General features: G+C 36.2%; 2 protein-coding genes across 2 annotated transcripts; one reads left to right on the forward strand and one right to left on the reverse strand.

Annotated features, from left to right (window-relative positions):
- Window positions 1-238: 238 nt before the first annotated feature.
- On the reverse strand, window positions 239-29,196 carry CIP2A (cellular inhibitor of PP2A; the record flags this gene model as incomplete). The annotated part of the gene is made up of 21 exons (XM_080918939.1): window positions 239-409; window positions 1,531-1,670; window positions 2,703-2,785; window positions 3,010-3,123; window positions 7,501-7,697; window positions 8,490-8,600; window positions 8,687-8,761; window positions 9,120-9,315; window positions 11,714-11,832; window positions 14,432-14,531; window positions 15,683-15,812; window positions 17,047-17,218; window positions 18,382-18,600; window positions 19,888-19,963; window positions 22,283-22,428; window positions 22,545-22,667; window positions 23,060-23,156; window positions 23,822-23,916; window positions 25,033-25,145; window positions 26,392-26,539; window positions 29,095-29,196. 21 exons carry the CDS (start codon window positions 29,194-29,196, stop codon window positions 239-241), a joined length of 2,727 nt encoding a protein of 908 aa, XP_080775065.1.
- Window positions 29,197-42,669: 13,473 nt separating this feature from the next.
- DZIP3 (DAZ interacting zinc finger protein 3) lies at window positions 42,670-99,180 on the forward strand (the record flags this gene model as incomplete). The annotated part of the gene is made up of 31 exons (XM_080919489.1): window positions 42,670-42,701; window positions 45,286-45,358; window positions 48,051-48,206; window positions 54,636-54,752; window positions 56,363-56,443; window positions 57,586-57,710; window positions 60,995-61,109; window positions 63,978-64,097; window positions 65,510-65,611; window positions 66,678-66,770; window positions 67,454-67,506; window positions 70,712-70,788; window positions 72,373-72,990; window positions 74,274-74,306; window positions 75,680-75,849; window positions 76,517-76,564; window positions 79,176-79,201; window positions 79,828-79,984; window positions 81,163-81,258; window positions 82,481-82,608; window positions 82,931-82,999; window positions 86,091-86,187; window positions 88,599-88,702; window positions 90,082-90,169; window positions 91,562-91,663; window positions 94,157-94,282; window positions 96,063-96,202; window positions 96,878-96,998; window positions 97,413-97,538; window positions 97,623-97,730; window positions 97,933-99,180. 31 exons carry the CDS (start codon window positions 42,670-42,672, stop codon window positions 97,951-97,953), a joined length of 3,522 nt encoding a protein of 1,173 aa, XP_080775615.1. The 3' UTR covers window positions 97,954-99,180.
- Window positions 99,181-144,179: the final 44,999 nt, after the last annotated feature.

A 144,179-nucleotide genomic window follows, 5' to 3' on the forward strand; every position in this document is an offset into this window, starting at 1 on the left:
ATGATCATAAATGAGAATATGTAAGACACAAGAGTAAACATTAAAAGAAAAACCATAAAATTGAAAAAACTCTATTCCAAAGACCAAATAAAACATCAATGAAATTACAATTTTTACTAAGTTAATAGATAGCAAAGAAATGATAATTGTTTTGAAGTCACAATTTCCTCCGTTTACTGCCACCTCCAATATATAAATACAACAAAAATATCCATGTACAATTTCCCCAAAACCATGTCTATATACTAAGATTCACAGTTTCTGGGCTTATTTTTCCACCACTTAAACTGTGGATCATTGCGATCATGTGAGAATGTTTGTTTAACTCCTCTTGCTGAAGTTTCACCAAAGACTCTTTCTCTTCCAAACGACCTTCTAATTGAGTCTTCTGCATTTCTAGAGAGGAAGCCTGAGGCACAAGGAAAGAATGATAAGAAACAGAGCATAAATAGGTCAGAAAGGTTTTTCATCTGAGATATTGTAAGTGTCCTTTACTTTTTATTTGTGTCACTTTAGAACAGATTATACATACACTTTAAATAGATTCTGTAGTGATTTTAAGACAAACTAATAGGAATTGAAACTTAAATGATCTTTTAAGTCAACGATAATAGCCAGCACACAGGAGGCAGGTGGATTTCTGTACATTCAAGGCAAAATTGTCTACATAGTGAGTTTCAGGCCAGCTAGGGCTACAAAATAAGACCTCTTTTCTCTGTCTCTGTCTGTCCGTCCATCCGTCTGTCTGTCTGTCTGTCTGTCTGTCTGTCTGTCTCTCTCTCTCTCTCTCTCTCTCTCTCTCTCTCTCTTTCTCTCTCTCACACACACACAAACACACCAGCCAATATAGCAGTACTTTATTTTCAAGAACTATTACACACTATCACACTATGTAGTACTTAAGAAATAATTGTGTTAATGCAGACTTTTTCCAAACAGTCATTCTCTCAAGTTTAAAGCTCCTTGGGTCACATTTGCTCTACAGCAGTTCCGGTCTGAAGTAGGGTTCATCTTAACTCTTTTGGTAGTGAATGGGCTAGAAAGCAGAATTCATAGCTATATCTCAAGTTATGTAGTCATAATATACAAGCAGTAGATTAAATTTATAATGTTGTATCTATTATTTGGGTCATAGATAATTTCAGACTCCATTTTCTCAATGGTAAGTTAGAAGTGCTAATATTTTGATAATTATATATGTCAAAGAAAAGATAATAGAGAAAAAATTAGGAGTTCTTTGCAAATAAAAAGGCTCTAAACAATATAAAAATCATAACTACTTATATAAGTAGACAGAGTTATCAACCTATATAAAACTACCAATATGCCACATGAAGACCTACAAACCCTTTCTATAGTCTCTACACACTTAAAAACTAAGTATACACATAAGAAATCTTCAATGACTTTAAAATCACTAAAAAAAAAAAAAAAAAAAAAAAAAAAAAAAACAGAAACTAATCTACCCATGTTCATCTTTTCAAAATCTAGTTTTTCATTTTTCTACAATGTAAAACTGAGGAGTCTTACCTTAATACTCAACTCTTTTCTTATCTGTTCTGTTCTGCTTAATTCTTTTCTAAGGATATCAATGGTTTCCTGCTTATCTTCCTTTTCCTTTAGTAAAGCATTAATTTTTTCTTCTTGGGATTTTGCTTTTTTATGCAAATCTAGAAACAAACAGTTTTTTAATACTCATGAAATACTTATGAAGAAGTTAAGTAGCTAGTATAAAAGAAAATGAGGAATATCAAATGTCTTGGAAATTTTTTTATATATAAAATTTAATGACTCAAAAACACAGCTGAAGGGAGAGAGAGATGGCTCAGAAGGTAGAAGTGTTTACCATCACCTGAATGAATGAATCCCTGGAACCTACACAGTGGAAGAGGAGATCTGCCTCTCCTAGGTTATCCTCTTACCTCTACATGGGCAGCTCCTATCCCCACCCAATAGAGGTAAAGAATAAGTAAACACAATACCCCCAAATTCTTTCTTTTGACCAGTATTCTGTATAAAATAGCAAGTCTTTATATCTTTCTCTGTTCTAAGCAAGCACTGGGAGTAGGGAGGAGGGAAACACACAAAACATAAGGGCTACTAGAAATTGGGGAGCAAAAATCATGGCAAAAAACAAAACAAAACAAAAACAAACAAACAAACAAACAAACAAAAACATGCCTGGGCTCTCTACACACTAAGGAAAACAGCAATGGCTGTGTAAGTCATTTCACAGAGGACAGCATTTAGAGATTAGTAACTGTATGTTACCCAGTACTGCCACCTGCTGTCATGTTCAACATTTTATTTTTAAAAGGGCCATCATTTCTTGTAACCCCTACAGTTAAAATAAAAGACCATATTTGCTACTTGATCACATTAATGAAAATGCTTTTGTGAAGGTTCAAAGAGAAGGAAAACTGTTTAGGAATTAAAAATGTAAAAACTATGAGAAGCTAGGGCTTAAGAGATAGTTCAGCAGTTTAGAGCAGACACTGCTTTGTAGAAAATTTATCCAGCACCTCTTCCATTGCCATTTCTACTACCTATATATACACGAAGAATAAGGATAATATAAACAAAATTCTTAAAATACAATAGGAAAATAAATAGTAGTAATTAACTAAAATAAACCATGCTGATTGTCTTCGAAAGCAAACTATGATGAAAACATGTTCAGTGTTTCAAACAAAGCAACTTACTTGATAGTTTACTTTCTCTGTCTGCTAACTGGCTCTGGATTTCTTTTTTCTGTTCTTCTGTCTCTATCAATTGAGCAGTAGTTCTGAAGTTATAAAAGAAAAATTATTGAATCAAATTACTTGTTCTATTTTTCCTCCAAAAGTATGAAGTAAAAATCATAAGAACTGTAATTATGTATAAATAGGACAAATTTATATTTTAAACTAAAAGAAGAGTTCTATTAGTCATTAACAAAAAACAATCTTCTACGTAATCATTGTTCACCCTAAAAAACAAATAATGAAAATATAGAACTAAAGATTTTACTTTTCATTTTGTTGCTTGAGGGACTCGTTCAACTTTTTCATTGTCTCAATGTGTTTATTCAGGGACTCGCAGGCAGTCTGTAGGTCAGTGTTCTTCTTTTCAGCAGCTTCATTTCTAAGAAGACAATGAGATGTGTTAGTGTCTTCGTGGAGGAAAGCAGTCAGGCCACCTGGAATTACCTATCAACATTGTAAATGTTTATGCTTACACTCTTGAACTACATACACCGTTTACGTAAGTAGCTCACAGAATGACTCAATAACAATAAAAGGCAAATTAAGTAGTAACACTAATTTCTGTGGCTTTAGGTAAAATGACATGAAATTCCCAATATTTAACTAAAACTTGCTAAAATAGCCAACTGTCAGTTTTAATATCTGTGGAAACTAAGTTGATTCAATCACTTCTTTACGCACAGATTTGTGTGTACACAAGATTTTATGCCTGTGCCATGGTGTGAGTGTGTTAATGTGAGCACACTGACTCTCTCCTACCATGAATGTTCTGGAGATCCAACCTGATTCATCTTGCTGGCCCTCATTTAGTAATATACCAGAGTTTCATCAAAACTGGCAGCCAGCCCACAGGTTGCTGGGTGCTTGGAAGAGCTGCAGGAGCACTTTCCATCCTAACTGGATGGGTGAGTCAACTTGTTCTGCCCACTGTCTATCCTGGGAGAGGCCACCCACAACTCTCACAGTGCATACTTCCTCCCCAAGGCCAGACCCCGCCCAGCCACATCAGGACTAGGCACTGAAATCAACCAAATGCAAACAAAAAGAACTATACAAAGAATCAACAAAACCAAGAGCTGCTATTTTGAGAAAATCAACAAGATTGATATACCCTTAGCCAGACTAACCAGAGGGCACAGAGAGAATATCCAAATTGACAAAATCAGAAATGAAAGGGGAGACATAACAGAAACTGAGGAAATTCAGAAAATCATCGGATCCTACTACAAAAGCCTGTACTCAACAAAGAATCTAGAGGAAATGGACAATTATCTAGCTAGATACCAGATACCAAAATTAAATCAGGATCAGATAAACCATCTAAACAGCCCTATAACCCCTAAAGAAATAGAGGTAGTCATCAAAAAAATTCCCAACCAAAAAAGTCCAGGATTTAGTTGCAGAATTCTATCAGACCTTCATAGAAGACCTAATGTCAATACTCTCCAAACTACTCCACAAAATAGAAACAGAACACTACCCAACTCATCCTTCAAAGCCATAATTGCGCTCATTTCTAAACCACATAAAAACCCTACAAAGAAAGAGAACTCAGACCAATTTCCCTCATGAACTTTGATGCAAAAATACTCAATAAAATCCTTGCAAACCAAATCCAAGAACATATTAAAACCATCACATGTAAGGATGTAAGGATGATTTAATATATGGAAATCCATCAATGTCATCCACTATATAAACAAACTCAAAAAAAAAAAAATCACATGATTATCTCTCAGGATGCTGAGAAAGCATTTGACAAAATTCAATACACCTTCATGTTAACAGTCTTGGAAAGGTTAGGTATTCGAGGCTCATATTTAAACATAGTAAAAGCAATGTACAGCAAACCAGAAGCCAACATCAAAGTAAATGGTGAGAAATTTGAAGCAATTCCACTAAAATCAGGGACTAGACAAGGCTGCCCAATGTCCCCCTACCTATTCAATATTTGCAGATGATATGATAATATACTTAAGTGACCCCAAAAATTTCACCAGAGAATTTTTACAGCTGATAAACACCTTCAGCAAAGTGGATGGATCTAAAATTAACTCACACAAATCAGTAGCCTTCCTTTACTCAAAGGCAAAACAGGCCCAGAAAAAATTAGAGACTTGAAATAATTCACAGTAGTCACAAAGAATATAAAATATCTTGGTGTGACCCTCACCAAGAAAGTGAAGGATCTGTACAACGAGAACTTTGAAGTCTCTGAAAAAGAAAATTTAGGAAGATCTCAGAAAATGGAAAGATCTCCCATGCTCATGGATTGGAAGGACCAAAATGGCCATCTTGCCTAAGGCAATCTACAAATCCAATGCAATCCCCATCAAAATTTCAACTCAATTCTTCATAGAGTTAGAAAGAGCAATTTGCAAATTATTTGGAATAATAAAAAACCCAGGATAGCAAAAACCATTCTTAACAATAAAAAACCTTCTGGGGAAATCACCATTCCTGACCTCAAGCTGTATTACAGATCAATTGTGATAAAAAAAAATATGCCTGGTATTGGTACAGAGACAGGCAGGTAGACCAATGGAATAGAATCAAAGACCCAGAAATGAAATCACAGTCCTGTGGTCATTTGATCTTTGACAAAGGAGCTAAAAATATTCAATGGAAAAAGGGCAGCCTCTTCAACTGGCAGTCAGCATGCAGAAGGATGCAAATAGATTTCTTTTTAATCTTCTTATATAAAGCTCAAGTCCAAGTGGATCAAAGACTGTCACATAAAACCAGATACACTGAAACTAACAGAAGAAAAAGTGGGAAAGAGCTTACAATACATAGGCCCATGGGAAAATTTCCTGAACACAACACCAATGGCTTTATGCTCTAAGATCAAGATAAACAAATGGGATCTCAAGAAATTGCAAAGCTTCTGTAAAGCTAAGGACACTGTTAAGAAGACAAGATAGCAGCCTACAGATTTGGAAAGGATCTTTACTAATTCTACACCTGATAGAAGGCTAGTATCCAATATCTACAAAGAACTCAAGAAGAGAATCAAATAATCCTATTAAAAAATGGGGTAAAGTGCTAAACAGAGACTTCTCAACAAAGGAATATCGAATGACTGAGAAGCGCCCAAGAAATGCTCAACATCCCTAGTCATCAGGGAAATGCAAATCAAATGAACCCTAAGATTCCACCTCACACCAGTCAGAATGGCTAAGATCAAAAACTCAGATGACAGCAGATGCTGGCGAGGATCTGGAATAAGAGGAACACTTCTCCACTGTTGGTGGGGCTGTAAACTGGTACAACCACTCTGGAAATCAGTCTGGCGATTCCTCAGAAAATTGGACATAGTCCTATCAGAAGACCCAGTTACTCCACATCTGGGCATATACCCAAAAAGTAGCTCCAACATCTAACAAGGACACATGCTCAACCATGTTCATAGCAGTCTTATTTATAATTGCCAGAAGCTGGAAAGTACCTAGATGTCCTTCAACAAAGGAATGGATACAGAAATCATGGTACATATACACAACAGAGTACTACTCAGCTATTAAAAATGAGTTCATGAAATTCCTGGGCAAATGGATGGAACTTGAAGCTATCATTCTGAGTGAGGGAACCCAGGCACAAAAGGGCACTCATTGTATGTACTCACTTATAAGCAGATATTTGCCCCAAAAGATCTGAATACCCAAGAAACCATTCACAGAACTTATGAAGCTCAAAAAACAGGAAGAATCTGAGAACCCAGAATGTGGATGCCTCAGTCCTTCTAAGAAGGGAGAACAAAACACTCTCGAGAGAAAATACAAGGTCAAATAGATGAGCAGGGATTTTAGAAAAGATCTACAGAGACTGCCTCACCTGGAGAAGCACCCGATATGCAGCCACAAAACCCAAGCACTAATGGTGATGCCAAGCGGTGTTTACTGGCAGGAACCAGACATGGATGCCTCCTCAGAGGCTCTGCCAGATTTATACAGATACAGATGAGGATGTTTGCAGCTAAACATCAGACTGAACACAGGGACCCTAATGAAAGAACTATAGAAAGGACTGAAATAGCTGAAAGGTTTGCAACCTCATTGGAAGAGCAACACCATCATCAGCCAAAGCACTGAGATGAAGACAGCGATTGGGAGAGGGAGCACCTTCATGCAAGCAAGTTGAGGGGGAGGAGGGAAGGGAGGCAGGGAGGAGATAACATTTGAAATGTAAATACAGAGAATATCCAATACTGTTGAAAAAAATTCATATATGATTTTCTTATAATAGTAGTTTTGGATTTATGGATTTATATATGGATAGTATTTGTTAAAAGAGTATTGTATAGTAGTTATATTTGTGCCATAATAGTAATCACTGGGTGAATAAACTTTGTTTCTTATATTAAAAAAAAAGTACTGCACCACAGAAGTGTCTCTGTATCAAGCACTATTTGTTCTAGATAGACCATAGTAATCAAGTCAGTGACTGAAACAAAGAAGCTTGTTCTTGAGAAGTTACTCTCCAGATAAGCTGTGATTTTATAAATAAGTTAAAAAAGTAAATTAAGAAATAAAGAGTTTTCTACTCTAACTTTGTCAACGAGTTTGAGGAATACAGTTCATGTGCTATAACTTTTAAAATACTATTACTTCATACCTATTGTTTCTGTCCTCATTTAGCTCATGCTTAGGCAGTTTTAAATCTCTATGAACTACTTTCTTAATGTTGTCACATCAAGAAATGTTCTCAGAATCACTAGAATTGAGATGTGGCATATTCACTGAGGACAGCTATTTACCTCTGAACAAGTTCCATGTAGGACTTGGTCAGTATTTCATGTTCTTCAGCCACAGACTCCAACTTCTTACTGTGTTGAAAGAGATGCTCAATATCATTTTGGGCTCTTTCTGACTCGAGCTGCTGTGACTTCAGCAACACACTAAGCTCTTCGTTTTTTCTCTCAACGTCTCGTAACATACCGGCAAGTGTTCGTGCCTCAAGAGAAAAGGAAACATGCATTTTCCACTATCACATGCACCATACTGTCACGCCGGGGCAGAACGTACCACAGTGGTGGTAGTTCCACTGCATAGTTTGCCTACTTAAAATCTAGCCATCACAGCTTAAGTACACTATGTGATGTTGGCACAACAAAGCTGTCTAACATTTCTTCTCAGACTGTATTAAATAATGCATGCATGTAATATAAGCACACATTATATTAGTAAACTGTACAGTTTAAAACAACGACCAAACATCTAATACAGCATCTACTGGCTATAGAAAATTAAATCCATTTTGTACTCTTTAATCTTTCAAATCCGATTCAGGTTTCCCATACATAACATACATGAAACTCACATCTAAACACAAAACATATTTCATATCCCTCATACACATAACACGAAGGTAATTTTACAGAAGTTAAATTTGTGTATAAAAGAGGTCCAGAGTAAAAATTTTTCTACCTACAACATCATGATAGCATTCAAAATCACTTTTAAGAACTGAATTAATTAGTCTTTTTGTGTGTGAGTATGTTTATGTCTGGGTATATGCATACTGTCACATGTGGAGGACAGAGACAAGCTTGTGAAAAACAGTTTTCACTTTCTACCGTATGTGTCCTGGGATTGAATTTAGCTTATCAGGGTTAGTGACAAAGACCTTTACTTACTGCTCTATCTCACCACCTCAGATACATGTGTTAGTGACACATCTGTAACCAGTACTGTGACGGTTTGCATTTCTCTAATCAGACGTGTTTTACTGATACAGTGTACAGACCTCGGTCTCTGCTTGCGTTCTTTGACAGCGATACTGAGCAATCAGTCTGTCAGCCTGTGCAAGGGCCAGGGCTTTTGCTTCCAGGAGATCTTGTAACCTGCTCTCTTTAGACTAAAAGAAAATACACACCGTTAATGTCCATTGTTTAGAAAAACGTGTGTGTAATGCATATATCATTAAAATAAGCGTGTACTTACGGCTAATGTGGAAAGTTTCATCTCATAAACATCCATTATGTCAGATATTCTTATATCATTAATTTGATCCTTTACCTGGTTTTAACAGAGTTCAATTCAAAAAATAATACATTTAATGAAAGAATGAAAATCTACTTTATAACTAAATCATCAAAGCTAAAGAGTAAAATGTATGTTATATGAGGTAGGTTACAAATAATTCATTAATTTGGCTATCAGAGCAAGGTTCAATATCCATATGGTGATTTTTAAAATGTTTCTTATTCCTGTGGGCAGACAGGAAAGGAATAGAATAAAAAATAACCGCTGGTTTTTATTTTATTTCTTAATGTTTAATTTTTAAAATTATTTTTCTCTGAAAAATGGCCAGATTTTACTTTTCACGTCAAAGCATAATGTCACAGATCAGCTGACACTTGGCACTATCACTCACCATCACTCCAGCCTGCAGTCTCTCTATGAGGTCCTCAATGTTCAATGCGGGAGCACTCTCTTTTGAAAGAGGAGGCGTTAGGCACTTGGCTGATGCAGATAAGCAGTGATTTAAGGGCTGCAAAGCTCCTTTCCTGGGCAGATGCTCCGTTTCTTGCTGTCTGTATACATTGTTAGCTGCTATACTTTCTCCAAGTCTTAATAAGAAAAAGGAAGTAAAATCAATCAGAAAAAGAGAGCAAAAGGCAGAACTATTACAAAACTATGGTATCATTTGAAATAAATCTTTATTGGGAACTATAAGTCTCCAAAAATACTGCAAATCATATTCTTGGCAAGCACAATAAAATAAGGTTGGGAGAAACATTCTCAGTTTTCCAGAGGGCTCTTTTCTACTTACAATCCTTTACACTGACAATTCCATGTTTAGTTTGGAGACATATTAGCACTAGTTAGTGAGTGTGGATTATCTGCAATAAGTACAAAGTTTCTATATCCCTCAGAACAACCTTCTAATCATAGAGGGTATCGCTGGTCTGATCTATGCTTCCCTCTGACATTTGTTTTTTCTCACACATTGTCTTCATCACACTGACTTCTGGTCTGCTCCACTGAAAGCTAATCCTGTTTATCTCTTAAGGCCTTGAATGAGCTGTTCCTTTATCTGAAACTCTCCTACCAGAATAGGGTTGGTTCCTTCTTACCCTAAGATCCTGGTTCAAATTTACCTCTCCAGAGGCCTTCATTAATGCTCTATGTAACATAAATAGTCCTTCCTTCCTCTAGTGAAAGGCATTATATGAAACTTAATATTTTTAAAATAATAACATAAAATATAATCATATAGAACAAAACTAACACAGCAGAATTGGACAAAACAAACAAAAAGAGAAGAGCCGAAGAGAACTTAAAGAATCAGAGACCAACTCACTCATACACTGAAATCTCACAAAATTACTGGAAGCCATATGTATTGGCAGAGGACCTGGCACAGACCTGTGCAGCCTTCTCCTTTCAAAGATCCCCTAAGGTCTGAGGGAAGGCATTTAATGGAGACATAGTGTTTTAGGTCTCTCACTTTTCTCTTTTCATACTGTATGACTACGGCTCTCTATTTGTATTTGTCCCATCTATTGGAGCTCTTTTCTGATGATGGCTAAGCAGGGCCCTGATCTACAAGCATAGTAGATCATTTTATTGTCACCCCCACTTCTGAAAAGAAGAGTAGTATTTGGTTTTACTCTAGGTCCCTGGGCTATGTACTCTCCCCCACTACCTAGGCTCTATACCACTCCCAACTTTCCCAAGGTGCCTACAGTTCTTGCATAGGGTTGAGACTTTGGCTATTCCCAGTCCATTTTGTCATGTCCATATAAAAGCAAATGTACACATATACAGGTATTACACGTATGAAGCGATAATAATTAATGAAATAATGACAAACGGAACTATGTCTTTGAACATAGAGAAGGATATATCAGAAGGCTAAGAGAGAAGAAAGGAAAGGGAGAAATATAATTAAATTATAATCTCAAAAATAAAAACTTGGGGGAGAGGGGAGTGGGGTGGGGTAAAGGGATAATATCACAAATGTAAATACAGAGTATCTAATAAAAAGAGAATAAACAAACAAACTTGCTAAACATTTTTGTCAAAATTTTAAATATTATTAAACCATGCTGGAAGTCTTACATTTACTTTCTCCCTCTACACTACTACCATCAAATCAAGTAAGAAGTGGAATTTTTATTGCATTGATATTCGGCTTGCATTTCAGAGTTCTCTAATTTTTAATTTCTAACTACCCCCATGAATATTCTACAAAGTGCAACTAAAGTCATCTAACAACAGATAGCCTAAATTAGCAAACTCAACTTCATATTTAGAGAGTGGAAATAGCACAGACAAGTGAGATAACATTAAATGAATCCTGTGGCTTTGGTGTAATAAAACTATTTACAAAGAAATAGCTTGTTCACTGGCCTGCTTAGTGACCTCTAGTTCCAAATTACTCAAGTAATTTTTACAAATGTTATTATATAAATTAGTTCCAGCTCTAAAAACTAAATCCCATGTTCAGATTATGGTAACCATTCAGTTTGAAGATTCTCTTTCTTATATCCTCAATTTAAAACAAAATCAACAACAACAACCAACCAAAACTCACACCATGTTAAATAAACTACTATGTATATATAAATATTTTCCCCTGGATGTCATCTGCTGCATTTCCTGATAAAACACTCTATATTTCACATTGACCTTTCCTACTTATGTTTGAATTCATGCAGTTCTTAGGAATCCTTAGCAAACACATGAGAAAGAAAAAGTTCTTCTGACAAAAGGAACTAAAACTACAAGTACTGTGTCTCGAACCCCTGTTCAGAAGAGGCGATTAAAAGACAGAACCAGCATGAGCGTCAACTGTGCTTTCTTGAGAAAGAAATCAAGTTTTTAATTATGAGAGATTACTGGCAATTACAATGAAATCTCAAGTTTTCCAATGTAATAGTAGGTATGCATGAAGGATGATAAAGAAACACAGCAGGACTTTTCAAAGTGCATTAAGAGAGACTGCAGATGGTTACAACTCACACTAAGGCAGGGAAATCTGGCAGTGGAGCAGCTTCCAGCAAAATTCCCAGTCCAGACTGGACTTGTTGTCTGTTATCTGATGTTAAAGCAAAAGCTAGAGGAGTAATCAACCGTGGATCCTAAACAAATCAGAAACACAAGTAAGAAGCAGAAAGACCACACATACTGCCAAGTCTTTAGTCAACGGTGAGCATATTGGAAAAATTCCTTCTCGATGCTTACATGTAGTTACATTTCACTACCATTTAGGTATTTATACCATATTGAAACTATATTAATAAACTAAAAATATCTACCAAAAAGGCTTCAATGTTTTAAATAATGCTTCTCAAAATTGTGATTTATATACTTTGAAGAACTTATATTTTTCAAAATCAAATGGTATTTAGATACTGTTTTATTTCAAATAAAATAAAACGTTGGTCAATCATTTCTAAATTAAAAGCATAAAACCAAAAGATTCAAGTGAATGAAAATCAGAAAATCTATTGACTGGAGCAACCCGCTTCAGAATCCCTCGTGTCAGTATTTCACACCACCACCAAGGCTCCAAAGTCAGCTATTATAAAAAAAATCAGCTATATATGTATACATGTATAGAGGCCAGAGATCTATGTTAGAGGTCTTTACTGCTTTCCATCTTAATTTTAAAGGCAAAGTCTCTCAGTGTATCTGGAGCTAACCTGTCAGGAGCCATTCTGCCTGCTTCTGTGAAATTAACACATGGAAGGACAGGAGGAGGTACACTTGAATTCAAGGCAAGGGGCTGAATGTTGTCAATCTTGGATAAAGGAACAAGGAAGGCCTCTGAACAGATATCCAATAAAGTATATAAAGCCTAAGAGAATTAAACTTGAGGCTGCTGTAGTATTTACTGGACAGCCCTCCCAATGATTGTCTCTGAGTCTACTTTTCCATCTTTCCTATAATCATCCTCACTCCTCCCTCAGAGGACCGTCTGACATTGTACTAACAGGATCAGTATACTAATCAACTGCGTAAACCGGTTAGCCAGAACTGACTTAATTTTTTAGAAAAAATTGTTAATGAAGAAAATATTTACTTAAGTAAAAGTAAGCATTTAACATTTAAGTTAAAAAGGCTTTACATATTAAGTATAAATTAACCTTCAAAACTCTCTTTCAAGAAAAAAAAAAAATCACTTCACAAGTTCTCCCAGAATTGAGAATCATTAAATGCTGTTTGCAGTAAAGGTATATGAAGTAACAAAATTGAAAATTAGTCGCTCGGGCCTACACTGACTAGCAACTAGTTCAGCCAACAGAGAACCAAGCCTCTAAAGCATAATGCCCTCACAGTGCACACATGTGGCCACTGCCGACGTTCTGGCTTCTTTTCTGTTTAAACATTCACCTTCACTGTTTCTAAGCTACGTTAAGTTAATTCAGGAAAAAATTAACCACATTTTTGTAAAATGACTTGTATAAGCTAGATAATATAGACATTAACATGGGTAACAATGAACCCCGTACTAGGCACAGAAAACCAGATAGAACCAGAATAAAGTCCTTTGGGCTAAATATACAATCAAACTAAAATCCAGCTCCATTTTCCCCAAAACAAACAAAATACATTGTAGTAGCATAAGAAGACCCTTTTCCTGTACGGAAAGTAACAGATAGGGACACTTTTCTTCTGATGACCCCTTTCTGCTACCTATACTATCCACCTATTCCACTTAAGCTAAACACCACTTAGGACTGACAACATGAGATGCCCCCTGATTCTGAGAACAAATGAGGACTGGAAGTGTGGCCCTGCAAACAAGTACTTATATGGCATGTTTTCATGCCTGGGTTTGTGGTAGAGAGGGAAGGAAGTAAAAATAAAATTTTAAACTAAGTTATATAATTTTACTTTCTGGAAAAAAGGTAGTCACCAACCTACCATTCTTTCTTGGTAAGGCTCAGAATAGTAAAGAAATGTCAAGTCAAAAAAAAAGGTGGAGAAGGCCTAGAGTATTATACTCAAAGTCATCCTCAGGGCGCGCGCGCGCACACACACACACACACACACACACACACACACACACACACACACAGAGACACAGACACACACATACACACACACACACACAAACACAGCCTTTCTCAATGCAATGCTAGCATAAATCAAGAAACCTGCAAGTACAATATAATGAAAGAAATGCTACGAAACTACTACTATGAAAATTCTTCACCTGAGATCCTGGAGAAATTTAGATTTAGTTTCTACAAACTATGTATAACAAGACTATTCTAACTACAAAACACAGAACTGTCAACTTATTTCTCATGGTCAGTTCTATAAAAATACCCCTTAAAAATGCAAAATATTAAATTAGAAATACGTATAATACTCTGTCTCAAGAAACAAATAAGAAATCAAGAAAGAGAGAATTATTACGAACCAAGGTAGAGGGGTTGGAGATGTTGCCATCTAGAATGCAGAACATGGTGACACACCTCAAGCCTTATATCCCTAGGAGGGGGAAGTAGAGACAGGACAGAGATAGATGGATTCCTACCTAAATTGGTGAGCTCCAGGACAGACTTGAACTCAAAAGAAAAAGAGTAGCAGGCACACAGCACTGACTTTCCACATGCATGTGTGTACACCCACCCACCCTAATGAACCATAGGACCATAGAAACGCAAGTCACAAACATGCACATAAGGAGGCACACGGTAATAAAATATGTGAGAAGTCTGAAGTTACCTGAAGGATTTTGTAGAAGCTTACTTCCATTCCAGGAACCAATTGTTTAAGCTTGTTCATCAAATTGAGAGTTTTCAAAATTACGTCAGCAGCAAGTTTGCTTTTAAAATAAAAGTGACATCTAAATTAGATAACTAAAAAGTGTATTTTTTACCTATATACATTCAAATTAAAAATAACAAATCTGTTTTTAAAACATGAAGATAAAGTATTATTTTAAGAATTAAAATATGAAAAACTTAATATTTTTAGTATTTATGCTGCAGGAGGAACAAACTAGTATTGAGTCTAAATTTCAAGCTATCATGTACTCTCAAAAAAATCCCAATGTGATTCAAATTCCTGCTGAATTGATGTATAAGTCTTAGAATGTGGCTCATCTCATTCTTTATAGTTTTAAAAACAGAAAAGCAAAAGCCCAAAGTAATATGTAGAGATCGAAAGATACATGACCATGCACTCCTTCTACTTTGCATTTGAAAGTTAAAAATATAAAGATGGCCCAATAGGTAAAATTGTTTTCCATTAAGTCCAGTGACCTAAGCTTAATCCATGGACTCCCACAGGTTGTCCGGACATCCACATATGCTGTGGCCAAATGTTCACGCACAAACACACACCCACACCCGCACACACACTCACGTATTTATGTACCAAAAAACCTTTCACAAGTGAAAAGATAATTCTTGTTCTTCAAGAATACAGTTGCTGACAGTTTCGCCATTTATGGAAATGGGAACAAATTACAGTGTCTGGAATTTATCAGGCTCTCAATAAATATTCATTAGGACTTATTCACCAGAGGAACGGGCATAAATGAACTGCTTGTTACTCTCAGTGAGCTTCTACCTTTAACCAACGCTCTGATGTCTGAAGGACAAGAGCTGTCATTGTTATTAAGTAGCTTTCAGCAGGGATTGGTTTTCTTGTTAAAAAAAACATCCATTTTGTCATGCTTTTCTCCTTAAAAATGTAAGATTAAGTGAAGCAAAAATTAAATTACCAAGGCAGTGTCAAAAGGAAGTTTCTGAAGAGAAATATTCAGGGTTTATAATTTCTCTTTCATACATACAGAAAAATAAAAGTCCAAAAGAATTATAACCTACAGATGTCAAAACCTTTCAGAAGTATATAATCCATTTTATTCAAAATTAAAAAAAAATTTTTTGAGTTAACAGAACATAACCAGGGATGGTTATTAAACATGGTAACTACATTTTATAGTATGTACTTTGCATGTGAGATACTCACCACAATTCAGAATCGGCAACCTTTGTTCCAAACCCCAGGTCAATCTTGCCATATGTAAACTGTTGCTCTATAAGTGTGGTGCACTTTATAGTAGTCAATATTTTTACAACATGCATTTTCAGAGTGTCATCTCCACAGAGAGGTTAAATTTGGTTAAGACTCACAGACACCGAAGTACTTGGTATATAGTATGTAGTCATATAACTTAAAATATTCAAAATAATTCCAAGTAAGTTACCTCATCACTGTGATACAATGCAATTATTTTAATTGCTTTAACACATGTTTTAAAAGTAGAACTCAGAAGTATTAAAGAGCCTGGTAAATAACAAGAGATAGATTTGTACAACTGTTTGACACATGATATTTCTTCACTAGATATTTATTTCATTTTATGTAGCACTGACTATAATATTTCAATAAATATTGGACACATTATTGTGAGTTAGTTTCTCAAGATTTATAAATTACTATATTTATCAGAGAAAAAGGCCAAATTATGAAATACTTTAAGGTGAAAAAGAGGAACTACATGCCGTTACAGCAGTGATCCAGCCTTGGCTACATGTTGGAAGTAAGTGGGCGGGATAAATACCACAAGCAAACACAAAGGATGGGGCCAAATCATGGAAACTCTTAGTATTTCCTTATATACCAGTATATGAACCAATGACTCACAGGAGCAGTAAATATCAAAACCACAGATTCAGTTCACCTTCACAGCTCAAACTGCTAATTTAGAAATGGTTATGTCTTATAAACACTTAGTGGGTTGGGAATGTCGTTCAGTATATACTAGTGTTTGATATACTGTTGAGTCCTGGGTTTGATCCTCTGTAGTAGGTACATGCACACAGAGATGTCTCTAGAAAAAGAGTTCTAAATGTACTTAAGCATCAGAGAAACAAACTGCAAATTTTTTTCCAGTTATTCTTGAAACTATTTTAGTTCAATAGTTTATTTCTGGATATATATCGGATATTCATACATGTTTGTGTGCAGATGTGCACATATACACATGCATATATGGAGGCCAAACGGCAACCTGCAGTGACATCCTCAGAACCATACATGGTTAATCTACTTTGAGCACGTTTTCTCATGGGGTTATATGTCACTCATTAGACTGCTGGCAAACAAACCCCTGGGAACTTTGTCTCTGCAATCCCTGAGATTACAAGCGCTCACCATTATGCTTGCCTGATAGTTCCATGTGGCAGCTGGGGACCAAATGCTCACAGGGGAAGCATTTTACTGACTAAACTATCTCTCCATTTCTTCAATACTTTATTTCTGATATAACATGAGATATTAGAAGATTACAAATAGAAAACTGGAGTTCTTATATTTTTCATTTATATTACAGTAAAGGATATTTAGTAAAACTTCAATGGCTCTGACCATCCTTTCACATTTATTTCTTACTAAGATCTCATCCAGATTTTGTTCTGTGAACTGAAGCTGATCAAGGATTGTAGGAAGCAGAAGAGCCACAAATCGGTCAATTGAGGAACAGTTACCAGTATCGATGACATCCTTGAAAATAAATCAAGTGTAATTAAAAATAAAGATGGAACATGTAACACAAAACAGTCCTGACTGAACTATAACATATTCTTCAAGTTTTTTACATTTACTTCAATATTCATTTATTCAAGTCTCCTATTTTAAAACTACACTTTACATTTTACTATTTTCGCCAGTTTTCACACCTATCTTGGCTTTTTTCCTCAAGTCATCTGTAACATTTTATAAATAAGACACTTTTAAAGGACTCCACTATTTAAATGTTATTCTAAATACGTTTAGTATTTAATAACAATATCCTAAATTTGCTAAATGTAATTAAAATAATAAAAGATTGACTAACTTTATAAAGACTGTAAAACTAGAGATTTTTAAATTCTAAACTTAGTTGCAACAGGACCAAGTTAAAACAACCAAAAGCAAGACTGAAGAGATGGCTCAGCTGCTCTTCCAGAGGTCCTGAGCTCAACTCAGAACAACTAGTGGCTGCTCACAGCCATTTGTAATGGGATTTGATGCCCTCTTCTGGTAAGTCTGAAGACAGTAACCATATACTTACATATATAAAATAAATAAATCTTGAAACAAAACAAAACAAAACCAGTTTATGAATAAATTTTTATAAGTACTTAGTCATTCATATATGTATTGTGCATAAAATCAAATATGAGAAGAAGAAATATTTGGAAGACTAAATGCATAAAAGAGCCGGTAAACAGCAGATAATGTTAAATTGCCCAGTAGCATGATTAAGATTATTTGACTTCACTCTAAATGTATTACATGCTGTATTGTATGCTCCGTATCATCTCACTAAGACCCATATTTTACAGAACAATGTACAGTAGACAAAATCTGAGATAAAGAAAACAACCAAAGCACATATATCCACACAGGAAGAATTCATATATAGTTTAACAAACTATATGTATGTACATATGTGTGATTGCTATATATAATAAATATATACAATGTATTTAGTAGAAACACGGACCAAACTGATACATGTGAGTTTGCAGGAGAAAAACCTTAGTAGTTGAAGTGAGTCTAGTTTATAATTGTTAATTTTCTCCCATGTGTGAGCAATTGGAAGCTTATAACATCAAAGTTATAAAATATATTAATTGAGCATCATGAAAGTACAAAAGTCCATTTGTCAATCATTCCATTACCTCAAAGATTTCCTTGAGCAACTCCAACGCTAACACAGAACAGTTTTCAGAGCCATCTAAGGGTAGGCTTAACCAGCGAAGTAGAGCCACAACAGGTTCTATGCTCTTAGGGCGGCTTCCCAGAATGTTGCTGCCAGATGGAGACTGTTCAAACATCATCTGACTGAGTACATGGCGCAGCTGAGTCACTGCACAGAATGCAAGAAGTAATTCTAAAACCTGTGTAATATAAAGCCTTCATTAAATACCAACTTCATTGGGACTTTAATAGACAAAGTATATGATGACACGAAAAATGTCACACACAACATTCTAAAAGAAAAATCTAAAGTAGCTTATACTTTGCAATGCTATCATTCTGATTTCAATATTGGTTACATGAGTATGAGCATCTCTAAATATATAGAGGGCAGCATATTTAGATTTTCCTGTACATTTTATTCTTTTTAAAATTAATAAAACAGCACGTCTCCCCATCGGGGAATTGAACCCATGTCTCCGGCATGAAAGGCGGGGATACCACTATACTAATGAAATGCAAATCAAAACAACCCTGAGATTCCCCCTCACACCAGTCAGAATGGCTACGATCAAAAACTCAGATGACAGAAGATGCTGGCGAGGATGTGGAGAAAGAGGAACACTCTTCCATTTTTGGTGGGGTTGTAAGCTGTACAACCACTCTGGAAATCAGTCTGGCTGTTCCTCAGAAAACTGGACATAGTACTACCTGAAGACCCAGCTATTCCACTTCTGGGCATATACCCTAGAGATGCTCCACCATACAACAAAGACACATGCACCACAATGTTCATAGCAGCCCTATTTATAATAGCTAGAAGCTGGAAAGAACCCAGATGTCCTTCAGTAGATGAATGGATACAAATATTGTGGTACATTTACACAATGGAGTACTACTCAGTTATCAGAAACAATGACTTTATGAAATTCCTCGGCAAATGGATGCAATATCATCCTGAGTGAGGTAACCCAGTCACAAAAGAACAGACATAATATGCAGCCACTGATAATTGGATACTAACCCCAGAAAGCTCTGAATACCCCAGAAACAACTCACAGACCATATGAAGTGCAAGAAAAACAAAGGCCAAAAAGTGAAAGCCTCAGTCCTTCTTAGGAAAAATAATAAGTGAATAGCATCTTCTCAGAGTGTGGTACACCTGGACCTTAAATCATCAATAACCCAAGAGCTAAGAATATAGCCTTGTGGCAATTTCCGGTATTCAAAGATCATTATGTTTAATCTATACACATCAAGAAAACTGTTTCTATGTTACGTTCTGTTCTACGTGCACTTTATGGTTATGGTAAGTAGTAGATTTCAATGCATACTATTAAACCTCTAAAAGAATTAAGTACTGACAAAAATATATTCATATAGTGTTTGCCAAATGCCTTTAAAAACTGTACATGTATCTCTCTTTTTTTAAAAATAAAGTTATAAGAGAAAAAAAGTATAAAACAAAATGTCACGTTTCTACATACCTTTAAAGAAGAATCGGGATCTTTTGCATTTAGAAGCCCTAATACTTGATTAAGACAGGAAGAGAAGTGCTCATACCTAAGATTAAAGGTAAATATTACATGACAAAAGGGGAAGAATTATAGGCAGGGGAAATATCTGATCAAGACATCATTACACACAAGTACACAATTCTGAAGAAAATGACATACCAAATGTCTTCACAACATTTACACATATTTACTTATTTATGACAGTTTTGTACTAATGAACCCACCTCCAGTTTACTCCATGTAAAAAATGTATTGTCTACAACTTCAGAGCATAGCAGCACAGTACATGGTAGTTAGCTGGTTGTTTAACATTGTGTTCTGAGGTCTGGATTGGAGTTGCAGCTTCTAGCCTCTGTCTAGCATTCTAAGGGGCTAGAAATAAATCTGCAGTATGGCCAAGGCTTGGATTTGGGGATTTACCTTGAACATTACCAAATGAACACACAATGGTGGAAGAAGTTAAAGCTTGAACACATGTTTAAATAAAAGGAAGTGAAAAGTGATTAGGAAGTGTTGAATCTGAAGATGACAGAATGAGGCTTACAGCACACAAAATAAAATGTTTATGAACAGAATAATAGAACTAAGACAGAATGTGTAAAAACAAATTTGTCTAGGTGTGTAAGTATGAGGGAGCTCTAAGATGGAATTTGTCTTCATTTTCTGGATTTGAAACAAAGATGAAGTGAGCTTGTGTGTGAATAGTATCAAGAGGCTGTGACACACACGAGGCTAACAGGAAATATGAGGGTCTGGCCCAGGGAAGACAATATGAGTTTTCATATCTCATTAGGAACCCAAGATTCACAGTTGAGGTTTTAACAAACTGGTATGGCAGTGAAACAAAAGATAAGGTACGTGAAACTCTTGGAATCTAGTCTGCACAGAAGGGAGATGGGAAGACCTCAGCTGAGAGACTGGAAGGAGTATTAATGTGCAATCTCACACTGATACTATGCATAGTCATTTCTCTGGTCTCCTGGGACCATATCCAAAAGAAACTTACTATACTGGCTAGTTTTGTGTCAACTTGACATATTGGAGTAATCACAGAGAAAGGAGCCTCAGTTGAGGAAATGCCTCCATGAGATCCAGCTGTAAGGCATTTTCTCACTAGTGATCATGGGGGTGGTGCCATCCCTGGGCTGGTAGACCTGGGTTCTATAAGAAAGCAGGTTGAGCAAGCGATGGGAAGCAAGCCAGTAAGCAACATCCCTTTGCATCAGCTCCTGCTTCCTGACCTGCTTGGGTTTTTCCTGACTTCCTTTGGTGATGAACAGCAATATGGAAGTGTAAGCTGAATAAACCCTTTCCTCCCCGACTTGCTTCTTGGTCATGATGTTTGTACAGGAATAGAAACCCTGACTAAGACAATCACCTCACAGCTTTTAAGTAAGCACTGTTACAGCCAGAATAAATACATATGGGTATCAAAAAGGTCATAACAGATAAAAAATAAGACAACCAAAGGGAAGGTATTACTGAAGGAAAACCAAAATGCCCTTATCTATGAACCACTGACTTGATACTCAATCTTATCACAGACATTTGGGAAGAGATGATACATTAATAATGTGTCTTGTTTTGCAAAACTCTAGCTATCTGAGTCAACTTTTCCTCTATATTTGTTAAATGTCTTTTGTTTCTAGAAAATCAGGACTTATATAACATCCTATTGGTGCTAAGACTCATTTTTCTTTTTTACAGTTTGAACAATATAGGTGCTCAATAGGTGTTTTCTTATTTGGAGATGAGTTACTTTAACTTTTTAAAGTAATTTCTTAATTTAAGATTCCAATACAACTTAAGCACTGAGAAATAAGATGCTAAAATCGAGGTCTGGAGAGATGGTTCAGGTGCAGGGGTCAATTGCCAGCACCCACGCTCCGTAGCTCACAACACTCCTGGCTTAAGTTCTAGATGATGTGATATCCTCTTCTAGCCTCCACAGGGACCAGGCAGATAAATAGTGCACATATATGCAGGCAAAACCTAATACGAAGTAAAAATAATTTGCACAACAATTTTGAAAATCTAATGCAAGGAAGTCTTCAAAAGCAAATGCTCCCTAGTTTCAAAACATATGTGACAAGAAACACCTGGAGACAAAACATAAATGCTGTGGAGCTGGAGAGATGGCATAACCATTAGGAGTGCTCTCTGCCACAGGACTGGGCTCAATTCCCAGCATCTATAACACAGCTCACAGATGTCTCTAGCAGCACCTGGGACCCAAGGCCCTCTTCTTGTTTTCACAGGCACTAAGCACGCATGTGGTGCATATGCAAACATACATGGTGGTCAAACACTCATGTATACAACTTTGAAAATAATCTGAAAGACGTGTTATTGATAAGTAACATACCTGGTCAGATAATCAGCAATTTTAGGATTTTTAAGGAGATCCATGAGTAGGTCAACTGAGTACTTTCTTGTTAGGGTACCATCACCATTTATGAGAATATTAAATATTAGTTGGAAAGTCTGATGAATGTTTCGAGCATGAAATAGCTTTGAAAAAATTGGAAAACTTTATTGTACACAAGAAACTGTAAGTTAACATCATACTAATTTTAAAATGTCAAACATTATAAACTCAAAATTATTTTCATAAATAGAAAAAGTACCTTTTCCCCCACTTCTTCATTTAGTGTCAAACTGGATAATATTGAAAGTGCAAACACAACCACAGTCAGACTGCTGTGTGCAAGGAAGCTTATAAGAGTTCGATAAAAAGATTTCACATTACTCTGAAGGAAAAAAGAAAATTAACTACAAGTATACACAGTGAACAAACTCATTAAACATTATCATGAACTTTTCAATGCATGATTGTTAATTTTTTTTTAAAAGAATGCTCTAAAATGAAATTTTAGAACAGAGATGAATAGAAATTCAATGACTGTTTGATATACACAGAATCTAGGAAAAAGTTTTCTTTTTGTGGTAAAGAGCAATGGAAATTAGAGAGGGAGAGAGGAAGGGAAGGAGGGAAGGAGGGAAGGAGGGAGGGAGGGAGGGAGGGAGGGAGGGAGGGAGGAAGGGAGGGAGGAGAGAGGGAGCTCGAGAGCGAGCACTCGGGAGAGCAAGCAAACAAGAAACTTGGGGAGAATTTAGGGATAGAACCTCCTATCCAACTTACCAAAGTTTTTATTTGTGTTTGAACAGAAAGATTGTGCCGACAAAGATTTGCCAATAGTCCTAGGCAAGGCATTGTTAAGTCATCTTCAGAAGATTGACTGTTGCAAAAACAGAAAGCATGATTTCACTCTAATAAGTCAAAATTAGAGAGGAGTTAATATACCTAAGTCCATATAACACGTAAAAACAAGATTATCATACGTTTTGAAACTAAATTATCCTATTTAACTCTGGCACAGAAATACAGAAATAACTGTCAGAATGACCATGATCACCTATAAAGAGGATAGAATGTTCACCGTGATTAATATTTTTCTTTCTAAATTAACTTGTTAAATCTTACTTATGAAAATTAAACCTGTTTTATGATACTTAACCCTTGAAATCACCCAGGTGGAATGAACAAACCGTAATCTTAGTTTAAAAAACAAGAAACCAGGAGCTGGTAATGGCTCAGTAGGTTAAGAGCACTTACTATTCCTGTAGGGGACCCTGGTTCAGTTCCCAACACCCACAATGAACAACACACACGGCCTATAACTCCAGCTCCAAAAACCTGAGCTCTCTTGTCCTCTACAGGCACCTATACACAGATGTTGTATCACAAACATGCTCTCAAGTACAACACATAAACATAAAGAAGTAAATAAATCTTTTTTTTTAAACTAGAAAACATTACCCAAGGAGAAATGATCTACCACATAGTTTCAGTTTGAAAATAAACCAACAAATTATTTAACTACATGTGTTGTTGCATACTTACATATGACCAATCAAGAATGTAATTAAATCATCTATATGGGCACCAGAATGGAAAAATTTGACATTATATGTTAACCTCTGCAGCAGCTGAATGCACTGAAAATGAGACAACTGTTAGTAAACAAACACATGAAAACAGAATGGCAAAGATTTGAGCAGATCATTTGAAGATTTGAAGAACAAAACAACAAGAACCATGCCATTTCATAAGTATAATTTTATTTAAAACATATATCCTAAGCACCTTGGAAAACATATTTTATCTCAAGGCTTATCATTGCTATGGTATGAGTGGCACCTAATTGTGTCCACGAATGGTGGGTTCTGTGATTTACCCTTAGTTCCTCCGGAAGGTGTTACTGTAGGTGGCAGACCTCTAGAAGTTAGGGCCTGAATAGAGGTTCTTTGCTCACTGGAGGTATGATGTGTTTTCCATGTGACCCTGTTGGTAGTTCTTAAGAGTGGAAAGTTTTAAAAGGAACAAAACTGGTCCCAGTATCCCTTCTACCTTACATGAGATACGATCCCATTCCACCCTTCCTAGATGCCATGATTATAGCCAGAGAGCCTTTGACTGATCTATGATTATGTAGATGACATGCACATGAACTACCTATGGGATAAATACATCTTTTCCCTTATCAAATGGACTATTTCAAGTACTCGGCTGTGGTAACCAAAGCTGACCAGAGTGATCTGCCCTGTTCCCTTACTTACATTAAAACTGAGTGTAGGTTGAACTAACTTGATGATATTTTTCCTTTCACATTTTATCTCTATAACTACGTGTCAATTTAATTGGTCATGCTTTTCTTTTTTTGCAGATGATTACATTTTTCATTCCATAAAATGATAGGTGCAAGAGTTTTCAAATTATGCTAAAAAAAAGTCTAAACCACAGCTCTAAATTTTGTTATAATGTTTCAACAGTCTGAGACTGTATCAATCCAAATTATAAGAAAAATAGTTCCCATTTCAAAATGCACACATCTTTGTTCTTAAGTGAGTTACAGTGTTTTAAGTTACAGTGGTGAGAGTGAAGATCTGGTCTCCTCTGTTTCCTTCTTGAGAAGTATTTGCACAGTCTGCATGTGGCCAACCAGATCCTAACAAGAACTGAATATGCTTTGTCAGTAATAAAAGGTTTAGCAAATCTGGTCTGAGGATAAAGGAGAAGCATCACATAACAATGAACTATGAGAATTTTTATACCTGTAAAAACACTGAATCATTGTGGCAAGTGCTGCTCCGACAAACCACTCCTGATAGCACACTATTCAGATTGTATATATTCTGAAGACAGTCTCGGGTTTCATTATCTAAAGCTAAAAGTTAAAATAAAATTGCATAAAACATATCACGTTTACATGTAGAAATCATTCAACAAAAGTAAAATGATTTGTTATAATATCTTTTCTTTAAAGAAGACATCACATGAGCTAGCTGTTTAGTTTTGTGTTTTTGAGTCACTCTGTAGTCCAGACTGGCCTGAAACTCATGGTAATTCTTCCTGTCTCTGCCTCTGGAGTGCTGAGGCTACAGGATTAAACTACCATGGCTGGTTAGGACAGATTTCTTTTTCTTCTTTTTCTTCTTTTCAATTAATGACCACTAATTTCAAAGAACAAATATTTTTTTTTTCTACTAGAAAGACACATATCAAACCATTAACTATGATTAGATCCCTAAAGGTAGAAATGATAAGGCTGGGATAACAAATAAAAAACACCATTTACTCTTATCTGTGTTTTCTAATATGTCAGCTACTTGCCAATATGCAACTATTTAAATTAAGATCAAGTAGAATAAGATTCTGTTCCCTAGACTTCAAATGTTAAGAAGTTTATAAAGGACAAAATCAGAATATTTATCACCAATAAGACTTTTGATTGTTCTGCTAAACAATGTAATGTCAATCTCTGCTAAAACATCAATACTAAGTATACCTGAATATTATAATCATATATAAAAATATCCAACACCTCTGCACACACACAAATCAAGTGGGAAATGACTAACAGATGAACATTTAAAAAGAAACATAAAATGAATAGAAGAGCAGCTTTCATTTATCTTTGGCTCTAAGTTAAATGAGTCTATCACAGGATGATAATTGTTTGGTAGGTATGTTTTTCTGATGGATCTCCTTAATATTGGCACTGTGTTCATGTTGCTTCTGGTTGTTTTAAAATTCAATAGAATGTCATTTCCCCATATGCATTTTTTTTCTTTTGTGGAACATTTAAGTCTTTGATATAGTCTTTGACCCAATAATTTCAAACATGATATGTACATGTACACATATATATACACATAATGTGCCCATCTAATCTATCTATCTATCTATCTATCTATCTATCTATCTATCTATCTATCTATCTATCTATCTATCTATCTATCATCTTTCTGTCTCTCTATAGGGGCTTTGAGAGACACTAACTCTAAATGGTTCTACAATAAAAAAATCTTTTGATGTAAATCATTCTTGAAGAATTTCTATACTTGTATCTGCCTTTTAAAAATATTTTCATAGTCTAACAAATTCAGAAAAAGGAACTATGAATACATTACCCAGTTGAGACAGCAAACTGATAATACTTAAGATCAGTGAAGCACTTATGTTTGGGTCTTCAAGAAGTTCTACAAGGCAGCTCAAACATTCACTTGGTAATATCTGATGTGATGTAAACAGTCGTGTGAGCTTTTGTCCAGAAACTACCTATAAAATAAGAAGCAAATGTGTTAAGGGCTGGCAATTTCTATTCCATTTCAAATAAATCAATTTTCTAAAGAGCTACTTAATCCTTTCTTTCCCAGTTTAGAAAATTTGCACCTTTTGTTCATTCTGCCCATTATAGAACTCCTCCTTCTCCAGCTGAATTATCTACATTATCTATACAATATTGAACACAGACGAAAATGTGCACTAGAGCCAACTAGATTATTCTACAGCCTAGTATACATTCCATGTATTTTGAAAATGAAATATGAAGCCCAATAGACAACTAATGACTGCTTTCAGGTTGAATCTAGAAGCTAAGAGATTATGCAGAAACAGTAAAGATAATAAAGAAAATTTAAAAATGTAGCAAGGATTAACATTTTTAATAGTTTTTACTTTTCAATCTAGTTATTTTAATGAGGAGAGTCTATATAAGCCTGGGATTTAAAGTCAGACAATGTAATTTGAGAATTAGACTAATGCATTATATATATATATATATATATATATATATATATATATATATATATATATATATATATATATATATATATACTCTAAAAGGTCACATTTAAACAGACTGCTTCAGTAACCCTCTAATTATTAGAGACTAATACTCCTTTCTCTATCGCCCTTTTATTTTTCCACTTTCTTACCAAACTTTGCTCTTGGAGTTTCACATTACCTACTCCCTAATAGAATGTATCTTAAGATTAATTAGTCTGTAAGATGGAAAAATATGGCCAACTTAAAAAAAAATCACACGTACTGTTAATTTATCTTGGAATCAACAACTTTTTGAACATGGTTTCTTTCATCTATTAATACTTAGCTCTCTAGAAATACCATCATCAAATACCAGACTAGACTAACTTAGTCCTGCCTGTCATTGATGAAAAGTACTGGGGGTTTGTGTGGGGTTATAAAGTCAAACTATGGCAGCAGCAGTTCAGAAGAATTACTAATTCTGTTGCCCATGATAAACCTTTGTGTATCCTCAGAAACTGTTCTCAGTGCTGCGCATGACCCCGACATTAAAAACACATAGTACCCTCAAAAAAGAGAAATATTAAGAACTAAGGATGGGTATGGTTGAACGACAGCAAAACCAATACATTGCTAGTAAGTAAAATGCCACAGTCTTTTCTGAAAACCGTTTTAGCAATGTGAATACTGAATGTGGGTCAGATGGCTCAGCATAAGTGCATGGACTACTCTTACAGACGACCTGAGTTGGAGTGGCAGTAGCTAGGGCAGCTCACAGCTACCTTCCAGTCCAGCTCCAGGGCTCTATACGAACATGCACATGCACACAAACACGTTTAAAATAACAGAAGCCTTTATCGTCTAATAGTTCTATTGGTAGGTTTATAAAAGGTGATTGCATTCAACCATAATAAAAATGTGTGACTGGAATGCAATTACGGACGTACTCATAATTCCATCCAGTCCTGGAAAAAAAATCCAGTGGTTTTTTGGATCCATGAAATACTTACATAAATGTAACTACACATAACATAAAAAGGAGTCCTGTTAGTACATGCTACCTAAATGAATTGTCCTGACTGTACTGGGCAAATAAAGCCATTCAATATTCAACAAAAGAAACAAAATAGACTTAGAAGACAGGCACCTGTGATAGATATTCCCAGTTGTCAGCTAGACTACATCTAGAATGAGCCACAACCCAGAAATGGAGGGCACACCTGTCCAGATCCTGAGTCTGGAAGACAGAGGATTCAGTTCCAGAACTTGCCATGGGATGACATGCTTTTGATCCAGATCTTGAGGCATAGTGACCATGAAAAGCTTAGGCTCACACTGAGGTAAGTCTCCTGAGTTCAAGGCCAGCCAGGAAAGAGAAAGCTCCAAATCCAGGTGTGGTGGTACACACCTTTAATCTGGGCTATACCTTCTACTGGAGGCCTATATAAGGACAATGAAAAATGAAACCCCACTCTTTCTTCCTGGCCTGCTTACACTTAACTTGCCAGTTCAAACCTACTTCCTCAGGATGCCCGCTAATACAGAAGGCCAGCTGAAACAACTAGCCTTCTGGGACTGAGCAACCACTAGATTCCTGGACTTCCCATTCAGTTTCCTATTGTTGGGTTAGTTGGAGTGCAGACTTTAAGTCATTAAAATAAATCCCTTTAATGTACAAGGATAGTCCGTCCATAAGTTCTGTGACTCTGGGGAACCCGGACTAAAACAGCACTTTAAAAGGATCAGTTAAACATACACAGACAGACAGACAGACAGAGACAGACAGACAGACAGACAGACAGACAGACAGACAGACAGACAGACACACACACACACACACACACACACACACACACACAGTGCGTGCTCGCAATGCACCCCAGAGCCTCCTGGTTCGGGTCAAGGCCACGGTCCCCCCTGGCACCCACCCGAAGCACACACTGTCACTACAGCAAGGACAGAGAAGTAGCTGCAGGGCTGTTCGGAGCCAGGCCGCCACTAGCCAGCCCCACGGGAACACAGGATTACAGAAGTGGAGGCACGATTCGCGCCCCCAAACTTCTTACCTCCAAGTGCCTCAGAAGCTGTGTGGCGTTCGCCTCGGACTTAACGGCTTTGTACTGACTGATGCTCAGGAGCAGGGACTTCAAGCAGGCGGTAGAATCCATTCCGACGCGCTAGACCGTCAGCGACTACCGGCAACAGCCCGCTTCAGGCTCCAGCTGTCGCCGCGCTTTTTTTGATTTTTAGGCTCCACCCCTCCCGCACCCGGCTGCTTCCTTTTCCGGTCGGGCTCCGGAAGTCTCTGAGCAGCCTCTGGGATTGCTGCCTGTGATTGGCAGGGTGGGCCGAGGTTCCAGGCGCTGGGGTTGCGGGAAGGTGGCTGGGAGCCGCCCCCCAAACCCCCCGCAGCCCCTACAGGCCGCGAGGTTTCAGCTGGAGGTCCGCGAAGACGCGGGATCTCGCGAGACACGCTAGTGCGGCTCAACCTGTGGAGGGCCTCTGGGGTGCGCGGGGGTCCCAGTGCCGCGCGGGCTCGGTTCCCGGGGGCTTCCTCGGCCTTGGCGCTGCGAGGTCTGCTTTCCGTTTGTGCCTCTGCCCGAGACACGGTCGCTTCCCCCTAGTCTAGACACGGTGAGGAACTCCGAGCAGTATCCGTGGGGCTTAGGTTTTTTGAGGCGGCGGGGGAGGGGCCTCAGACTCCCCAGCACCGGTCCCTTGTGTCCACAGACGACTTGCACAGGGTTAAAACCTGTGGCTGTCGGGGTTCCGTGACAAGTTAGCCGGGGCTTTACAATAGGATTTGTCAGACTTCCTAGAGAAAGCACTCCGAATGTTGCTCCCGCATGTGTTTCCATCGGCGTTGATGTCTATAGGCTAAGGGGTCTGTTCTTGTCTGGCATGATTAGTTTGCACATTTCTGTGGCGTAAAAAAAAAAAAAAAAATGGCACGGTTGAGATTTTTTTTTTTTTTTTTAAATCAAAGGCAATGTATACGGATATATAACGAAGTGAGTCAGCAACTGGTTCAGGAGCTTAAGCTAGGTTGTGGAATAGAATACATGCCCATTTGACTAAGATCTGAAATGTGTGAATTCGGAAAAGGCTGTTTTTTGTTAGTTTGTGTGTTTTTCTTGTTTGCATTGGTACCTTTAAAAGACGTCATTTATTTTCATATTAAAAAATAAAAAGTAAAGCTACCTTGGCCCAAAATGATTGTGCTGTTGAGATATTCACGTAAGAATTTGTAGCTAATGTATTCATACATGCCTTCATTCATTCCATTTTAAACAAATATGTATACCGGGCTAGGGATTGATTGTCACTCAGAACAAAGATGAAGTGATGCCTGCGGAGAAGCAACTATCTAATAATAGTCTAAATACTGTACTTAGTACTAAATACTGTACTAAGGACTGTCAGAATTGACTACATAAATAAGAAACGCATCATCAATAAAACGCAGAGCCAGTTTTATTTATTTATTTGCCTATAAATATTTTTTGCACCTTTCTCTTTGCGTCAGCATTTTACTGCTGCAATTTTTTCTTGAAGTGAAATCTAAGGATAGTCTGTTTTACACGACAGTTTATTCAATAAATTCTTTGAGTTTCTACAGTGGGATGGGCACTGTTCTGGTCACTATATTCTTACTCTGTGAACTTTGGATTTAACATTCTGGTAATAAAAAATGTAATAAGCCAAGGAGAAAAGATAGATACTCTAGAATAATGGTAAGCAGAACTGGAAAAGAAAAGGGGCGGAGGCACATTTTGAGGAAGTACTTTGAGTTGCTGACAAGCTTGCCAGAAAGAGCCTGAGTTGGTTACATATTTTTTTAGATACTCGCTGTATTTACATTTGAAATGTTATCCCCTTCCCCCACCAGCTCCCATTTCCCCTCCCTGTCCACCTGTTTTCACTGAGGTGTGCTTCCTCCTGATCACCCTCTCTACCCTAGTGCCTTGGCATTCCCTTACTTTAGGAAAACATGCCCTCCCTGGACCAGAGGCCTCTTCTCACATTGATGCCAGACACTGGTATCTTTAGCTACAAATGCTCCTGGGGCCGTTGGCCTCTCAATGTGTGGTCAATGGTTGGTGTTTTAGTCCATGGGAATTGTGGAGGGTTTGGTTGGTTGATAATGTGCTTTCCATGAGATTGCAACCCTTCAGCTCCATCGGTCCTTTCTTTAGCATCTCCGTTGGGGTCCCCCATGTTCAGATGGTTAGCTACAAGCATGCTCAGCTGTATCTGTACGACTCAGCTTCTGAGGAGGCATCTCTATCTGGTTCCTGCCAGTAAGTACTTTTGGCATCAGCAATAGTGCTTGGATTTGGTGGCTGCATATGGGGTGGATCCCCAGGTGAGGCAGCCTCTGAATGATCTTTTCTTCAATCCTCCTTCCTCCATTTGACCTTGTATTTCCTCCGTGTTTTGTTCTCCCCCTCTAAGAAGGACTGAGGCATCCACATTTTGGCCTTTCTTCTTGAGCTTTATAAGGTCAATTGTTTCTTGGGTATTCAGGTTACAGCTTTTTTAATAGCATGAAATTACAAAATACAAAATTATCCAATCCTTGTAGGCTGAATCCTTGTTGGCCTGTAAAAGTAAGCTTTATACCATGTTCATTAATAAAACTTTAGCAAATGTGAATTTCTAGTTTCTGCCCTTTTAAAATAAATTTGAAAATGTTAACTCTCTATATTTAAAAATTTATTGATACAAAGATTTATTATTCCCTAGTCTCTTTGTAATTTTAGATTTCCATTTTAACTATAATTTTCTTATTTGTTCTCTTGAGTTAAGTTTACATAACTTTACAAACACTAACCTGCGTTTTGTTAATACTTTTTTGTTCCAAAATTACTAGTTTTATTTTTGTCTTTATTAATTCTGACATATACACAGTGTTCTTCTTTAGTTTTATAGAAATTGGAAGTGTATATTTCTATAGGTGTATGTACATAGATATATAAGTGTTTGTTTTGTAGCACAGGTGGCCTTGAACTCACTACTTCAGAATGATTTTTGAACTCTTCTGTATCTTCAGTCTCTTGAAAGTGTTATTATTCCCAGCTTATATTGTATTTTCAATATTTCATGTCAAAGAATTTTTAAAGACACTAGCTAAAGTGATGGTCTTTCATTTTTTTTAAAATATGTATAATCATATTAGCCAGGTAGGTTAAGTATTCATTATATATTTCAAAGAGGTTATCTTAGTTTTAAGGTTTCTATTGCTTCAGTGAAACACCAAGACCAAAAACTACTTGGGAAGGAAAGGATTTATTTGACTTATGCATCTCGAATCATAGACCATTGAGGAAAAACCAAGTGCAGGGGCCATGGAGTGGTGTTGCTTACTAGCTTGCTAATTGTTGCTTTCTCAGCCTGTGCCCTCTTACATAAATCACTAATTAAGAAGTTACCCTACAGGCTTGCCTAGTATCCAATCTTTCAGAGACATTTCTCAACTGAGGTCTTTTCCTTTCAGATGACTCTAGTTTGTGTCAAGTTGACATTAAAAACTAGCCAGGACAGAGGTTGAATTCTGTTGGGGAGATATGATAAGTAATAATACTAGGAAAAGGAGAATGTTGCTAGGAATACATTATTTTAGACAAAACCCAGTTTACTCATTCTTCGCGTAAAATCCTTCTTCCATGTGAGCTTTTATTAATGTCTTTGTTTTACATTTTGCCTTAGTCTCTTGAATTTATAATGCTGGAAAGAAACCTGAAAGAAGTGATGTTTGCTTAGTATGTAAAAACACAAGTTGTGGATCATTTAAAAGTATTGACTTCAATACTGTATAGTAACATCAAATTTTAAAATAACCAGTATTTAATATTAATGAAACCAGTCTGAGTGAAGGCACTGATTACAGTGTTTATAAACTGTAGAGTTTGTAGAGTATTGTGATTTAGGGATCATACTACAAACCAAAGACCCACTGTTCATTCATGCATCTATTACATACTTCATGGATAATTAAGTTGTTGATACTTACATAGATTCTAAAGACACAATGGTGAGTTTTTTTTTTTTCCCAAGTAGAGTTTTTTGTTTTAATGAGAGATATAGGTAGTATACAAGGCATGCAAATAATTATGAATGATAATATGTGTTAGAGTGAAGACATAGAGGTTAGGATGGTATAAAAGACTGACATGATATGAGTGCAGTTTAGAAAAATGGTTTGTACTAGGAAACAACACTTAAAAATCAGAGAAATAGTTATTTTTGAGTATGGGGATTGACTGTAGTTAGTTGGACCTAGGTTAAAATTGGTTGATTATGTTTTTCATTTTTTGTGGGATATATTATATCAAGATGTTCATTTGGAGATGCTGTGTATCTTATTAAGTTTACTAGTAATTAAAGATATTTAATTGCTTTATTATGCAAAGAAATCAAAGCTTCAAGGCTACATTCTGTAGAAGTCAGTAGGGATAGAAAAGTACCTTCCTAAATCTGAATTTCAGAGCAGTTCAGTATTTAGAGATTGGACAAGACATGGAAAAACCTCTACAGCTGACTAAGAGGAGGCTGCTAGAAAATAAAAGTGCTCTGCTAATGGCCATCTAACTTCTAAAAGAGCCTGTTCACTGCCTCTTGAATTTGGCTTAGCAGAACAGTCTTAATGTACTTACCAGCATCTCCTTTTACAGGTTTTGTTGTATGCAGTGGGATAGGTAACATTTGTTAAATGAATATTGAGTGTGCAAATATGTCAGGTTACAAATGACATTGCACACACATATAAGGTATATGACTATTCTCTTTCCATTACCAACTGTCAAATATTAAAATTTAGATATCCTTATTTGTCAAGCCATAAAATTTACTCTTCACTTTTAAAATGTACTTACGACTTTTCTTTCCATGGATTTTACAGAATTCATATCTGTGTGAGGGCATAGGTTTTGATAATTTAAATGTTTTCCTTATTTTTGCATTTAATTTTATATATTACAGTCCACATATTGCCTTGACATTTTACACAATTAGTACACATTTTAAATTCAGTTCCCAGGTAAGTAAAGACATAGAGAGGTATGTGTCAGAGTATAATAATCATTTTTAGTAACTTTTTGAAGGCCTGTTTCTTTGAACAAAGTAAGATCATTTGCATGGTTAAATTTATGGAATAAGTAGATTTTTCCCCCCACAATAGATTCTTGTTTTGTGAATTAAAACAAGAAGCTTTTTCTAAGCAAGCAGTGGATATGTCAGAAATATATAGAGAAATCGTAGGAACAAATAGTAAAATTTTAGTTTTTTTTCTTATTTTATGTAATCTTAATACCTACATATAATTAACAAGTTAATTGATTTTTATATTTTCAGTCTATTCTCAAACTTTTAATACTTTAGTGATGTGTAATCAAATAAAATGTATATTTTTTTTTAAAAACTGGTTAACTTAGATTATTCATATAGGTATGAATTATTCATTTTAGTATCATAGGTAACATCTGGCACTAATTGTTCTGATTTACTTCATTGGTAAGAAAAAAATGCCTAACAAAGGTGAATGTGGCTAGTTCACTGTGAAATGCTGCATATAATTAATTACATTTGTATATTATTTGCTGGTCAATATTAGGCTCATATTGCTTTGGTTCTGATTGTGAATGTGCAGACCTAGCTAAACTCAGTTTGCATACTTAGCTTATATAAAATCAAATATGTCCAGAAGTCATGGAGAATAGTGGAAAGAACATGCATCTTGCATGATTTTTTGCACTCAGTAATTTATTAGTAATGAATAATTTTAAGTCTTAGTTTTGTAGTTTTTATAATGGATTACAATAGTATTCAGAGTTGTGTGGAGACAGATCCTTCCTCAGTGTACATATTTACATAGTCCATAGTTTTGTACACAGGAATTGATGAAATCTTACAATGAAGCCACTTAATATATTTTTATATGAAAGGAAATTTTCATAACCAAAAGCTTACTTTGTTTTCTCTCCTAGAAATTAATCCTTTTTAGGATAAAAATATATAAATTTTTTAATATTGTAGAACAACTTGGAGGTAGATAGAATAAGTTTTTTCACAGATAGTAAGAAAGCCAAGTACATGAAGGTTTGCCACTCCTTTGATTGCTATCTTTTCCTCTGATATATCTTATTTCCCTTTTGTTGCTATTATTTTGTCGTAATGACACCATATTTTTCAGTTGTTGAAGATACTCTGCCCAATGGTTCCTACCTGTATTTGTGAACAACATGCTTTTAGTAGAGCTATTCCTAAATATTTTAAACTGAGGAGTGGTTAAATAACCAGTTTTCTTTTTTTTTTTTTTTTTTTTTTTTTTAAGGACATCTTAATCTATGTATATCTATTGTGGGTTCATTCCAAATACTAAAATTAAATCAATATATTATGTACATGCTGTGGTCAGAATGTGAAATATCCTCATAGGCTCATGTATCTGATCCCCAGTTGGTGGCACTGTTTGGGAAGGCTGTGGAACCTTTAGGAGCTGGAGTTTTCTAGAATAGGTGGCACACTGGGCCTTGAAGTTTCATTGTCCCCTATTTTCTGTTCACTGTCCGATATAGTATGCCTGGGTCACAGCTTTCTGGTCCTACTGCCCTACCTTCCCTGCCATGATGGAATGTATCCCTTCAAACTGTAAGCTAGAATAAACTAAGCTAGAATAAACCCTTCTTTAATTTGCTTTTTGTCTGATATTTTGTTATTGCTTTGAGACAAATAATTTAATAGATTTGACTATGTAAGTGCGGAATCAACTGGCTAGATTTAAAAAAGAATTAAAGATGTGTTAGCTCAGACCTGGTAGTATTTGCCTATAATTTCAACATTTGGGAGTCTGAGGTAAGATCATGAAATTGAAATTATCTCTGGCTACATAACGATACGGTTTTCAAACAAAACAAAACCAAAACACAATACTAACAGCAAACCCCAGATATAGGTTGGATTTTGTCCCTTCTAAATTTGTTAAAGTTTAGCTTCTTAGTGCAATGATGTTAGAAAACTTCTCTTTAAGAGAGAAGTCATCCACAGGACCGAGTTTCTGGCCCTCAGAGAACTCTTGGCCTAGTTCTACTGCATGAAGATATGAGAGGTTAACAGGCTGCAACCTAGTACTAAGACGATGATGGAATCTTGATTCTGGAACTATAGCCTAAGGAACTGAGAAATTCTACTTGCTGTGAAGCTTTTTTAAGTAGTACTCTTGTAAAAAAACATAATACACTGCCTAAGAGTTCAATAGATGTTTGTGTAGTGATAGAAAAATGGGAAGGGCTAAAGAATGAGTCTTACGTTGCCTTTTATGTCATATATGTGCAAAACAACTTTTGTCCCATTTCTATAATCTCACTTTTACCATTGCTTCCTGTACCATAGTGCTTTCCTATCACAGAGGAATAGAGGAACTGTGAAACTAATTTTGCTGTGTACCTAAGCAGTGAAGTGAGGGAGATGTTGATTATGAATATGGTAATGAAAATGGTTGTAGCAGAAATGTGTTTTATAGGGCTTAATATGTGACAAGGTTTAATATTTTGACATCTTCATAAAGTACAGTTTCCATTATTATTTTCATTTTCAGATAAACAGATATACAGGATATTTTTTATTTTACATAAAATTGAATAAGTGGTATGCTTAAGAGCACACCTGTGTGTTGCAAAGTAAGTCCATAGGAGATAATTTGTCATTTCACTTTCTTCTAGACATGTTTTATTTATTATCTGTATTTCTATAAATGTCATAATTAGAATGGTCTTTTCTTCCTCGGAGCAGAATATTTCTATGTCAACTACTTAAGCTTTTTAACACAGTATATTCTTTTTAACTTGATGGTTCTGGATTTAGCATAGTTTTGTGTTTCAGAGAATGAGGTTTTAAAGCAGATTAGTTGACAGTTTGGGCTGACAGGAGATAGTTTAGTTTACAAGGGAAAAATTCTGAATAGAAGTTTCTCCTAAAAATACCAACTAAATTACTTTATTTTCAAGCCACTACCATTGAGACAGGTGCAAAGTCTGCTTTGTTCTCTATACCAATACGTTTTCCCCTGCATTCTCTAAGTGCAGAATTGGGAAATAGAGAATTTGTGGGCCTTTGTACACCCTCTGAAGTGGGTTCTTGTTGACAAACAGACTATAATTTGGACATTTAACTTAGTCAAGATGAATATTCGAGCGGATTTTTACAAAAAACGTTCTGGGGGAAGTGACAGGTGCTGTAACCTAAATGTTTAAAGTACAGATAATTGTCAAATCTGCTTTGATGTGGCTAATCAAGGCACTAAAAATGGGAACCAGAACTACCTTTACAAATGACAAAAGGAGTTTGGTATAGTACCTGTAAATAAAAATGAGAGTTGAGAGCTCTGTAGAAATAAGAAAGACATTTTATTTGATAGAGCATTTGTTTGCCAGTGAAAACCAGCCTATGGATAAAACCATTGGCAGATGAGATGTTTAGTAAACTAACAGTACACTTTAGCTTACCTTCCAGTCAAGCAGGAGGCTGAAAATTTCTGCCAAAAAGCAGTCTCAGTTGTAGGAAGACATTGAATTGTTTCTCCTCTGACAGGAAAATATTGAAATGAATGCATTGGGATTTCATCCTTTCTCCTACGTTAATCCTGACTTTAAAGGTTTCTTATGATCTTTCTAGAAAGTCAAGTATCTCTGCTTATTATAATTGAGCATTGGTAATATTTCAGTCTGGACTGCTTGCTTTTGGTTACTGAAACTTAGGCCTTCCCCACAGAGGGTGTAAAATGTGCTACTGCTACCTGTACTTTCCTTCTAAACATCGATAATCTGTTCTCCTGGAAGTTCCTCATACAGATTGTCACATGTTACATTTTAAACAGCAGAAGAGCTACCAGCCTTTTTTACATTCAGCATATAAATGTCTTTTGATTTACAAATTCTTACCCCCTTTCATCTTAATACAGACAGCTTAGAGAGGGTTTCTGCCTTCTACCTTATAACCAAAAGATTTTCCTCCCTTTTTACATAAATATTTCCTATGATCTTCACAGCTACTCATTAAAGGAGACCTTAGCAAACTTGAGTATATCAAATATGCTGTTTGAGAACATAGCTATCTAGTCACTGAAATAAGTGTTCTAATGTAACGAATGAGGTACTATTATGTCTGGTACTTTGTAGGAAAGAAATGGAGATGTGTTATATTTGTATTGGTGTTTTTCAGTTCCCTTGATTCAGAGCATCTAACAACAGTTTTACATTTATATGCTCTGTTGGTCCTGAGTTTACCAAATGGGATCAGAAAAGAGAAGCCAGCCTAACAGAGGTCCCTGAGTCTAAAGTCATGGACAATCCAAGAAAGAGATAAAGTGGGACTAACTTTAGATGAGTTGTCCTTGGAATAATAGAGCTAAATAAATAGTCAAACGTAAACTTTATTATTTATATTGTCTACGTACCTTTGCTCTTTCAAGAAACATCAATAAAGAACTAGGCATGATAGCATATACCTTTAATGCCACCATTTTGGAGGCAGAGGCATGTGAATCTGGTCTATGTAGTGAGACCCTGTTTTTAAAAGAATGGAAAGTGGAGAAAGCTCTACAAAAAATGTTCTTTTTTGATGTTTGAGCTGGAAAATATACAAGAGCTTTATACATCCCACCTCTTGTTTTATGGAGCTGTGTAATATGGTTTTGAAAGCAAAGTAGCTATGTAACATTTTTATAGTAAGAAGAAAAAAATCAGTACCTTTAGTTTTATAATTAAGCAGGAACTGTGTCGAGCCATAATAGGACAAGCTAATAATTAGCAGGTGATCTTCTTGTGATGGTCTGCTTTGGATTATAATATAATGTGCAGCAGATTCATTCTTATAGGCAAGGCCCTAAGAGAATTCATTTTAGGAAAGATTTCTGCTGTTAATATGCTTCTTAAGCCTTAATGATGATCCTTTAAGAATTCCTAAAATTATATTGGTGATTATTAAGCTCTTTTCTAGTGGGACTGCTATTGTGTCCTTTTCTGATTGTCAAAACTACAATGAGAACTCTTGTCAGTTTCCCATGTGTCACCAGTTAATTGCTTCTGATATTAACCAGACTTTCTCCTACTTGTGCACATTTCTAGAGGTTGTAAAACAATTAACCAATGGTCATAAAAGGAAACTAATGATTTATTATAGGTGCTAGGACAGAAGAAAAATACTGATTGGCTTTATTTATACAAAACTTCATCAATAACTTAGTTACTGTTTTAAACCTTCAGTGAACCTGTGGAGCAGAGACAGCTGATTACTCCTAATGGATATGCAAGTAAACATTCTCTGTTTTAAACTTCTGTTTTAATTTATGGTTTAATTTTTTTGTGTGAACTTGTGATGAACTTTCTGACATTTGATCATGTATTATGAAAGATGTTTTAAGTGCTGAGGACAAAGAGAAGAGTCAGAATCGCTGAGAGGAACTGAGTGTAGAACTTTTTTGTACAGAACACTTAGACAACAACAGCTAGGAGAATTTTTACCTTGTCCTACTTAGTATCTTTTTGCTTTTCCCCCTTTTCTAGATAACTTTAATAGTAAAATTTTTATACCTTAGAAATAAACGCTAAAATTACTTTTCAAAGTGTCCCTTTTTTTTTCCCTGTGATTTCTGACCAGTAGGCTGAAAGTTAGCTGTCCAGTTCCTGCTGAGAACAAAGGCTATTTACTTAATCCTTTGCTGTTTTAGGAAAAGGTACTAAGTGCCAGAAACTGCAGTTTCTGGCCTCAGAGAAACACAGAAAGGCAGGTCAGCTACAGTAGCAAGGTAAATTAGATAGTAAACCTTCTATTATTATATAGCAACTCTTAAATATTTTGTAAGACTAAGTCTTACCCTTCAAAGTCTAATCCTCATAAGACAAAGTCTTACTCTCCACTGATGCTCTTCCCTCTCTACTGCCTCAAGAAAAACCAACAAGAAAGAAAACACCAGCAAGTACTCCTATGGGAAGCCAGTTGACAGTGTGCATCAGTTAACTCAATAATGTATCTTTTCATCTACAATTCTGTTGTGAACTTATAGTAAGGAAACACCATTAATATAGGTTATTAATAAAAGAGGTATGAACAAGAAGATGGTCAAGAAAATGGTCAAGAAAACTAATCAAACATGGTTGCATGTAGTGGTGTAATCCTTCAGCCACAGTGTAGCAAGTAGTTCCTACTATCCCACTTTATGCTCCAGGTGGGGTGTCCTACCAATCACAACTCTGGTTCCCTTGTATCTGCAGATGAAAGACATACAAATTAGCTTATTTTTGGTATGCTTTATGCTCAATGGCCAGGTACTTTTTTTAAGCTTCCTGCTGCTACCATGACCTTGTAGTCATTCCCAGCTCAACACATCTAATTCTGTACTCAGCTCAGTTACCCTTTAGTCCTATCTCAAAACCTCTAAATCATCTCTCAACTTAGTCACCCATGTTACATTCTTTCCTCTCAGTACCCTAAATCTGCTCTTAGCTCGGTTGCATTTCTAACTCCTGCCTGCTAGGCCAGGGGAAGCAGCCAGTGACCGGAGTCTCCTAGTCTGCCTAAGGAACCTGGAAGTTCCACCTCTTCCACCCAGCCATTGGTCGCTAGCATCTTTTGTTATCCATCAAGAACTGATAAATGGTTATTAGCTCAAAAGCTCAGAACACCCAAGATATAATTCACAGACCATATGAAGCATAAGAAGGAAGACCAAAACGTGGATGCTTCTTAGAAGGGGAAACAAAATATTCATGGGAGGAAATACTGGGACAAACAGTGGAGCAGAGACTGAAGGAAAGGCCATCCAGAGACTGCCCACCTGGAGATCCATCCCATTTGCAGCCACCAAACCCAATCACTATTGCTGATGCTAAAATGTGCTTGCTGACAGTAGCTTGATATGGATGTCTCCTGAGAGGTTGTACCAGAGCTGTCTGATACAGATTAAGATGCTTGCAGCTAACCAGACTGAGCACATGGATGCCAATGGAACAGTTAGAGAAAGGGATGAAGGAGGTAAAGGGGTTTGCATCCCCATAGGAAACAAAACATTATCAACCAATGAGATCCCCAGAGTTCCCAGGACTAAATCCACAAATCAAAGAGTACACATATATTGACCCATGGCTCCAACTGCATATATAGCAGAGGATGGCCTTATTGGACATCAAGAGGAAGACAGACCCTTGGTCCTGTTAAGGCTCATTTCCCTAGTGTAGGGGAATGCCAAGGTGTAGATGTGGGAGGGGGAACATCCTCATAGAAGCAGTAAGTGGGAGGAACCCCAAAAGGGAATAACATTTGAAATGTAAATAAACTATCCAAAAAAAAAAAAAAATGTCAGGCTGGAGAGATGGTGCAGTGTTTAAGAGCACAAACTGCTCTTCCAGAGGTCCTGCGTTCAGTTTCCAGCAACCACCCGGTGACTCACAACTATCTAAAATGGAATCCAATGCCATCTTCTGGTGTGTCTGAAAATGACTACAGTGTGCTCATAAATACAATAAATCTTTTAAAAATTGTTTTAAAGGTCATGAATCATCACGATGTGTAGCATGAATTTATACTACATGTGAAAATTGTAACTTAAAGGATTTGAGAAGGCAGATAGTAAAAAAAAAAAAGAGAGAGAAACTTATTGTAAGAAAACAAAGGAGATATGTCTGTAATTTCAGCACTTGGAAGGTGGGGCAAGAGGACCAAAGGTTCATCAAGTTCAGCCTATATAAGTGAATTTGAGCCAAGTATGGGCAATACAAGATTCTGTCTCAAAAAACAATCACTATACTACATGACCTGGGTCTGTGATGAATATATTTATATTTTTTACATCAAAATGTATACAGGGCTGGAGAGATGTCCTTAGAATGTCCGCTACACAAGCTTGTGCAGGGATAAATTTGGATGCCCAGAACCCACATAAAGCTACTTGTGATGGTGATCCTAACACTGGGAGGGATGAGACAGGCAGAACCCCAAAAAGGAAAGAAAAAAGAACCAGTTGGGAAACAGAACCTTCAGAATTCACACAGATTCCAGATCAATGCATCAAAACCACTCTACACACAGGAACATAATTTTAAGTCCTATTTATACTACATAATCAGCTCAAAGCTAACCTGGGCAGCTTTGTGAGATCTTACACCACGTCCATGACTGTTTGAATAGTACAAATTGGTCTTGATGAGTTAAATGTATGTGTGGGAGTGAATATTTAATATGTATATATACACCTATATACATATATATATTTATTATCAAAGGTAGAAGAAGAAGAGTGATCTGGGAATATTTGGGAAGTAAATATGATAAAGTATGCTGTGCAAATTTATCAAAGACCTAATAGAAATTAAAAAAAAAGAAATTCCAAATAGGGATAGAGAATAGAACTTGAATGGTACCTCACTTGTCTAGTATACACAAGGTACTACACATAGTTTCTGGTACTAGAAAAACAATAACTTTATAATATTTATAAATAATAAACTAAAATTTATATACTGATATATACATATATATGGGGAAAATCTATTTTCCTATTAAAAATATTTTTTTCTTACAGCTTTAATGGCGATAGCAAAAGTCAGCTTGCTAGCATTGGAACAAATTTTGTAAAGGAATATTGCAACATGGATTCTCTAACAGAAGAATTTTTGGGAAGGTAAAGAATGGGTTACCACAACCAAACTATTTGTTATATTCCAAACGATGATATGGCATTAGATTTTTATTCATAGACTTTGAAAACTAGTGAAGTAAATGCCACTTAAGCTTCAGGGCAGTTTAGCAATTTTGATTAGAGGGAATTATAGACTCTGTGAAATCTAGTTTTCAGAAGAGATCCTTAAGAAGTCTCCCCTAACTAAAGAACTAAGGACACAATAGTGTGCCATACTTGGCGACTATTTTTTTAAAGGTACAAAGTCATCACTTGGGGGAAAAAATTTATTTTTAGTTGTTTGGCTGCTTTACTTACTGAGTAGTAATTGTAAATTTGTATTTTCTTGATAGGCAGTTTTGTGTAAAGAAGATAAGGTTTAATTGGGGTATGTACTTAGTTTTACTGTGGAGTCTGGAGAAAATATAGGCGCTAATGATATTTGTGTCAGAAGCTCTTAAGCAAGTGTCCTAGTTATGAATTTTAGTGCTGCAATGAAATACCATGTTCAAAAAGCAAGTTGGGGAGGAAAGGACTTATTGGGCTTATGCTTCTGCACCTACTGTTCATTACTGAAGAAGTCGGGACAGGATCTCAAACAGGACAAGAACCTGGAGGCAGGAGCTGACGGAAAAGCCATGGGGTGCTGCTTACTGGTTTCCTTCCCATGGCTTGGTCAGCCTGCTTTCTTATACAACCCAAGACCCAACTGACCAGGAATTCCATCACCCAGGATGGGCTGGTCCCTCTCCATCAGCCACTAATTGAGAAATACCTTGCAGCCACAACTTATAGAGACATTTTTCTCAATTAGGTTTCCCTCCTTTCAGATAACTAATTTGTGTGTACCATTGATGTAAGACTAGTCAGCACAGCCAGCTTTGGGCATCTAGATGTTTCCAAGCTGTCACAGTTGATTTTAATATGCATCTGGGAGTGATTACTATTATGTTAAAGAGTGAGTGATCATGAAATAGTTAGCAAGTATTTGTTGAAGGACATTGTATTCCTGAAGGTTTTGAAAGACTTCAGAATAGTGTTGCATTTATCCCAGATAATTCAGTTTATTAGGCAACTAGGAAATTAGAGAAAAGTTAATTAGTTTAGTTGATTAAATTTTGTTTTGTCTTACCCATGGCATGCTAAGTGTACTGAGAGCCATATTTTGAAATATTTTTATAGTTTTTCTCATTTTTCTCAGATGAAATCATATTACACATAAATGAAAAATGATTGTCAGATGCATATATAAAGTAATAATATTTTATAAATTATAATTCTATATAAATCAATGTTTCTCTTCTCAATATTGTATGTGCCACTCTATTGAATTACTAAGAGCACAGAAATCATGTATGATCCTATATTGTATGATCCTATATTAGAGTTCCTATATGATATTACTAATAATTTTATAAATCTTTTAGATCATTAGAGAATACTGCATATGTTAATACTGAAGTCAGTATGAAAAGAAAAAGCTGTCAAGGTATTGCTTATTAATAAAGCAATTTATGATTTCTAAATGTGATAAATTTCCATAAATTAATATATTTTGAAAAATTGGTCAATTTTAAGTTTAGAAGCTCTTAAATGAAAAAAACTGAGATTATTTTTTAATTGTGGCATTATGACATATAACATTTGTTTTGATTACTTATTTTTGAGAGGGGAAGAAGGAGAAAAAGAGAGAGAGAGAATATAAAGTTGGGTAGGTAGGAAGGTGGAAAGGAACTGGGAGAATGAAATACATTGTATAAAATTAAAAGAAAAAAAAACACTCCAACAAAACTGGTGTTTTGTTTGTGTGTATGCACATATGTATATATGCATGTCTTCATACATATATATTCATATGTGCATTGTACACACACACCTTTCTAGCCATTTTTATGTTTTTATTCTCATACATCCACACAAAAGAAGAAAACTCTGCTTTTTAAAGCCATCTTGACCTTGATATAAGCTTCTATGTCTGGTGAGTATGTGTGGTCTGAGTATGTGAGGGTGTGCAGTCGTCCCTGCAGAAGTGTGTGAAAGATGGAGATCCCTGTCAGGTGGCTTCCTCTATCACTGTTCTCCCCAAATTTTGAGGCAGCATTTTTCACTGCACATGGAGCTCCTCTTTCTATTCTGCAGGCTGGCCAGGGGGCTCAGTCATCCCTCTCAGCACAGCAGCATTGGGGTTATAGGAGTCTGCTGCCATGCCTGACTTTTTCACTTGAGTCCTGGGAATCCAATCTTAGGGCCTTAATCTTGTAGAGCGAGCATATTATCTCCTCACTCACTCCCCCAGATCTGGTACTAAGGTTTTCTATATATTTTTGTCTGTTGTGCATTTGGTAAACCTGCAGAGTTAAATATACCAGTTTGGTGGTTTCTCCACCATCATTAAACAAGGACTTAGCCTAATGTTTCTCTAACTTGAGCCTCCAAAGAGATGTGGTACCCATTCCCATTTCAGGTTTTGGTATACCTATGTGATACTTTTGAGACTTTGAGGTTGTGACTCAGTTACTTGATTCTTTACTGCTACAATTCTGATCGTTGTGAGGACGTGCTTTTAAAATACACTTTTTTTTTAAAGTGGAAATCCTGATGTGGAGGAACAGACCAAGGAAGAAACTGAGAATAAAGTAGAGAAACCAGTCAGTCAACTGGTAAGAAAAAAATTAATGTTTAGTAAATTAGTAATGAATTCATTCATTTGTATATAAAATTATAATGCAAAGAATAGCTGTAAAATTTTTAGTTAGGTCACTTTCTAGAAAAAGGGATTTTTTTTTTTTTATAATTAAGTTTTTCAGGGATTAATGCTGCTGTATGTTAAGGATATGCTAATCCTCATGAGAAGTTGAAATCTGTTGAAAATTGAACTGTCTTACCCAGAAACATCTTAACAATTAGGCTTCATTTGTTAATGTTTTTTCTTTGCAAGAATGTAAATGAAGTCATGCTAGGCAAGCACTATATATCCTCCTAACCTCATTATCTATGAAAAGGAATGTTCAAACATATATATATATATATATATATATTAAAAAATCAACATTCTGAATTAGTTTATTTAAAACTGTTACTGATTTGTTTTTGAAATTATTCTTTTTTTGTTATTTTTACTGTTAGAGCTTCTAAGTATATATAAATGAAAGATAGGATAATGAGCCTGAGTTACATTTACATTAATTTAAAACTCTTATTGATAATGAGGGGCCAGAGAGATTGCTTAATGGTTATAGCAGTTGATTTCTTCCAGAGTATGAAGTTCCCGTTCCCCCCACATAACAATTCACAACTGTTTGTAACATCAGTTCTAGAATATCTCATGCCTAGTTTTTGCTTCTATGGTCACTCAAATACACATACATGGTACCCATACATACATATAGGGAAAATACGCATAATTTTTTGGATTTTTTTGATTATAAGGCTAGCTTTTTTTTTAGACAGCTAAGTCATCTCTTCATTTGATGAAAGGTTTTAAATTAAAAACTTAAAATTTATCAATGATAAGTATAATTATAGAAGATTAAAATATTTATATGAATATTTTATATTCAATGAAAGATTGAAGAGAAATTCATTGTTAGTATAATTTTACTTTTGATAGAGTTTTATCTTTATAAGTTTTCTTTAATGATTGATATTACATGCTAATGTAAGTTGAAATGTTTTGTAATAATATATGAGGAAAATAAAATAACCATAATAACATGGGTTTATTTGAAACTATTTCAGAATAGTTATAATGTGTTCCTGTAGGTGCAGGTTTTACAATTGAGCAAAAGCAGGATCCATGGCTATTAGGTCCAGAAAAAAAATTTCTAAATAAATATGAGGATTATGAAATAAAGAAAAGGTAGACACTTTGTTTAAGTTACTGTCTTATTTTTGTGATAAGACATTGTAACCAAGGCAACTTAAAGAAGAAAGCATTAAATGAGGGCTAGAGTTTCAGAAGTGAATCCATGACAGTAATGGCAGGGCGTATGGCAGGAGTCAAGCAAGTATGGCACAAGAACAGTAGCTGAGAGCTTACATCCTGAGACACAGAAAGGGGCACACCACCTCCAAAAAGGCTACACCCCCTAATCCTTCTCATTCAAAATATTTACACTTACGTCTCAACGTGAGTTACATGGTAAATATATTTCCTTAAAATGAATTAGGCATATAACATTTTGATAGCCAATTTTAAAATATTAAAATTGTGATACAAGATAAATATGTAACATGCTTGAATCTGTGACTTTTCCTTAAGTATTTAGTCATGCCATAATCATGTCTGTGTAAATTTGTCAACATGTCAGATTCTGTAGTAACTTTTGAGAATAGAATTGATTTTTCAATTGACATACATATACAACAGGTAATAATCATTCTTTGTTAGATTTTTTAATATAGTTTGTGGGGTTTTTAAAAGTAAAAAATTTCAAGTCAACAAATTCTGTAATAAGTGTTTGCACACTTTTCACAAAGATTTGGCGTACTTTTAATCTTATTTAAAAACAATTTTGTGTGTAACTGTCATATGTAAGATACTTTGAAATATAAGGTGTATAAGTTTTCTAAATGGCTGGCGATGGAAGAATAATTTTGCGACTCAGCCCTAGAGGAGGGAGTACAGACAGCACTGCAGTGGGTCCTCTTAGTTCTCAACTGCATTTCTGTTTGATTAGTGTTTAGTTAATAATTATTTATTAATTATTGTTTAATTCTGTTTAATTATTGCTCTGCTAGGGACCGAAGAATCAGACATTCCACATTTGGGTGTTTATAGTGACGCAAGCTCTGTAGGCCTGTAGTAAGCTGTGTGTTGATTTTCTGACACTAACCATGACACTATTCTATTTCTTCTGAGGAGGGGCTGCCGTCTGTCAGTTGTGTCTCTTTGTCTTACTCTGTTCTTCCTGGCTCGTCACAACTAACGTTAGTAGGTAGTCTGTCAGGGTTTGACTTTGTACTTAGCAATTACTCTGTTAAGTCTTTAAGATTTAGATCCTTAAATCTCAATGGTATTGATAATTGCTCAATTCTGACTTCATTGAAATAAACCATTCTATTTCTGTTTTTAATATAAAGTCCTATAACTTAATTCATTTCAAATTACTGTGGGTCTAGAAACTGAAAGTTCAACTGAAAGTTCACTTAAAAAAAACAATGTTTTCCTACTACATAAGTTTCTTGAGCAGAGATAGTCTTATTCTTACATTTCATGGCTCGATCACTACACAATACACCCCAACACACACACAGACACAAGAACTTTACCACTTTAAAAATACTGAGTGATTTTATCACTAGAACAAATGAAACTATATTAAGTAATTTTATAAAGTAAATGTCTTGTAGGACAAACAGAAAATGGATGTTTCTACTGATCATGAGCCTGTTAACCCACTATTAGAAGTAAAGAAGATATTGAGTGCAATCAATGCTCTTCCCAAAGGTGTGTTCCCTTACATTGACAAGTTCATACAAGAAGATTTCTCCTTCCGGACTATGCAGGTATCATCATTTCTCTTTAGTGAAGATGTATACTTTTTTCTTATGACTTTTAAAGTTATATGGTATAATCAGAGTCATAAAAATTTCTATTTGATAGTTACAAAAAGTTTCGCTGTCAACCTTGACTATAGACTTGTTAACAAGAATTTTAGAAGTCATTATAAGAATGTATGTTTGTAGTAGTAAACTGAAATTTAGTGTTTATTTTGGGTTGGCAGTAATATAAATATGTCTCTCAAGGCCATAGACTACTTTTGATATCATTTTCCTCATTTAAAACATACTGGCTTTTGTCTTTTTTTAAAAAACTTTTAATTGATATTCTCTGTATTTACATTTCAAATGTTATCCCCTTTCCTCTCCCTCTTCCAAACTTCTTCCCCCAACCACCCAGTCCCAACTTAGTGCCTTAGCATTCCCCTACACTGGGAAAACAGGCCTTTACTAGACGAAAGGCCTCTCCTCCCATTAGTGCCAGACAATGCCATCCTCTGCTACATATGAAGCTGAAGCCATGGGTCTCTCCGTGTGTACTCATTTGTTGGTATTTTAGTCCCTGGGAGCTCAGGGGTAGGTGGAAGGAGAGGGTTGATTGATACTCTTGTTCTTCCCATGGAATTGCAAACCCTTTCAGCTCCTTCAGTCCTTTCTCTAGCTCGTCCATTGGGGTCCCCATGCTCAGTCTGATGGATACCTGCAAACATCCTCATCTGTATCAGCATGGCTCTGGCAGAGCCTCTGAGAGGGCATCATATCAGGCTCCTGTCAGTAAGCACTTAGGCATCAGCATTAGTGACTGGGTTTGGTGGCTTCTTATGGAATGGATCCCCAGGTGAGGCAGTCTCTGGATAATCTTTTTACTCCCTACTCCTCTCTTTGTTCCGTATTTTCTCTTGTAAGTATTTTTTTCTCCTTTCTAAGAAAGACTGAAACATCACATTCTGGTCTTCCTTCTTTTTGAGTTTCATGAGGTCTACGAATTGTTTCTTGGGTGTTCTGAGCTTTGGGGATAGTATCCACTTACCAATGAGTACATACCATGAGTCTTCTTTTGACACTGGGCTACGTCACTCAGAATGATAGCCTCTAGTTCCATCCATTTGCATAAGAATTTCATGAAGTCATTGCTCTTAATAGCTGGATAGTACTCTATTGTGGAAATGTACCACATTTATTTTTTAACCATTCCTCTGTTAAAGGACATCTGGGTTCTTTTCAGCTTCTGGCTATTATAAATAAGACTGCTATGAACATGATGGAACATGTGTCCTTGTTATATGTTGGATCATCTTTTGGATATATGCCGAGAAGTCATATAGCTGGGTCCTCATGTAGCACTATGTCCATTTTTCTGAGGAATTGCCAAACTGATATCCAGAGCGGTTGTATCAGTTTACAACCCCACCAACAGCGGAGGAGTGTTCCTCTTTTTACACATCCTCGCCAGCATCTGCTATCACCTGAGTTTTTGATCTTAGCCATTCTGACTGGTATGAGGTGGAATCTCATGGTCATTTTGATTTGCATTTCCCTGGTAACTAAAGATTTGAACATTTCTTTAGGTGCTTCTTAGCCATTCCATTTTCCTTAGTTGAGAATTCCTTTTTTAGTTCTGTGACCCATTGTTAATAAGGTTGTTTGATTCTCTGGAGTCTAACTTCTTGAGTTCTTTGTACATATGGATATTGACCCTGTATAGGATGTAGGATTGGTAAAGATCTTTTCCCATTCTGTTGGTTGCTGTTTTGTCCTATTGATAGTGCCCTTTGCCTTACAGAAGCTTTGCAATTTTATGAGAACCCATTTGTCTGTTCTTGATCTTAGAGAATAAGCCATTCGTGTTCTGTTCAGGAAAATTTCACCTGTGCCTGTATGTTTTAAGCTCTTTCCCACTTTCCCTTCTATTAATTTGAGAGTACCTGGTTTTATGTGGAGGTCTTTGATCCTCTTGGACTTGAGATTTGTACAAGGAGATAAGAAAGGCTCATTTTGCATTTTTCTGCATGCTGAGTGCCAGTTGAACCAGCATCATTAGTTGAACCTTTTTCCATTGAATGTTTTTAGTTGCTTTGTCAAAGATCAAGTGACCACGGGACTGTGGGTTCATTTGTAGGTCTTCAATTCTATTCCATTGATCTACCTGACTGCCTCTGTTACAATACCATGAGGTTTTTATCACGATTGCTCTGTAGTACAGCCTGAGGTCAGAGATGGTATTTCCCCAGAAGTTCTTTCACTATCCTGTTTTTTTTTTTTCTTTTTTTTCTTTCTTTTTTTTTTTTTTTTTTTTTTGTTATTCCAAATCTGTTCACAAATTGCTCTTCTAACTGTATGAAGAATTGATTTGGAATTTTTATGGGGATTGTATTGAATCTGTAGGTTGCTTTTGGCAACATGGTTATTTTTACTATATTAATCCTGCCAATCCATGACCATGGTAGTCTTCTGAGATCTTCTTCAATTTCTTTCTTCAGAGACTTGAAGTTCTTCTCATACAGATCTTTCACTTGCTTGGTTAAGGTCACCCCAAGGTATTTTATATTCTTTGTGACTATTGTAAAGGGTGTCGATTCCCTAATTTCTTTCTCAGCCTGTTTATCCTCTGAGTAGAGGAAGGATACTTATTTTTTTGAGTTAAGTTTATATCCAGCCACATGGCTGAAGTTGTTTATCAGCTATAGGAGTTCTCATGTAGAATTTTTGTGGTCACTAAACTATACCATTATCTGCAAAGTAATAATTTTACTTTTTCCTTTACAATTTGTATTCTTTTAACCTCCCTTTGTTGTTTAATTGCTCTGGTTAGGACTTTAAGTATTATATTGAATAGGGAGGGAGAAAGTGGGCAGCCTTGTCTACTTCCTGATTTTAGGGGGATTGCTTCAAGTTTCTCTCCATTTTGTTTGATGTCTACTGGTTTGCAGTATATTGCTTTTACTATATTTAGGGCCTTGAATCCTTGATCTGTCCAAGACTATTAACATGAAGAGGTATTGGATTTTGGCAGATGCTTTCTCAGCCTTTAATGAGATGATCATATGGTTTTTTTCCTTTGAGGTTGTTTATATAGTGGATGACATTGATGAATTTCATATATTCAACCAACCCTGCATCCCTGGTTTGAAGCCTACTTGTTCATGGTGAATGATCATTTTGATGTGGTGTTGGATTCTGGTTTCAATAATTTTTTGAGTATTTTTGCATAGATGTCCATGAGGGAAATTGGTCTGAAGTTCTCTTTCTTTGTAGGGTCTTGTGTGGTTTAGTTATGAGCACAATTTTGGCTCCAAAGAATGAATTGGGCAGTATTCCCTCTGTTTCTGTTTTGTGGAATAGATTGGAGAGTATTGGTATTAGGTCTTCCATGAGGGTCTGATAGAATTCTGCACTAAACTCATCTGGTCCTGGGCTTTTTTTGGTTGGGAGGCTTTTGGTGACTACTTCTATTTATTTAGGGGTGATGGAGCTATTTAGATGTTTTATCTAGTCCTGAATTAACTTTGGTTCCTGGTATCTGTCTAGAAAATTGTCCATTTCTTCTAGATTTTCCAGTTTCATTGAGTATAGGCTTTTGTAGTAGCACCTGATATATTTATGGATTAACTCAGTTCTTGTTGTTATTTCTCCAATTTTATTTCTGATATTGTTAATTTGAATACTGTCTGTGCCCTCTAGTTAGTCTGGCTAAGACTATCTTGTCTTGTTGATGTTATAAAGACCCAGCTTCTGGTTTTGTTGATTCTTTGTATGGTTCTTTTCGTTTTAATTTGGTTGATTTCAGCTTTTGGGTTTGATTACTTTCTGCATTAGTTTGTCTACTCCTGTTTGGTATATTTGCTTTTTTTTTGTTGTTGTTCTAAAGCTTTCAGGCGTGCTGTCAAATTGTTAGTGCATGCTCTCTCCAGTTTGTTTTTGGAGGTACTCTGAGTTTTGAGTTTACCTGTTAGCAATGCTTTCATTGTATCCAATAAGTTTGGGCATTTTTATTAAATTCTAAAAAGTCTTTAATTTCTCCTTTCTTCCTTGACCAAGTTATCATTGAGTAGAGCATTGTTCAGCTTTTATGAGTACGTGGGCTATTTGTTGTTATTGAAGAACAGCCTTAGTCCATTGTGATGTGATAGGATGCATGGGATTATTTCTATCTTCTAGTATCTGTTGAGGCCTGTTTTATAACCAATTATATGATCGATTTTGGAGTAGGTACCATTAGGTGCTGAGAAGAAGGTATATTCTTTTGTTTTAGGATGAAATGTTCCTTAGATGTTTGTTAAAGCCATTAGGTTCATAACTTCTGTTTGTTTCACTGTCTCTCTGTTCAGTTTCTGCTGTTGTGTTGAAGTATCCCACATTTTTGTGTGGTGCAGTATATGCTTTGAGGTTTAGTTTTGGTTTTTTGTTTGTTTGTTTGTTTGTTTTCTTTGAAGGTGGGTTCCCTTGTACTTGGAACATAGATGTAGGATTGAGAGTTCATCTTGCTTCATTTTAAACATTCATTGTTTTGATTATTATGTGTCAGGAGGAATTTCTTTTCTGGAATAAATTTGGAGTTCTATAGGCTTCTTGTATTTTTATGGTCATCTTCTTCTTAAGGTTAGGGAGGTTTTCTTCTTTGATTTTGTTGAAGATATTTAGTGGGCCATTTAGTTGGGAGTCTTTACTCTCTTCTACACCTATTATCCTTAGTTTGTTCTTTTCATTGTGTCCTGGATTTCCTGAATGTTTGGTGTTAGGAGCTTTTTGCTTTTTGGATTTTTTTTTTTAAACTATGTGTCAATGTTTTCTATGGTATTTTCTGCACCTGAGATTCTCTCTTCTCTCTCTTGTATTCTGTTGGTGATGCTTGTATCTATGACTCTTTTTCCTTGGTATTCTATCTCCAGTGTTGTATGTTTTTTGATTTCTGTATTTTTTCTATTTCCATTTTTAGGCCCTAAATGGTTTTATTCATTTCTTCACCTGTTTGGTTATGTTTTCCTGTAGCTCTTTGGTTTTTGTGTTTCCTCTCTAAGGGCTTTTACTTGTTTACCTGTGTTCTGTATTTCTTTAAGGGAGTTATTCATATCCTTCTTAAAGTTCTCTATCATCATCATGAGTTAGGATTTTAAGTCCAAATCTTGTTTTTCTGTCATGTTGGGGTATCCACGACTTGCAGGGATGGGATAACTGGGTTCTGATATTGCCAGATCATCTTGCATTCTCGTGCTCAGGTTCCTGTGCTTGCCTCTTTCCATCTCGATATCTGTGATGGTGGTTGGTGGTCTTGGCTCTGTCTGGAGCTTTTCCCTCCTGTGGGCTAGTGAGCATGTGGGCTTGGGGTGAAAGCACTTCTAGGTGCTCAGCTCTCTCCGGACAGATTGTGAGTTTAGATGGCATTGCGACAGCCCTAGCTTTGGGGGCAGATGATGACTAGAAGGGCTTGACTTTTTTTCAAAATGTATTTATCAATAAAGTTAATTCCATACAGAATATATAGATTGGGCATTTTAAACATTTAATCTTTTGACCACTTTCCTCCTGAGAAATTTTTACATCATCTGGATATTATATCCAATTCAAATAGTTACTGCCTGTAAAACATAATGTTTGCATTCTAATAAGGTAGATGTTAAGTTTGTTTATACAAAGAATTAAATCTTGACTGAATATTTTCTCTTATACTGTGTAGTGAAACTTTCTATAGTTAAAAACAGTACATGTATTGTTCTTTGGATGTTTTGGTTTATTTTTAAGACAAGATCTTACTATTTAGTCTCAGCTGTCCTGAAACTCCTCTGTAGACCAGACTGTCCTCCAGCTCCCAGAGATTTGCCTGGCTCAGCCTCCTGCATGTTGTAGTTAAAGATATGTACTCCATGCCTGGCTGTGTATTTTGATTTTATAGTTGGCAATGTTAGATTGCTGATAGAAAATAGACACAGAAAACAGAGCCTTTTGGTATTCTGTTCATTCCAGAAGAAAAACCAAAAAAAAAGTATGGTGTTCACCTTAGCCCTCATTTTGGTTTCAGCCTTGCAAGGCTGGTTTTCTACATGCAAAACTGCGGAAAGCTCTGTGTAGCATCTCAGACAAAAACAAGACAAATCAACAACAAAAACCCACTGTGTGTGTGTGCTGGAAAATGGGAAGGATTAGAAGAAAGTGGGAGGCATACTTTTTTAATGGGGGGAGTGTGTGTGTGTGTGTGTGTGTGTGTGTGTGTGTGTGTATGTGTGTGCATGCACGTGCGCGCGTGCTGTGTTAAGAAATTATCAATTAGGAGATTAATTTGGTTGGTTAACAATAAGCTTAAAAAGCAAATATGTAAATAATGTATATAACTAAGGTAATTAAAAAGTCTGTCTTCAGGGTTTATACATTTTTCTCATTTTGTATTATGTATTTAGAATCATAATTTACAAAAATTATCATTTCAATTATTCTTCACAGAGGGAAGTTACAACGAATAGCCAGACTGGGGAAGAAATTGTTCCTGCTTTAACATTACATTTTTTGATAACACAAGTGGAAACAGCACTTAGAAACATTCAAGCTTCTAATTATACAGTGAGTATTTTGCATTGGATATTTGAAATCATGGTCTTGTGTAACATTTTCTTCCTTGAGAGAAGAGCAATATATGCTTCCTTCTCTTTTTCTTAGATTAAAAGACACTTTACTAGTGGAAGTGGATATTTCAGTTTACTAGTAGTCATAAACTTAAGAAAAACTTTTAGACATAGAAAAACAGCTATGTTAAGAGTCCAAAAATTTTGAACAGAGAATAGAATGTTGGTCATCAGGGTAGGGTGGGAGGGAAGACTTGAGATATGTTAGTCAAACACTATGAAATTTCAGTTAGATGGGAGGAAAATTGTTCTAGAGGCCTATTAAACCTTATTATGATTCTAGTTAATAGCAGTGTATTGCATTTTTAAGATTGAAAGTAGACTATAAATTTTTACTAAAAATGATAAATATGTAAGGCCCTTTATGTACAAATCTTGACTTGGTCATTCTGCAATATATATAATTCAAATATTACTGTATAGTGTAAATATATGTATGTTTGCCAATTAATAGAAAAATTCCTAATCCCTCTTATCCCCTACTTACCATCCTCTCCTGTTATGCTGCTCCTCTGTGTCTTCAGGACACTATTTCCTTGTAGCCATCTACTACTTCCATTTCTTACAGTCTTTCTGCTCTGCTCACAAGGATCCTTGAGTCTTTGGTGATGTCTCATTTGGGGCTGAACATTCCATAATCTCTTATTTTTAGCACTTTGGCCAATTGTAGACCTTCATGCTAATTACTACTTTCTGCAAATTGATGTTTCTCTGGTAAAGGTTGAGAAATGACATTAAATTATTATTATAAGTCATTAGAAGTCAGCTTAATACTATGTCCATTTAGGAGCATAAAAGTATGAGGGCCTGGGACTGTCTGGACACAAGTTTTTGGCCTGATAATAGAACCATAAATGGGTTTTATCTTGAGGAACAGGACTTAACTAAGTTGGAAAGTTGCTGCTTCCTCATAAGATGTTCATGCTAACATTGCACAAGTGGCTATATCTTACCAGGCGAGACATTATTATAATTCATAGAGTTCACAGCTAGGAAGCATTGCTGATTACTTTTCTTCTCCAGTAGTGTGCATAACACCTCCCAGCACTGTGAAAGTTAGCCAGTGGAGATGAAGGTTCTAGGTCAATGCCCTGCTCTGTCACTCAAGTATGTGTCTCCAGCATACTGTAAAGTTTTCAAAGATAACGAGTAACAATGGCAATAACCTATAATTCTTGAGTGTCTACAGGAACTCATTGGTCAGCAACATGGAAAGAGGTAACGCATTCTGCACACTGGGCTTTCATTTGTTACCCTATAAGGCTTTTTGATAACCAGAATGTTATATAATTAAAGTGAGAAAGCTTATTTTTTTGAAAAGTTAAATGTTATGACTTTTGATTAAATGTGCTTTTATCTTTGATCACATTTCCTTGCTGATAATTTTATCAAATAAAAATGACATGCTTCAGTGTGGGTAAATGATGGGTAATAAGATAGAAATTTGCACCATTTTTAATAGTTATTAAATAATTCAAAGATTTTCAATTAAACCTGTTAAACTGAATAGTAGCTTAGTGTAAATAACCAACTGACATATTTTTGTAGGCACAACAAATTAATGTTGGCTATTACTTGACATTACTGTTTTTGTATGGTGTGGCACTCACTGAAAGAGGAAAGAAAGAGGTATGTAGCATGTATTGTTTACCTTATAAATCTTTTTATATATCTTTATTTCATTGCAGCAATTCATAGTGTTGACTGAAAACTAATAACTCTGGAATTGAAGATTTTCTATAACATTTCTATCTTATTGCTATGAATAATTATGTTGAAAATTTATGTTGTTATTAAAAATAAAGAGTAAACAATATTAGCTTATATTTAAACTTATTTTTCTAAGACTAATCTTTTAAATGCTTATTTGTATACTTAATACATATTAATCTATTTTAAATGAAGCTTAATCTTTTTTCTAATCTTATTCTAGTGAAATACAAATTTTACCTTTTATTTGTTAGTTTTTTGGCTTTTTGAGACAGGGTTTTTCTGAGTAACCTTGGTTTTCTTTTAACCCTCTGAAGACCAGTCTGGCCTCGAATTCAGAGAATCACCTGCCTCTGACTCCCTACTGCTGGGATTAAAGGCGTGCATCAACACCTCTGGGCTCAGGTTTTTACTTTGTGAATTAAAGTGAAACCAAATGAATAGAATCTGGAAATTTTTAATTTTTCTTTGTCTTATTTAAATTTTTGTAGCTGTGATACTTTTTACTTTCTTTTTTTAACCAATACACACACACACACACACACACATACACACACACAGGGAGAGGGGGGGAAGGAGGGAGAGAGAGAGGGAGAGGAAGGGAGGGAAACATTTTAGAATTGATTCTAGTCTTAACGTTACAAATATATATTGTATTTTCCCTGTAAAAAGAAACTATACTATATAAGAGTCAGATATTATTCAGTGATGAGATGTTTTTTAAAATATGATAATTACATTCTTATAATTGTCAGACATGTTTCTCTTTGGTGGACAATTTTTTATCATTTTCTATCCAAGAATTGTAACACTTTCTACTGAAATGGTTAAAAATCTGAAGATAAAGATTTTGTGGTTTTGAGTGATGTTAAATACTTAGTTTCTCATCTTTATAGTCAGTTTTAGAGATGTTAAGATTACAGATATTAATACATGACCACGTAGCTAGATCACCATTCTCTTCTTAATGTGTCCTAAATTTTCTAGTTTAGGAATAAATACCTATTTTAAAGGGGGGAAAAACTAGTTTTCACACAGCCAACCCCATTTTTCCACTGCAGGACTGCATAGAAGCTGAAAATAAATTTTTGGTGATGAAGATGGTGATCCAAGAAAGTGAGATGTGTGAAAACTTTATGTGTTTAGTTTATTTTGGACGTGGTTTGCTTCGATGTGCTCAGAAGAGGTAAGCATTTTATTTATAGGTATATCTTCACTTACACCTTCCAGCACTGTGAAATGGGAGTCAGCTTTGTACAGAACACAATTGATCATAACCTAGATTCAAATACATTGTTCTATGTCTAACCAGAAGAAATGGTTTTGCTAAGCATGATTTTCTAGTATCTAAAATGGAACAAAAATTAGTATCTATATCACAAAAATTATTACATAAAATATTTACAGAGCGAATAATAGTGCCAGGTGCACAAAACAGCAATATAGTCCATGATAAATGGTGCCTGTAGTTACGACTACATGTGCTTTTACTACTGAGGGTTTTAAGCATAAATGACCTGAATTGGAAGAGAGTTGGACGTGGTTGTACACATTTGTAGTCCCAGCAGTACAGAGGCAGAGGTTAGACTTTTTCCTAGGATCTAAAAGACAAGAAAGCCAAATGGTTCAGGTAATGGCTGTGAGGATACTGAATGTTACATATTTAGAAAGGATACAGAATAATCTATGCAAAGTCTTTGTTCACTTCTTCTGTGAGGATTTGTAGTTTTGTAGCATCAGTCATTTGTTATATTTATCTTAAGTATCTATCCTAGTCCAAGGATTATTGTGCTGGACCCCAGGAATATTAAAATTTGCAAAGCCAGACCATTTTCCTCAGAACTAAATAAATGTATTGCGAAGGATATAGATTTTAATATAATAATTAATGAAAATACTCACTTATTGAAAAATAAAACATTGAGCTATAGAGGAAAGTACAGTGAATAATCCAAGTTTTTTTTATGAGTATTGGTATTCAGAATGCTTTAGAAAATCACAAAAGTCTGAGGATATGATTTTTGGCTGGGATATAAAAGAGTACTAAAATGATTGCTGCTGGGAAGAATCACATGCCTAAAATTACCATGTAGAAGATAAGTTTTATTCTATTTAGGGTTTAGTTCCTGTCCTCCTGTATGACTCTTGTACTAGGGAATCAGGGACTCCCCACTTCCTGGAGCCAGTTAAAATGACATCCTCAGTGTCCCAGGGTCAGTATGATGCTTTGCGGAATGTAAAGATCAAAATGGAGGGATGGTTCTCTGACAGTGTTAGATTCTTAGCATAAGTCAAATTAACACAAACATGTATTCTGTTACCTTCCCTCAGAAAGGCAAGCTGCTTTTTCTTTTGCCTTGATTAGAGTTGAAAAGAATCCATTCTCTACATCATTGAGCCTAAAAAGGCTTTTAATGTGACAATCAATACTTTTTATTTTTAAGTTGTTTTTCTGTATCTCAACAATGACCCAATTAAGTGTGGTTTGTCTTTGAAACTGGTAGGTTACAGAGATTTGGGTTATGGTATTGACTCACTGGATTACGTAAGTCAACTTACCAAAAAATAATATTTTTATACTTCTGATCTTGGAATAAATAGAAATAAAGGTTGGTTCGATAGCAGAAATAGCAGATCATGAGCGCTTGAGCAGAAATAATATGACTTTGCATTCTTCCCTGGCCTATAAAGGATATCATTGAGCTTATCCAAGTCATTGATGCCCTTTGTGTTTCTTACTGCATTCGTCAGCATCTTTTCCAGGAATGTTGCCTAGTGATTGATTGCACAACTCCAAGAACAGACCTGCCTGGGGCAGCAAGGGAATAAAAACAACAAACACACACAAACATGTGGACATAGCTGGGATCAGATGGTCTAGGCTCCTACTTAGAGAAAGCACATTTATTATATTTAGTTAAACAGACAGGCAGTGGTATGACAGAGCTGATCAAGGAGACAGGGGGATTACGTTCAGATAATCAGTAAACAGGGTTTATAGGATACGGCTGGATCAAGGGGAAGGCTTACCTAATGTAAGTAGGAGCAGTCTCTGTAGGGACCAATCTTTAGGCTCTAAATATCCAGAGACAAAAAGCTTTGTTGTATATTTTCTGTACACAATTGTCAAGACTCACACTTGGTCCTCTAAGGAAGGCTTTGCCATCCTTCTGAACCTGTGCCTATGGGATCTTTGACAGGACTGTGACCAAATTCACTCACACAGGGCTTTATTCACTCCCTATAAGTGGTAAGTTCTGTGTTTTTATAGCAGCCAGGCTTTGTACCTCTTTTATTGTTGCCCATAATTGTATGGAACTTTTGGAAGCACGTTAGGATTGGCTTCACATGCCACTGTGAGAATAGTGAGTGTTGGCTTCTCTGTGAGTTGTTGTATATCACCATCCATTTCCTTATCTAGCCTGGGTTTGCCCCTTGGTTTCATGGCCTTAGAATTTACTCTCACTTTCCTTTTTTTTGTGTCAGTCATGTCGTGCATTTTCTAGGTGAATATGGTTTTCTTCTTCCTAAACTTATACTTTGTTTTCTGTCTTGAGCCATTATGCCTGACCCTAGATGTGTTGGGCCCAAAGGCAGTAAGTGGAGAGAGAGAACGATCTGAAGAAGATGGTCAACTTCTTTTGGGATGCGAATCTCTGATGCTAATTTTTCATGATCTCTAAGAGAGGCCAATGTCCTCTAGCAAGGAAGAAGAAATCCTTGCTAATTGCGATTTCTAAGCACATTCATAGGCACAGCCTCATTTCAGATCTCTTGTCTACTCATCAGAACCCAGTTTTTGCAAGTCGTCCCATTGAGGCTGGGCCTGAGCTTCCATTGCAACCATTGCAATTGCTTACTTTTTATTACAAAATTCTGGCCTCAAGTTTGGCATAACATGCTGTTAGAATGCTTTAAATTTACCGTAGCATACTGTTTCTCTAGCTTTTACTACTCCTGCTGAGTACTACAACTCGGGGGTGCCCTGAGTTGACAATAGCTGGCCAAAGCTGTGCATATGTCCTCATTTACAGTGTGTTCTATCTTAGAATTAAATTTGGCCCTTATTTTCAGCACAGATTGATTATAGGAGATGAAAATCAATTTAAATGCTGCCTTAGAGGCCTTGTGGCTTTCAAAGTGCATGCTAAATTAATAGTTGGCTGACCTATACCTGTCATTCTCTTTCTTCAAGGCCTCCAAGACAGTTAACAAAAGCCAACCAACTCTACAACCCCTTTAATTACCATGGCCCCCATACTGTTCAAGCTTGAGCTACTACATAACCTAGTGCCTCCCCTTCTACCTGTATTTCATCCCAGTCTACCACAGGTGAGAGTCCTAGTATTTGTATTTCTACAGCATGCCAGAGGTTATCACCACCTGCCTTGGGTTTCTGGTTTCCTCATTGACAAACTGTATAGTACCAGATTCTAGTTCAAACTAACCTTGCTTTAAACTTCCTTGCAGATATAATGGAGCACTACTAGAATTTTACAAAAGCTTACAAGAAGTAGGAGATACAGATGATAACTGGTTTGAAGTAGATGCTGCAGATGATGAAGATTTATCTACAACCTTCAAAGTAAGAATTTAAAAATAGTTTGCCACCTGTGATAAATGGGAATGTTCTTTAACAAGTAGCCTTAAAATCAAGTATCTAATAATATTTTAGAGAAAGTACATTTCTTTATTGTCAACTAGCTATTTGTGTAACAAATAAGCTTATTTTCATTACCTGGTGCAGAGTGTGGGCACAGTCAGACAGACAGGAAGCACTGTCATTTTTCAGTCCTGAGACTTGGCTAAACTAGCTAAACTTGTCTTTTTTAAACCCACATGTAATAGTTAGCTTGTTTTTAAACTATATTTGACATTATTTTTAACTTAATTTATATAATACTAGTGCTTTGCTTAGAATACGTACTCTTTTATTTAAAAAGAAAATTTATTTCTTTTAATTCCAATGGAGAAAGCATTTCTTGTCTTTCTGTGTTTCTATACACATGTACACATATATGCTAATAATTCCCTGTATGTTAAAATTGATATAATCGCACATGCATTTATGTTTAAGTCTGACGTGCATATTTAATGTTTAGTAACTAGGTTATCCTACACTGAGTTTTGCTTTGTGTCTGCTAGTATGCTGTTTTAATATACTCACTCATTTATTATTGAATTATAGTTTAATGTAAACTTCTCAGTCTTGTATTCTTATAGAAAATGATCTTTGTATATTTCTCATATCATTTCATTAGAATAACATTACATAGTAAAATCAAGAGACCTGAACTCAGAGGTTTACAAAGTTCTTACCTATTTCTGTACTTCCTCTTAGAAGAGTTGGACAAGTGTATATTCATTATAAAATATGAGAGCTTCCATTTCCCCAAACCTTCTGAGTATTGTTACTTTTCAGGCAATTTTTGTTCAAAGCCAGGAGTTCTATTGTTTGAAGTGAAAATAGCTACATGTTTCTCTTAGTAGATGTTCCAAGAGCAATTCTTTTCCCACATTCTTACTTTAAACCTTTCTGAATATTTACATTTTAGCTGACTTTAAAGCTAGTAACATCCCTGAAAACAAAGGCATATTGCATAGAAGTTCAGAATCAGTGAGCCCTCAATTGTCAGAACTTAAAGAACAAATTCTCTAAACTTCCAAGTGGAAAAACTTGAGTAGTCAGCATACTTATTAAATGATAGTTTAATTTATTTTTATATTTTTAAACTTTGTTACTATTTAAACCCATCCTCAATTTTTTAAAATTTTTACTGTTTTTTCTCTTGCTTTCAAATATTTTCCTTATATACAAATTTTTCAGTACAACTTTATGCATAGAAGTTTGTAGAAGCAATTTATTGAAAATTTTAAAGACTTGAAAATTCACTTTTTGCTTCATTGTCTGTAACTAATTTCTAATCTTTAGTCACTCTTCCCCAGATCCACACCTGCTTACCTTCACAAAACTGTACTAGTGTGTGTGCTCCTGTGTGACATTTCAGTATCACAGATACTGGACCAGAGAGCTCCTTTATGTATCACATCTCCTTAAAACTCACACAGACTTCCACCTGTCCACACACTCACACTTCCCCCATCTGGCCTGGCTTTTATTAAGTTGGCCTCACTCTTTTTTCTTCTAACTTTTATCTTTGTGTAAAAGTTTATATATCAGAACTGAAATTTTACTTACTCTAGATTTTCTTCCTCTTTTGGTTGGTGTTGCTTTTTGAGATCTTTCAATTCTCAGAATAATGTGTTTTGTGAACTTTATATATGTATTGTCGAAAAACAGAATTGTAGGTTGACATTAACTTTTCTTTATTAAGACTTTCTACTAGATCCAGGAGAGCTGGCTCAGTGGTTCAGAGCACTTTTCTCTTAGAAGACTCAGATTCGTTTCCTTGAGCCAACATGGCAGCTCAGAACTGTCTGTAACTGCAGTCCCAGGGGATCCAGTGTCCACTTCTGTTCTCCATGGACACTAGCAATGCATACTGTAGAGTCAGACATACGTGTCAGCCAGACATCTGTCACATTTAGGATTTTCACTGTTATTTTCTATCCTTTAATCTCATTTGAAAGATATCTGATATCCTAATTTTTAACCTTTTACATCTAACCTATTTTACTCTTTCCATTTTCTTAGAGGTATTCACTTTAAATTTCTTAGGTGCTTATTGATTATACTCTTATTGGACTATTTTACTAATATTGCTGCTTTTATAATGGTTTTGTTATTGTTATATCTTCTGTCATATTTTTGCAAAATTTATCTATCATATATATTACTGCTGCTCATTAAATAACCTGTGAAGGTTTTTATATAAAGTTTTTTATATAAAGGTTTTTATACTCTTAGTAAATTAGTAATGCCATTTAATATCTTACAACACTGTCTCTCTAAAAACTATTAGGGTTCTTAATCTTACTTAGATAAGATAATGTTCTTTGTTTAGTTGGTTTGAAATGAGAAATTGTATTCCTGGCAGTACGTGACATAATATATTTCTGACTACTGTGTCTTGGTCACAGTCCAGCACTCTAATGGTTCCACTGCTGGACTGTGTCCAATGTCTCTTGCTTGGCTTCATATTTGATTGAGATATATAGATGATAAAAAGGTACACAGACAGAGAGACAGGCAGACAGACAAGATATACACATGCGTGCGCACGCGCACACACACACATTGTGAGTTAAAATTATTAAAAGAAATATAGCTTCAAATATACATGAGCCTATGTTCTCTCTATAAGGAATCCATTCTTTTCAGTTTAGTGCTTTTTTATTTATATTCTTTGAAAATAGTAAAATATTTTATTGTGTTATTATTTACATACACACATATAATGGGATCTGTGTATATGTGACTTAAGGTAAATATTGGATGTGTTACTTAATTTATTACAGCTAATTCACAAGAATGTGTATTTTTAAATTCTAGGATAGTCTGGATAATTTTATCAAGACAACTGAAAATAATATAATGAAAGAGACCATTTGCAGTTATCTTGATTGTGAACGTTCTTGTGAAGCTGACATTTTAAAGAACACCAACTATAAGGTAACAATTATTAATCATTTTATTATTGACATTATTAACATCCAGTTATCTTTTAAATTTTATAAAATGAAGCCGTTAAAATTTGTTTTATTATTATATCAAAATACTACATAGGGTATAGTATGTAGCTTTTTGGCAGCGCTCTACCAAGGTAAGTGTAAGTTCCTGGACTTTGTCCCAGCCCTGGGGAAAAAGGAAAAAGAACAGTGTTGAATTATTATAGTAATATAGTTAAGAAGCAGATTGTCTTTGAGAACATCTATTCACAATCAATACTAATATAATCTATGAATCAGTAGAATAGGTTGATTTTGTAATAACCTATCTGCCTCTGAAGTTATGATCATTTGCATTTTATTCATACAGTAAAATAATCTATTCTTTATATTTTGACCAGTTGTCAATTTCTGAAATAGTCTTTCTTGCAAAGAAAAGCTGCTTTGATGAGGAGTGAGAGCTACATTAATTGTGGGATTAAAGTTAAAATTTAGAGTATAGTTAGATATGATTTTGGTCATACAGTTAGAAAATTGTGATGGTTGGTTCTCTTTTGAGTAAAATTACAGAAAAGGAAGAGGAATGTTTGTAAGGACCAGAAGCCCAGAACACTTGCTGCTACATGGTTTCCCCTAGACTTGAAGAGGAAAATCCACCCTTGAAATTTTAACTTAGGGTTGCCTAAACACAACTGTCATAATGAACAGCAGTTCATCTGCCAGTGCAAATGGAAATGATGAAGAGCTACTTGTAGTCCATGTCTGCTGAAAAAGGAATGACCATGTTCTTCCAAGGAAGAGCACCAGCTTAGATTTTCCAGTCCAGGGCATAAGCATAGACTTGCAACATTGAATAGGACCAATAGCTTGTATATACAGCTGTGCATATACATGCACACACACATACACACACACACACACACAAATACATACATATAATGCATGCAGATGCATATGTATGTATAGTAATATGTAAAAGATAAATTTGGGAAAGAGAAGGGGGCTAAGACTGATGTAGATACAGTGCTTATGTATGAAGTACTCTTTAATACTATAAGACTATAATTTCCACTTTATGAAGAGAAATGATAGAGATTGAGACTATTGACATATATACTAAGAGGTGGCTAATTCTCAGGGCTCGTGTTCCTAACTAAATGATTGCTCTCGTTGTGAGTCTGTGGTTGAGGAAAAAAGGTAAAGACAGGAATGTGAGCAATTTTGATCTTGTGATCTTATTTTTCTAACTTTAGTAATTCTGCAGTATCAGAAGTTCATCTGGTTTTTATGGGCTTTGCTAGGAAATTTTCAATGTTGTGTAAAACAGAATTATAAAAAGAATACTGTATAAATTAACAGATAAGAAAAGGTATTTCTATGTTTACCTGAACTATATTTCTTTTTTTTTTCTTCAAGGGATTTTTTCAGCTAATGTGCAGTAAAAGTTGCTGTATTTACTTCCACAAAATTTGTTGGAAAAAATTCAAGAACTTAAAGTATCCAGGAGAAAGTGATCAGGTACTGACTGTACTGTCACACCCCATCTCTGCCTTCTTCCCTGTTGTTTCTGTGGTCTTCCATTTCTATCCCCTCCCCCACTAGTACCCCCCCCTTTACTCTCAGCCCTCTGGTGATTAACTTCTTTTCAACCCTCAGTTTAAGGATAAGCTTTATTTTAAAGACAGAAAATAAGAAAATTTGGTATTCAGATATGAAATTATTCTTAGTTATGATAGTCATGATAGAGTAATTACCACTAACATTAAAGTGAAATTCAGAACCCTATTCTTTATTAATTATTGATTTTGTGGTCATATTTGCTTTATAACTTTAAGTTCTACAAGTTATACATTATGAAAACCCTTAAGCAGTTATGGTATCATAGAAAGAACATTGGGTATGGGGTGGGAGATTTGGGATCAAGTCTGCTTTATTCCATTAGACTGACAGCTTCACTGTGATTGGTGTTTCTCAGCTCTAAACGATAGGAAAGTGTGCATATCTCATAGTGTGTGTGTGTGCATGTGTGCCAGAAAGAACAGACATGAGTGTGGCATGTCATAATCTAAAAGTAAAACATGAAGCATTGCTACTCCTTTTTAAGTAATAAATACTTTTTAGATTATGTAGTTCATGGAGCTACTGATATTGTTCAGTACTCAAAGAAAAGTAAAGGAATAGAAGTTAACCAAAGGAAATCCAAGATCAGAATCAGAGCACTTACTGTTTTTATCCTATTCTTTTCTCTGGAATCCTTAACTAGCTTATAGAAATTCAATACTTTCTGTGCTCAGTCAGTAGGTGTTGCTTTACGTTTCTTTCAACAGTTACCATGTACACTTTAGGTTGTGACATAGCTCCTTAAAGAATGTGACATTTATATAATTAAAGTGTTATAACATAAATACACATAGCTGTATGTTATACACACACATTATAGTAAATGCTCTGAGCGGCCTATCTGTAACCAGTTGTTCACATCTTTCAGTTTGTCATTTGACAACATCTGCTTCATGGTTTTAGTGGCTCAGTTTTGTATGGTACTGATTTTCTATATTTATTGTTCTTCTATGAACAATTTTAGAGTTTTAGTGGGCAAAAATGTTTGAAAGACGGCTGTGCAGGTGACATGGTAAGGATGCTACAGTGTGATGTGCCTGGAATTGTCAAAATTTTGGTGAGTTCTTTTCTTGCCTGCTTCCTATGTTGAAAATCTAAATATACCATCAGTGAATAATGTATTGTAGGCCAAGAATGATAAAGTGTGAGAGTTTAACTACTTTTTTCTGCCATTTTAGATTAAAAATAACTTTAGCCATTTTGAATCTTTTTTTTTCCTCTCTCTTTTGGTGGACCTGGGAGTTAAGTCAAGGAAGGGTCTTGTGCAGCTCAGAGTGCACCCTACTGCTGAGCTGCATCTCCAGACCCTGAACCTATTTATTTCATAGATAACTTCCCGATATCTGTTTAATGTTGCATATCATAAATAAACGCTAAATAAGTACGTTAAGTAAAACAGTATTCATTTTGCTTTTAAGTAATAGACTATCTAGAATTTTTAGTTTAAGGTACATCAAATAAAATTAAAACTAAATGATTCCTATTTTTATTATTTATCATACTGTTTATTGACTTACACTTTTATATTTTCACATTGGCATTCAATCATATGAATGATGTAAAATAAATGCTTTATATTATAATTTGTTATTTGAGTGGCGTTTTATGTTGCTTAGATTTTAATTGTGTCATTTGTTTTAAACTCTGATTTTATTTTAATTATCTTTTTGTAAATGTGGAAGCTAAGAACTTAAAGAATTTTGAGCTATTTTAGGGCTTTTTTGTCTCTATCACTTGCAGTTTGAAGTGGTGAGAAAGGATGAATATATAACCATTGAGAACTTAGGAGCAAGGTAAGCCTGTAATAAACATTCTGTTCATTCCCTCTTCTGAGCATCAGTGTGCTGCTCACACATATTCAGCGTGTTTGAGTTGCTGCTTTTGTGTTCTCTCAACTTTAGAGCATCTGCTTAAAAAAATGCCACACCGAGTTCTCATTTGCTCCCCTTCTAGTCCTTTTACTATGGATATTTACATTTTAAAACAAATAGGGATAGCATATGGTTACCATTAACTATAAAATTAATACATATTCTCCTAAAATAACAAGTTTATTATTATAATATAAAAACTTCATTTTTCAGAGCTATGTAGACCTCAAAGCTTATCTTAATTGAGAAAAGCATGTTGCTGAATAGTACTGATGTATATGTTAAGCAAGACATTTATAGCGGCTCAGATTATTGCTATTGAAATTAGAAGCACACATGTGCACACACACACATGTGATCTTATTAAATTGATGTTTTTGGTGTAGGGTGACAGATACAGATCTAGTTTCATTCTTAAAGGTGTCCAGTTTGCCATTTTAAAAAAATTAATTGTTTTGTTTTAAATCATATGTATATGTTATTGTCTGTGTAGGTGTTTACATATCTGAGCGCATTTGTCCAGAGTTCAGAACAGGTGTTGGATCCCCTTGAGCTGGAGATAGTTGTGTTTATGAACCTGGTTTTTCATTAGCATATATTTTTGAATATTTGCCATTAATCCAGTGAGTATAGCTACTAAGGTTTATTTGTGGCTTCTCTGCTGTATTTCATTAATCTATATGTTTGTTTTGTCAGTACCATGTTGTTTTTTTCTTTGACTATTTAATATAATTAGAAACCAGGTATTGCTAAATCCCCAACATTCTTTGTTCTATTTAGAATTGTTTTGTCTATTTTGAGGTCTTTATTTCTATGTGAATTTTATGATTCTTTTCTCAAGTTCTGTAAAGACTATTAAAGAGATTTTTTTAGATATTACATTGAATCTGTAGGATGCTTTCCATAATATGGCCATCTGAAAACAGCTCTTTAACAAGTCTGTCTTCATCTTTGCTTTTTTTTCTAAAACCTCTTCTTTCTTTTAACTTTCACTAAGGCTTTTTAGTGATAAGAATGCAAATAAATGATTTCTGTGTTTGACAGTAGTTTAGAGACTTCACATTGCTCTTAACATAACAGCCTTCGGTCTTGTTGACCTTACCATGTCTTCTACGATCATTCTTGTTTGACTGCATGTGATGAGCTTTTAGCTTCTTGGGTGTGTCACCTTAAGTAATCTGGGGTTTCCTACTCTAGAGCTAGCACTGCTACTATTTGCTTTTACCTAGTTAATGAGTGCTGGGGGGTGATCTCAGAATTCCTTTTATGCCCCTCAAAATATTTGATGTTTATTATACTTACTAGAAGATGAGCATTTGATAATTGAGGGCAAGACTTTTGTCTTGCTTTTTAGTTTGTGCACATTATATAAAATATTGCCTGAAACATAAGAGCATGGTATATTTTCTTGATTTTCTTTATTTTAAAAAAGTTTGCTATCTGATCCTTATTAAAATTTCTTTAATTAAATTGTTTTACTAGATGTTAAAAGCACATCATTTATGCAGCTCTGTATATAAAATCCTCATCATTCCTTACAGTCCTAAATTGAGTCTCATTGTCTGGTATTAACATTTCCACTTATTTTTATATCCATTCATTTCAACTTGTATATATCATTGAAAGTTATTTTTATTTTTGTGGATAACATAGATTATGCTCTTCTAATTCATTAATCTTTGCATTTTTATGTTAATTTTATTCCATATATGTTACATGTATAATATTCTGCAGTTATTTAGATGGTGATTTGAATCTACCATCTTTTTTTCCATCTTCTCCTTGTTTTTATTTGTGTGTCTTATTATATTTTTGTGCCTGAATATATATGTATGACCAGGGGCTTGTGAAAGTCAGAAGAGGTGCCATATCTGCTAAAATTTAGTTACAGACAATTGTGAGCCACCATGTGGGTGCTGGACACTAAATTGGGGTCTTCTGCAAGAGCAACAAGGGCTCTTAACTGCTGAGCCATCTCTGTATACTGCTTTCCTGTTAGTTTTATGCTATTTAGTGACATGATTGGTCTAGAATTTCTAATATACATTAGTAACTCATTATAATCTATTTTCAAAATTGTATAATTTTTGCTTATAATACAGTTTGTTTTCTGTGCAGAACCTTGTACATACAGACACATTTGTTCATTCCTAAACAATGAGTGTATTGAGCCACTCATCTGTGTTATTTTCATGCTGTCATTCTGTTTTATTGCAACATTCACATAGATACTTGTATTATTTATAATTTTAAACTATAACAATGGTGGTAAATATGAATATGTATAATATATATGAATATAAATGTTACTTAGAGTTAATTTTTATGCCTTTTAAAATATATTTTCACATTATTAGATACTGATAATGCTTCTATACATAGTTTTACCAATTTACAATTCTTACCAGCAGTTTTGTATAATTTCTTTTACTCAGTTTTTACTAATAATTCATATTTTTTGAGCTTTAAATTTTTCCCACATACTGACACCTAGGTTAAGCTCTCTAATCAACAAACAGTAGCTACCTTGATACTTAGTTTTTAGTATTAGTGTTTGGAGTTCTTGTTTGTTTTTGAGGTTTTTTGGGTCTGTTTGGCTTTTGGTTTTTGTGGTACAAAGTTAATTTCAAAGCAGTGATACAGAGTTTTCACTTATTGGTAACACCTTTTAAATAGTGTTTGTGCTTCTTCCCTGCCATTCATTCTAATTCTGTATGCTGATAGTTTTGTAAGAACTTATTCATTATTTTTTAAACGTCTCTAGAAATTGAGTAAGATGAGTTACCTTTAAATATTGTGCTTAGTTTTGTGATCATAATAGGACAAGAAAGATTTATTTGATATTATTTGTCTCTACAATGCTAATTCTTTTATTTTCCTCTTTTCAGATAACACAGTTTTTGTCTCATAAAATTCTTTGTGAATTTGTCAGGACTCTGCACTTTTGATTTATAGGAACAATCTCAGTGCAGAGATGTCATTGGTTGTGATTTTTGTTTTTATTCAAAGTGTCTTTTCTGTTACTTTCAGATTATTTCTCAGTTAACAAAATCTACAATGTTGCTTATTCTAAAATTTTGGAGTAACTGTGGTACTTTTCAGTATAACTTTTTTTTTCCACTTGCAGTTACAAGAATTTGATGTCTCTGGAATTAACTGACACTGATATTAGACCAAAATTCAATTTGAAACCAAACACAAAAGGTATTATTTTATTTTTATGACTACTACTAAAAACATTATTAACTATGTTTTTACTGACTCTGAGGTATTATTCTGTTATCAGTTGTGTGGTTATTTGTGATTACTGTTTACAAGCTTCAGGATTATATCACCGGGTAGGACTTGATGCATACTAGAAAAAAAAATGTGATGCATCACAGACAAATATATATATCAGCAAGTGTATGGCTCTCATATTATTTTGGCACTGGAGAGACATTCTAACTCTGGAACATGCTTGTGAGTATACAGCAGGATTTTCCTCAGGAGACTTTTTATCCAGTCCTCCTCCTGTTACATTGTCCCCAGAGAGAGCAAGTGTGTAAGCATCTAAAAGGCAAGGGATGAACATTTTGGAGCCTGTAGCCTAGCAGTCTAAATACACATGGCAGCTCTTTAGGAGTGGCCAAGGACGTAGTCTGTTCAGCACTAAGACCATATAAGGCTCCTGGTTTCATGGGAGACAAATTTGGTCAACCCTTTTTAGTAGGGAGGCTGGATGACCTAATGCTAGCCTGCTCTATATTTGACAGTTTAGAGAAGCCCCTATGAGACATGTACTATTAAATTGTGTTTGCACAGTGTATATCAATTATATTAAGCAAAGTTATTAATTTAAAAGTCTTTTAAAGAGAGAAACCATAATGGATAAAATAATAGTTATTTTTTAGAATAAACATATCATTTACTACTCAGTCAAGAACTAAATCCTATCATAGACTGACTTCCCACTAATTTCAGCCTGATTTCCTCATGATGTACTACTAATTTAGTCTGCTGCCTCATTCCATTTCATTGTTAAAATGCCAATGTAATTATTTGATCTATTAGTTAAATGCTTCTTAAATTCTATCATCTGATGATTAGAAAATATTAAATAAACAAATTGCAGATGTCCACACAATGGCTAGGTTTACAATGATACTCAAATTTCCGCAGGGCTCAGAGCCTCAGGTAGGTGCCAGTATTTCTAGTCTGCGGACTGTGCTTTGAGAGTAACCACAGCTCCTTAGGTAACTACATAAGCTGTATATATGTGAACCATCTAATATGATAGACAGTAGCGATACGTACTTTAACGTGAAATAACCCTTAAAGCTTAGCTGTTGCCCACTCAGACAGCAGTGACAGTGAGTGCTAGACTGTGCATGCACCACTTTTCACACACAAAGTTTTGTGTGGACTGATTTTTGTGGAAACTATAAATAAAATTATTTATGTAAATTATAATTAAACCTAAAAGATTGCTCTTTCTGGCGAATTCCAGGATTTCTAGAACTACTTTGCTATTATGTTGCCAATGTTAATTTACTTACATCACAGATGGTTGAAAGCCTTCTAGGCTAGGAGAATCTATAGTTCCTTCAGCTCAGGAGCATGCCTTTTTTGTCTAGAGTTTTTGATAGCTAGACAACAGAATGCTTATTGAGCACTGACCATGATAAAATTCTGCATTTCATTCTTTGAAACAGTTCCTGCCTATAGGAACGTAGGGTGCAATGTGAGAGACCACATAGAAAAAGAACGCTAATGTGGATTTTTTGACTTCTCCAAATTCATTTTCAGATGAAGTGCCTATCTTCAAACTTGATTATAATTATTTCTATCATCTGCTTCATATAATCATTATTTCTGGTACTGACATTGTCCGGCAAATATTTGATGAGGCTATGCCACCCACTCTTTTGAAAAAAGAACTGCTTATACACAAGAGTGTGCTGGAACCCTACTACAATCATCTTTGGACCAATCACCCTTTGGGTGGATCATGGCATCTGCTTTATCCCCCAAACAAGGAGCTACCACAGTCCAAACAGTTTGACTTATGCCTCCTATTAGCACTCATTAAACATCTGAATGTATTCCCTGCACCCAGGAAAGGCTGGGATATGGAACCACCGTCTTCTGATCTCTCTAAGTCTGCAGACATTCTGAGACTCTGCAAGTACAGAGATCTCCTTCTCAGTGAGATTCTGATGAATGGTCTCACTGAGTTACAGTTCAATTCAATTTGGAAAAAAGTTTCTGATATTCTTCTGCGCCTTGGGATGAAACAAGATGATATTGACAAAGTCAAGGAGAATCCCATTGAGAATATCTCCCTTGATTATCATCAGCTGTCCATTTATCTAGGCATACCAGTACCAGAAATCATCCAGAGGATGTTATCCTGCTATCAACAAGGTACTAAATAATTACTTACATTAGCTAGCAAACCATTTTTGAGTGTCTGTTCTGTGTTTAGGGATTCTTTGTTTTCGTAGTTAGGGTTTTAGATTCTTTTTTTTTTTTCAGTAAGACATTAAATTTTATGATGTTAGATATCAGAAAGGAATTTTTGAGGTATAATTTGGAAGCCTTAAACAGTACGCTTACCTTTTTATCTCTTTTCTTAATCATTAAATTTTCAGTTTTCACTTACAGGTCCCATAGCATCCAGTATTGCCACTATGTCTACATGAAGGTTTTTTTTCTTTTTAGACTTTACTGTTTAATCTGTAGGGTCCAATACAGCCTGCTACATATTGCAGATGCTCAGTAGATGGACAGACAAGGACAGGGAATGGAGTTGTGATCAGGGTAATCTCGATAGCATGAAAGACTCAAACCTTTAGTGGAAACTTGCTGTCCACTTTATACACTTCCTTCATAGTCTTAGAATATTTCTTTGTAGTCTTAGACTGATATTAAATAAGAATTGCTATTCAGCCTAAAGTTCTTATTGAAGTGATAATGGGTGTACAGCCTCAACTGATACATCTACAACACAGCTCCTGCACCTAAAGCTCAAGGGACATTCCAGAACTGGGAATAGAAAGATTATAAGTGCCAGAGGACCAGGAAAACTGCTGGGAGAGTGTGTTTTATAGAAATGGCTGAGAAGCTTCACTAACAATATAACTACTTAATCAAGAACTGAAGAAGACCTTCGCTAATATAGACACGATGACAGGCAAAGGAAAAATCTCATGGATCCCTGCTTCTAGATTAGAAGAACTATACATGCCTGGGAAATGGCTAGAGTGAGAGAAATGGTGTCCTCAGAAATAAGTTCCCTACTTGGGTATCCAGTGCGAAGTTATCAACTCGGAAATCTTATACTAGTAACACTAAATGGGTGAAACGGGTTTGTTTACATATATGCATATGTGACTGTAACTAAAGAAAAAGGTAATTTCAAGAAGAATGCAGGGGCATTTGGGAACAGGGAATAGGAAAATGAAGGAACTATTTTCCTTAAAAATATAAAGTGTTTGTTGATGCTCTCTGGGTTTACAGCTATTACATGATAGACTAGATTATATATTATCTAAACTGCATTAGTGAGTAGTGCTTGTTCTTTTTTAGAGAATTATGGAATAGATTAATGCTCTGTAAAGGTTTTCTAGCTCTCTTAGTTCTGATCAGATATTTGATCATTAGGTTTGCAATTACATTTCTAATTATTTCGTTTCTGTTTGCCATAGGAATTACTCTACAATCAATAACAGGCACTCAGCGTAAGTTTATTTAAACTCAAAATTCATAGGTGGAGTTTTAACTCAGAATCTTGAAGACATAAATATATTGTCGACATGTGTTTAGATAACTATATCATAAGCTATACATTAACGAAAAGCTTACTGTTGGGCAGCTGAACCTAGTATATGCCTTCCTTAGACTTTAGTGCTTACCGAAGGTGGTGTTCCACACTTTCACACTTAGGACTTCAACAGGCAAAAATGGAGTTTGTTTGCTCTACTTGCTTATCTGTGCTGTTTTTTGTAGCTTTATTGTACTCAAAACCCATGGTCTATAGCTCTGTATTCAAGGGACTCTGGTGAAAAGCTATTTTTCTGATCCTCTTTTTTTTCAAACCTGTTTTGGTGTTTGTTTTGGTTGTTGTTGTTTTTATAAACAATGTTGCCCAAAATATGTTCAAATAACTTTCCAGTATTAGCCTTTCAAGTATCTAGATATCTGTGACTGCAAAATATGATGCCCTGCCTGGTTTGGAAATTTCCATTGGGAGGCTCCAAACAGAGTTTGGGAGCTGACCAGACTGCTCACTGGATAAGAGCACTTGCTGTTCTTGCAGAAAACCCCACTTCAGTCAGGCTATTCACAACCACCTATACAGCTGGCTCCAACAGAATCCTCCATGGGCACACGCACAAATCTTAAACAAATAAGTGCAAATTAAAAATATAGTGTACATTCTAAAATTATTTTCTAAAAAACAGTGCCATGGGTTTGCTTAAGGTTAAATGTTGGGTCATCTGTGAAAATGTTAAGACTTAGTCTTTGTGATGATGAAAAAGAGCAAAGATTCAAAGAAAACCATATGATATGGTGCAGTTACTAACTCTATAAAAAGGGAAGGCAAAATGATCTAAATTTTCCTTGCTTTATTTTTTCATAGTTTTCTTCTATAAAATAATGTTAGTTGTACTTCTAATAAGGTCAACAGCAGAATTTAATACCTTAGTATTTAGATTATACTTACATTCTAAAGTACCTAAGACGCGGAATCTATATAAATATCAATGAGGTATTATATCATTGTGGTTTATAGTAATTGGTTCCAGGCTCATTGGTGGCTGTGATTTGTGGGTAAGTAGGAATTGCAGTTTTCTTATGGCAATGGGAAGAGTTTGTGTATTCTTACCATTTAGTTCAAGTTTACACGTTAGAGGACAATTTGCTGGAGTTGGTTCCCTCCCTCGACCATGTAGATTCTGGGAATCAGGCTCAGATCATTAGGTCTGAAGGCAAAAGCCTTTACCCACAGCACTGTGTTGCTTGCCTAGCTAATATTTTTATAATTATAATAAAAGGCTAAACTTTTTAAAACTTTGCAACTAACTTATGAACTTTTCTTTGTATTACTTAGGTATAGATGTAGAAGATTTACAGAATGAGGAAGAAGAATTGAGTCCACCTGTGATGGAATACAATATAGATGTGAAATCAAACACTGAAATACAGTTAGCAGAAATAATTAAAGATGTGGCCTCGATACCTAGTGAATCATCAACAGAATCTGTTAAAGATCTTCAGGAGGTATAAGCTTTAATATCTAACTATGAAGAGTTTATCCTTCACTTCCCGCTGTAGAATACACAACACTCAAGCACTGGAGGCAGTAATGTTCACACAGTCTGCAGTGAAGTGACTCTTTCCACAACATGTCTCCTCCTTACCATAGATAGCTTCCTCTACAGTAATTATTTTGTCAAAAGTCAAGTACTGTGTTAGCTTTTTGAGAATATTGTTTTAGTCCAAACCAATGGAAATACATTTTGGAGGGAAACTGAGAGGATATAGGACAAGTAGAAGAGATAAAAACTAAGAATAGTGGAATATTTCAGTTTCTCTATCGTGGAAGTAAAGTTAATAAGCAGGTAACTAGCGACCACACAGATACTAATTTACACAGGCAAAAACTTGTACATTACAGGTATAAATATATTGCTGTTCTTTAAAAAATACATTTCTCATTTTTGGTTTGGTTTTGGTTTTTGTATGTGTCCTTTTTTATGTTCTTTCTCAAGGTGGAAGATTGATGTTACATTAAATATATTTTCCTATAAAATGTAAAAAAAATACATACAAATCTAGAGAAATAATTATTAAAAACAAAGATATTAGTAGTTAGATGAAACATTGCATAAAATCTATTGTATGGTTTGAATAGCACATTAAACAAGTGCCTTATTTTATCTTCTAGGTCAAAAGTAAAACAAAGAAAAAGAAAAGAACTAAGAGTAATAAAAAGGTAAGGCTCTGTACTGGCATTGCAACAGGGATGTCTGATCATGAATACCTGAGCTTACTGCATAGTCACAGTTAAAACTTAAATTTGTTCACATGAACATACAAGTTACTCAAAATATTCTAGAATGTGTATTTATAAAAACATCTCTATTTATATATTGAACAATCTTGAATTAGTCACTTCATAATTTCATTAATTTCTGCATTTCACTCCCACTTTTAAAAATGCCTTTCGATTTCCAGAACTTTCTTTTCATCTCACATTCCTACTCTGTTCCAAAGTGTTTTTGTCAAGCCCTTAAGAAATCTTACAGTGCCCATTCCTCACACTTCTGTCATCTGCAAAAAAAAAAAAAAAAAAGGTCACTCTATGGGTCAGTTTTATCAAAACTTTCCTCATTTGCTTAGAGAGCTATGAGGAAAAATGGGGATGTTTTTAATGGAGTATGTTGCTCATATTTATTCAGTGTAAATTTTCTGGTTAAAAATTGTAGGCTTTCTAATTTAGAGTGTACCAATACTGTAGTTTCTCTAACTACGGCCCTTCTGATTTGCTACTAGTCACTAGAACATATATAAACATTTAAATAACTAATATAATTAATTTGTAAAGTATTAAGATTAAGAATAAAATAATTTATATTTTACTCTGCTATTAAAATATTAGTGGCATTGTTATACTATAACATTTCTCAATAGTTTTGAAAGTTAAATAAAAGTATGAGTATTTTTATTACTAGTTTCTCTTTAGTAAGGTGGTAGAGCAGCATTCATTTGTAACGTATTCTATAAGACAATGTTAAGTTCCAAACTTATACCCCAAAAGCTAGCATATATTTGATGAATGGTTCTTAAACATTTTTTTTGCGGTTGAGTTTTATTAAAGAAATTAAGGTAGTTTTTGAAAATGATCATTTTATTATGATGACATTTAGATATTAGAAAACAAATTTGTTTTATTTTAGGTTTATTAAGTTTTAAATAGTTTATAAATGCTAAAAACCAGAAAGTTTTTATTATAGGTATTTTTTTGTTTGTGTGTTCACTGTTCTTTTAAGTGCAAATAGTCTTTGATAGTCTACAGCAAGCCATGACTTGCCGTCAGACTAGTTCTCTAGTGACGACAATATTGCAGATGCCAAGAAGTGCATGCTGACAGGTGCCTGATATAGTTTTCTCCTGAGAGCCTCTGCCAGAGCCTGATGAATACAGAGGCGGATGCTCTCAATAAACCATTGGACTGAGAACAGGGTCCTCAATGCAGGAGTTAGAGAAAGGACTGAAGGAGCTGAAGGGGTTTGCAACCCCACAGGAAGAACAACAATATCAATTAACCAGAACCCCCAGAGTTCTCAGAGACTAAACCACCTACTAAAGAGCACACATGGAGGGACCCATGGTTCCAGCCACATATGTAGCAGAGGATGGCCTTATCAGGCATCAAGGAGAGGAGAGGTCCTTGTCTCCATGAAGACAGTGTAGGGTAATGCCAAGGTGGGAGGTGGGAGGCAGTGGGAGAGTGGGTGAACACTCTCATAGAGGCAGGGGGAGGAGAGATGGAAGAGGGGAATCCAGGAAGAGGATAACATTTGAAATGTAAGTAAAGAAAGTGTCCAATAAAAAATAACGATTGCATTTAAAAAAAAGAATTCTCATGAAAATGGTTAGCACATGGAAATGGGCATGTGTTATGCAAAGTGATGACAAGCTCTCTGAGAACTGGACAGTTCCACTGATGATTAATTTGTTTCTTATATCTGCCACCCAGAGTTAGAATTCTTTTTATAATGAAGCTATAAGAAAAAAGAAACTTGACAGGAAATGGATTCAACCATTTGAACTGGGTGGCCTCTGTACATGAGAGAAACTGCAGAGATTCATATTAAGAGATTCATTAAGTGCACTGATGGAAAGTTTGAATGGGAAGAGCTTGGTACTAGGTATATTCAGTATGAACCGTCTTTTCCTAGCAAGTGTGCAGCGTATGTGTTCAGTTATACTAGAACCAAAGTGCCAATCAATATTCCTAAATTTAAAGCAAATTGTTTCTAAAAAGAAGAGAAAACAAATTTGTATGTACAACCTAATACCTGTAAAAGACTCTCAGAATCAGACATAGTAGAAGTCAATACTCCTACTTATTAATATTTCTAATTTAGGTTGTATTAATGAAGATTAAGTGTCATTTAAATGGGTTCTGTTTGATATGTTGCTGCTCTGGTTGATTTTAGTAAACGGAAAATATAAGGATATTTTTAATTATTTCCAGTTGTGATCTTATCTGTGTCTGGTCTTCAAATATCAGGTTGATTTTTTTTTTTTTTTTTTTTTTTTTTTTTTTTGTTCTTTTGTAGTTTTCAAAACTCCCTTTAGTGTAGAAATAACGGATATTACAGACATTCTGTCCCCAGGTTTCCTAACACGTACAGACTGAAGTCTAGTGTTCATTTCTGTTATCTCAATCCGTGATTTTTCAGAATTATAAAACAGATTTAATGAGGTAAAAACACTATTTTAAAGGGGAAACAATAAATAGGAATTTAAAAAACAATTTTGTATTGAGCTGAGGGTGTTGATACTGATCGTGTGACTCTTGTGATGCTGCTTTTCAGGATAAGGACTCAGAAGATGAGCAAGTGTAAGTATGGAAATTTTAAGTTTTTCTTAAAATTTAGATTTCTTTGGAGAAACTTCTAGGAGAAAAATAGTTTTCTGTCTTGATATTGATATTTCTGTTGGTCAGATCATTACTATTAACTGTGGAGAAAGAGTATCTTACGATTGCTTTCATTAAGGCTCTTCGGTCGTCATCTAACATTAACCCCTTCACTCAGAGACTGCCTTAAATGCTACTAAAATAGTTACAGGTATCCATGTAGACTACAGCTCAATTTCAAAGAGCAGATCATTATTACCTCCTGAATATATTTATTTGGTTGGAATAAGTAATGAAGTGTGATGATAATATAATATTAATGTTTTTGGAACACTTGGAAACTTTAGCTATAACTTGAAAAGTACACCGTTTGATTTCATAATTCTTGAAAACACTGCCATACACAATTAAGTGACCTTGAATGATTTCTGTGTCATATGTATTGATATTCATTGTTAATGTTCTAAAGAAAAGAGCAGTGTTAGCACTGTCCAGACTTTGACCACGAACCTTCTAGTGGGGGGTGTCGTGAGGCAGAATAATGCTACTTTGAGAAACGACAGCCTGTGTGAGAGTCACTGGACCACATTACTGTGTTCCTGCTCTAGCTCGTATATGGCAGAAAAGGACGACCAGCTGGAGACAGAACAAGTAGACGTGAACACATACGTGAGAACGGACACCAGTGATGCACAGGAGGACTCCGCAGCCGAGGACAAGTTCTGTAGCCTGGACGAGCTGCATATTCTGGACATGGTGGAGCAGGTGAGCACTGGACAGGGCTTAGCCCCACCTTCATTAGTTCCTAACTTTGTTTTCTCCACTTCCTTACAGTACTGTGCCATTTCCAAAAGCCTAAGAGTTTATGCTGCTGTGATTAAAAAAGCAACAACAAACAAGATAATGGGGATTAAATAGAATTGGGACTACAATCTTCACACTTAAGTGCACCTCTTGTAAAAGGTTTCTGAAGAAAGTGAAGAGCAGAGAGGGGAGATGGCGACACACCAGAACTAGCATAAATCCAACTAAATGATATGTCATTAAAAAGATGTTAAATATTCAAAACTACTCTCACTTGTTTCTATTTATGTGGTCGGAACCTCAATATTTTCAAAAATGCTCTAATGTATTGCAGTTTTTTTAGATCTTTTTCTGGTAATGTCCACTGCTTGAAGTGATATACCTATAAATACAAGAATATTACTCCTCAAAAGAACAGTTTGTACAGAGTTGGTGAAGGATTTAAACACACACATATAACATGTTTGAAGTTAGGTGAGCTGCGATATGGTATAAAATACGAATGCATCACAATCAGCTACTATTGAAATATGTATATTTTAACTGAATTGACATAGCTTTGACTTTTACACTTTAAATTCCAGCCATTAATGTTAGTCAGTAACCCAGAATTCAAAATGAGAATTAAATTGTCACAAATTTGCAGAAAAATGTGTAATCACTGATGTAAAGACTATTGAACTGTCTACAAAGTAAAATATGCTATATATTGTGCTCCCTGTTAGTATTCCGTTGATAATATAGTAGAGAAATGGAACATTGAATAAGCTGGTGCAATGCTGTAACTAAGGACAGACAGTTGGGACTGCCTGAGTTAGAATTCAGACTCTTGCATTTACTATTTGTAACATAGACCAGTTAGTTCCCCGTTTTAGTGCCATAAGATGTGAATAACAAGTACCTCTTTGATTTCTATACACCTAAAATCATTACCAAAAATGCACGTGACAAGCATGAGTGTCACTCAGCAGTAGCAGCAACTTATAACAGTTGGGCCACTTAATGTGTACTGTTAGGGAATTAAAGCCTAAATAGGAGTTATTATAGATGGCAATGTTATATACAACAATAAAAAAACATGTAAATAGAACATGTAAGTGTCTTTAGAGGAATAAATACTCTTATTACATTTGCTTAAGGGCTCATCTGGAAAGGAAAGTACAGACTTCAAAGAAACTGAAAAGGAAAGGCTTGCTCATCAACATCAGCTTTACAAGTTGCAGTATGAATGTGAAGTGAGTACTTTGTCTGAGAGAACAAATATTTCAAATGTTGAATTCGGAGGTACATTGTCTTTAAAAATTCAATGAAACTGACCTTTATTTATTTTTTCTGGGGTTCAAATTAATGCAGCCATTGTGGAAATGAGTGTGGAGATTTCTTACAGAGCTAAAACCAGAACCACTGTATGCCCCATCTTTCTCATTCCTGAGCATATGCCCAGAGGACTCCATACTCTACCATAGAGAGAGCTGCATCCACTATGTTTCTTGATACTTTATTCACTATAGCAAAGAATTGGAATCAACCTTGTTGTCTGTTGGTGGACGAATGAATGAATAATGGAAGTTTGGTGTGGTACTTGCTTTGGTGGCATGTATACTAAAATTGGAATGATACCGAGGAGATTGGCCTGGCTCCTGAGCAAGGATGACATACAAATTTGGGAAGCATTCCGTTTAACTCTAATGAGTTAGTTGTTATTGTATTATATTTCATTATTATCCCTTAGAAGCCTGTTTCCCACTGAGAGACAGGAAGGGAGATGATCAAGATGGGAGGAGGTATGGGTAGGAACTCAGAGGAGTAGAGGGAGGAGAATTTGGACAATAATTAGGATATCATATATGGGAAAATAGGTATTTTCAATGACAGGGAAAAGAAACTTTGTTGTGTATACATGTGAGAGAGGTTATGCATACATATATATGTATACTATTTAGCTCTAAAGAAAAGGAGTTTAAAAAGTCTACAGGAAAATGGATGGGCTTCAGATGTTTAATATTGAGATCACATAATCTCAGAAAGAAAGAAAGAGCATGTTCATCCTCATATGTTGAATCTGGTGAGTAATGTATGTATGTATGTAAACAGGTGTGCACGTAGGTCTAATATAATGAGGAAACATGAAGAAGACTGAGTAAGGGGATGTCGAGTGACTGAATGCACATATGGACATGAGTATGAATGAGAATATGATGCTCTTTTTTCTAGTTTTTAAGTACATAAAATACACAGTACTGAAAGTGACATATTTAATGTGAAGCTTCATAGTTCATACTGATGCTAGTACAATTATTAAGTTGTATAGACTTTTGGTCTGTTTAATTTTGGTGTATAATGTTTTTATTTATTTGCAAGCGCTTTTATAATAACATTTATTTAAAAAAATCAATGTAGATTTGGTTCTTTCTATTTTTGGTGACTTGAACACTGACACTAGTTTTCATTGAGCAGGATTACAAAAGGCAACTGAAAACAGTGACATTTCGGTGGCAAGAAAATCAAATGCTGATTAAAAAGAAAGAAAAGATCATTGTATCCCTTAACCAACAAGTGGCTTTTGGCATCAATAAAATGTCCAAGTAAGTACAAAATTTGATAAAAGTGAAAATTTAGAATTTGTCCTTTTTAGCTTTAATCTTCATACAGCCACTAGGTGGCAGTGTGACTACACAGTAGGAATTACAAAGGCTTATTTGTGTTTGGAGGGGGTTGTTTTTGTTTTTAAAGAAATTACAAAAAGGGATAAATTTCCAATGAATGAGCTCAGGGATGTATTTTCTGTTCTCAAGGTCAGGATTCATAGAGGATATACTTGGTCCCTTTCTCAGCTACAGTGGGACTTTTCCGTGTTAATGAGATATTATTTCTAATGTTCTATGACTTACTTCCTTATTTGCTTAGATTACAGCGCCAAATCCATGCTAAAGATGATGAAATCAAGAACCTTAAAGACCAACTTTCCTTGAAAAGGTACTTTTTTTTTTTTTTTTTTTTTTTTGTTGCTACTCCCTTTCTGAAACTTAACATCTTTAGCTGGGATGGTCATTTATCATCCAACCAGCATTTTTGCACATGAGATCATGTAATCTGAGCATCTTCAGTGGGTTAATAGGCATAAACAGAAAGAGGTGTAGGTCGATTGGAAGGTCTGTTCATCGTAGCTCTGCCCAGAGAAACGGACAGCAGCCCAGTCACCATCATTGTAGAGTCAACAAATTACTACCAGAAACAGCAAAGTCTTCTGTTCAGTAGTACTAGCTGCAAGTACTTTGTGATACTCAGTGCTTTACCAAGATTCACCTATTGTCTGAGCCTAATCTGTAAATATTTTTACAAAAGAACAATCCATTAGCATATTCACTGAAGTAGATAACCATCACCACTGTCTTATTCTAGAACATTTTTATGACCCCCAAAACAAACATGTACTGATAAAAAGTTATTCCCTCTTTATTTCTTCAGCTTATGGTAAGCACCAATTTACATTGTGTCTTTTGGGTGTGCTCATTCTGAGTATCTCATATAAATGCACTAAATATAAGGCTTCTTAGAACTAGTTTGTTTCATTTAATGTAGTGGTTTGAAATCCCTCCCAGTGACATATCAAGAGTAAAATTGCAGGCTCATCAATAAACTTTGCATTTTACCTTTTAGAGAATTACAAAGCTGTTGTACAAAAAAGCATACCTTTTTATAAAAGTGTCAGCAGTGTTGGTGGGCCAGTTCTCCTTTTTCTCCTTTCTCACGAAAACATTTCAGAGTGTATTAGTTTTACCTGGTACCTGTAAAATATAGATAAGTTCGTTATTTTGGTTTGTATTTTTCCACTGACTTAAGTGATTTAACATTTTAAGTGCTTATTAATAATCAGTGTATCTTCTTGAGTAAATTTATTCAATTTCTTGGCCTATTTTAAAAATTGGAAATGTTTCCTGGGAGTATTTTAAGTGCTTTGTGTGTTTAGTACAAGCAGGACTTTTCCTGTGCCTCATGAATAGTGGGGACGTGCTCTAGCAGCAAGCTGTCACCAGCCCTGGGTAACACTTTGATCTGTAGGCACTTTTTACCTGTCTGTAAGTTGTCTTCTTATTTGCCTAGTATCTTTAAAGTACAACTGTTTTTAATTTTGATGAAATGTAATTTTTCAGGAGAACTTTATACAATATTTAGTGGCATAATAGTTAATTTTTGTGTTGTGATGGTTTAAACATTTTACGATTTTTTCTCTTTAATATGCACTGTCTTTAATGATATATTTGCCATCTTCTACCATTAATATTTTTTTTAAGTTTTTAAGCATCTGAATGTATTTCTCTTAACAAAACATTAAAAATGGTTTTTATGATATTTCTTATTACAAAGGTATATTTTTTCCTTTTTCTTTAATTGGAAATTTTTTGCATTTACATTTCAGATGTTCTCCCTTTCCCACAATCTAAAGGTATTTTCAATTGTTCTTGTTAAAGGCGGAATTTAATTTATAGGCTGTGTGATTCTGAGATCTCAGTGTAGGACCCTGAGGCAGAATAGGAGGAAACGGACAAACCTCAGAGGCTGCACTCTCTGGAGCAGCTTGCACAGGACCCATATGGCTCTTCCACTCAAGCTCTGGAATTCAGTTCCATTCTCAGGACTGAAACCCAAATACTGAAATAACTAGTGCACTGTTTGATTACGGTGACTTTCTTTATGACGGTGGTAAGGAAACATACGTGCTTCTGCTGTTGACACAGAAGTAAACACTGTTAAATCAAATTTACTAACAATAACTAACGTTTAGTACTTAATGCCAAAGAGTGTTTTTCTGTGTATTTTCTGAATTATTTTTATATCAGTTGTTTTTTAAGGTAATAAAATTTTCTCCACTTTCACATGGACAGAATCTAAGTCTAGAGAACTAAGCATCTTCTTGTGGTTGCTTCCAACCTATAGCGAACTGTTGGCAGACACTGATTTCCCCAAAACCAGAGTGACAACCTATTTAATATCTATTAAGTATTTTCTGCTTCATAGAAGATCTTGCTTGTCTTCTCATTTTACCCTACATAGTAGAAGGACAACATAAAAAGGGCATCATTTAAAATAAAGTATTATTTCTGTTTATGAAGGCTTCATGTTTATGATCATATCACATCCCCAAGTTCTATGTGCAAATCATTAAGAAAAATGTGCCTCCTCCTCTACGACCATCACTTTGAGGTTGTTATGTGACAATACTTATCCTGGGGAGATGCAACACATATACCAACTCATCCCAGATAGGGAACCCACAATAGATCAGATGACAGATATCAACAAAGTCCAACTTGCTGAACCAATGAGTTGTATTGGGGTTGCTTAAAGGAGCAGATATGACTCAAAGACAAAGGGCAACCTCAGCATGAGTGACGGAAAACAAAACTGAGAACCTGGATCATATTCCATGATCTGGGGCAGCTCACGTTGGAGAATGTCCTTTCCTGGTGTCTTACTTGGGCTAAACTTCTTCCTAGTGCTGGTCTGGTGGCAGTGTTTTTCCAACTTTGCTTGCTAAGAGTCTTCTTTGTGCATTGGCTCTATTCTTCTGAGAGAAACTCTTAACTTATTGCTTACTCTGGGAGGAAGGGGCTTAGTGAATATGGTCAATTTCAGGAGCTTCCTGAAGCTGTTTTGAATTGTTTATACCATACTGCTTAAGAGGTTTACTGCAAGACAGTATGTTTTCATCTCAGAGGAAACTTACACAGCAGGGCGAAGATTTCAAGAAATGTATTGTAAGTCTAGGAAAACCCAAACATTCAACCCATTGTTCTTGTCTAAGGTTTTATTTTAATAGTTTATGGGTTGCACTGACTTTAAAATTACAGATTCAAAATATGTTATAGCTTCTGTACTAAGAAATTTTTAAATTTCTGCAGTTTTGATGAAGAAATAACTGTTTTAATGTCTTCTTGTTTTTATGTATTATGTATACTTTTTCAAGAAAACGATTCTTTGTGATAGTTTTATCTTCCTCCCTCTGAGTAAGTTAGAAAAGGCTGTCATGATAATGTTGCTAATTCTTTATGGTCATGCATTTCAGATCTCAGTGGGAAATGGAGAAACATAATCTGGAAAGCACAGTTAAAACGTATTTAAACAAACTGAATGCAGAAACCAGCAGAGCCTTAACAGCTGAGGTAAAAGAAAGTGGGGGGATGGAGGAGAAGGGTAATTTTACATTAGTATAGATAAGAATTGAAAAACGATTGTCTTTGGAGTGAACAGAAATAAAACTTCTTTTTTTTTTTTTTATTTTTTTTATACGACTTTATTTTGCAAAACAAAGATAAATGTAAAGATTTTAAACATTTTTTGCTTAAAATTATACATTTTTGTCAGTACTGTTTTTTCAGACATTAAAATAAATTTTACATAAAACCATGTGAATATGTTTTTTAGTCAGTACTTGATTTTTTTCAAGGGCTTGACAGTATGCATTGAAAACGTACTAGTTGCAATAAGCGTAAAGTACATGCAAAACAAAACGCAACATGGGAATAGTCAAAGTCTTCTTGTTTTGTGAATATATGTATATTTTTTGTTTTCTTTATTTCTTGGACTTCATACAGTCTGTGAGTTGTTTCTGGGGGAGTGCAAGCTTCTGGGGTTAGCATCCCACTATCAGTGACTGCATATTATGTCTGTTCTTTTGTGACTGGGTTATCTCACTCAGGATGATCTTCTCTAGATGCAGCCATTTTCTTAAGAATTTGGTTAAGTCATTGTTTCTGGTGGCTGAGTAGTATTCCATTGTGTATATGTACCACAATTTTTGTATCCATTCGTCTTCTGAAGGACATCTGGGTTCCTTCCAGCTTCTGGCTATTATAAATAGAGCCGCTATGAACATTGTGGTGCATATATCTTTGTTGTGTATTAAAGTGTCTCTGGGGTATATGCCCAGAAGTGGAATAGCTGGGTCTTCAGGTAGTACTATATCCAATTTTCTGAGGTATCGCCAGACAGATTTCCAGAGTGGTTGTATTAGCTTGCAACCCCACCAACAGTGAAGAAGTGTTCCTATTTCTCCGCAGCCTCGCCAGCATCTGCTGTCATCTGAGTTTTGGATCTTGGCCAATCTGACTGGTGTGAGGTGGAATCTTAGGGTTGTTTTGATTTGCATTTCCCTGATGGCTAAGGATGTCGAGCACTTCCTCAGATGTTTTTCGGCCATTCGGTGTTCCTCAACTGAAAATGATTTGTTTAGCTCTGTACCCCATTTTTTAATAGGGTTATTTGATTCTCTGGTGTCTAGCTTTTTGAGTTCCTTGTACACCTTGGATATTAGGAGAAATAAAACTTCTTAGTATCATTCAGAAAAATGCAGCTTCAACTCAGCCTTTTGTGTCAGTGGCATGTCATTTGGGAGTGTCTGAATATTTGTAATGTTAAGTTGCTTTCCTTCAGCTACTCCCACGAAATTGCAGTATTATAGTTATAGACTAACTCAGGACTAAGGCTTTAAGCCATACTTGTAAGAATAACACTTAACTATTGCTGTAATACCACTTTCTCTACTGTGTCACATACAGATCTTACAAAAATGTATACATATCATAAGCCCCAACATCAGAAGGCAGCTTACCTCTCATAACACTGGAAAGTCTCCTAAGACTGTTAAAGTTAGCTTATAACACCACAGCTGGGGTCTCTCAGAAGAAATAAGATTGTATGTATGCGTGTAAATTTTATTTATACCTAGTGAAACTTGCTATATGATAAGATTTTGTTTGAAGAACTTACTGACATTAGAAAGCATTACAAATCTGCCACCTGCCATTCGCCTTTTCTAGTTAGGTTCTGGGGATCCCAGAACAACTGAGAAGCTCGGTACAGTCAGTCCCCAGCATCAATGCTGCAGCCTCACTGCAGCAAACACAGCTGGCCTTACTTGAGGACATGTGCATTTGTGCTTCAGAGCTTGTAGTGAAAAGTGTCTCTCTTCTTTTAGTTTTGATTTTAGAAAATACTTTCTACCACATTACTATGAGAGCATTGCATTGATTTTTGTAATTATTGAGTGATAAACAGCTAAATCTTTGGGCTAAATGATTGTACATCAGTAATAATGTAGAAAGTCTTCCTTCTGTGGGCAAATACTGGAGCAGAAGATCTGTGATGTCCATTTGGACTCTGCCTTTTCTGTAGTCTGATTATTTCTGCAGCCCTTCTTCATGAACATATAAACAGCAAGATTTCTTTTAAGTGTTCCCAAACTTAACTCCATATTAGAATTAACTTACAGAGAATTTTAAAACTCCTAATGTGTAGGCTATCCCTATTATCAGTCAAATTAGTTTCCAAGATTAGTCCAGCATTTGGGGGAGAGTTCAAAGTAATGGTCTCAGCCTAACTAACCCAGTAACTATTGAATAAAATTTGTGTAATTGCAGAATTGCTTTGATCAGAAAGTTTTTATGTTTCTTAGATTGTCAGATACTACAGAGTTCCTGGAAGGGGTTAAAAAATCACTGAGTTTACTTGAGATGACTCAAAAGAGAATTAACTTAGATTTCATTCAGTTCATCTGTCTTTCAAAAATCTGTAGGTGTATTTTTTACAATGTCGTAGAGACTTTGGTTTACTGCACCTCGAGCAGACAGAAAAGGAATGCCTCAATCAGCTGGCCAGGGTGACACACATGGCAGCTAGGTAAGTTTTTCTTCTTCCCGAACTCCCCATGGCATCAGAGTAGGTCAGGGTCTGTCTCCACGGTTGACTGATGGATTTTACAAACATGCAGCACAGTCAATGGGTTCTAAGACCTCAGGTTTCTTTGTTTGTTCTTGATGTATGTTGTTGCATCTGCTGAGTTATAGACAGGCACTGAATACAGTGGCAGCTTCCTCCCCACTGGCAGGGGTGCATGAAAGCTGGAGTGCACATGACAGATTCCCACTGGAAAAGTCTAATTCTTCATTTTTAGTACTTTTGTAACAATTAGGAAAAAAATTGGTAAAAACACCTAATGCTACTTGTTAATGAGGCAATTTCTGCTGTACACTATTAATTTTCAAATATTAGAATGAGTTCTAATAAAATTTTCTTAAATTTATAATTTATAAATTTAAGGTTATAGCTTTGAATTTAATGAATTGATTATCTCTGAGAACAAAGGATTATTTCATAATAATAATCATTTTAAAAATTGTCACTATTCTTTAAACAATCAAGCTGAAAAGGTACTATTGTGAATGATTGGTCTGCCTTTGCTTGTTAGAAGGAGAAAAAACACTGTATAAATTAGAGTACTGTGAAGCTCCTTTTTGTCTGATCTTCCTGATGACTTATTTGGCTTTCATAAGTTGTTGGGCTCATGATACAGATATGGTGATGCTGCTGTGAACAGCCCTTTTGGAAATCCACAGGAATTTTCTTGTAGAGATAGCCTCAACTATTTATAGACATGCATCAGTAAACAGTTGTTAACTGGTCCACCCTATGTTCTTCATTAGGACAGCAACATCATTCCTCCTAATAGGAAAGTGCTGATTGGTTTTGTCTGTTTGTAGTGCGTGCGTGCGTGCGTGTGTGTGTGTGTGTGTGTGTGTGTGTGTGTGTTTATTTTATATTAGAGCCAGCTAGACCAATTCTAGCTGTGATATCAGGATTAAAATGAACGTGATCTAAAACCTCCAAGGTAGGTCAACATTCTTGAGAATGTACCTGCAACTAGCCTGTATGGAATTTTCTACTTCTCTACTTTATTGGAGGTATTTTGGGGGGGGGGGAGATTTTATAGTAACTTCAAGATAGAAAAGAAATGATATTTTGGAGACAAGGGGAAATGATTTCTAAAAGCATGTATTATTATCTTCCTTTAAAAAGGTTGCATAGATCACTGATTTCTCCTTATTGATAACAAGCCTTGTCCATGTATGTTTAACCTTTGAGGTAGTTGCTAGCATTGAGGGTAATTTTCATTTTTTATATATTATTTACATAAATACTAGAGAACACTTGTAACTTTTGGAAACCTCAATGTTATATATATAAATCCAGTTTCCTCTGTGTCTCCTTTTCTATATCAGCAACTTAGAGTCACTTCAACTAAAGGCTGCTGTAGATAGTTGGAATGCCATTGTGGCGGATGTTCGAAACAAGATTGCATTCCTCAGGGTAAGTTCTCAGTACACTTAAATCAAATCGGCAGAATTTATGTGAGAATACGTATAGAAAGAACATATAAAAGCAAATAGTGTTTATGAGACTTATAGAAAGAACATGTAAAAGCAGAAAGTGTTTAAGAAACTTATTTTTCTTCTCAGTTACCAAAGATTATGCTCTTGGTTTGTCATTATTTTCATGTAATTAATGTTAGATCTGAATTATAGACTTATAATATGTGACTTTTTAGTTCATTAACCCAAGGATAAACTCAAAAGTTGCCACTTACCTAGTTTTTTCATAATTTCAAAGCCAAACAAAATTAAACTCCAGATTCACTCTAAACAAGTTAAATATCTTAACTAGCTATAGAATTAATCAATAATTTTATATGTATAGAAATAATTAAGTGGAATATGAAATAAGGCTGTATTCTTATCTAATCTTAAAATTTTATATAATTGTTCTACACTGCAGAATCTTAATTATTGATTTAATTAAATTGAGACTGTGTGAAAAGGCTAACATTGTGAGTATTTACAGATCCAGTCTTTAAACCTGTATGTGTAACTGGTTGATTTTTACATCCACATCTGTAAATGAAGCAGTGGTGTTCACGTGCAAAGAAAGCACTACCTCTGAGAACTGTGGGTTTGTCCACTTTAAGAATGATGGTTTGAACCATTTCTTCTCTATTATCGTTGTCCTTCTGTCTAGTGCTACTGAAAATTTTTTAGGCATATTCAGAATTTTAGTCTCAAAGGCTCCTTGTTTCCATCCAAGCGTACTTCTGTCATGGAAATAACTAAATGCTTTGCTTTAAATGTTGTGTTTTCCATTGCTCCTGGGTTGTTCAGTAAAATGAATAAAGAAAACTAGGAACTAGACCAAAATTACTGAAAATGCAAAAGTTCCCAAAATTAGATTTTTTTCTCTCCTCCCCCTCCCCGTTTCCCTCTTCTTCCTGCCTTCCCTTACCCACTCCCAAACTCTGAGAGAACAAGACATGCATAGCACTGGAGCAAGCCAGAGTTGTAGTTTTATAAAGAAAATTATGAATGCTGAATATCAGTTCTTTGTTTAACACATGTTAATTTTCTTGCTATCTATGTGTTTTTTATAAGTACTTGATTCTTCAAATTCTATCCTCACTTTCAGTGCTTCCCATTTAGAAACTGGGAATTGTTGGAGGAGTTACCATAAACACTAAATCCCTCAAACACAACTTCTTAAAAGCAGGCATGAAAGTCTATAGAATTATTTTTATGTCAGAAATTGTTCTGTTTCTTCTATCACTGGGTTTAGAACTACTGGTTTATGTTGAATTTTAACATAATTCAAACACTATTATGTAGAGTTTCTTTAGATTCAGCAGTGGTCTGCAATGTATTTATCTTCTGTCAGACACAGTACAATGAACAGATCAACAAGGTGAAGCAGGGGTTTGCCTTGAGTACTTTGCCTCCAGTCCAGCTTCCTCCACCACCACCAAGTCCTGAGATACTGGTAAGATGCCTACATGTTTGGAAAGTTGCTTTCTTCATTTTGATAGATGGTGAAGTGTGAAATATACGGTGTGATTGGTGTGCACTTAAATGGAACTAAGTACATGCTCTAAATACCTACCAGTGGCCACGGTGGCCAGTCCATGCTTTCACTCTGAGCAGGGCACAGTCTGACAGAGGCTAGTTCAAACTGGCACTGTGCCGGGCATTTTAGTCTAAATGCTATTTTCATCCTCTGAAACATACATGCTTTACGAGAGATAACTGGTGAATGTGCACACTTCTCATTGCTTTCCATAGCACTGTATAGGTAAACATTCCAGCCTAATACCCTAGAGAGCTAACTAGAGAGTCAGTCCCTCCACTCATAGACTTCCTTTTCTTTAGCTTCTATAATCTCCTGTGGTTATGACTACAGGGGAAGTGTCTACTAACACTACTTCTCTCCTTATTAGGAACCAGTAGATTTAACCAGATGTACTTATCTGGATACTTAAAGATGAGAGTACTGTAATCTCAGAAATACACACAGTTTTCGTGAGATTTTAGGAGGTTATTATTAGGTAATACTTTTTTATCTTTTCTCTAAGTCTGGGTATAGAAAGTAAAGAAAGATAAGATATTGAGGGGCAGATAACTTGGTAATTCTGTAAACTTTATTTATACTCATCATTGAATATAAAAAAGACCACAGTTTGCTAGAATACATCACAAATAGTATCTTGTCCGGTTCCCAGTACAGTTCTCTTTGCATCTAAAACTTCATGAATGTAATCCATTATCATTCACATTATTATATAAGCATTCTGTTCTTCTAAATTTTCAATAGAATTGCTCATTAAACTCTGCTTACAGCGTTCTAGAGTTTTTCTTGTCAAATATTTCCAGATTCTTTCCACAACTATTTTCTAAGACCTAAAAACCATAAACAAATTTAGTCATTAGTGACCCACTACTGAACCCAGATGTTCTGTTTGTGCTATAGCCACTATGATGAAATATGTAGCAAAAGCAACTTAAGGAGGAAGAATATCTTTTGGCTCACAGTTTTAGAGGGCTCCATGTATTATAGCAGGAAGACTGTGGCTTAGTGGAGCTCTTTACTTCATGAGATGCTGGGAAGAAGAAGAAGGAAAAGCCTCTTATTCTTGTCAAAGAATTATTGGTCTTATGAGAATAGCAATTCTCAAAGGGAGCTCAGTGTAGATTCATTACCTGCCATTTATTCATCATTTTAAAATGTAGGGAAAACTTTGAAGATATATTTAATTTTCTGTAGAGCTTTATATATGTATGCTATTTTCATATGTAAGTTGATTTTACATATATAAATATATGTAAAAACAAGGCAAAATAAAATCCAGCTTCAACATTATTCAGCAGTTAACGGTCTTATATCATGTACTCTTTGTCCCTGGAACGTTATAAAACAAACTTCAGGCATTGAATTTCATCCATTTATACACACACACAAATACATACATAGACACATATATATGTGGATGAGGAACTCTTACTGTAAATAATCACAACATTATTATCTTACTTAAAACTGTAAGTCATGGATAATGTTAATATTTAATATCGAGTTAGAATTTATACTTTCTTAATTTTCTCAAAATATTTTTTCTTTCTTATAAGGCACAGTGTCTGTTTTCTAATAATTAACAAACAAATATCAACTTGTCTATCCATTAAAAACTACATTATTATTTTTTTACTTTAAGATTATTACTTAGAGCTATGTCAATATTCTTTTGTCACTTCATCAAATTATTATTGTGTTCCTGTTTTATAATCATGTTAGACATAGCATGTTGTAGAAGCTCCCTTAGCCTGTCCCCTTCTGTCCTTAAACAAACTAAACAATTCAGGGTTTCTCTCCAGCTAACAGTATGCCTTCAGAAACATGGCCATACCCACAACTGACCTATGTGGGGCAGTTTCTCTTGTATGACCCCACTTTATTCTTCTATGTCTTTAAAACTAGAGTCCTGATTCTATCAGATGGCACCTTTGGCACATGATTGAGGAAGCTATATTTTCTATAGATAATTTTGAGGATTTTTAAGTGGAATTTCTGAGTATCAGCTGTCTACATGGAAAGCATTCACTGAGACATTTGAGGTTTCTGTACACATTTTGCCTTTGAAAGTCTTATAGTGTTATATCTTTGATCTTATATTATTTCATCTGAGGGTATATCTTAAAGATCACTTTGTCCAACTCTTTTATATTATACTCTAAGAAGTTTGCTTGCAAAGGTATCCAAGGAGGTTTTTCTATTCTAGCACATTTTCTTTGCTTTTTTAAATTCTCCTAGATTTAAGTGATATTCTGACACACATTGCTTTTAATGTACTTTTATCTGAATTTTAAACCAGTGTTTTACCCCCTGCATAGCTCTGTGACTTAACACCATTGGCTAGGTAAGTCTTTAAATATGTTCAGGGTTTTGTTTTATTTTGTTTTGTTTTGCCTTTTTTTATGTTAGATACAGCAATTCTTAGGAAGACCCCTCATGAAGGAATCTTTCTTTAGACCCATACTTACTGTTCCTCAAATGCCTGCAGTTTGCCCTGGAGTCATCTCTGCAACTGTACAACCTAGACCACCCCTGGTAAGAGTCTTTCCTGGTGAAATATTAACTGGTTTTTATTTAAAGAAAAGTGTGATTCCCGAATAAAGATTTATCTTCATTCATTTGTTTGATTCTGTTGGTAATGCTGGCGAGGATGGTAATTAAATAATAACTGAGTCATATTTGCTTTACCTTCCACTATATGCTTTGAAATACAAAGATAGATTGTTTTCATACTGCCAAGTCCTTGAACGGGCAGCCTTACTTGTGTAACATATAACAATGTTAACATTCTTATTGTGCAGAAAAGCAAAGAGGCCAATCACAAAGCAATAAATTAAGCTACTGATGTTACATTTACCCAGGGGTTTCTGCAACAAACTTTAGTAACCTCAGCCTGGAACAAAACCCTACAAGTTTTCAGTCTTTCTAATTGTTGATAGTCAGATAAGTTTTATTCAAGCCTGGAAGAATAAAGACATTTAAAATGGCTGGAATATTTGTCAATTTGACTAAAGTTTACGAAAGAAATAAAATTCTTCCAAAAGGTTGATTGGAAATATAATTAGGGAAAAATACATTCTTATTCTGACTTTTTCATAAAGAAGCCTCTTGGCAGCTTAAAAAGTGAGTTTGTATGCCTTCATGTCTGTATGCTTGTCTGTCTGCCTGCCTACCTGCCTGTCTGTCTGTCTGTGTGTGTGTGCCTGTGTATGCATGTGTGCATACAGACACTCACACATATGTATAGTACTATATTTCTTGTATCTTTCTCTCAATTTCTTTTTGCAATATATAGATGAATGGTTTTGTTTATGTCTATGCCAACTTTATACAAAATTTATGTATGTAAGCCTGAACATGTTAAATAAGTAGCACATCTTTTATCACCACATTACCTGGGTTGCTAATGCAGTTTACTTGCTGTTGTTCTATAATGACTGGAATATAATTTTGTTGAAAACATTGAAGTCTCTTAACCATCTAGTATGATTATCTTCAGGTTCCTGGGGAAAGCTAGATACTGAGGCAGATCTTGTCTGATTCTAATCACCAATGGTCATTGTTCACTTTTCCTGGTTACACGTAGAGCTTTCGGTAAATGGTCTAAATGCTTTTGGTGACAAAGCTCTTTCAGATACATTGTTGTACCTCCCACAGTCACTGTGATAATTTTGAGACATGGGGAAAAGCACTTCCAGTCATATCATCATCTTAATGTAGAGTTAAAATTTTGTGATTTTCTAATTATAAACATATATTTATTATTTTTAAAATGTAGATAATGGAGGAATATAGGCATTTCCAAGGAAAATTACCTTGTGGTTCACTCCCTGGCGGGGGTGGGGGGAGTGTCACCATTTACAAATTATTTGTAACTTGCAAATTCTTTTGTGTGTTAAAATATATGCATTAAAAATTTTAATACTAAAGGAGTCACACCATAAGTACTATGTTATATACTGTTACCCAGACATATACATCTATTTGTAAGAACTTGATTGATTTGCTATAATTTACCCATTCCTTTGTTGGCAGGCTTTAAGTAGTTTTCAACTTTTCACTGCTATTTTTTTAAAAATTCAATAATCACTCTGCATGTGTTTCTGTATGTGTTAGTAATTACTAGGCAAACAACCTATTTTTAGAATAAGTAAAAATACTTAATAGAAAGTTAGCAATATTGTGTTTGTTATGAAAACCTGAAAGAAGTCATCATAGGTGTCACTATGACTCTGCATTCTGCTTGTTTCTATGTTGGCACACAGTGTTGCCTCATCACTGAAGCTGATGGTTAACACCTTCCCGCCTTTTACAGATGCCCGGTATAACCTGGGCTATGCCAACACCTATCGGTGATACTGTGTCACCCAGTGCAGGTCTGTGCAGTGAACCTCTCATGATAAACTGGGAGAGAATTACAGACAGGCTGAAAACTGCTTTTCCACAGCAGACAAGGTACCTTCATTTTTCTTTAATTGGTTACACACATATTTTACAGCTTTCAAAGTCTTAATTATAGAAATGAAACATTTCACACGCATGCAAGGACAGATATTTCCTTGCTTATGGTCTTAATAAAATTAAAGTGACTAAGAAGATATTGTGCTCAACAGAAATGCTAAACATTCTTACATTTTATTACTCTTAAGTCATGCAAAGATAATTGTTTAAATTTATTTGTGCTCATTTGTTGGAAGTGCTAGATGTAAACTTATCTAATTTGAATGTCTCCAGCTAAAATAATTATTTTAATAACAGGTTACGAAAAAATAAATTCTCAGTTAATTGTAGTCTAAGCCTCCAAATCATCAAGTTTCAGTTTTGGGTTTGGGTTTGGGTTTTGTTTTTTTCAATTTTATTGATATTCTTATGATTTCTGGGTGAGTAGATACAGTTCATATAGTGAAGTCAAATATCATTAGCTTTCATTGGTAAACACACAAAATATCACTTCAGGACAAAATAGTTTTCATTTTGGTTACAAATAAATCTAGATGTCATTTTTAGATTCAAGACTACAGTTTAGTCTGTGTGCTGACTGTTTAATGAATAGAATTTTGTATTTCATTTCGAGGGCACAACCTTGAAGCAGTAGGAAAAGCCATTCCGTCTCTATTCTATATCTTTCAGGAAGGAACTAACAGATTTCTTACAGCAATTAAAGGATTCTCATGGGAAGTCCGTGTCGCGACTGACATTTGATGAAATTGTTTATAAAATTTCTCAAATGATTGAGCCCAAGAAATCTGAGGTAAAACATACAAATAAAAAGCAACAAACTTTAATTCTGTATTTTCATTTCTGTAATAGTTTCAAAATATATTAAAGAATCACAAATCAATAACTTAATCCTGGGACATCATTGAGTAACAGTAAATCCTTAAATTCAAGTTGACAAGTGACATGGAACTGTTTTTGACCAGACTAAAATAAACCTGATCCCTTTTCATCTTCTAATGGCTTCCTTGAGTAAATCTGAATGCAAATTTTATTTGGTTTTGTTTCTAATTTTCTGGAATGATTTATTTAAAAGTACTCTTTCCATAGCTCAAAGGAACACTGCGAACATTCTTTCAAGTTTTACTTTTGGTAATTTTTGCACCTATTCAGTTCTATTAATTGGCACTGTTCTAGGATAATTCTTAAAAGAAAATATTATTTTTAGAGTGAAGAAAAGTCTGCTGCAGATGGCAATAATGCTTCACCCAGCCACACTGCATCACAGCCTAATGCTCCCCAGGACCCCAAGTCAGCACAAGGTTCTGCCACATGGGAAGGAGCCAAAGATGTGGTGAGACAGAATGTTGGTTATGAACACATTTAGATCTGAGAGGAAAAGAATAACCTAAAATTTATCCTGTCTGTTTTTCTTTAGGATAATGAAGAAGAAGAAGAGGAGGAGGAGCCTTGTGTAATCTGTCATGAAAATTTGTCTCCAGAAAACCTTTCAGTTTTGCCTTGTGCTCACAAATTCCACTCTCAGGTAAAGGTTTAAGCTTGTCCTGTTAACATGTTACCATTCATCAGCTAAGCTAAGCACTACCTTACTTACAAGGTCCATCAGCATCCAGTGCCATTTCACAGTCCCACTGGGCATAACTGCACTTCACTCTGGGTGCCATATGCCATATAGAAACGTTCCCTCCTTCACTGTATCCAGTCATGGTTGTGCTACTGTTTTTCAGGAGGACAGCCTGGAGATTTAAATGGTATACAGTGTACAGTTCCCATGAGCAGAACTAGGAGCAAAACTGATTGACATAGCAATGAGTGACAAGACTAGCAACACAGAAGTGCCACTTTACCCGACTTGCTGTAAATTCTACAGTGTCTGTTGTCCTTTAATAACAGCCCTTCTCATAAGCACAGGACTCCTTAGTAATCTCTCTCAGCTCTTGTGTTTGCGTGCGTAGGTTCAGGCCCTGGAGTGTTAATGGTAGAGAAGTGAAAGGCTGGCAAATCTCCTGTGTTCTTGATATTTCTGGGTATGACCTGGGTCTGCTGCTGTATAACTGTTACTCACGTATAATATGTGGCCCAAACCCTCTCGTGATTTAACAAAACAAAGGATAATCTTAGACAAGAAGTGTTTTCTTGGGAATTTTTTCAAACCATGTTTCAAAGATACAATATGTGGTACCTGGTAGAAAGTTATGTGTGTTGTCTTCTTTGATCTGAAGAGGTATGAAAAATAGCCAGTCCCGGCGGTCTCCAAGATGACCCTTGGCCTAACCCAGCTTTCCCATTGTGAAATGTCAACGGGTGGTGAGTTTTGAAAAAGAGTGTTTAATAAAACTTGTGCCCACTTCATGCGAACACACATATGATTCATTCAGGTTACTCTCTAGGGTTAGTTTTTAGGCCTCAAACATAGTCCCTGTACATAATCCTATTACCTGAATTGGCTCTGCATTATTCATACATTGAAAACACGTAGGTTTGGTGTCAATCCTTAGAATCAAAACATAGCGAATACTTTATAGTTCAAGATTACTGTCATTGTCATAGAAAACAATCAGAAGAGACTTTTCCTCCAGGGAGTTTCAGCTTTAGAGCCCTGTAAAGGTATTGGTAACATTCATATGCTTAGTTGTGATTTTTTAAATTATAAATATGACGAACATAAATAAAATTGGCAAAAGAGACTATAGCAACCTTCCCCCCTCCCCGATATCCTTGTCAATAAGAAGTAGGGTGATTCAAATTCAAATTCAAAATTCGAGTCAGATAGATTGGCTTAAAGATATACTGCAGTTGCAGGTTCTGTTGCTTAGCAAACCAGAGAGGGTGCCATACTTGTAGCAGATGGCTTGGCTTTCAGATCCACCAGAGGATGTGATGGTTGGTAACTACAATGTGTAGAGTGGTAGCTGCCTTTGCTAGGCTAAATTTGAAACTCTGACTTGAACCATTTTGCTTCTTAGTTCATTAGACCATGCAACCGGGCACATGCCCTACCTGCAGACTCTGTGTTTTGCTACCTGAAGAATTCCCTGGCCACCTAAATGGCAGTTACCCAAGATCTGATGCCAGGCAGGTAGCTATACCTAAGATCAGTTTAGACACTAGAATTTAGTTCTGCTTTTAATGAGCTAATTGTATGAACAGTATCATGTAGCAGGATGTGCCTTGACCAGCTCATCACACCAGAGCTGAATCAAAGAGATTGAGACAAATCTACAGCACATGTAAATTAAATGGAAGGGACTTAAAGAACATGTATTTTATTGCTTTTTGTAAGACTTTCCATCCGTAAACACAAGACTTGTAAAATGACTATTAGTATATTTCTAAGAATGTCCTATTTTTTCTTCCTTCTTATTCTATTGTCCTTTACTTTCTCTCAAATATGCTATATTTCAGTTTTCTGCGATAAGTTTAATAGAGCAAGTAGAAGGTAGGAAAATCCAATAGACTTGCATTATTATAAGTTATATGACTATCTCCCCTATTCCTTTCTATCTTCCGAGATGGCTACACTTGATGAGATGGTAAACTTTGGCACTGGTCACTAGGCTGTGGTTTGTAATAGCCTGTGAGCACTGATTGTTTCAGACAGTGTAGGTCCAGTTTGTCAGCTTGTTATTGCTGTACAATCTCCATAATTACATTGTAGAAACTGCAACTAAGATTTGTCTGTCCCAAGAGCTAGTTCTTCAAATCACACCACAAGATGCCTATATTCCCAATATTAAGCAAAATATATATAGAATGAAGTTAGGATTAGAAATCAAGAGGTATTAAAAGGGCAGATATACAAATTAAGTCATTTGCTGGGATAACTGAGATTTTTACATTTCTTTATAAACATATTATTTGGTTCTTAGTCATTTGTATTTGGAGGCGTTGTGGGGTTTTTTGTTGTTTCGTTTTCCTCTTTAAAGTTGCCTCCTTTTATATAGTTGTTCTGGGGAAGAGAAGAAGCCATTATGTGTACTTGCTGCTGCTTATGTCAGAGTGGACATCCACCAGACCAACTGTCTATCAAAGCTTATTACTGAGAACTTGATTCTTAGAAAACAAAACCTATTTTTTAAAAAATAGTGTAAATGCCTGTATTATACATGCCTGTATAATAATAGTGTAAATGCCTGTAAGTATTATACATGCCTGTACCTTCAAATGTAAAGTAAACCATGGTTATCTTGTGAGATGTGTTCCTTGGTTCATATTCACAATCTCAATTTTATGAATTTTGGGAGAGAAGTTTTTGACTCAGCAACTGTTTTGTCTATATATTTCAGTGTAAATGTATCTTGAAGTTACTGTGAATCTCTATTTAAAAAGTCAATGCCTGTAAGTGTATGCTAAACTTTTTTTTTAATAAACTGAAAAATGTGAAGAAAATATTTTTAAGATTTCAACATCCGAGTGGGTAAGATGGCAGCTAATGGTGCTTGTTGTAGACTTTGAGGACCTGAGTTCTATCCCTGGGACCTGCATGGTAAAACGAAAGACCCAATAATCCATAAATGTTCCTCTGACCTTCAAAATGTACATTGTGGCTTTTGTGTGCACATGCACGTGGTACTTGTAGATGCATGAAAGAGAAAGAAAAGAGAGGCTTTTTAAATATGCCATTTGTCTATATAAAGTGCCAACATTGTGTTGGAATTGCATCATCTAGAGCCTGTGGGACATTTAATCATTATCTTATGGTTATGTACCAAGTTATAAGATTTAGCTCATGCTTACAGTTTGCTTCTTACTCCATGCTTATAATTGTATATTCATTTTTATGTGGAAAATAAAGGTATTTCTGAATTGAAAATCTATTTTCTATATATTCATCTTAAATGTATGCAGAAAACTTTAATTCTCTATTTCAAATGTCTGCTTCTGTTGAATTGTACTTAAATTTTTCTTCTGTTTAGAGGAAATCATAGGAAAATGTCTAAGTTGTCAGGATGTCTGGGTGTCTTAGAATATAGGAGTTTTAAGGACTCAGTGTTTTCCTTATCTGTCTCATGTGTTTTGCATCTGTGTCTTGTCATAGACAAGCCACCTGATATTGATGAGTCCTGATGCTTGGCCACATACCACCTTTCCAGGTTCCTGTGCTAGATTGGTGGAGGTGATGACCTGACATTCTCGGCTTCAGGCTCGGTACAGAAGACTGTACACAGTCACTACTGTACAGTGGGAATGTGGACAAGGGACAGAAGACTGAACACAGTCACTACTGTACAGTGGGAATGTGGACAAGGGACAGAAGACTGTACACAGTCACTACTGTACAGTGGGAATGTGGACAAGGGACAGAAGACTGTACACAGTCACTACTGTACAGTGGGAATGTGGACAAGGGACAGAAGACTGAACACAGTCACTACTGTACAGTGGGAATGTGGACAAGGGACAGAAGACTGTACACAGTCACTACTGTACAGTGGGAATGTGGACAAGGGACAGAAGACTGAACACAGTCACTGCTGTACAGTGGGAATGTGGACAAGGGACAGAAGACTGAACACAGTCACTGCTGTACAGTGGGAATGTGGACAAGGGACAGAAGACTGAACACAGTCACTGCTGTACAGTGGGAATGTAGACAAGGGACAGAAGACTGAACACAGTCACTAATGTAGAGTGGGAATGTAGACAAGGGACAGAAGACTGAACACAGTCACTACTGTACAGTGGGAATGTAGACAAGGGACAGAAGACTGAACACAGTCACTACTGTACAGTGGGAATGTGGACAAGGGACAGAAGACTGAACACAGTCACTACTGTACAGTGGGAATGTAAACAAGGGACAGAAAACTGAACACAGTCACTGCTGTACAGTGGGAATGTGGACAAGGGACAGAAGACTGAACACAGTCACTAATGTAGAGTGGGAATGTAGACAAGGGACAGAAGACTGAACACAGTCACTACTGTACAGTGGGAATGTAGACAAGGGACAGAAGACTGAACACAGTCACTACTGTTCAGTGGAAATGTGGACAAGGGACAGAAGACTGAACACAGTCACTACTGTACAGTGGGAATGTAAACAAGGGACAGAAAACTGAACACAGTCACTGCTGTACAGTGGGAATGTGGACAAGGGACAGAAGACTGAACACAGTCACTACTGTACAGTGGGAATGTGGACAAGGGACAGAAGACTGAACACAGTCATTAATGTAGAGTGGGAATGTAGACAAGGGACAGAAGACTGAACACAGTCACTACTAAAGTCATGTCTAGTTCAACAGATGCTGAAGTTAATGGATCTATAAAATTGGTGATACATAAAATGTCCACTTTCATGCTTTCTTCTGAGGAATGATTTTACCCTAATCAGAAATCAATTAATTACCAGATAACTCTTAACATGGCAGTACTTGTATCAAAAATGTTTCAGGAAGCTATGTGTATAAGAGTACTTAGTGCCTAAGCATGTGGACCTGAGTTTGAATCCTGAAATCTGTATATAAAAATTTGGGCATGCTTTTACCTATTCTCACCAGAAGGTGGAGACAAGGACCCTGGGAACTTACTGAACAGTCAGCCTATATAAAATGGCAAGCTTTGGGTTCATTGACAGATTGTATCTCAAAGGAAAAAATGTGGACCAAGAAAGAACAGACCAATGAGAGCCACCATCTATACTCTGAACTTAGAGGTATGCACATTTTTGTATGCACACTCAAGGTTTTTAAAACAAAATATTCTGGAAGTATCCAGTTTGAACATATACAAACACTCCTACTGGAGTATATGCCTTGTGATGTTTTCCTTTCTAATTACTTTTCTTGTGCATAACATTTTTTAGCTTTAATAAGATACATTCAGATGTGCTTGGTGCTTATTTAATTTACTTTTGACTAGTATCTGGTACTGTGATTCCTTTAATGTGGTGGGTCTGGAGACGCAGGTAAGGGGGAAATAACTTCTGGTGACACTTAAACACTCCAAAGTAGCATTCTGAGATTGGAGGACTTCTCTCCTAAGCTGGAGTTCCTACAAGTATTTTCAGTTGCGTCCACTTTAGGATTTACTTTGTACGTAAAAATGTTGTACTGACTACTTCTTAAATAATTCTCTTCAAACTAAACAGGATAAACAAAAAGTTAACTTTTCTACTAGGACTATAATATTGGGTATATAAAATTCAAATATATGACACTTACATCGTGGAAAGACTTCCCACTTTGATTTAATTAACATAGTTCCAATTAATGAAAATTATTGCAACTTAATTTTTAATACTACTGTTTCACTCTTTAATCTTTCCCAGGTTAAAATTTTAACAATTATTTGGTTCCAGAAGTTTGCCTTTCTTTTTTTTATTTTACAACTTTATTTTACAAAACAAAGATAAATGAACAGATTTTAAGCATTTTGCATAAAATTGTACAATACATTTTTGTCAGTACTTTTTTCAGATTTTTAAGATAATTTTTACATGAAACTATATGAATATATATTTTTAGTCAGTACTTTATTTTTTTTAAAGGTTTGATAGTATGCATTGAAAACTTAATAGTTACAATGAGCATAAAGTACATGTAAAACAAAATGTAACATGGAAATAGTCAGAGTTTTCTTGTTGTGTAAAGATTATTTTTTTGTTTTCTTTTCTTTATTTCTTGGACTTCATACAGTCTATGAGTTGTTTCTGGGGGAGTGCAAGCCTCTGGGGTTAGTATCCCACTATCAGTGACTGCATATTATGTCTGTTCTTTTGTGACTGGGTTATCTCACTCAGGATGATATTCTCTAGATGCAGCCATTTTCTTAAGATTTGGTCAAGTCATTGTTTCTGGTGGCAGAGTAGTATTCTATTGTGTAAATGTACCACAATTTTTGTATCCATTCATCTTCTGAAGGACATCTGGGTTCTTTCCAGCTTCTGGCTATTATAAATAGAGCCGCTATGAACATTGTGGTGCATATATCTTTGTTGTGTATTAAAGTGTCTCTGGGGTATATGCCCCGAAGTGGAATAGCTGGGTCTTCAGGTAGTACTATATCCAATTTTCTGAGGTATCACCAGACTGATTTTCAGTGGTTGTATTAGTTTGCAACCCCACCAACAGTGGAGAAGAGTTCCTCTTTCTCCACAACCTCGCCAGCATCTGCTGTCATCTGAGATTTGGATCTTAGCCAATCTGACTGGTGTGAGGTGGAATCTCAGGGTTGTTTTGATTTGCATTTCCCTGATGGCTAAGGATGTCTAGCACTTCCTCAGATGTTTCTCAGGCATTCAATGTTCCTCAACTGAGAATGTTTTGTTTAGCTATGTACCCCATTTTTAAATGGGGTTATTTGATTCTTTTTGAGTTCTTTGTATACCTTGGATATTAGGCCTCTATCTAATGTGGAGTTGGTAAAGATCTTTTCCCATTCTGTTGGTTGCCGGTTTTTTTTTTTCATTTTTTTTCTTTTTTTTTTTTTTTATTTAGGGCTACTTAGGCGCAGGGGTTAAGGCTCCTTCAGAGTGATGTAGCTAGGGGGTCCTTGGAGGGGTTAGGCTCTATTTTTTTTTTCACAGTTTTCTTTTTTTTTTTAAAACGACTTTATTTTACAAAACAAAGATAAATGTACAGATTTTAAACATTTTTTGCTTAAAATTATACATTTTTGTCAGTACTGTTTTTTCAGGCATTAAAATAAGTTTTACATAAAACCATGTGAATATATTTTTTTAGTCAGTACTTGATTTTTTTCAAGGGCTTGACAGTATGCATTGAAAACCTAATAGTTACAATAAGCGTAAAGTACATGCAAAACAAAACGCAACATGGAAATAGTCAAAGTCTTCTTGTTTTGTAATATATGTATACTTTTTTGTTTTCTTTATTTCTTGGACTTCATACAGTCTGTGAGTTGTTTCTGGGGTAGTGCAAGCTTCTGGGGTTAGCATCCCACTATCAGTGACTGCATATTATGTCTGTTCTTTTCTGACTGGGTTATCTCACTCAGGATGATCTTCTCTAGATGCAGCCATTTTCTTAAGAATTTGGTTAAGTCATTGTTTCTGGTGGCTGAGTAGTATTCCATTGTGTATATGTACCACAATTTTTGTATCCATTCATCTTCTGAAGGACATCTGGGTTCTTTCCAGCTTCTGGCTATTATAAATAGAGCCGCTATGAACATTGTGGTGCATATATCTTTGTTGTGTATTAAAGTGTCTCTGGGGTATATACCCAGAAGTGGAATAGCTGGGTCTTCAGGTAGTACTATATCCAATTTTCTGAGGTATCGCCAGACTGATTTCCAGAGTGGTTGTACCAGTTTACAACCCCACCAACAGTGGAGAAAGGTTCCTCTTTCTCCACAACCTCTCCAGCATCTGCTGTCATCTGAGATTTGGATCTTGGCCAATCTGACTTGTGTGAGGTGGAATCTCAGGGTTGTTTTGATTTGCATTTCCCTGATGGCTAAGGATGTCTAGCACTTCCTCAGATGTTTCTCAGCCATTCAATGTTCCTCAACTGAGAATGTTTTGTTTAGCTATGTACCCCATTTTTAAATAGGGTTATTTGATTCTCCAGTTTCTAGCTTTTTGAGTTCTTTGTATACCTTGGATATTAGACCTCTATCTGATGTGGAGTTGGTAAAGATCTTTTCCCATTCTGTTGGTTGCCGTTTTGTTTTCTTGACAATGTTCTTAGGCTTACAGAAACTTTGCAATCTCATTAAGTACCGTTTGTTAATCTTTGACCTTAGAACTTGAGCCATTGGTGTTTTGTTCAGGAAATTTTCTCCTGTGCCTATGTTTTCTAAGGTTTTTCCTTCTTTCTCATCTAATAGTTTCAGTGTATCTGGTTTAATGTGGAGATCTTTGATCCACTTACACTTGAGCTTTGTACAAGGAGATAAGAATGGGTCTATTTTCATTCTTTTGCATGCTGAGTGCCAGTTGGACCAGCACCATTTGTTGAATAGGCTGTCCTTTTTCCTTTTAATGTCTACGGCTCCTTTGTCCAAAATCAGGTGACCATATACATAAGGGCTAATTTCTGGATCTTCTATTCTATTCCGTTGGTCCACATGCCTATTTCTATACCAGTACCATGCAGTTTTGAGCACAATTGCCTTGTAATATAGCTTGAGGTCAGGGATAGTGATTCCCGCAGATGATTTCTTGTTGTTGAGGATGGATTTCAGTATACTAGGTCTTTTGTTATTCCATATGAAATTGCACATTGATCTTTCCAATTCCATGAAGAACTGGGTTGACATTTTGATGGGGATTTCATTGAATATGTAGATTGCTTTTGGTAGGATGGCCATTTTTAAAATGCTGATCTTTCCAATCCATGAGCATGGGAGACCTTTCCATTTTCTGAGATCCTCCTCAATTTCCTTCTTTAGAGGTTTGAAGTTCTTGTTGTACAGGTCCTTCACTTGCTTAGTTAGAGTCACACCAAGGTATTTCATAGTTTTTGTGACAATTGTGAAAGGTACCTTTTACCTAATTTGTTTTTCCACATGTTTGTCCTTTCAGTATAGGAAGGCTACTGAATTGTTTGAGTTAACTTTGCATCCAGCCACTTTGTTGAACTTGTTTATCAGCTGTAGGAGTTCTCTGGTGGAATTTTTGGGGTCAATCAAGTACACTATCATGTCATCGGCAAAGTGTGATGTTTTAATCTCTTTCCAATTTGTATCCCCTTGATCTCCTTTTGCTGTCTAATTGCTCCAGCCAGGACTTCCAGTACTATGTTGAATAGGTAGGGGGAGAGTGGGCAGTCTTGTCCAGTCCCTGATTTTAGTGGGATTGCTTCAAGTTTCCCACCATTAAGTTTGATGTTGCCTGTTGCTTTGCTGTATATTGCTTTTATTATGTTTAAGTATGGACCTTGGATTCCTGTTCTTTCCAGGACTTTTAGCATAAAGGGGTGTTGGATTATGTCGAATGCTTTCTCAGCGTCTAGTGAGATGACCATGTGATTTGGTCTTTGAGTTTGTTTATATGGTGGATTACGTTGATGGATTTCCTTATATTAAAGCATCCCTGCATCCCAGGGATGAAGCCTACTTGGTCATGATGAATGATCGTTTTGATGTGTTCTTGGATTTGGTTTACAAGGATTTTGTTCAGAAGTGAGATTGGTCTGAAGTTCTCTTTTTTTGTTGGGTCTTTGTGTGGTTTAGGTACGAGGGTTATTGTAGCCTCAAAAAATGAGTTAGGTAGTATTCCATCTGATTCTATCTTTTGGAATAGTTTGGAGAGTATTGTTGTTATATCCCCAATTAATGTCTGATAAAATTCTGCACTGAACCCGTCTGGACCTGGGCCTTTTTTGGTTGGGAGGCTTTTGATGACTTCTTCTATTTCTTTAGGTGTTATAGGGTTATTTAGATGGTTTACTTTGTCCTGGTTTAACTTTAGGATCTTATATTTGTCTAGGAATTTGTCCATTTCCTCCAGATTTTCCAATTTTGTGGAGTATAAGTTTTTGTAGTAGGATCTTATGGTTTCTTGAATTTTCTCAGTTTCAGTTGTTATGTCTCCACTTTCCTTTCTGATTTTGTTAATTTGTATGCTCTCTCTTTGCCTCTAGTTAGTCTGGCTAGGGGTTTATCAATCTTGTTGTTTTTCTCAAAGAATCAACTCTTGGTTTTGTTGATTTTTTTCAATTTTTTTTTGGTCTATTTCTGCCCTAATTTTGATTATTTCTTGACGTCTACTCTTCTTGGGTGTATCTGCTTCCTTTTGCTCTAGGGCTTCTAGCTATGCTGTCAGGTTGCTGATGTAAGCTCTCTCCAGTTTCTTTTTGGAAGCACTTAGGGCTATGAGTTTTCTTCTCAGTACTGCTTTCATTGCATCCCATAGGTTTGGGTATGTTGTGTTTTCGTTTTCATTGAATTCTAGAAAATCCTTAATTTCTTTCTTTATTTCTTCTTGACCCTGCTATCATTTAACACAGTGTTGTTTAGTTTCCATGTGTATGTGGGCTTTTTGTTGTCTTTGTTGTTGTTAAAGACCAGCCATAGACCATGGTGATCTAAGAGGATGCATGGGAGTATTTCTAGTGAGGCTCGTTCTGTGTCCAATTATGTGGTCAATTTTCGAGAAGGTCCCATGGGGTGGTGAGAAGAAGGTGTATTCTTTTACTTTAGGATGATATGTTCTGTATATATCTATTAATTCTAGTTGGTTCAAAGACTCTGCTAGTTTTGCAGTGTCCTTGTTCAGTTTCTGTTTCCATGATCTGTCCATTGGTGAGAGTGGAGTATTAGTCTCCCACCATTTTGTGTGGGGTAAAATGTATTTTTTTGAGCTTTAGTAGGGTTTCTTTTATGAATGTGGGTGCCTTTTTATTTAAAGCGTATATGTTAAGGATTGAGAGTTCCTCCTGACACATTTCTCTGGTAATGAGTAAAAAGTGTCCTTCCTTATCTTTTTTGATAACTTTTGGTTGGAAATTTACTTTATTAGATATTAGAATAGCCACTCCAGCTTGCTTCTTGGTGCTGTTTGCTTGGAAGTTTTTTCCCACCCTTTTACTCTGAGATAGTGTCTGTCTCTGTCTCTGAGATGAGTTTTTTGTATGCAGCAAAAGGCTGGATTTTGTTCATGTATCCAGTCTGATAGCCTATGTCTCTTTATTGGAAAGTTGAGTCCATTTATGTTAATAGATATCAAGGAATAGTTGTTTCTGTTTTCTGCTATTATTGCTTTTGTGGGTTGAGTTGTGTCTGTGTCTTTTTCTTCTTTTGGTTTTCTTGTTTAGGAGTTTTCCTGTTTTTACTAGGCTGTATTTTCCCTCATTGTATTGGGTTTTCCACCAATAATTTGTTGTAGTGCTGGGTTTGTGGTCAGATATTGTGTAAATTTTGATTTGTCTTGAAATATCTTCATCTCTCCATCAATGGTGATTGATAGTTTTGCTGGGTATAGCAGCTTGGGCTGGCACTTGTGCTCTCTTAGGGTGTGCATGATGTCTTTCCAGGCTCTTCTAGCTTTTATAGTCTCTGTTGAGAAATCGGGTGTGAGTCTGATTGGCCTGCCTTTATATGTTACCTGACCTTTTTCCCTTAAGGCTTTTTGTATTCTTTCTTTACTTTGGGCACTTGGTGTTTTGACTATTTTTTGTCGGGAGGTATTTCTTTTCTGGTCCAACCTATTTGGAGTTCTGAAGGCTTCCTTTATGCTCGTGGTCATCTCCTTCTTGAGGGTAGGGAAGTTTTCTTCTACGATTTTGTTGAAGATATTTACTGTGCCTCTTAGTTGATACTCTTCTCCCTCTTCTATTCCTATTATCCTTAGGTTCGGTCTTCTCATTGTGTCCTGGATTTCCTGGACATTTAGGGTTAGGAGCTTTTTTTTTTTTTTTTTTTTTTTTGCGTCTTCTCTAGCTGTTTTGTCTATGTTTACAATGTTGTCTTCTGCCTCCGAGATTCTCTCTTCCATCTCTTGTAATTTATTGGAAATGCTTGCTTCTGTGACTCCTGATTTCTTTTTTAGGTGTTCCTCTTCTAGGGTTATCTCTTTTAGTGTTTTCTTTATTGTGTCAATTTTTGTTTTAAATTCCCTCTTCCATTCCTTTGTGTCTTTGGTTTTGTTTTCCACTAGTTCTTTGAGTTCTTTGAGTGTTTTTCTTGTTTCCTATTTAAAAGCTTCTGAATCTTTTTGCTTTTTCTCCCGTTCTTGTTTAAGTATCTCTATCAGCATCTTGAGGTATGATTTCAGATCTGCGTCTTCTTTTTCTGGAGTGTTTGGCATTCCAATGTTTGCTGTTATGGGAGAGCTGGGTTCTGGTGCTGCCAGGTTGTCTTGTTTTCTTGGGATATACTCTTTCCCTTTCCTCTTGCCATTTTGCTGTCAGTGATATGTTCTTGGGTTTCCCTTGTATCTTGTCTGTATCCCTTGATCTCCACTGGTCCAGGTGGCAGATGGGCCGGGCTCTGTTCTGCTCCCTGAAGTCTCTGCCAGGTGGAAACAGAAGTTCCAAAGTTCTGTTCCTGGTTGCTGGATAAGGCAGGGCAAGGCGGGGGTGCACTTTCCGTGTGCACTCCACAGAGATCTCTCTGCTCCCTGGCTGCCTAGTTCTCCTACTCACCAGTTTTTCAGCCTTTACGAGCTGCTGGTCCAGGTGGCAGATGAGAAGTTTGGCTTTTAAATTTGTGAAGAATGTCCTATATTTGTAAGATACTCCTAAATACTTTATTAACCTTCAGATAAAAATTCTATTATTTAATTCCCAGAAATATGTGATAACTTTTTAAAACATATATAATTTCTCAATTGATTATTTTCTGAGAATTACACAAAAATAACTAGGTGGCTGAGAACTATTTAATTATGAAAGATTTATTAATTTTTTTCTCCCAAGAAGCAACCTTCACTTAGCTTATTTTATCTGCCTAAGTTTACTTTTTGATGAGCAACTATATTTTAAACTTGAATTATCTATTCCTTATAATTTTTAATTGAATAATTTTATTTTAAAAAATAAAGATAAATATACAGATTTTAAGTATTTTTGTATAAACGTATAGGAATACATTTTTGTCAGTACTTGGTTTTCTTTAAAGGTTTGAGAATGTGCATTGAAATCTTACAAGTTACAATGAGCATAAAGAACATGTAAAATAGGAAGTAATCTGGAAATAGTCAAGTTTTCTTGGTGTGTAAAAATTAAGCATAATGGTATTTCATTTTCTTTTCTTTCTTTTCTTTTCTTTTTTTTTTTTTTTTTTTTTTCTTTTTGGCCTTTTTGTTTCTTGAACTTCATATAATCTGTGAGTTGTTTCTAAGTTGTTTAGAGCCTTCTGGGATTAATATCGACTTATCAGTGGCTGCATGTTATATATGTTCTTTTGTGACTGGTTTACATCATTCAGGATGATATTCTATAGATGCATCCATTTTCCTAGGAATTTCATAATGTCATAGTTTCTGATAATAACCCATTGTGTAAATATACCACAATATTTGTATTTACTCATCTCCTGAAGGATATCTGGGTTCTTTCCAGCTTCTGGCTATTATAAATAGAGGTGCTATGAACATTGTGGTGCATGTGTCTTTGTTGTATGTTGGAGAATCTCTGGGGTAAATGTTCAGAAGTGGAATAACTGGGTATACAGGTAGTACAATATCCAATTTTCTGAGGAATCGCCAGACTGCTTTCCAGAGTGGTTGTACCAGTTTACAACCCCACGAACAGTGGAGAAGTGTTCCTTTTTCTCCACATCCTCGCCAGCATCTGGTGTCATCTGAACTTTTGATCTTGGCCAATCTGACTGGTGTGAGGTAGAATCTCAGGGTTGTTTTGATTTGCATTTCCCTGATTGCTAAGGATGTGGAGCACTTCCTTAGATGCTCTCAGCCATTCAGTATTCCTCAATTGAGAACTTTTTGTTTAGCTCTGTACCCCATTTTTAATGGGGTTGGTTGATTCTCTGGTGATTACCTTTTTGAGTTATTGGTATACCTTGGATATTAGGCCTCTATCTGATGTGGAGTTGGTAACGATCTTTTCCCAATCTGTTGGCTGCCATTTTGTTTTCTTGACAGTGTCTTTGGACTTACAGAAACTTTGCAATCTCATTAAGTCCCATTTGTAAATCTTTGACCTTAGAGCTTGAGCCATTGGTGTTCTGTTCAGGAAATTTTCTCCTGTGCCTATGTGTTCTAAGGTTTTCCCTACTTTCTCATCTAATAGTTTCAGTGTACCTGGCTTAATGTGGAAATCGGTGATCCACTTACACTTGAGCTTTGTACAAGGAAATAAGAAAAGGTCTATTTTCATTCTTCTGCATGCTGAGTGCCAGTTGGACCAACACCATTTGTTGAATAGGCTGTCATTTTTCCATTGAACGTTTACAGCTCCTTTTTAAAAATCAGGTGACCATATATGTGAGGGCTCATTTCTGGATCTTCTATTCTATTCCATTGATCCATATGCCTATCTCTGTACCAGTTCCATTCAGTTTTTAGCACAGTTGCCTTGTAATATAGGTTGAGGTCAGGGATAGTGATTTCTGCAAATGTTTTCTTGTTGTTGAGGATGGATTTTGCTATTCTAGGTCTTTTGTTATTCCAGATTAAGTTTCACATTGCTCTTTTCAACTCTGTGAAAAATTTGGTTGGTATTTTGATGGGCATTGCAATGAATCTGTAGATTCCTTTTGGTAGGATGGCCATTTTTAAAATGTTGATCCTTCCAATCCATGAGCATGGGATATCTTCCCATTTTCTGAGATCTTACTCGATTTCCTTCTTCAGAGGTTTGAAGTTCTTGTCATACAGGTCCTTCACTTGCTTAGTTAGAGTCACACCAAGGTATTTCATAGTTTTTGTGACTATTGTTAAGGGTTTCTTTTCCAGAATTTTTTTCCCCACATGTTTGTCCTTTCAGTAGAGGAAGGCTACTGATTTGTTTGAGTTAATTTTATATCCAGCCACTTTGCTGAACTTGTTTATCAGCTGTAGAAGTTCTCTGTTTGAACTTTTAGGGTCTCACTTATGTACACTATCATGTCATCTGCAAACAGTGATGTTTTTACTTCTTCCTTTCCAATTTTTATCCATTTGATTTCCTTTTGCTGTCTAATTGCTCCAGCCAGGACTATTCAATACTATGTTGAATATGTAGCGGGAGAGTGGGCAGCTTTATCTAGTCCCTGGTTTTAATGGGATTGCTTCAAGTTTCTCACCATTAAGTTTGATGTTGGCTATTTGTTTGGTGTATATTGCTTTTATTATGTTTAGGTATGGGCCTTGCATTTCTGTTCTTTCCAAGACTTTTAACATGAGGGAGAAGGTTTGAATTTTGTCAAATGTATTCTCAGCATCTAGTGAAATGACCATGTGGTTTCTTTTCTTTGAGTTTGTTTATATGATAGATTAGTTTGATGGATTTCCGTATTTTAAACCATCTTTTCATCCCAGGGATGAAGCCTACTTGATCATGGTGAATGATTGTTTTGATGTGTTCTTGGATTTGGTTTGCAAGGATTTTGTTGAGTATTTTTGCATCAGTGTTCATAAGTGAGATTGGTCTAAAGTTCTCTTTCTTTGTAGGGTCTTTGTGTGGTTTAGGAAGGAGGGTTATATTGGCTTGAAAAATGAGTTAGGTAGTGTTCCATCTGATACTATTTGGTGAAATAGTTTGGAGAGTATTGGTATTAGGTCATCAGTAAATGTCTGATAGAATTCTGCACTAAACCCATCTGGACTTTGCCTTTTTTTGGTTGGGAGGCTTTTGATGACTTCTTCTATTTCTTTAGGTGTTATGGGATTATTTAGATGGTTTACCTGGTCCTGGTTTAACTTTAGTATCTGGTATCTGTCTAGGAATTGATTCATTTCCTCCAGATTTTCCAGCTATATTGAGTATAGGATCTGATGATTTCTTGAATTTCCTCACTTTCAGTTGTTATGTCTCCACATTCATTTCTGATTTTGTTAATTTGGATACTCTCTCTTTGCCCTCTAGTCATTCTGGCTGTGTTTATCAGTCTTGTTAATTTTCTCAAAGAACTAGCTCTTTGTTTTGTTGATTCGTTAAATGGGTGTTTTTGTTTCTTTATGGTCATTTTCTGCTCTGAGTTTGATTATTTCTGGCCATCTACTCCTCTTGGGTGTATCTGCTTCTTTTTGTCCTAGAGCATTCAACTGTGCTGTCAAGTTGCTAGTGTAAGCTCTTTCCAGTTTCATTTTGGAAGCACTCAGAGCTACGAGTTTTCCTCTCAGTACTGCTTTCATTGCATCTTTTAGGTTTGGGTTTGTTGTGTTTTTCTTTTCATTAAATTGTAGAAAATCCTTGATTTCTTTCTTTATTTCTTCTTTGACCATGCTATTGTTCCGTAGAGCATTGTTAAACTTCCATGTTTATTTGTGCTTTTTGTTGTCTTTGTTGATAATAGAGACTAGATTTTATTCATGGGGATGTGATAGGATGCATTGGAGTATTTCAATCTTCTTATATCTATTGAGGCTAGTTTTATGACCAATATGGTCAATTTTGAAGAAGGTGCCGTGAGGTGCTGAGAAGAAGGTGTATTCTTTTGTTTTACAATGAGATGTTCTGTAGATGTTTATTAATTCCAATTGGTTCATAACGTCTGCTAGTTTCATTGTGTCCTTGTTCAGTGTCTGTTTCCATGATCTGTCCATTAATGAGAGCGGGGTGTTTGGTTTCCCACTATTATTGTGTGTGGTGCTATGTATTTTTTTGAGCTTTAGTAGGGTTTCTTTTATGAATATGGGTGCTCTTGTATTTGGAACATATATGTTAAGGATTAAGACTTCCTCCTGACAAATTTTCCCTGTAATGAGTAAAAAGTGTCCTTCCTTATCTTCCTTATCTTTTTTGATAACTTTTGGTTGAAAATCTACTTTATTCGATATTAGAATGACCACTCCAGCTTGCTTCTTGGGGCCGTTGGCTTGGAAGGTTTTTTTTTCCCCAACCTTTTACTCTGAGATAGTGTCTGTCTTTGTCTTTGAGACGAGTTTCCTGTATGCAGAAAAATGCTGGATTCTGTTCATATATCCAGTCTGATAGCCTATATCTTTTTATTTCGAAGTTGAGTCCATTTATGTTAACAGATATCAAGGGACAGTGGTTGCTGTTTCCTGCTATTTTTGCTCTGGAGGTAGAATTGTGCCTGTGTGTCTTTCTTCTTTAGGTTTTCACACTTAGGAGTTTTCTTGTTTTTACTAGGATGTTGTTTCCCTCCTTGTATTGGGTTTTCCACCTATTATTTGTTGTAGTGCTGGGTTTGTGGTCAGATATTGTGTAAATTTAGTTTTGTCTTGGAATATCTTGCTCTCTCCATCTATGGTGATTTAGAGTTATACTGGGTATAGCAGCTTTGGCTGACACTTGTGTTCTTGTAGGGTCTGTTTGATGTCTGTCCAGGATCTTCTAGCTTTCATAGTCTCTGTTGAGAATTTGGGTGTGATTCTGATTGGACTGCCTTTATATGTTATCTGACCTTTTTCCCTTACTGCTTTTAGTATTCTTTCTTTGCTTTGGGCACTTGGCATTTTGACTGTTATGTGTCGGGAGGTATTTCTTTTCTGGTCCAACCTATTTGGAGTTCTGTAGGCTTGTTTTATGCTCATGGTCATCTCATTCTTAAGGGTAGGAAAGTTTTCTTCTATGATTTTGTTGAAGATATTTACTGTGCCTCTTAGTTGATGTTCTTCACCCTCTTCTCTTCGTATTATCCTTCGGTTGGTCTTCTCATTGTGTCCTGGATCTTCTGTACATTTGGAGTTAGGAGCTTTTTGCCTTTTGCATCTTCTCTGTTTTGCCCATGTTTTCAGTGTTGTCTTCTGCCCCCGAGATTCTCTCTTCCATCTCTTGTAGTCTGTTGGAGATGCTTGCGTCTGTGACTCCTGAGTTCTTTTTTTAGGTTTTCTACCTCCAGGGTTGTCTCTTTTACTATTTTCTTTATTGTTTCCATTTCCATTTTACATTTCTTCTTCCATTCCTTCATCTTTTTGGTTCTGTTTTCCTCTAGTTCTTTAATTTCTTTGAGTGTTTTTCTTGTTTCCTCTTTAAAAGCTTCTATTTCTTTATGCTTTTCCTCCTGTTCTTGTTTAAAGATCTCTATCATCATCTTGAGGTATGATTTTAGATCTGAGTCTTCTTTTTCTGGAGTGTTTGGTGTTCTACTGTTTGCTGTGATGGGAGAACTGGGTTCCTGTGTTGCCAGGTTGTCTTAGTTTCCCTGGGGTACATTCTATCGCTTTCCTCTTGCCATCTGCATACACGTGCCCACAGGTTGGAAACCTAGACCCTATGGCAAAATTCCTGTTTCTCTGAACCATTCTCGGGTGTCAGAGGGACCTTTCTGGGCAATTGGCCTTACCTCTGTGCCCCGGCTACTTGCAGAGTAGTCTCACCATGGCTTTGTCCCTGGATCTCCGCGGTTCCTGGTCACAGATGACCTGAGAGCCTGTTCTGCACACATTGGCCCACTGCTGGGTGGAAACCTAGACCCTAAGGCAGAGTTCCTGCTCCCCTGAACCAATCAGGGAGTGGTGCGCTTTCTGGGCGCTGGACAGAGAACTCTCTGCACCCCAGCTACTTGCAGCGCAGTCTCACCAGGCCTGTGTCCGTGGATCTCCGCTGTTCCTCTATCCTTGATAATTTTAAGAAACCAAAGTATATAGCCATTAGTCCTACATCTACGTTTACAAAACTCCAGACAGTATCACACCATCATGATCCTGCTATAATGATTTTGGACTGCATAAACTATAGCATATCTGGATACTGCCATGAAAGGTTGAACCACCAACAATGATATTTAATTAGAGTGCAAAATAATGGGTTTTACTGTAACATTTTCATGCATGCATATCATTTTGCTTTGCTTATTTTTCCTGCTATGCTAGAAAAATACTCATCTCCATTTACATCAGTGTTTTTTGGTCTTCCTACTTCTGCAACCTGTATTGGAATTTTTGCTTCTTATAGAATAGAAATAGATATTATAAGAGCATGCTTTCACTTTAAGCCCAGGTGTGAGGATGTGGGGCTACTTCAGACTATCTGCAGCAGCTATAATTTGCCTCTTGCTCTAGCAGAAGCATGGCTTTGCAAGATAGTTTCTGTGATTGTGTGCCATTAGAATTCTGGGAACTTTTCAGAGAGTATATACATGCTAGGGACCCAAGAGATAGGATTGCTGATTGTTGGTCATTTCAGGGAGTTGGTTTCCTTTTGTTAGTATTAGTGCTCAAAGAAGAAACAAGAAGGAAGAAATTAGATTCAAATCTCTCCCACCCTCTCTCTTTCCCCCTGTCTCTTCTTCTATCTAGTGATAGAAGGTGAAGAGGTTGAGGGTAGGGTTGTATGTTTGAGGCTTATTCCATGCATGTTGAAAACAAAGCAACTAGATATTTCATGAAGATGAATAGAGAACCAAAAAGAAATGGGAGTTTGAGATTAAAGAGATACCCAGAAACTAAGTAACAAGGACTCAGAAACCATAAAACCATAGAGGGGGTGAAGATAAATCTGAAATCAAACAGGCATAATTGGGTAACAGTGATTGGCTCCTACTCTACTTTCATAGTAGAGATGAGCAAATATCTTTAGGGGAAGATAGGGGAAGATAGAAACCCTAAAGTGTTTTTATACATGGTAACTGAAATTTAACACACACACACACACACACACACACACACACACACACAACACCCTTAACAAACAGATCAATCACCAATCACTATTACAGATATAACAATGGAAAAGTTTGGAAATGTAGAAATAACAGTCACAATGTGACCTTGAGTTGTTGAGAGAATGCTACAAATAGGTACAAATAAGCTTGTTCCATGCAGAATTCCTACAGAACTTCAATTTTTACATGTCTCCAGAGTACAGTGAAGCAAAGGAAAAAGAAAAAGAGAGAAATACTCATGTGCTGTTTTGGGGTAACTTAAACATCACTTTGTGAATGTTTCAGAAATCTTCCTTAGAAGCTGTATCTTCCATTATTCCATTCTAAAAGAAAAGTCAAACCATGAGGCTATAAAAGGCTATTCATGAATGATCAAAGTAAGAATGCTCATCTCCCATTTGGATAACCTACATTATCTCTTTCCAGGCAAGTATATAAGCAATAAATAAAAAAAAAGGAACACTTATACATGCAAAAATTTGAGTTGTGATCATGTTAAAAAGCATGAATCTGCTTCATGATACCATTATATAAAAATTCCAGTGGGTTGATAAGAATATAGAAGGACAGAAATCAGTTGTTGTAAAATAATAAAAATAACCAAGTATGACAAAAATGTGCTAATGCTGTAAAGATAGTTTGAGAAGTATTTACATGCATCCAAACTTACCAAGTGCTGGGCGTGGGGGTTCACATCTTTTTTTTTTTTTTTTTTTTTTTTTTAGAATATAACTTTTTATTCTATGTAACCAAAGACACTGCTATTTTTGTAACACATATTTCCTCTAAGTTCCCAGGCACTAGGACACCACTATATTTTATATTTCTTTTTTTAACAACTTTATTTTACAAAAAAAAGATAAATGTACAGATTTTAAGCATTTTTGCATAAAATTATACATTTTTGTCAGTACTTTTTTCAGATTTTAAAATAATTTTTACATAAAACTGTATGAATATATTTTTAGTCAGTACTTGATATTTTTAAAGGTTTGATAGTATGCATTGAAAACTTAATAGGTACAATGAGCATTAAGTACATGTAAAACAAAATGTAACATGGAAATACTCAAAGTTTTCTTGTTGTATAAAGATTTTTTTTGTTTTGTTTTGTTTACTTTATTTCTTGGACTTCATACAGTCTGTGAGTTGTTTCTGGGGTAGTGCGAGCCTCTGGGGTTAGCATCCCATTATCAGTGACTGCATATTATGTCTGTTCTTTTGTGACTGGGTTATCTCACTCAGAATGATATTCTCTAGATGCAGCCATTTTCTTAAGAATTTGGTCAAGTAATTGTTTCTGGTGGCTGAGTAGTATTCCATTGTGTAAATGTACCACAGTTTTTGTATCCATTCATCTTCTGAAGGACATCTGGGTTCTTTCCAGCTTCTGGCTATTATAAATAGAGCTGCTATGAACATTGTGGTGCATATATCTTTGTTGTGTTCTAAGGTGTCTCTGGGGTATATGCCAGTGCATATAGCTGGGTCTTCAGGTAGTATTATGTCCAATTTTCTGAGGTATCGCCAGACTGATTTCCAGAGTGGTTGTATTAGTTTGCAACCCCACCAACAGTGGAGAAGGGTTCCTCTTTCTCCGAAACCTCGCCAGCATCTGTTGTCATCTGAGTTTTGGATCTTGGCCAATCTGACTGGTGTGAGGTGGAATCTCAGGGTTCACATCTTTAACCTGGACACTCGAAAGGCAAAGGCAGGAAGATATCTGAATTTAAAGTGAACACAGTAGTTTCAGGCCAACTGAGACTATGTAGACCCAGTCTCTAACAAAAGAACTCTTACCAAGCTACAAGCTTTTTGTGCCACTTACTAGGTGTGGCTTCTAATGGTGAACACTAAATTTACATAACAAGGTCTTTATATTCGAAATTTGTGCTATTCTAATGGAGCGAAGATATGAAGGTAAAACTCATTCTGGGCCACTACCTATTTGGCTGGATCTGGATTTCTCTACTTTTCAACTGATCTAATCGTGGAAAAGCTTGAAAGTTTAGGTATTTGCCCATATCCAATTCTAGCAATATCATTTAACTCTTCCATCATCTGGAACGTGTGCTCCCTCTTTTATAAAAAATTCTAGTACTCCTTAGAGCAGCGGTTCTCAATCTTCATAGTGCAGTTTAATGTAGTTCCTTGAGTAGTAGTGATGACAACCATAATTTTTTTTTGCTACTTCAGAACTGTAATTCTGCTACTATTATAAATTGTCATATAAAATAGTTGTAGAAATGGACTTGCCAGAAAGTCATGACTTAGATTGAGCCCTGTCTTAAAGGGTTAAATCGAAAGGGGAATACCATTTGCTGAATACCTTTCAGTGAAGGTCACTGAAGAGTAAATTAGCTCTGTTGTTAAGGGGGACTGATAGCCAGCTATATAACCCTTTATAAAATAAGAAAAATAACCAAGTATGGCAAAAATATCTAATGCTATTGTAGCATCCTATCAAAAGGTAAACATTACCTTTTCTAGCCTCAGTTGTATCATTTTAGTAATTCTAACCTGACATGATTTCTCGAATGGGTGTTAAATATGATTTAATAGAATACATTTTGTATGAGTCGGTCAGCCTTGCATTACTACAATCTAATACCCTGGGCAGTTTACTTCCAACAAGTATTTATTTAGCTCACAATTTGGGATTTTTAAAGGCATGGCACCTGCATTGGTTTATTTTTGGTAAGAATGCTGCATGGTGGCATGTCTTGGGAAGAAAGGTGAATAAGAGAAACTGAAGGTGGAAGATGAATGTGGAGGGAGAAAGGAAAGAGAGGGAGTTGTATAATCTGCTTTAGGAGCCCATCTATCATTCAGAAGGCTCTGGCTGTTCATGAGCTACAACACCTTAACCTACATTAATCCTAGCACTGACATAAAAGAATACAATAGGACTCCTCCCTTCTGTTGTTTGAAGCCCCTTACTTCACTGTAGAGATTCAGTGTTGTAGAGACTCCATCTGTGGCTTCGAGTAAACGGCAAATGAAATTCTAAGATAATGGGTTTCAAGTTTGGCTACCTATTTGTTGTGGTTTGTATATTCAGAGACTCCATCAGGCTCCTGGATTGAAAGCTTGGTGACCATCTGGTAGTGATATTTTGGAAGGTAGTGATAGTGTTCGGGATTGGGGTAGCTAGAGGAAGTAAGCCCATGAGGTCCAGTTCTAGGAACCAGTGTCTTTATCTCCTTTTGGACAGTTTCAGTTTCCTATCTGTCACATGTTAATAACATCAGCCACGTGCTCTCACTGCATGGTGGACTCAGGAAGTAGAAAGACTATAGACTGCAACCTCTAAAATCAAATGTGAAAACCAAATAATGCCCTTTTATCAGGTCTTTTGTAAAAAGGACCTGGAATTTTACCCAGGACTCTTTGTAAAGCTGAAGATTCCTTCCTCTCACCCATGAAATAGAATCCCCCCCACGTCCTGTTCTTCAATACTCTTTCTGTAGGCCAAACAGATGAATCTGATCAACAGTTTTCTTAGAACCAAATGTCTAGATTATCCAGCCACTTCAATTCCCACCTTCATCAAACCTGAGATTCATGCACCATACAGATTACCGTCCCTTTCCACACCCATTTTCCCTGATGGCTGAACTCTCTGGGACAAGCCAAGCTGCCCAGAGCAGACTGATGATAGAAAACCAAGGAAACATAGATGCAAGCATCACCAACAGAATACAAGAGATTGAAGCGAGGATCTCAGGGCAGAAGATAACATAAAAAACATTTACACAATGGTTAGAGAAAATGCAAGAATTAAAAAGCTCCAAACCAAAGAAATCCAGGATATCCAGGACACTATGAGAAGACCAAAACTGAAGATAATAGATGTAGAAGAGAGTAAAGACTCCCAACTAAAAGCCCCACTAAACACCTTCAACAAAATCATAGAAGAAAACTTCCCTAACCTTAAGAAAGAGATGACCATGAACATACAAGAAGCCAATAGAACTCCAAATAGATTGGTCCAGAAAAGAAACTCCTCCTAACACATAATAGACACCAAATATGGGGGCGCAGAACAGGGCTCGGCCCATCTGGCACCTGGACCAGCAGTTCCCAAAGGTACAGGCCTGGTGAGAAGTTTATCGGAGTAGCCAGGGGGCAGAGAGATTTCTGCTGAGTATGCATGGAAAGCGTGCCACTGCCCTGCCTTATCCAGGGACTAGGAACCCAGTATTGCAACCTCTGTTTCCACCTGGTGGATTTGGGGCGTAGAACATGGCTCAGACCATCTGCCACCTGGACCAGGGGAAATCTAGGGACACAGACCAAGTACAAGGGAAAGGCAAGAACATATCACTGACAACAACATGGCAAGAGGAAAGCGAGAGAGCATATCCCAAGGAAACCAAAATAACCTGGCAACACCAGTACCCAGTTCTCCCATCACAGCAAAGAGCTGAATGCCAAACACTCAAGAAAAAGAAGACGCAGACCTAGAATCATACCTCAGGACAATGATAGAGATCCTTAAACAAGAACGTGAGGAAAAGCAAAAAGAATCAGAAGCTTTTAAAGAGGAAACAAGAAAAACACTCAAAGAACTCAAAGAACTAGAGGAAACAGAACCAAAGAGATGAAGTAATGGAAGAAGGAATTTAAAACGGAAATTGACACAATAAAGAAATCATGAAAAAAGATAACCCTAGAGGTAGAACACCTGAAAAAACAGGAGTCACAGATGCAAGCATTTCTAATAGACTACAAGAGATGGAAGAGAGAATCTCGGGGGCAGAAGATAACATTGTAAACATAGATAAAACAGTCAGAGAAGATGCAAAAACCAAAAAGCTCCTACCCAACAAGTCCAGGAGATCCAGGACACAATGAGAAGACCAAACCGAAGGATAATAGGAATAGAAGAGGGTGAAGAATATCAACTAAGAGGCACAGTAAATATCTTCAACAAAATTGTAGAAGAAAACTCCCCTACTCTTAAGAATGAGATGACCATGAGCATAAAAGAAGCCTTCAGAACTCCAAATAGGTTGGACCAGAAAAGAAATACCTCCCAACACATAATAGTCAAAACACCAAGAGCCCAAAGCAAAGAAAGAATACTAAAAGCAGTAAGGGGAAAAGGTCAGGTAACATATAAAGGCAGACCAATCAGACTCACACCCGATTTCTCAACAGAGACTATGAAAGCTAGAAGAGCCTGGACAGACATCATGCAGACCTTAAGAGAGCACAAGTGCCAGCCCAAGCTGCTATACCCAGCAAAACTATCAATCACCATAGATGGAGAGATGAAGATATTTCAAGACAAATCAAAATTTACACAATATCTGACCACAAACCCAGCACTACAACGAATTATAGGTGGAAAACCCAATACAATGAGGGAAAATGCACCCTAGCTAAAACAAGAAAACTCCTCAACAAGAAAACCAAAAGAAGAAAAAGACAAAGACACAACTCAACCCACAAAAGCAATAATGGTAGGAAACAGAAACAACTATTCCTTGATATCTATTAACATAAATGGACTCAACTCCCCAATAAAGAGACATAGGCTATCAGACTGGACACATAAACAAAATCCAGCCTTTTGCTGCATACAGGAAACTCATCTCAGAGACAGAGACAGACACTATCTCAGAGTAAAAGGGTGGGAAATAAACTTCCAAGCAAACAGCCCCAAGAAGCAAGCTGGAGTGGCTATTCTAATATAGAATAAAGTAAATTTCCAACCAAAAGTTATCAAAAAAGATAAGGAAGGACACTTTTTACTCATTACTGGGGAAATCTGTCAGGAGGAACTCTCAATCCTTAACATATATGCTCCAAATAAAAAAGCACCCACATTCATAAAAAAACCCTACTAAAGCTCAAAAAATACATTTCACCCCACACAATAATAGTGGAAGACTTTAATACCCCACTCTTACCAATGGACAGATCATGGAAACAGAAACTGACCAAGGACACTGCAAAACTAGCAGAGTCTTTGAACCAACTACAATTAATAGATATCTACAGAACATATCATCCTAAAGTAAAAGAATACACCTTCTTCCCACCACCCCATGGCACCTTCTCAAAAATTGGCCACATAATTGGGCACAGAACGAGCCTCAATCGATATAAGATGATTGAAATATTCCCATGCATCCTCTCAGATCACCATGGTCTATGGCTGGTCTTTAACAACAACAAAGACAACAAAAAGCCCACATACACATGGAAACTCAACAACGCTCTGTTAAATGATAGCAGGGTCAAAGGAGAAATAAAGAAAGAAATTAAGGATTATCTAGAATTCAATGATAGCGAAGACACAACATACCCAAACCTATAGGATGCAATGAAAGCAGTACTGAGAGGAAAACTCATAGCTCTGAGTGCTTCCAAAAAGAAACTAGAGATAGCATACACTGGCAACCTGACAGAACAGTTGAAAGCTCTAGAACAAAAGGAAGCAGATACACCCAAGAGGATTAGATGGCAAGAAATAATCAAAATTAGGGCAGAAATAGACCAAATAGAAACAAAAAGAACCATCGAAAGAATCAACAAAACCAAGAGCTGGTTCTTTGAGAAATCAACAAGATTGATAAACCTTTGCCAGAATAACTAGAGGGCAAAGAGAGAGTATTCAAATGAACAAAATCAGAAAGGAAAGTGGAGACATAACTGAAACTGAGGAAATTCAAGAAATCATCAGATCCTACTACAAAAGCCAATACTCGACAAAGTTGGAAAATCTGGAAGAAATGGGTGAATTTCTAGACAGATACAAGATCCTACAGTTAAACCAGGGCCAGGTAAACCATCTAAATAATCCCATAACACCTAAAGAAATAGAAGAACTCATCAAAAGCCTCCCAACCAAAAAAAGCACAGGTCCAGACGGGTTCAGTGCAGAATTTTATTAGTCATTTATTGTGGACATACATAACACCAATACTCTCCAAACAATTCCACAATATAGAATCAGATGGAATACTACCCAACTCATTTTTTAAGGCTACAATAACCCTCGTTCCTAAACCACAGAAAGACAGTACAAAGAAAGAGAACTTCAGACCAATCTCTCTTATGAACATTGATGCAAAAATACTCCACAAAATTCTTGCAAACCAAATCCAAGAACACATCAAATGATCATTCACCATGACCAATTAGGCTTCATCCCTGGGATGCAGGGATGGTTTAATATAAAGAAATTCATCAATGTAATCCACCATATAAACAAACTCAAAGATCAAAATCACATGGTCATCTCACTAGATTCTGAGAAAGCATTTGACCAAATTCAACACCCCTTCATATTAAAAGTCCTGGAAAGAACAGGAATCCAAGGTCCAAACCTAAACATAATAAAAGCAATATACAGCAAACCAACAGCCAACATCCAACTTAATGGTGGAAAACTTGATGCAATCCCACTAGAATCAGGGACTCGACAAGGCTGCCCACTCTCCCACTACCTATTCAACATAGTACTGGAAGTCGTGGTGGAGCTATTACAAAGCAAAGGAGATCAAAGTGATAGAAATTGGAAAGGAAGAAGTAAAAACATCACTCTTTGCAGTGTACTTAAGTGACCCCACAAATTACACCAGAGAACTCCTACAGCTGATAAACAAGTTCAGCAAAGTGGCTGGATGTAAAGTTAACTCAAACAAATCAGTAGCCTTCCTATATTCAAAGGACAAACATATGGAGAAAGAAATTAGGGAAAAGATACCCTTCACAATTGTCACAAAAACTATGAAATACCTTGGTGTGACTCTAACTAAGCAAGTGAAGGACCTGTATGACAAGAACTTCAAACCTCTAAAGAAGGAAATCAAGGAAGATCTCAGAAAATGGAAAGATCTCCCATGCTCATGGATTGGAAGGGTCAACATTTAAAAATGGCCATCCTACCAAAAGCAATCCACAGATTCAATGCAATCTCCATCAAAATTCCAACCCAGTTCTTCATTGAGTTGGAAAGATCAATGCACAATTTCATCTGGAATAGCAAAAGACCTAGAATACTGAAATTCATCCTCAACAACAAGAAAACATCTCCAGGAATCACTATTCCTGACCTTAAGCTATATTACAAGGCAATTATGCTGAAAATTGCATAGTACTGGTACAGAAATAGGCATGTGGACCAATGGAATAGAATAGAAGATCTAGAAATGAGCCCTCACATATATGGTCACCTGATTCTTGACAAAGGAGCTGTAAACATTCAATGGAAGAAGGACAGCCTATTCAGCAAATGGTGTTGGTCCAGCTGGCACTCAGCATGCAGAAGAATGAAAATAGACCCTTTCTTATTTCCTTGTACAAAACTCAAGTGTCAGTGGATCAAAGATCTCCACATTAAACCAGATACACTGAAACTATTAGAGGAGAAAGTAGGGAAAACCTTAGAACGCATAGGCACAGGAGAAAATTTTCTGAACAAAACACCAGTGGCTCAAGCTCTAAGGTCAAAGATTAACAAATGGGACTTAATGAGATTGCAAAGTTTCTGTAAGGCTAAGGACATTGTCAAGAAAACAAAACAGCAGCCAACAGAATGGGAAAAGATCTTTACCAACTCCACATTAAATAGAGGCCTAATATCCAAGGTATACAAAGAACTCAAAATGCTAAACACGAGAGAATCAAACAACTTTATTAAAATGGGGAACAGAGCTAAACAAAACATTAATTTAGGAATGTGAAATGGCTGAGAGACATCTAAGGAAGTGCTCCACATCCTTAGCCATCAGGGAGGTGCAAATCAAAACAACCCTGAGATTCCACCTCACACCAGTCAGATTGACCAAGATCCAAAACTCAGATGACAGCAGATGCTGGTGAGGTTGTGCAGAAAGAGAGACACTTCTCCACTGTTTGTGGGGTTGTAAACTAATACAACCACTCTGGAAATCAGTCTGGCAATACCTCAGAAAATTGGACATAATACTACCTGAAGACCCAGCTATTGCACTTCTGGGCATATACCCCAGAGACACCTTAGTACACAACAAAGATATATGCACCACAATGTTCATAGCAGCTCTATTTATAATAGCCAGAAGCTGGAAAGAACCCAGATGTCCTTCAGAAGATGAATGGATACAAAATTGTGGTACATGTACACAATGGAGTACTACTCAGCCACCAGAAACAATGACTTAACCAAATTCTTAAGAAAATGGCTGCATCTAGAGAATATCATCCTGAGTGAGATAACCCAGTCCCAAAAGTAGAGACATAATATGCAGTCACTGATAGTGGGATGCTAACCCCAGAGGCTCGGACTTCCCCAGAAACAACTCACAGACTGTGGGAAGTTCAGGGAAATAAAGAAAAGTAATAAAAAAATAACATTATGCTCAATCCTTACACACCAAGAAAAAGTTGACTAATTCCGGGTTACATCCTGTTTTACATGTGTTTTTTGCTCATTGTGACTAGTAAGACCTTAATGCAGAGTATCAAACCTTAAAAAAAAAAAATGCCAAGCACTGTCAAAAAAAAAAAAAATAAATCACTAAATGTTCAAAACAAAGAATACTAAAAGAAGGGTAAAAGGACAAATATCATTTATATGTTATATGTTGACCAATCAGAATTACACCAGACTTCACAACAGAGACTATGAATGCTAGAAGTTCCTGGACAGACGTCATGCAGACCCTAAGGAAACAAATGGAAGTGTAGGTTACTATAACCAGTAAAACTCTCAATTATTATAGATGAAGAAACCAAGATATTCCAGGACAAAATCATATTTACACAATAGCTCTCCACAAAACCAGCCATACAAAGGATGATAGATGGATAACTTCAACACAAGGAGGAAAAATATACCCTATGTAAATCAAAGTAATAATAATAATAATCTTGCAACAATATCAAAAGGAGGAAAGCATACAAACACAAATTCTATATTTAATATAAAAAATAACAGGACAGCCTCTTTAACAACTGGTGTTGATTCAACTGATAGCATGCAGAAGAATTCTTAACTCACCTGCAAATGGATCAAAGACCTCCACATATAACCAAGTACACTGAAACTATTAGAAGAGAAAGTGGGAAATAGCTTAGAACATATAGATACGGGGGCACTTTTTCTGAACAGACCACCAATGGCTTATTGACAAACAGGATGTCATGAAATTGTAAAGTTTCAGTAAGATTAAGGACACTGTCAAGAAAACAAAATGGCAGCCAACAGACTGGGAAAGGAACTTTATCAGTCCGACATCTAATAGAGGGCTAATATCCAATATATACAAAGAACTCGAGGAGTTAGATGCCATAGAACCCAATATTCCTATTTAAAAATGGGGTACAAAGTTAAACAATTCTCAACTGAGGAGTAATGAATGGCTGAGAAACTCCTAAAGAAATGTTCAATGACCCTAGTAAATAGGGAAATGCAAATCAAAACAACCCAGACGTTCTAGCTCACACCAGGTAGAACGGTTAAGATAAAAAAACTCAGATAACAGCAGATGCTGGCGATGGTATGGAGAAAGAGGAACACTCCTCCGTTGTTGGTGGAACTGCAAACTGGCGCAACCTCTCTGGAAATCACTCTGGTGGTTCCTCAGAAAATTGGATATAGTACTACCTGAAGATGCAGATATTTCACTCCTGGGAAGATACTTCTAAGATATATAACAAGGACACATGCTCCACCTTGTTCATAGCAGCCTTACAACTAATAAACAGAAGCTGAATAAACCCATATCTTTCAACAGAGGAATGGTTACAGAAGTTGTACATTTACACAGTGGAGTACTACTCAGCAGTTAGATACAATGACTTTGTGAAATCTCTAGGCAAATGGATGGAACTAGAATCTATCATCTTGAGTGAGGTAACCCAGTCACAAAAGAACTCACATGATATACACTGAAAAGTGGATACTAGCACCAGAAAGCTCTGAATACACAAGAAACAGTTCAGAGACCTTATGAAACTCAAAAAGAAGGAAGGCCAGCATGTGGATGTCATAATTTTTCTTAGAAGGGAGAACAAAACACTCATGGGAGCAAATACAAAGTCAAATAGAGGAGCAAGGATTGAAGAAAAGATCATTCGGAGACTGCCTCACCTGGTCCACCCTACATGCAGCCACCAAACCCAAGTTCTATTCCTGATGCCAAGAAGTACTTACTGGCAGTAACCAGATACTGATGTCTCATCAGAGGCTCTGCCAGAGTCATACAGATACAGTTGAAGATGTTTTCAGCTAACTATCAACTGAAGTCGGGGACCACAATGAAAGAACTAGAGGAAAGACTGAAGGAGCAGAAAGGGTTTGAAACCTTATGGGAAGAACAACATTATCAACCAAACAAAACCTCTAGAACTCTCAAGGACTAAAACACCAACCACTGGTCACACATAAAGAGTTTCATATGTAGTAGAGGAGAGGCCTGTGGTCTAGTGAAGGTGCATTTTACCGGTGTAGGGAAATGCCAAGGTGCTGAGGTGGAGAGGGTGATTGGGAGAGGGAACACCTTCATGGAAGCAAGTGGAGGAGGAGGGGAATAGGAGCACAGGGAGAGGAAATAACATTTGAAATGTAAATATAGAGACTGTCCAATAAAAATGTCTTAAAGGTAAAAAAAAGGGGGGGTTACAGAGCTAAACAAAGAATTCTCAACTAAGGAATATCAAATGGTTGGTGGGATTGCAAGTTGGTACAAGTGCTCTGGTAATCAGTCTAATGGTTCTCAGAAAATTGGACCTGAGGACTCAGCTATACCACTCCTGGGCTTATTTCCCAAAAATGCTCCAACATAGAACAAGGACACGTGCTCCACTATTTTCATAGCAGGCTTATATATAATAGCCAGGAACTGCAAAGAATCCAGATTTGTTTAAACAGAGGAATGGATACAGAAAATGTGGTGCATTTACACAGTGGAGTGCTACTCAGCTATTAAAAATAATGAGTTCATGAAGTTCTTAGGCAAATGGATAAATCTAGAAATTATCATCCTGAGTGAGGTAACCCAGTCACAAAAACAAACCCATGGTATACACTCACTGATAAGTGAATATGAGCCTAAAAGTTCAGAATACTTAAAATACAATTCACAGACCACATATAGCTCAAGAAGAAGTATAACCAAAGTATGTATTCTTTAATCCTTCATAGAAGGGGGAACAAATTATTCTCAGAAGGAATTATGGAGAGAAATATGGAGCAGAAACTGAAGGAAAAGCGATCCAGAGACTGCCCCACCTGGAATCCAGTGTATATTGAGCCACCAAACCCAAATAATATTGCTGATGCCAAGAAGTGCATGCTGACAAGAGCCTGATATAGTTGTCTCCTGAAAGGCTCTGTCAGAGCGTAACAAATACAGATGTGGATGCTAGTAGCCAATCCTAGAAACAAGAATGGGTCCTTCTTTGAGGAGTTAGAAAAATATTTGAAGGAGTTGAAGGGGTTTGCAACCCCATAAGAACAACAATAGTATCTTTGGGGTATATGCCCAAAAGTGGAATAACTAGGTCTTCAGTACCATGTCCAATTTTCTGAGGAAACACCAGATTGATTTACAGAGTGGTTGTATCGGTTTATAATCCACCAAATTGAAGGAATGTTCCTCTTTCTCAGCATCCTCATCAGCATCTGCTGGCATCTGAGTTTGTGATCTTAGCCATTCTGACTGGTCTGACGGGAATCTCATGTTGTTTTGATTTGCATTTCCCTGATGACTAGGGATGTCAAGTCTTTCCTTAGGTGCTTCTCAGCCATTTGATATTATTCAGTTGAAAATTCTTTGTTGGACAAACATATGGAGAAAGAAATTAGGGAAAAGGTACCCTTCACAATAGTCACAAAAACTATGAAATACCTTGGTGTGACTCTAACTAAGAAAGTGAAGGACCTGTATGACAAGAACTTCAAACCTCTAAACAAGGAAATCGAGGAAGATCTCAGAAAATGGAAAGATCTCCCATGCTCATGGATTGGAAGTATCAACATTTTAAAAATGGCCATCCTACCAAAAGCAATCTACAGATTCAATGCAATCCCCATCAAAATTCCAACACAGTTCTTCATTGAGTTGAAAAGATCAATGTGCAATTTCATATGAAGCAACAATAGACCTTGAATAGCGAAATCCATCCTCAACAACAAGAAAACATCTGCGGGAATCACTATCCCTGACCTCAAGCTATATTACAAGGCAATTATGCTGAAAACTGCATGGTACTGGTACAGAAATAGGCATGTGGATCAATGGAATAGAATAGAAGATACAGAAATGAGACCTCACGTATATGGTCACTTGATTTTTAACAAAGGAGCCGTAAACATTCAATGGAAAAAAGACAGCCCATTCAACAAATGGTGCTGGTCCAACTGACACTCAGCATGCAGAAGAATGAAAATAGACCCGTTCTTATCTCCTTGTACAAAGCTCAAGTGTAAGTGGATCAAAGATCTCCACATTAAACCAGATACACTGAAACTATTAGATGAGAAAGTAGGGAAAACCTTAGAACGCATAGGCACAGGAGAAAATTTTCTGAACAAAACACCAATGGCTCAAGCTCTAAGGTCAAATATTAACAAATGGAACTTAATGAGATTGCAAAGTTTCTGTAAGGCTAAGGATATTGTCAAGAAAACAAAACGGCAGTCAACAGAATGGGAAAAGATCTTTACCAACTCCACATCAGATAGAGCCTAATATCCAAGGTATACAAAGAACTCAAAAAGCTAGACACCTGTGAATCAAACAACCCTATTAAAAAGTACAGAACTAAACAAAACGTTCTCAATTGAGGAATATCGAATGACTGAGAAACACCTGAGGAAGCGCTCAACATCCTTAGCCATCAGGGAGGTGCAAATCTAAACAACCCTGAGATTCCACCTCACACCAGTCAGATTGGCCAAGATCCAAAACACAGATGACAACAGATGCTGGGGAGGCTGCGGAGAAAGAGGAACCCTTCTCCACTGTTGGTGGGGTTGTAAACTGATACAACCACTCTGGAAATCAATCTGGAGATACCTCAGAAAATTGGACATAGTACTACCTGAAGACCCAGCTATTCCACTTCTGGACATATACCCCAGAGACACTTTAATACACAACAAAGATACATGCACCACAATGTTCATAGCAGCTCTATTTATAATAGCCTGAAGCTGGAAAGAACCCAGATGTCCTTCAGAAGATGAATGGATACAAATTTGTGGTACATTTACACAATGGAATACTACTCAGCCACCAGAAACAATGACTTAACCAAATTCTTAAGAAAATGGCTGCATCTAGAGAATATCATCCTGAGTGAGATAACCCAGTCACAAAAGAACAGACATAATATGCAGTCACTGATAGTGGGATGCTAACCCCAGAGGCTTGCACTCCCCCAGAAACAACTCACAGACTGTGTGAAGTCCAAGAAAAAAAAAAGAAAACAAAACAAAACCAAAAAAAAAAAGTTTTTCTTATCTTTTTTGATAACTTTTGGTTGGAAATTTACTTTATTTGATATTAGGATAGCCACTCCAGCTTGCTTCTTGGAGCTGTTTGCTTGGAAGTTTTTTTCCCACCCTTTTACTCTGAGATAGTGTCTGTCTTTGTCTCTGAGATGAGTTTCCTGTATGCAGCAAAATGCTGGATTTTATTTATGTATCCAGTCTGATAGCCTATGTCTCTTTTTTTGGGAGTTGAGTCCATTTATGTTAATAGATATCAAGGAATAGTTGTTTCTGTTTCCTGCTATATTTGCTTTTGTGAGTTGAGTTGTGTCTGTGTCTTTTCTTCTTTTAGTTTTCTTGTTTAGGAGTTTTCTTGTTTTTACTAGGATGTAGTTCCCCTCATTGTATTGGGTTTTCCACCTATAATTCGCTGTAGTGCTGGGTTTGTGGTCAGATATTGTGTAAATTTTGATTTGTCTTGAAATATCTTCATCTCTCCATCTATGGTGATTGATAGTTTTGCTGGGTATAGCAGCTTGGGCTGGCACTTGTGCTCTCTTAAGGTCTGCATGATGTCTGTCCAGGCTCTTCTAGCTTTCATAGTCTCTGCTGAGAAATCGGGTGTGATTCTGATTGTTCTGCCTTTATTTGTTACCTGACCTTTTTCCCTTACTGCTTTTAGTATTCTTTCTTTGCTTTGGGCACTTGGTGTTTTGACTATTATGTGTCGGGAGGTATTTCTTTTCTGGTCCAACCTATTTGGAGTTCTGAAGACTTCTTTTATGCTCATGGTCATCTCATTCTTGAGAGGAGGGAAGTTTTCTTCTACGATTTTGTTGAAGATTTACTGTGCCTCTTAGTTGATATTTTTCTCCCTCTTCTATTCCTATTATCCTTAGTTTCGGTCTTCTCATTGTGTCCTGGATTTCCTGGACATTTTGGGTTAGGAGCTTTTTGTGTTTTGCATCTTCTCTGGCTGTTTTTTCTATGTTTACAATGTTGTCTTCTGCCCCCGAGATTCTCAATTCCATCTCTTGTATTCTATTGGAAATGCTTGCTTCTGTGACTCCTGATTTCTTTTTTAGGTGTTCTACCTCTAGGGTTATCTCTTGTAGTGTTTTCTTTATTGTGTCAATTTCCGTTTTAAATTTCCTACATTCCTTCATCTCTTTGGTTCTGTTTTCCTCTAGTTCTTTGAGTTCTTTGAGTGTTTTTCTTGTTTCCTCTTTAGAGGCTTCTGATTCTTTTTGCTTTTCCTTTCATTCTTGTTTAATTATCTCTATCTTCATCTTGAGGTATGATTTCAGGTCTGCATCTTTTTTTCTGGAGTGCTTGGCATTCCAATGTTTGCTGTTATGGGAGATCAGGGTTCTGGTGTTGCCAGGTTGTCTTGGTTTCCTTGGGATATACTCTTTCGCTTTCCTCTTGCCATCTTGTTGTCAGTTATATGTTCTCCCCTTTCCCTTGTATCTGGTCTGTGTCCTTGGATCTCCACTGGTCCAGGTGGCAGCTTGGCCAAGCCCTGTTCTGAGCCCAAATGTCACCGGGTGGAAACAGAGGTTCCAATGCTGTGTCCCTGGTCCCTGGATCAGGCAGAGCAGCGTGTGCACTTTCCGTGCACACTCCACAAAGATCTCTCTGCTCCCTCACTGCCCAGATCTCCTACTCACCAGTCTTTAAAACTTTAGTAACTCCTGGTCCGGGTGGCAGATGGGCCGAGCCCTGTGTCCCTGCTTCATGTCTTGATGGCTTGGTTCTCAGTAAAGAAGTTCTGGAAACTTGAGAAGGTGCGATCTAACTAGAGGTCATAGGTCCTGGTGAGTAGCTCATTGAGAATATCTCGTCCCTGACTCCTTTTTGTCTTGCTTTCTATTTCCGTGCTGTCAAGTTCCACGAAAGCTGTAGTGCTGAGGAATCTCAAGTGAAAAGACAGCTTGTTCTATTACTGCCAATTTGATAAAACGGAAAGTATACCGCAAGGGTAAAAATCCATTGGTATAGTCCAAGTCATTGTCAGAGGGGTCAGTCTCCTGCTTCCTCAGAAGAGTAGCGACGCAGGGCTAATTTTTTATAAACCTTGAAAGAGCAGTTTTACCAAAACAAAACAAAAATCCCCAGGATAACCAAATGCTGAACAAAAAAAAAAAAAAAAAAAAAAAAAAAAAAAAAAAAAAAAAAAAAGAAAGAAAGAACTTCTAGGGGAATCACTATCCCTGACCTCCTGCTATACTTCAGAAATAGTTACAAAAACTGCATGGTATTGCTACAGAAGCAGACATGTTTATCAATAGAATTGAATGGAAGACCCAAAAATAAACCTACAAACCTATGGTGTACCAGTCAAATGATCCTCTGAGTAGGGAGTGAGGCTGATTATAGGAAAGGTAGAGAAAAGATACAAGAGATAGATATGTGGGGGATGCAGGCCATCACGATGCCAGCCTAGGGTATATTTCTCATAGCCTTCTTATACTATAGTATTACTAGAAGTAAAGCCACAAGAAAGAGTTTTGCTGAAATATACATATAAGACATCTGTTCTCAACCAAACCAAACAAATCAAAAAAAAAAAAAAAATGTTTTCTCCACCAAGGTCAATATAATTTTCAGCTCTTTGCCTTGAGCCTCAAGTGTACTTCTGATTGTTTCATGCCTTAGCAGGCTGGGAAAACAGCCAACAGATCCTGAACCCTGACCTGCCTTAACTGCCTGAAGGGAAGACGTTCTCTGTCATCTCTCCCTCTCCCTCTGCTCCTTCTCCCCTCCTCCTCTCCTCTCTCCATCTCCTCCTCACTTTCCCTCTCACTGCATCAGAGAAGGGGTAAATGGCTCCCAACCATGGACACATGATTTTCGGTAAGGAAGCCAACCATACAATGGCAAAATAAAGTATCTTCAAAATATGGTGCTGGACTAACTGGGTGTCTACTTGTAAAGGAATTCAAATAAATCCATATTTATGATCCTATGTAAAACTCAAGTCCAACTGGATCAAGGACCTCAACTTAAACTGTATAAACTAAATCTTTTAGAAGAGAAAGTGAGAAATACCCTTGAATGCATTGGTACATGAGACAATTTTCTGAACAGAACACCAATGGTTCAGACACTAAGATCAACATTGACAAATTGGACCTCATGAAATTACAAAGCTTTTGTAAGGCAAAGGACTCTATCAGTAGGACAAACCAACAGCCTACAGATTGTGAAAGGATCTTCACTAACTGTACATCTGACAGAGGGCTAATATCCAAAATTTACAAAGAACTCAAGAAGTTATACACCAACAACCCAAATAACCCAATTTAAAAATGGGGTACAGAGCCAAGCAGGGAATTCTCAACAGAGGAATCTTAGATAGCTGAGAAACATTTAAAGAAATGTTCAAAGTCCTTAGTCATTAGGAAAATGCAAATCAAAGCAACTCTGAGGTTCCATATTGTACATATCAGAATGGCTAAGGTCAAAAACTCAGTAGATAGCACATGATGGCTAAGACATGGATCAAGGTGAACACCTCTTTATTGCTGGTAGGAATTCAAACTTGTACTATCTCTTTGGAAATCAATTTGGCACTATCTCAAAAAACTAGAAATAGTTCTAACTAAAGATCCAGCCTTCCTGGGAATATACCCAAAATATGCTCTACATCTCACAAAGACACTTCCCAACTATGTTTATAGCAGTTTTATTCATAACTGCTGGCCAGAAACTGGAATCAACTTAGTTGTAGCTGTAACTGAAGAATGGATAAAGAAATTGTGGTATATCTACAAAACTATTAACAATCAAAACATCATGAATTTTGCAGACAAATGGATGGAACTTGAGAATATCATCCGGAGTGAGGTAACCCAGTCCCCAAATGACATTCATGGTATGTACTCATTTATAAGTGGATATTAACCATAAAACATGGAGTGTACCATGATACACTCCACTGATCCAAAGAAGATAAGCAAGAAGGAAGGCCCAAAAGAAGAAGCTTGACTCTCACTTAGAAGCAGGAATAAAATAGTCATAAGAGACAGATGAAGGGATGGAACGGGGGGGGCGGAGTTTCAGGAAGGATATGGGGGGGGTCAGGATCAGGTGTGGGTAAGGTCAGGAGAGATAGCTAGATGGTCATGAAAATCTGTAACTGACAGTGGTGAGGAGTTGGAGAACATCTCCAGGATGAGACAAAGATCTGGGATAATGGAGATGCCCAAGAATAATTGGGGCTGACCTGAGCTGTGACTTGGAACATTGTGTGTGGAACCTGAAAGGGCCACCACCCATAGCCAGGCAATAACCCTAGTCAAATGATAGAGACAGCAACCCACACACAAAACTTTAACCCCCAAAGTATCCTGTCCACAAGAAATGCAGGAACAGGGAATGGAGTAGAGACAAGGAAAATGGCCTAACAATAACCATCCCAACTTGAGATTCATCCCATGTGCAAGCACCAGTCCCTAACACTGTTAATGATACTCTGTTATGCTTGCAGCAGGAGCATGTTGTACTCTGATACAGACACCTACAGGCAGATGGGATGGAGCTTGAGGACTCCTATGGAAGAATATACAAAGGAGTATGGTCCTGAAGGGGATAGAAACTCCACAGGAAGACCAACAGAGTCACCTAATCTAGACCCTTGAGGCTCTTAGAGTCTAAACCACCAACCAAATAACATATACAGGCTGGACCTAGGAGTCCTCGCACACATATTACAAATGTGCAGCTTAGTCTTTCTGTGGGTCCCAACCAACTGCCTATCTTTGGGATGTGTTCTTCTATGTGGGCTGCTTTGTCTGTCCTCAGTGGGAGAGGAAGTGCCTAGCCTCACAAATTTTAGGTGCCAAGGTAGAGGGATTCCAAGGGGTTCTTATCTGCTCAACAGAGAAAGGGAGGAGGGAATCGGGGAAGGATTGTAGGAGGGGGTGGCTGGAATGGGAGCAGTGAGGGGGATGTAAGGGGATTAAGTAAAAAATTAAATTGCATTAAAAATTTTTTTAATTTAGCCTGATGTTTTACATATAAGGACGCTATGTCCAATAGGCAGTGTGACTTCTATCTTAACATGTGTTTCCTCCAAGAAAGTTCATTAGCTGGTGAAGCATTTTCAACAGGAACATTTTCTGGTGTGTAGTCCCCTTTGCTGGTCAGGGACTGCAATTTGCATTTTGAGTCAACCCTGAGGATTTCATTAACACACAGCTCAGAACCTAGTGTGGAGCAGCCTGTGTGATGAATGGGATCCGGGGTTCTTCTTGGAGCACTATCACACCATATATCAGTTTTATGTCAAATGAACTGATGGTTTTATGGCCTTTCCTTTCAATTTGATAGGCCCCTTGTCATGGGCTCTTTTTTAATATGGCTAGAGGGCATTTTTTTTTTGGTGGTGATGACACAGTGATTTATAAAAGCCACATTATGCATTAACCACACATATGTAAATCAGAAACATTTCTTTGTGAGAGAAATTATCTTTGCTATTTGGTGATAAATAAGTGCATATTCAATAGGCAGGCATTCATCAACATAGATTTGAATTGTCATTTCTGTATGCCATATTACCAAGCAATTAGCATCGTGTCAGGGGACTGTACTCTACAGCGGAATCCTTCCAATGTAAGACTTGTAGCATTCAAGTTCAGAGCTAACATGAATATCATTATGGTAAAGCATAGTGGCTACGGACACTTGAACATACACCTAAATGATAGAGAACAAAGAGATTGCTTACAGGGGGAATTGCAGATGAAGAAGAAATGGGAGTACTTTCACCTCTGTGCTTTATCACTGCTATATATAGCTTACTGTTATATATAGTATAAACAAAGTACCTGTTTTACTTAGTTCTCAAAACATTTTCGGAGGTGAAAATTGCTATCTAACAAAGACATGAACATAAAGTGAACTTATCCAAGAGTTGAACTTAGGTCAAGATAACTCTGAAGCTAGACTTTCTCTGCTAGACTAATGCATCACAAAACATCTTCCGGTCAGTATTTGAATCATGTCTCTGATAGCAGCTTTGTAGTGAGAAGGCTACCATGCTTAGCACTTGCACATGCCAACTGCATTCTGGGCTTAGACTTCAATCTGTAAAGACAGTATCAAAAGGACTAATGCTCCTGGATGTACTGGCTTAGCTCTTTATTGACAACTATATGGGAGAGTGAGTCATGAAGACCACATATATAATATCTGCCTGGGTTGCAGATTGAGTTTAGGAACAGTCAGGGCAACTTAGTGAGACACTGTCTCAAAGTAAAATTCAATAGAAAGGTTAAGGATATATCTTGCTGTAAAATGTCTACCTAGAATGCTAAGGTCTTGGGTTCAATCCCTAATCCCTTCAAAACACAATAAAAATGCTAAATACAATGCCTAAAATGGTTGAAAAGAAACATTAAAAGAAAACTCATTGGTTAACAGAAACATTGTCAAATATTGTTTATTTTCAGCTGGTTGAATGAAATAAAATTTTATGTAAGCTTTAATACTACTTAGAAGTCATTGGTAATATAAAAATGTGAGAATGATAGATGTCCTACGTGTTTGTTATAAGAATAACAGACACACCTGAGAATGCTTGCAGTTAACCATCAGACAGAACATATAACATATTCAGAAAATGAAACAAGTATACTCATTTTACTGGTGAAGAAACAAGTTTACAGCAGAAAAGACACTTTTCCCCAGGGTCGCTTGAAGAACCGGAGTTAGAATACAGATACTAGTGCAGAAATAATGCTGGGGTCAGATAAGAACAAAATTTGTATTATACAAAACATTTTAACCTGCTAGATAAGCAGCAGCATCTTGGTTGAAGAAGGCACCTAAGCAAGCCTGTATGTACATGTGTAGCTAATTGGCCTATAAAGCCAGATGTTAAAGTAGATATGGGCATATCTACTTTACACAGGTAAAGAACTCTCAAATATGACCAAGGAACATCTTTAATGTACATACATATATGGAACTAGTTACAGTCTCACTATTTGCTAAAAATCTTAGAAAGTTTACTCAACTCCTAAGTGAAAGCCCGAAGGAAACAGTATTTGCCTTTATAACATTCTACCTACTCCCTTTAAATCTCATCTTACACCCTGTTAGTTTTTTTTCTTGTTGCTATTACAAATGCAAAAATGAAAAGAAAGGGTGGTAAAGACTTGAAGGATACATTCTGTCACTGCAAGGTAGACAAAGAAGCAGAAGTGTGAGGTGCAGAGCAACATTTCATCCACAGAGCTTTATGCTGACTCTGAATCCAGCCAAGTTGACAGTGAAGATTAATTACACCAAAGAGTTGTAATTACTGTAATAAGGTTCAATCTTTGTATATATGTAAAAGAGCATCAAACACACTCTATAATAGAATAACAGGTTTTTAAATGCAATTTTACAGGTACTTCTCATTCTCTTTGATTGACTAGCCCTTTTTATTATTAGGTTTTAATGAGAGCAGATCAGCATTACATTTCTGGGCTCTATGAAAAGCTGAAACTACCTGAGGTGTGAAGAGGGAGTGACAGTTAACAAACATATTGCAATGGTTATGCAATCTCTGTGCGATCTCCAGAAGTACAGACTTGGACCATGGGGCAGGTAACAAGAAAGGGAGTGAACTGGAGGAAAGGAAGATGAGAACTATTAGTGAGACACTGCTTGTTTTCAAAATTATTAAGTCAAGGCTGGAGGGAAAACCTAGTAGTAGGATTGGCTCAGATGTCCAGGTCTGTGGGTTTGTTTGAATTACTGAAGGAGAGAAAGACAAAGAGACAGAGAAAAGATAAGAGAGAGACTGTGTGAAGAACGTGGTGATTTGAATGAAAAATGTTCCTCTGAGAATTGTTAGTTATGCTCTTTGGGGAGTTGGGTAAGTGTGTCCTTGCTGAGAGAATGAACCATAAGCCAAAATAAATTTCCCAATTTATTTTGGGTCATAGTGTTTTATCACAGCAACAGACAATACAGGTAGGAAGAATAAGGAGAGGGAGGAAAAAAACCACTAACCCTTCCTCATCATCTTTAGTGGGTGTGAAGGTGATTTACTTTTTTGTAAGACATTGAATGGAGTCAGATTAAGGCCAGGGGATGGCATCCTATATCTTACTAGCCTTTTACACCTCATTGATATCAACTAGTCATCAAAAATTCATTTCTATATGTGGTTCACATTATGTGGGATAACTTCTTAGCATTCCTTTTTAAAATCTATCTATCCATCCATCCATCCATCCATCCATCCATCTATCTATCATCTATCTATCTATCCATTCATCCATCCATCCATCCATCCAACTATCATCTATCTATCTATCTATCTATCTATCTATCTATCCATTAATTGAGGCAGACTTGCCAGGAATAATTCACAATGTAGCACAGACAGGCCTTGAAATTGCACTTCATATCTCAGCCTCCTGAGACACCATGCCTGCTTTCTTCCCATTCATAATTAAAACTCTAAGATTACTTTCAATATGTATATGCCAATGACTTAGCTATTTCTTTTTTTAATGACTTTATTTTACAAAACAAAGATAAATGTACAGATTTTAAACATTTTTTGCTTAAAATTATACATTTTTGTCAGTACTGTTTTTTCAGATATTAAAATAATTTTTACATAAAACTATGTGAATATATTTTTTGGTCAGTACTTGATTTTTTCAAGGGCTTGACAGTATGCATTGAAAACCTAAAAGTTACAATGAGCGTAAAGTACATGCAAAACAAAACACAATATGGAAATTGTCAAAGTCTTCTTGTTTTGTAAATATATATTTTTTTTGTTTTCTTTATTTCCTGGACTTCATACAGTCTGTGAGTTGTTTCTGGGGGATGCAAGCCTCTGGAGTTAGCATTCCAATATCAGTGACTGCATATTATGTCTGTTTTTTTGTGACTGGGTTATCTCACTCAAGATTATATTCTCGAGATGCAGCTATTTTCTTAAGAATTTGGTTAAGTCATTGTTTCTGGTGGCTGAGTAGTATTCCATTGTGTAAATGTACCACAATTTTTGTATCAATTCATCTTCTGAAGGACATCTGGGTTCTTTCCAGCTTCTGGCTATTATAAATAGAGCTGCTATGAACATTGTGGTGCATATATATTTGTTGTGTATTAAAGTGTCTCTGGGGTTTATGCCCAGAAGTGGAATAGGTGGGAGACTTCAGGTAGTACTATATCCAATTTTCTGAGGTATCGCCAGACTGATTTCCAGAGTGGTAGTATTAGTTTGCAACCCCACCAACAGTGGAGAAGTGTTCCTCTTTCTCCGCAGCCTCGCCAGCATCTGCTGTCATCTGATTTTTAGATCTTGGCCAATCTGACTGGTGTGAGGTGGAATCTCAGGGTTGTTTTGATTTGCATTTCCCTGATGGCTAAGGATGTGGAGCACTTCCTCAGATCTTTCTCGGCCATTCGGTGTTCCTCAACTGAGAACGTTTTGTTTAGCTCTGTACCCCATTTTTTAATAGGGTTATTTGATTCTCTGGTGTCTAGCTTTTTGAGTTCTTTGTATACCTTGGATATTAGGCCTCTATCTGATGTAGTGTTGGTAAAGATCTTTTCCCATTCTGTTGGTTGCCATTTTGTTTTCTTGACAATGTCCTTAGCCTTACAGAAACTTTGCAATCTCATTAAGTCCCATTTGTTAATCTTTGACCTTAGAGCTTGAGCCATTGGTGTTTTGTTCAGGAAATTTTCTCCTGTGCCAATGTGTTCTAAGATTTTCCCTACTTTCTCATCTAATAGTTTCAGTGTATTTGGTTTAATGTGGAGATCTTTGATCTACTTACACTTGAGCTTTGTACAAGGAGATAAGAAAGGGTCTATTTTCATTCTTTTGCATGCTGAGTGCCAGTTGGACCAGCACCATTTGTTAAATAGGCTGTCCTTTTTGCATTGAATGTTTACGACTCCTTTATCCAAAATCAGGTGACCATATACATAAGGGCTCATTTCTGGATCTTCTATTCTATTTCATTGATCAACATGCCTATTTCTGTACCAGTACCATGCAGTTTTCAGCACAATTGCCTTGTAACATAGCTTGAGGTCAGGGATAGTGATTCCCGCAGATGTTTTTTTGTTGTTGAGGATGGATTTAGATATTCTACGTCTTTTGTTATTCCATATGAAATTTCACATTGATCTTGATCTTTTCAATTCCATGAAGAACTGGGTTGGAATTTTGATGGGGATTGCATTAAATCTGTAGATTGCTTTTGGTAGGATGGCCATATTTAAGATGTTGATCTTTCCAATCCATGAGCATGGGAGATCTTTCCATTTTCTGAGATCCTCCTCAATTTCTTTCTTTAGAGGTTTGAAGTTCTTGTCATACAGGTCCTTCACTTGCTTAGTTAGAATCACACCAAGGTATTTCATAGTTTTTGCGACGATTTTGAAGGGTACCTTTTCCCTAATTTCTTTCTCCACATGTTTGTCCTTTGAGTATAGGAAGGCTACTGATTTGTTCCAGGTAATTTTGTATCCAGCCACTTTGCTGAACTTGTTTATCAACTCTAGGAGTTCTCTGGTGGAAATTTTGGGGTCACTCAAGTACACTATCATGTCATCTGCAAAGAGTGATGTTTTTATCTCTTCCTTTCTGATTTGTATCCCCTTGTTCTCCTTTTGCTGTCTAATTGCTCCAGCCAGGACTTCCAGTACTATGTTGAATAGGTAGGGGGGAGTGGGCAACCTTGTCGAGTCCCTGATTTTAGTGGGATTGCTTCAGGTTTCTTGCCATTAAGTTTGATGTTGGCTGTTGGTTTCCTCTATATTGCTTTTATTATGTTTAGGTATGCACCTTGGATTCCTGTTTTTCCAGGACTTTTAACATGAAGGGGTGTTGGATTTTGTCAAATGCTTTCTCAGCATCTAGTGAGATAACCATGTGATTTTTGATCTTTGAGTTTGTTTATATGGTGGATTACATTGATGGATTTCCTTATATTAAACCATCCCTGCATCCCAGGGTTGAAGCCTACTTGGTCATGATGACTAATCATTTTAATGTATTCTTGGATTCGGTTTGCAAGGATTTTGTTGAGTATTTTTACATCAATGTTCATAAGTGAGATTGGTCTGAAGTTCTTTTTCCTTGTAGGTCTTTGTGTGGTTTAGGTACGAGGGTTATTGTAGCCTCAAAAAATGAGTTAGGTAGTATTCCATCTGATTCTATCTTTTGGAATAGTTTGGAGAGTATTGGTGTTATATCCCCAATAAATGTCTAATAGAATTCTGCACTGAACCCGTCTGGACCTGGGCTTTTTTTGGTTGGGAGACTTTTGATGACTTCTTCTATTTTTTTAGGTGTTATAGGGTTATTTAGATGGTTTACTTGGTCCTGGTTTAACTTTGGGATCTTGTATCTGTCTAGGAATTCATCCATTTCCTCCAGATTTTCCAATTTTGTGGAGCATAAGTTTTTGTAGTAGAATCTGATGATTTCTTGAATTTCCTCAGTTTCAGTTGTTATGTCCCCACTTTCCTTTCTGATGTTGTTAATTTGTATACTCTCTCTTTGCCCTCTAGTTAGTCTTGCTAGGGGTTTATCAATCTTGTTGATTTTCTCAAAGAACCAACTTTTGGTTTTGTTGATTTTTTCAATGGTTCTTTTTGATTCTATTTGGTCTATTTCTGCCCTAATTTTGATTATTTCTTGCCTTCTACTCTTTTTGGGTATATCTGCTTCCTTCTGTTCTAGGGCTTTTAGCTGTGCTGTCAGGTTGCTGATGTAAGCTCTCTCCAGTTCCTTTTTGGAAGCACTTAGCGCTATGAGTTTTCTTCTCAGTACTGCTTTCATTGCATCCCATAGGTATGGGTATGTTGTGTTTTCGTTTTCGTTTAATTTTAGAAAATCCTTAATTCCTTTTTTTATTTCTTCTTTGACTCCGCTATTGTTTAACAGAGCGTTGTTTAATTTCCATGTGTATGTGGGCTTTTTGTTGTCTTTGTTGTTGTTAAAGACCAGCCATAGACCATGGTGATCTGAGAGGATGCATGGGAGTATTTCAATCTTCTTATATCGATTGTGGCTTTCTCTGTGTCCAATTATGTGATCAATTTTCGAGAAGGTGCCATGAGGTGCTGAGAAGAAGGTGTATTCTTTTACTTTAGGATAATATGTTCTTTATATGTCTATTAATTCTAGTTGGTTCAAAGTCTCTGCTAGTTTTGCAGTGTCCTTGTTCAGTTTCTGTTTCCATGATCTGTCCATTGGTGAGAGTAGGGTATTAAAGTCTCCCACTATTATTGTGTGAGGTGAAATGTATTTTTTGAGCTTTAGTAGGATTTCTTTTATGAATGTGGGTGCCTTTTTATTTGGAGCATATATGTTAAGGATTGAGAGTTTCTCCTGACAGATTTCGCCGGTATTGAGTA

This window comes from Micromys minutus (assembly GCF_963924665.1).
Source record: "Micromys minutus genome assembly, chromosome: 7".
In the NCBI taxonomy this organism is placed as follows: domain Eukaryota; kingdom Metazoa; phylum Chordata; class Mammalia; order Rodentia; family Muridae; genus Micromys; species Micromys minutus.